A 129107-nucleotide genomic window follows, 5' to 3' on the forward strand; every position below is an offset into this window, starting at 1 on the left:
CCTTTAATCCCAGCACTTGGTAGGCAGAGGCAGGTGAATCTCGGTGAGTTCGAGACCAGCCTGGTCTATAAGAGCTAGTTCCAGGACAAGTTCCAAAGCTTCAAAGGGAAATTCTGTCTCGAAAAAACCAAAAGAAAAAAAATAATAAACTAGAACAGTTATGTAATAAAAGAGATTTGTCATGCTTCTTAAGTTGGTGCACAACTTTAAACCTATGAATGGTGAAGTGGCATGGTGGTTAATGGGGACCACTACATGAGGGTTGACAATATCAGAATCAACGTATGAGTTAGTTCCTGCTGCTGTCACAGCTTATCACCAACTCAGTAGCATAAAACAAAACAAGGTATATATATCTTTGTGTCTTATGCATGTACATGTATGTGCCTGTATGTATGCAGATGTGCTTATATATGTGTACATGTGTGTGTGCAGGCTGGAGCTGAACATCTGATGTTCATATCATCCTTCTTCATCTTATTTTGGAGGTAGTCTCTCTGAAGTCCACTGATTCAGCCAGACTGCCTGGCCACCAGGCCCCAGGAACGCTCCTTCCTCTGCTAGGATTACAGGCATATGTAGTTAATTCCAGATTTTTAATTATTTCATTAATTTATATAGAGAGTATGTGCACATGAATGCAGTGCCTATGAAAGACAGAAGATGGCCCCTTGGAGCCTGAGTTACAGATAATTGTGAGCCACCAGATATGGGTGCTGGGACTCGAACTTAGAACCTCTGTAATAGCACCAAGTGCCCTCAACCTCTGAGTCATCTCTCTAACCCATAAATGTATGTGCTAATTCTTCTGAATCTGGAGTTTTATGTGGATGCTGGTGAACCAAACTCAGGTCCTTGAGCTTGTACAGTAAACATTTTCTCTGATTAAGCCGTTTCCCTGGCTCCTTTTTAATTGTCTCTGTGGGCAGAGGTCTAATAGAGGTTGTGTTGGGCTAAGTCCTGCTTTTGGCAGCAGAGATTCTACCAGAAAACATCCCTCCTTTTTGTTCCTAGAGGCTTCCAGAATTGTTTGGCTCAGGTTTGTTGTCCTAGTTGACACAGCCCAGAGTCACCTGAGAAGGGACTCTCAGTTGAGGGATTGGCCTGTGGGTGTATCTGTGGGGATTATCTTGATTTTTAATTGATGTAGTCTGGCTCAGCCCACTGTGGTTAAGATCAACCCTGGGCATGTGGCCCTGGGCTATAAAAGAAGGCTAACTGATCATGGCCCTAGGAGTGAGTCCATATTCGTCCATGGTTTCTGCCTTGACTTCCCTATATAATGGACTATTATATAGAAGATGAAATAAATCCTGTCTTAGTTAGGGTTTCTATTGCTGTGAAGAGACACCATGACCACGGCAACTCTTATAAAGGAAATCATTTAATTGGGGCTGACTTACAGTTTCAGAGGTTCAGTCCATTATCATGGTAAGCATGGTAGCATGCAGGCAGCCAAGGTGCTGGAGAAAGAACTGAGATCTGTATCTTGATCCACAGGCAGCAGAAGGAGGCAGTGTGTCACACTGGGCATAGCTGGAACATAGAACACCACAAACCCGCCTCCACAGTGACACACTTCCCCCAACATGGCCACACCTCATAATAGTGATACTCCCCATGGGCCCAGCATTCAAACACATGATGGGGGCCATGCCTATTCAAACCACCACATCCTCTGCCTCCACTGTGTTGCTTCTGGCCAGGGTATTTTACCACAGCAAAGAAAATAAACTAGAATTGCCTTCCTCCATCTTTAGCACCATCGACCTTGAGTGCTTCTGACTTTCTGCCTGTGTTCACACCTTTCTACTACAGCTAGAAAGTCCAGATAAGACCAGGCTGCAACTAGAGCAGAGACTGATCATCAAGGATAAATCCCACACTGTAAGGTCCACAGCCCTGTGATTAAACAAGGTCTGTCTGCAGGGTGTGTCCAGCTAGCCACAGGTTCCATGGGTACGTCAATATCTTGGCTAGGATTCTCTTGTTCCAATCACAAACACTATTAAAAAACCCTACAGATGATATCACACATAGTATGGCTGCATATTAAAAAGACATCAGCAACACAGCTCCCATTCCACCACATCACCCATGTGAATGACAGGTCAGGCACATACAGGCACGCACACACTCATTTTCTCATTTAATCAGCTGGGTCCTGGGAGATGTATATTCCATTCCCACTGCACAGACAAGCTTCTAGGAGGTTCTTCTAGGAGTGGCACCTCAATAAAGGACAGTGGGATCATACATACAGGTCATGAGAAAACTCTGGGATCCCCCAGTTACTGTCTAACCTCTGGCTTCCACAACTTCCTTAGCTACTGTCTAACCTCTGACTTCCCTAACCTCCTGTTCCAATTATTCTTATTACACCTCTTTCACATTCTGATTCTTTCCCATTTCTTTTTTTAAAAAAAATCCACTCCTTATTAGATGTCTCCTGGAGAAAGCACCCCCTCCCTCCCGAATATGGGAGAAAGTAACTGTTACCCATCTGGGACATGTCATCAGCTTGCACAAACTGACTGGGACAGATGTCACTTAGAAAATTGTGTGGTTTGAGCCTAGAAACTTCCAAAACTGGGTTTTTAAAACCAGGAAATGCTGGTGGGCGTTGGTGGAGCACGCCTTTAATCCCAGCACTCAGGAGGCAGAGGCAGGCGGATCTCTGCGAGTTCGAGACCAGCCTGGACTACCAAGCGAGTTCCAGGACAGCCTCCAAAGCCACAGAGAAACCCTGTCTCAAAAAACCAAAAAAAAAAAAAAAAAAAAAAAAAGAGAATCACAGGGCGACCACAGTAATAAAATGTCAGGGGCCATGAAATGGCCTGCTGTGTTTGCTGCCTCTGCCTTCCATCCCAGGGGAGAGGTCTTGGAGCTCTGGTGGTTGCTGCTCCATATACATGAATATCACAATCAATGTGTGCTCCTCAAAACCACCTCGGTGTCACCGTCAAGTGGCTCCTTTCTCTGAGACTGAAGCAAAGCTACACAAGGACATCTTCTAATACACCTACAGGGACAATACAGGACCCGACACCCAAAAATCTAATTCTCATTGATCTGTCTTGCTTTCAGAATGGCCTCCAGACAGTATGTTCCTCTAAGACTTCAGGTGTGTGTGTGTGTGTGTGTGTGTGTGTGTGTGTGTGTGTGTGTGTGTGTCCAGAGGTTATTCCTCAAGTGCCATCTCCTTGCTTTTTGGGACAGGCTCTCTCATTTGTATGGGGCTTGCCAATTAGGATAGACTGGCCAGAAAGTGAGACCCAAGGATCTACCCAAGGTCTCTGTCTTGAGTGTTGAGATGATAAACATGCAGCCCTACATGAAGCATTTTTTAAGGCAGGTCCTGGGAATTGAACTCAGATCCTCAGGCTTGTACATCACCTACTGTACTCAGTTAACTCCCCAGATTGACTGGGAGTTTCTACAAATACTTGATAGGCAAGGTCTTCATGGAAAATTTGATTTGGCACTTCCTGAATAGCTACAGGGGCTAGAAGCCCAACAGGTTCACTTGGGAAAATTTCTTCACTCCATAGGCTCTCCAAGGCAGCATATCTGCCCTTTCAGGAATAATTTCTCAGAACCGCAGGCAGGAAAGGGACACATGGAAACGCTCTGCATGGTCCTGTCATGGCTTTTCTCTTTCTTTCCCTTTCTGGTAACACACAGAACACTCTACAGAAATGATACATGGACATCTGGAGGAAGCAGGGACACTTCAGTCAGTGTGCTAATTCAGACCCTTCATCCAACATGGTCAATAGAATGACCCAATCTCCTTACTGGCTAACAAGCTCTGAAAAGTTCCATAGCCACCTGCAGCCCCCTTCCCATGCAGCTAAACAGCCCTGAGTTTAATATTTCTCCCTTTACGAAATAATAATAGTATAACCACGAGATGAGAATACTTCTTTTAGCCTATCCTTCTGGAGCAGAGAGGGCTGTCCAGGGCCTTCACACAACGCCGCCTCTCTGGTCTCCAACTCAGCTCCACTCAAGACATTTTTAGGACCTCCTCCAGAGGCTCAGGTCTTAGCAGATGTCCCTCTCGCCCCCACTCCAAAGTGGTGTGGTGTGAGAGAACACAAGACAGAAGAGAAACGGGGAAAAGGCTATGGTAACCATGTGTCACTGCATAGAAAGGGTTTGCATATGAAGGGAAAGTCAAAGGAGAGACCAGCAAGGAGAGAGCCCACAAAACCACAGAAGACAATCCGCTGCTGAGGCAGGCAGAGGTGTGTGTGAGATAGTGAGAGTAAAGGGACAGTCAACATTGCTGAGTTTCTGACAGCGCCAGCCAGGCTGGGGCACTCCAAGTGCGTGTCTCACCTTGGCACTAGTAACATGTGCTTTCCTTTCTGTCCTTTCTTTTCTTCCTTTTTTTTAGGACAGGGTTTCTCTGTGTAGCTTTGGAGCCTGTCCTGGAACCTGCTCTGTAGACCAGGCTGGCCTCGAACTCACAGAGATCCGCCTGCCTCTGCCTCCCGAGTGCTGGGACTAACGGTATGCACCACTCTCACAGGCTTTGCATCCTTTCTTAAGACAAGAGTTTCATGAACTGGAGGCTAATCTTGACTTCACCATGTAACACTGCACTGGGTCTCCCTGCCTCTTCCTCTCCAGTGCTAAGATAACAGAAGTACAACACCATATCCTGGTTTATGCCCTACTGGGGACTGAACCCAGGACGTCCTGCATGCTAGGCAAACACTCTGTCCAGTTCCATAGCCAGATACATTAGGCAGGTTGTAGAGGGGGCTCAGCAGACTCCTGCTGTCAAGCGGGACAATCTGAGTGCAATTCACAGCACCTACGTGGTGGGAGGAGAGGGCAGAATTCTGGGAGTTGTCCTCTGACCTCCACATATGTGCCTTTGTGCATGTGTGCATCCACACACAGTAAATAAATACGATAAAAATTAATTAACACCAGGCTTGAACATAAGAGTAAAGAGAAAGTAAGGCTCAGAAGCAAACGCAAATTGAAAAGCATGGATGTGGGCTTAACAGAGAAGACTCTCTGAGCGCAAGACATAGCCAATGTGGGTGCAGCATCCTTCAGATCATACTGTACATGAGAAACAGGGCAGCAAATGTTACTCTGATTTGGCAGCAGCAGAGCTGACATTGTAGAGATGAGGGTATCAACAGCTTCCTCCACCTTTCAGCTCCTGCCTCCTGAGAGAAAGAAAGCCCACTGCTTGCAATCCCCTGCCTGGCCTCTTTCTGAGGAGCCCTATGAGCAACCTCTAAACCTCCATAGACACTGCTGCTTTGTAGTAGAAAGTAGAAAGGGTTGGCAAGATGTCTGAGCCATTAAGAGCACTGGTTGCTCTTCTGGTGGACCTGGGTTCAAATCCCAGTACCCACATAGCAGCTCACAACTGTTTGTCTCCAGTTCCAGAGGATCCATTACCCTCGCACAAACATACACGTGAGGGGGAATGGTCTTCTTTGTATATGTTTGTCTTATTGGTTGATGAATAAAGCACTGTTGGCCAATAGGGAAGCAAGATAGGTGAGACTAGGAGAGATGGAGGATTCTGGGAAACAGAGGCACAGTCAGTCCCCATGTAGTACATGAGAGGAGTAAGAGGTCCGGACCCTTCCTCTGGTAAGAGAAGACCACATGGAAATACTCAGATTAGCAGTTATGGGTTAATAACTAAGTCAGAGCTAGCCAACAAGAAACAATAGCAAACAGCCAACAGCTTCATAATTAATATAGCGTCCTGTGTGTTCTTTTGGGACTGATGTGACTCTGGAACCAGGCTGTTGGGAAAATGTTCATTACATACATGCAGGCAAAACATCAATGCATATAAAATACATTAATTAATTAATTTAAAAAAGAAAGTAGACATGAGAGACTCCAGAGGATGTCTTCAGCTCTCACACTTCAGAGAAGGTCCCTCCACTGCAGTACACACCCAGCTTCTCAAAGGTACTGCTGTCTGCCAGGCTCGGGTTTCTTCTTCATTTGAGGACAACCTAGGTTTTGGTGGTTTTGATTATCTTCCCCTCAAAGGAACCAGGGCCTCTCTGGGCCAGCTGGGATTCCTCCTTGAGTGGGATGGAGCCCAAGCTTAATTCAGCAGAGTTCTGCACCATTTCAGCTACAGCAGTTGGCTCCAAGCTTGTGAGCCAATCACAGCCAATGAAGCTAGACTGAGAGAAGGCTGGTTGACTGCAGAGAAAGACTGACTCTAGGCACAGATGTTGCTGGGAGGGTAGGGCTCAGAATTCAGGTGAGACCGGAAAAGAAATAGAAGGGGTACAGGGAAGAGAGGAGAAGAGAGGAAAGAAGAGGGAGGGGTGGGGGAGAGAATGGACCAGAAGGGAGAAGAAAGGAGAGAAGAGAAGGGAGGGGAGAAGAAGTATAGGAGAGGGGAGAGGGGAAGGGAGGTGCTGACCTGGAGATGGAGAGAAAGAAACACCAGGGTTTAGCCCTGCATCAATCCCCACCCCTCCTCTGGACTTTACTGTAACTGGTTGATTATTTTGTACTGGAGCCAAATGAGGGTCAGTTCCCATTACTGACCACTGAAGCAGTTCTGATCATCACAGCAAATGGAATGCTCCCTCACAGCCAACTGTCCAGACACTGAGTTCATTACTCCAGACATCCCATCCCCCCTTTGTATCCATATAAACAGATTTCCCCAGCGTCTCATCACCCAACCAGTCTAGGCTCCTTTGCTTGACACTGACTTGAAACTCCTTGGCCAGGCTCTGCCCTGCTGCCCCTCTCTGGAGTCATAAGCTCACCTGCACACTCTCAGAACTGCCCTCATCCTGCCATACCTCAGCTTGTGCATCCCACTGTTGGCCATGGCCATCACTGGCCTTCCAGGCTTGACTCAAATATCATCTTTCCCTTCAATCAAATCTTCTGTGATGCACTAAGTAGAACGCCTTGTGTACCAAAATGCTTTGGCTCCCATGGAGGCACGCTGAAGCAATAGCACACCTGTAGACCTACTGTGGCAGGCACAATGACCCATGATTTGGTTTTCTTATCCAGTTCCATCTTCTTAGTCCTGAGAGATTAAGTCCAAACCACAAATACCATGGGGTCCTTGTTCCATTTATCTTTACTCCCCAATGGTTGAAAGAATTAGTACATATATGGATACTTTACCAGTTGTTGTTATTATTGTTGCTATGTTAGTATACATGACAGAAGCAAATGCAGAGAGGTCAGAGAACCACTTTGTGGGATTGTGTCTGTCCTTCCACCTTTACGTGGGTTCCACACATCAAACTCAGTTTGCTGGGCCTATACATCAACTGCTTGATGTATACTGAGCCATCTCCCAGGTCCCAGATCTTTCTTTCCCACTTGGCAATCAGGATCATTTAAAAATGTATCCACCTCTACAGGACACTGGAGAGAGTTCAAGGTGACAACAATATTTGTGATAAGGCTTTTCCTGGTGCCAACATGCTAACCCCACATGTCCACCTTTCCTTCCCTTGATGTCAGTCAGCAGATAAACAATGTCCTCAAAGCACAGGGACCATGCTAGGCCTGACACATGAGGTGATCCCAGAGCCCAGGTTTCTGTCCTCACCCTTTTCTGATTGGCTGCAGCTTCAAACTAAATGGAAGATGAACATGAGAACTTACATATCACTCTTGCTGATATCCTCCATTGTTAAGAGGACACCATAAAAAAAGAAAATGAAAATCAACAACCCTTCTCCAAGAAGGAGTTCTTAATTACCTGCCCCAATCTCAGGGAGGTAAATATGTTCACTGCTTTTTAATTATATTGGCCTTATTGTTTCATAAGAAAATAAAAAACAGACTCAACAGGAGATGGCAAAGAGCAGAGGAAGCCAAACATAACTTGTGCACCTTATTAAAAACAATTAGGGATTGTTTGATGGGGCGGACTCGGCTCCAGATGGCCAGCCTCCATACAGCCACGGCTCAGGGTGCTTCTCACCTTCCCCCAGCCTCTTCCTGAGGCTTGCATCATCACTGTTCTTAAAATACAAGGATGGGATTGTAAGGGATGCTGTTCCCACGTCTGTTGCTTTGCTCTTCTTGGGGCAATCCAGTCTCAGCACTAGCATTTACTGGCACCGGGTCCTTGGGTCCTTTTTGCCAACACCTTGGTACCAGCAATCAAGCTGCTAAGATTAAAGCTCAGAGACCCATCATCTTCACTTTCCTCAGATGGCTATGCAGGATGAGCATCTCTGCTTGAGTGAGCCTTGGAGGAAAAGTCCTGGTTTGCTTGCAAAATGGTCCATTCAAAGGTAGTTGGAATTTGTTTGTTTTTGTTTTTTGAGACAGAGTTTCTCTGTGTAACAGCCCTGACTGTCCTGGAACCCACTTTGTAGACCAGGCTGGCCTCCACCTCAGAGATCCGCCTGCCTCTGCCTCCCGAGTATTGGGATGAAAGATACGCCACCACCAGTCTCCCCAGTCTCTGGTAGTTGGTATTTTATAAACTTAACAAACTCCAAAGAACTCCAATGTGTGATAATAGATGTATCAAACAAACAAATAATAACAAAATAAGACAAAAGCATGATGGAACAGTAAGGATCTGTAACTACGGAAGATTCCATAGGATGAGACTGCTCCTCCATCTCTTGCCCACAATCTGGTTGCCAAGCAAAGGTGTTCTTTCAATGTGTGTTGGAGATGGTGGTCAAGCAGAGATGAATGAGGGGTTCCAGCCATCAGGACTCTTCTGGTCTCATCTCCCTAAATGAGCCATTACATGCATGCCAGCAAACTGGAAAACTGCCTGGAATTGTTATTCCCAGAGGCTCTATCAAGACATAGGTCCCCAAATTGTTCCCCATCAATACTTAAAGCACAGTGGCAGATCACTACCCACATGGCAACCTGAAAGGGAGAGGAGTCAGGTCAGCAGGACGCTAGAAATCCTGCCTGTCTTACAGATGGCCATCGAACCCTCTGAGTGACCTCTCCTTGGCTCTCTAAGCTTAGTGGGGAAACTGGGGTAGGCAACAGTACTTAACTCACAGTGTTAGCAGGCAATGCCCCAGGACAGCAGCTGGTGAGCAGTCTGCAAGGAGACACTTTTATGATTACTGTCCTTGTTATTGTTGCTGCTGACAGTTCTCTATAGGCTTTCTCTCCTCCTTCCTGTGCAGCATTGGGCTCTCAAACTGAACAGCTGCACTTGTTATCAACTCGGTGCCTTCACACATGGCAATCCTAATGCCACATCACAATGAATAATTGGATGTTGGTTCACTTTCTTCATTCTGAGCCACGGACGGCAGCAGACCCAATCTCGTGCCTCCCAGTTTGGCGGCAAAGTCATTCACAAATTAAAAAAAAAAAAAAAAAGAAGAAAAAAGAAAAAGAAACAGCTCCTTGTTTTGTCTGAATCAATTCACAAGATAAATATTTAAATAAAATGTGGTTTCAATTGTGTTCTCTGAGGATAATTGCTGGCTCACACTCTGTTTCTATATCAATGTGTTTTCTTTTATTTTTTTTCCCCAAAGCTGACTAATGAACAGAGCTGTCAGAAGCCCATTGCTCATGATGTAGCCAGCAACACATTAGCAGCTTTGCATAAATACAAAAACCATACTCAATGCAGCTAGTGAAATATACATGGAACACACAAATTCTCCGAAAGGGATGCTTCAGGTGGCAAGGAACTCGCTGCAGAAACTAAAGCCTTGAGATTCCTCTCCAGAACTCACTTAAAAAAAAAAAAAACCGAGGACAGTGGTATCTGCTTATTCTCTCAGCACTGTGGAGGACCTCTGGGACTTGCTGGCTAGCCAGCCTAGCCAAATGGTGAGCTCCAGACAATGCGTGGTCTCTGGGGAGTGACAGCCAAGGTTGTTCTCTGACCTTCACACACACATGTACTTACACATCAACATGCACTTGTGTGTGCACAGGGGTATGTACACACGCACATACACAAAGTAAAAAATACTCCACTCTTCTCAATAGATACAAAAACCTGTATGATAAAGATAATTAGGTAACTAACTGGCTCTCTCTCAGCAGTGATGGGCCTGGCATCAGCCTAGCTATCAATCAGTGAAAGGTAATCCAAGAATTCCTTGTGTGAAGAACATCCTGTTTTGAAGTGTCTACAAAATTCTATATCTGAGGTTGTTGTTGTTTTGTTGTTTGTTTGTTTATTTTGAGACAGGGTTTCTCTGTGTAGCTCTGGCTGTCCTGGACTCATTCTGTAGACTAGGCTGGCCTTGAACTCAGAGATCTGCCTGCCTCTGCCTCTGCCTCCTGAGTGCTGGGATTAAAGGTGTGTGCCACCACTACCTGGCTGTATCTGAGGTTTTAAGGAGATAAAAACATATTGATGATGTGAGGGTTGATCTCAATTGACAACTTGAAGAGGTCTAGAATCACCTGGAGAATGAGCCTCTGAGCATGCTGTGGAGGATTACTTTGATTAAGTTAAATAAAGTGGGAAGGCCCACCTACTGTGGGCAGGAATTACTGTGGGTGGCACCATTCCCTTGGCTGGGACCCTGACCTGTCTAAGGAGGAGGAAGTGAGCTGAGCACCAGCATCCTCCTCTCTGCTTCCTGACCGTGGATGGAATGTGATTACTTCCCCCAATCTCCTGCTGCTGTCACTTTTCCACCATGATGGACTGTGTAACCTCAGACTGTGAGTCATGGTAAACACTTTTCCCTTAAGCTGTTTTTGTCAGGATAGTTTATTACAAGCCACAGGAAAAGAAACTAAGACAGGTATCACCTGGAGACATTGACAATTCCCCGTACTGCTCAAAATCACATATTCTTGATTCTACACACCATTCAAAATGGGGGAAATGCAAGGTTTTCCACCTTTAAGATTCAAGATTCTCTCAATTTTTTGTTCTTACTCTCTCCAGGGTTGTTCTGCCTCAATTATATAGTATATCCATTTCATGAAGTGCATCAGCTGACTGCTGTTCATGAAGATGACGTCTACTAAGAAAACATCTGGGTTCCAACAGTCATGGAAAGAGCCAATAATAAGAGGAGACCAGCCCCTGAGCTGCCCAACTCTAGCACGGTGCTGTCGACTCTCAGATCCTAGCTCTCTAAGGCAAACATTCAAATAAAAACGTCTGTTTGCTTGTCTTCTTCAACAATGGCCACCTCTCAGCCTCTGTCATTGTAGCAATGTGTTTTATCTCTTTGCTTCCTGTGAGTGAATAAGCTTTAGTTGCATAAGACTGTGAATCCTCATGATAAGAAAGGAGCTAGAACTGTCCCAAGTCTTTGACTCTCTGTGTTTCTACATCTTGTGACACCTCATCCTGACTCTCCTACCATGCTGAAGTGAGCTAACAAATCCCAAGGTATAAAGTCCCCCCCACACCAAAAATCACAGCTGGATTGCACCACGTGAGTGTTTAGTGAACAAAGCCAGTGTCCTCCCAGAGGCAGGTCTCTGACAATTCCTGACATCCCTATCTGGCTCCTTCTGAAGAGAAGCAGTCTTGGGGCCTCCCATTCAGGGGCTAAATCAGCAGCTTTGTCAGGGCTTGGAATCCTTTAATGTAAGAAAACATTGATGCCACGTGTCCCAGGAAAGAAGCCAGAATTCTCTCAAGTTCCTTGTTCTTACTGCAGAATCTTAGATGGGCCATTAGATTCCTGGTTAGAAATACCTATGTTCTACCATGACCACCTGTGTGGATGGAGTACCTAGTACCCAGACCCAGCTCCTGACAGTGGGTCTTATCATATAACTTGCTTTGGCTAGTGGGGATATATTAGCAGATATGATGAGGTCAAAAGTTCAAAAGACAATTGTGTGGGGCTGAAGAGATGTCTTAGCTGTTAAGAGAACATACTGTTAGTCCAGAGGGCCTGAGCTTGGTTCTCAATATTCACACTGGCTAGCTCACAACCGCCTGTAACTCCAGCTCCAGGGGATCTAACACTCTCTTCAGGCCTTCTTTTGTTTTTCTTCTGTCTTTCTAAGCTGTTTAGGCATCTTAAAATATAAGACAATATATTCATTTACTGGTTGCAAAGAAACACATGAAGCCAAATTATTGATTTCTGCCAGGACATAGGATCATGTTCCCTCTTACATTAATTTTTGTTATATCATCACCTCTCCTTAGCGTCTGACTCAGGCTTCTCCAGGAGGCAAGGATATGAAGAAGTTCCCGACTTCCCAAGCGGCTTGTATAGTTTCTCAAAAGTCATCAAGCTTGATCCCTGGCCCCAGACTGACTTGCCTTCCCACAGTTTGCCCAGTGTTTCCTGGTAACACTTCTCAAATAAGCTACTGGCACAAGAGTTCTTACGACAGTGACCACGTGTGATGGTTAATATTGTCAACTTGACAGCATCTAGAAATACCTTTAAGACGAGACTCTAGGAATTTTGGAGTTCACATTAAATCAAAATGTGAGTCGCCCTAAATGTGGATGGCACTGTTGCTATGGATTGGGGTCTTGGACTGAATAAAAAGGAGAAAGCAAGCTGAGCACTGTCAGTCATTTCTTAAATTCTATGTGGCCAGCTGCCTCCTCCAGCCCCTGCCTCTTTGCCTTCCTCCCCTGCCATGATGGACTGAACCCTTGGTCAGTGAACCAAAAGAAACCATTTCTCCTCTAAGTTGCTTTTGTCCAGATATTTTCTCACAGTAGCAGGGACAGTTAATAAGACATGACTTATGTATAGACCCAACCTGGGGCAAATGACTCTCCAGTGTAAGCTAGAAATCCCTCTCTCTCAACCCCAAGTCTGTCTGATCACATGCACAAAGCAGGCCTTTGCTCATTTGTATGCACATCTTACCAATAACCTGCATCCCCTAGGTGCCTTTGCGCAGCTGTGGACAGGCCAGGCAGAGGTGCAGCCACCCAGTAATTTGTGCTGAAAGAGGCTGGGGAAGCTGACCAAGGGATTCCCAATATAGATGAGGTATATGAGGGAAAGAAAGGAGGGGAGGTCATTTTAGTAAAACAGCGAAGGCCTCTCTAAGGAGGGGCCACCTACACAAGGACCTAGAAGTAGAGGAAGAGTATTTGAGGCTGAGGGAATGGCCAGGATGAATGCCCAGAGGTGGGAAAAGAATTCAACACTCCAGGAGCAGAAAGGAGCTCTGAGAAAGTGAAACTCGGTGGCCGTGAAAGGCTGGTGCAGGTGGAGGGGGTGGGAAGGCTTCTAGGCTATAAGGGGAGGGGTCTTCTAAAAGCCATAAGAAGCCACTAAAAAGGTTTAAATACCAGTGTGCTACGATACAGCTGGTAAAATCATTGGCTGTCAGGGCGCATTGTTATTGACTCCATTCCATCTTGACTTAAGGTTGGAGAGTTCAAACCTTGCTCCTCAAGGTTAAACAAAAGGATATTTGGCCTAAGATGTGACTATTGGATGTCTTGACCCTCAAGATCAAATTACAGGATGTTTGACTTAGGGTGTGGTGACCAGATGTTTTGGATATTGGGAAGGTAATCAACATTTGTTTGTTTCTTGTATCATAGTAAGGAAGTCTTTTGCCCTCCCCCTTTGATTGGGGTATATAAGAACTATGAATAACAAACTTGGGGCTTTTTTACAGTATACACTGGAAGCCCTCTTGACATGATCTTTTGTCTCTCATCTATTTCTTTCTTCAATCCATATTCCCCTTCTCAGGAACATACAGAGAAGTCGGCCGGACTCGACCATTGACTGTGCTCTGGAAACAGTGGTAAAGACTTCCGGAACGGATGCTCAATGGTTCTTGTGATCTGGCCTGTTATCCATCTTGCGTGTTCCTGATCATACTGTGATGAGAGCATGCACAATCTTCCCCTTCAAAGTGAGCTAGCTGCAGGTGAAACTAAGAAATAAGGTCTATGCCTTCAAGAACTTTTGGCCAACCACCGGAAACCAACAGATCAGAGGTAGGGAAGGAGAACAACAGTGGTAGAGGCTGACACATTGAGAAGTGGAAAGAGAGGGGTGCTCAAGCTAACAGGACCAAGGGGACTCTCTTGGGAACTCTGGCTAAGCCAAGTCCTGAGAGAGCAATAGAGACTGGAAAGATATCCAAGCTCACATGCACACGAGGACCAAGAAAGAGCAGCAAGGATGGATGGAAAATGGACACAGATCTGGGCAGAGCAGGGAGGAGAGGAGAGGTGGGGAGCAATGGGGCTCCAGTGATGAATTTGTATTACTGAGTGACTGGCTGAATGAATGTATGAAAGGTGATTGACAGCAGTTCAAAGGAACATCCTATTTTAACTTTTCTACTCTTGTCATTCAAGAACTTAAGTTGGGTGTTCTGGCTCATACCTGCAATCCCAGCAGTTGGAAGGGTAAGGGAGGACTACCATGAATTTGAGACTTGTCTAGTCTACATAGCAATTTCAAGGCCAGGCTAGGCTACAAAAGCAAGAGTTTCAGCTAGCAGGTGTGGGCCCAACAATGAACTAAAGTTAGCCCAGTGAAACTTCCTGTAATCTATCATAGATCTAGCCCAGACTACCCAAGCCCTGAGGACAATTTGCTCTGTATGCATGATGCTCACAAAGGTTGGTACAGCTTTGACACACATCACTGTTACCCAGGGCCGAGTAGAAACAAAGTGCACGTTTCCTGTAGATTCTCCCTAAGTCTGCCCTCTGAGGAGGGTCCCTCTCCACATCTCCCATAGGTGTGTGTTGCTGCACATTCCCCCCAAATACAAGGCACACTGTAAGCCTAATTTCCACCTTAGGTCACCACAAGTAGGGATACCTGCTCCCAAGGCATATTTCTATCTTCACCTGCACAATCTCTTGTTCTTTTTAACCTCAATACCCAGTGTTCTTATCTCTGCCCCTCTGCTGTGCAGAATGGTAGGTATGAGTCATATGTGACTAGGGAATCATCAAAAGGTAATCATCCTAAATTAGGAAGTGTTTTAGGTAAAAACATGTATACAAGTTCAGAGATTTAAAGCAATGTGCAATTTATCTCAGTAACCTTTGAAATGGTACATGAAATGATACCATGGTATGGTACATCAAATAAGTTGTATTAATAAAATATATTATCTAAGTTAATTTTATCTATTTCCTTTTTCAGATGTGGCTATTGAAAAGTTTAAAATTACACATGAGACTCCCACATACGAATCATATGATATAGTTGATGCTGTGACAAAGTTTGTTTTGAAAACACAATTTTGTTCTAACCCAACAGATATATGGTGGGATAAAGCTCTTTTCTGTGTGCACCTGAGACACCCACTAGTTGCCTTCTGTGTTTGAATGAAAATAGCCCCCTCAGGTTCATACAGAGTGTCACTATTAGGAGGTATGGTCTTGTTGGAGTATGTTAGCCTTGTTGGATTAAGCGTGTCACTGAGGGTGGGCTTTGAGATCTCAGATGTTCAAGCCAGGCCCAGTGTCTAACTCTCTTCCTGCTGTCTGTAATCTGGATGTAGAACTCTCAGCTACCTCTCCAGCACCATGTCTGCCTGCATGTCTCCATGCTTCCTACCGTGATGACAATGGACTAAATCTCTGAACTGTAAGCCAGCCCACAGTTAAATCCTCTTTTTTTTGTAACAGCTGCTGTGCTCATGGTGTCTCTTCATAGAAATAAAATTCCTAAGACATCTCCCTTCCCCACAGCTGTTACATGCCACACCTGCCGTTATGGGTTTCCACACAACTTCACAGAACCTCTTCAAACCAGTTTACATGCAGCCACTAGTTGCAACATTATTACTGAGGCCACTTATACACACACGCAAACACACACATATACACAGACATACATGCAAACACATACAACAAACACAAATACACACACACATATATATATATGTATATATATACACACATACACACACACACACACACACAAACGCAACACACACATTCTCAGGCAAAGGTGACACTCTACCTCCTGTACACTTCTGTACATGTCACCTTCATAAAATTGAGCTGCCCGTTTTCTGGGTTCCAACCCTCTTCCCTTTGGATTGTTGTGGTACTAACCCACTGTCCACATAAACCCTGACACCTTGATTGTGAGAGTTTGCATATCACCAGTACCAGGTGAGAAACTCCTAGATCTAAGTTCCTAGTGCACAGCACCCTGCTACAGAGCCTCACTCTCCAGAGGTGACTCTGGCATCTTTTACCCAACTCTTGTCATCTGCTTCAGCGGAGGTTAGGTCTTCCTCTGAAACCAGGCATGGCAGCACAGACCTGTAATTCTGCCACGAGAGGCACATAGGAAATCCTTGGGTAGCCAGCTCTACAGAGGAAGCTGAAGGGTAGCCTGGGATATACAACAAACTTCAGAAGAAAGAAAATAAGAATGAAAGAAAGAGAAGGAAGGAAGGGAGAGAGGGGTAGAAGGTCAGGAGAACAGGAAGAATGCAGAGAGTAAAGGAAAGAGAGAAATGGAAGCATAGAAGGAAAGGGAGTAATAGTTCTAAAGTAAGGGAGGGAAGGGAGAAAAGTGGGAGGGAGAGAGGAAGAAAGAAAAGGAAGGATGGGCAGAGGGAGAGGAAAGACAAAAGAGAAAGGAAAGAGATAAAAAGTGAATAAAAATAAAAGATAAAACCCACAGTCATTAGCTGAACATAGTGGCTCACACCTTTAATTTCAGCACTTGTGAGGCAGAGGCAGGTGAACCTCTGTGAGTTTGAGACTGGCCTGGTCTACACAGTGAGTTCCAGGACAGCCAGGGTTACATAATGAGACCCTGTCTTAAAAAACAAACAAAAGCCGGGTGGTAGTGGTGCACATCTTCAATGCCAGCACTTGGGAGGCAGAGGTAGGTGGATCTCTGAGTTCAAGGCCAGCCTGGCCTACAGAGCTAGTTCCAGGACAGCTAGGGCTATTACACAGTGAAACCCTGTCTCAAGAAAGAAAGGAAAACAATAAAAAACCAAACAACAACAAAGCATCCACAATCATTATCAGGGCTGGTGAGATGGCTCAGTGGTTGAGAGCACTGGCTGCTCTTTCAGAGGACCCTGATTTGGTTCTCAGCACTCACATGGCAGCTCACAACCTCTGTAACTCCAGCCCCAGGGAGTCTGCTGCCCTCCTCTGTCTTCTGTAAGCACTGCAAGCATATGGTTCACAGGCATAAATACAGGCAGAAGACCCTTAACATATATAATAAAAAGAAAATATTTTTTTTCTTAAGAAAAAAAAAAGGCTGTTGAGGCTGGGTGTGATCTTTAACGCCAGCACTCCAGAAGCAGAGATAGGCAAATATCTGAGTTTGAGGCCACCCTGGTCTATGTAGTGGATTCCATTCCAGCCAAGGATATATATGTAGTGAGACCCTGTCTCCAAAAAAAAAAATATGAACAAAACCCACAGTTATCTTTCAAAGAGAACAAAGATCCGTGGACTGCATACCATAGAATCTACATGTACAGCATCAATAAAGGCTTTTCAAATATGGCTACAACCTGGGAACATTCGTGATCAAAGCCGGGGCTAAGAGCTAAGGATGGAGTTGGCTGCTTTATGAAACTGAGTTTAATTTATAGCAAAGATGGACAGGGTGACTAGCTAGCAGGGATCTTCCCTCCAGGCCCCTGGATCACAGCTGCAGGAGAGTCCCCGGGATAGCGCTGGAGGACAAGGCCACTGTATTTCTTCCTTAAGCCAGGCTTCCGTCCAGCTCTGAGAACAGTACCTTGGGGTTCAAGTGGAAACCCAGAGAAGACCACAGACTCACTTAAACATAGACACTTCCTTAAAAGCTTTTGGTTCGATGCGAATGTAAGTCATTTTGATTACTCAATTTCTATATTTATTAGGAATGATAAACCAAAGCACTTGAAAATAATTTCCGTGGCGATGAACTGTGGCATCCAATCGATGGGGGACATGGCAGCCAATTACCCTTTCACTTTATTTTGGTCCTCGGTAATCAGTTACGATCAATATTCTCAATCGTGATTGATAGCAGGGTGCAAATCACAAATAATGTTTGTAAGTGGGCTGTCACAGTGTGTACGGCGGCTCCACCAGGCCCCGAGTGACTGTGAATCCTCACTCATGCGATCATGGGGACCCTGACAAGGGACTACTTTGGTATGTGTCCAGCAGAGGCACAATATCAGTATTCTCAGATGCTTGGTCTATCAAACTCAGATTTTAGCATCTGAAATTGTCTTAGTGATAAAGTTGGCAAAGCTGGTGAGCTGAGCAAAAGGAAGGAACGAGAAGGTGATTGGAGAAATTCAGACAATATAAAAGGGAAGACTTCCTGCATCCTGGTGTGCTTGCAAGGAAGCAGGGGGTGGGATGCTTTCCCAGCGGGGCAGGCGCTGGAGAAAGACTCACAGGGCTCACTCCATGCCTGTCTTCCTTGGGCTTGCAGAAAGACCCCTGTGTCGTGGTGGCAACCACATCACCACCTTGTTCCTGCAAGGCCAAGTGGGCCAACACGAGATGAGCAAGGGTATGGTGGCTGGCCAACTGGGCTCCCTGGGGCACTCAGCACTTAGAAAAAGGAAAGGGGTTTGAGGAGACAGGGAACAGAGGGAGGGAGAAAAAGAGGGGCGGGAAGGAAGGAGGGGGCGGGGGAAGGACAAGATGTCCCTCTCTCCCTTTGCAAACAAAAGCATCTCTGTTTATTTTTGTTTAGTACATTTTGGCTTTATGGAAGACTTTGCTATGGACCAGCCTAATTAGTGTCTAGGAATCTTAAGGCTGGAGCCAGACTGGCTAGGTGTGGTTCCAGCTTCCTCTGCCTAGCTGGGCAACCTTAGGCAAATTACCTAACTTCTCTGCGCTCTGGTTTCCTCAAACGAGAGATTGATAGAACCTACTCTAATGAGAAGTTCTAAAGACTAAACACACGAAGACACAGCATGCACTTGCAGCCCACCCGGCATATAGCAAGTGCTGGGGAACAATGTCTGCTAAATAAACAAATGTCCTGTGCTGCCTTAAACAGTCAGATCTTAAACTGGGGGGTCTCCAAACTTTTTTCCACCATATATCCTTGCCAGACAAACTGTGAACATGCAGTCCCTGTGGGTGTACCCTTGAATGCAGACACATACTACTAATAATCTAGCCCATTCTGTGATTTAAGGCATGCCGACAAGGCTATACGCATGTGAAGCAGGCATGTGAACAATAACGAGGTTAGACCATCATAGCTTTCTTCTCTTGGGTCTAGCCTCAGGTGTTTGGCAACTGTAGTTTATCTCCAGCCTCCAAAGAAAGTAGCTTGGCAAGGCCTGGTTGAGAGTAACTAGAACATCAAGAAGCCCTAACCAGGAAACCCTTGTCTAGCTGCAGGTTTGTTCATGGTGTCATGCTCTTGGTATCCCTTAGCAAGAAGTAAGTACCTGCTTTGTATTTAGACCTCTAGGACTCAAAGCAACCCGAGACAACTCAGGCTAGAGGTCCAGGCTCTCAGGGTCTGTGTCTAAGCTCATCGGCAGCTAGTCCTGATTCCACAGTATTGATTCAGATCAGTCACTGGTCCCACATGTAGACTAACTTGTCCTGATTCCACAGTATTGATTCAGATCAGACACTGGTCCCCACATGTAGACTAACTTGTCACCAGAGGTCTGTTGATCCACTGCAGCCAGTGTGTGGGACCCAGACTCTCTGGACATGCATGAGTGTGGCGGAGTGGGTGTTCAAGTGTGAGCATTCCTGTGTGCACAGGTTCACCCTACGCTCACACATGTGAAGGCATACAGCGGCCAGAGATAACCTTGGGTGTCCTTCCTCCCTAGGAGTGCTGTCTACCATCTCTTGTGAGAGGGTCTGCCACTGCAATGAACTTGACAATTTGGCTGGCTAATGATCCCTGTCTCCATATCTCCAATACTGGGATTACAAGCATGCGCCACCAGTCACGGCGTTTTTCATATGGGCTCTGGGAATGGAACTCGGCTCCTCAGGCTTGCACAGCAAGCTTTTAACCCACTGAGCCATCTCCCCAGCCCCTAGACAGGTAAAATCAGAGAAGTCTTATTTTAGGCCTACCATAGAGGGAGACACACAGAGATGCAGAGAAGCATCTCACAGAATGGAAACATCCTCTCATGACAAACATCCTCTAGAGATGCCCCTAAGAGGCATTGTTGCGCTCTGGATTAGGTGTGGAAGCACTCTGGATACCTGTTCCAGTCACACCCACCTCCTTCAATGCCCAACTTCATCCACACAGAGGCAGCCATGTTGCTTCTACAGCTTTAGTGCCTGGGGAGCCTGTGAACATATGGCTTTGACACAGTGGAACCTGAGACTCCCCAGGGGAGCCTGAGCATGGTTTTCCCAACAAGCTTCCAGGTTAGATCCACTGATGTTGTTCCAGTCCGAGTGACAAGTCTGCATCCAGGTCGACACTTAATAGCACGTAGCAGTGATGCCCAACAGAAGAGCTACAGACTCAGACATGGGGCAAGGGGTGCTGTGGGGGAGGGTCACCATTTTCTGCTCTGGGAAATGAGAAAAAGTGTAAACCGGAATGGAAGGAGAGATGAGCAGGGACCCTGAGACAAGTCACACAGGGGCCTGCCTGGGTTCATGTGTGTGCAAGTGCCCACACACCTGTAGACCAGAGGTCAACATCAGGTGTCTTTCTCCGTCATTCTCTACCGTATTTTCTGAGATAGATAGGCTCTCCAACTGGCCAGCAAGAGCCCGGAGATCTGCCTGTCTCAACCTCCCCAGCACCGGCATGCCAGGAGCCTGTCACCACGCCTGACCTTCTAGGTGGGTGTTGGGGATCTCATACTTCTGGGGTAAATACTTCATAGACTGAGCCATCTCCCCAGTCAGGGCTCTACAGCTTTTCATTTCTGGGCCCAGAGTTTGAATGGATTCACATCATTTTGTTGGTTTCAGGAGGCCACTACATAAGAATTTTCTAAATAATAAATAAAAACAAAAAAATCCTGGCAGTGGTGGCGCACACCTTAATCCTAGCACATGGGAGGCAGAGGCAGGCAGATCTCTGCGAGTTCAAGGCCAGCCTGGTCTACAGAGCAAGTTCTAGAACTGGCTCCAAAGCTACACAGAGAAATCCCATCTCAACCCCCTCCAAAATAATTTTCTCCATTTTGCCCAGATTTGCTGTTCATTGCCTTCTGCAACTTGCCACCAAACAGTCCTAACTCTGCAGTCTCAACTATGAATGGTCATTGAGGACAAGTGCTGAGGCGCCTTTGTGTGACACCCTTTGACAGGAAGCTATCCAAGATGCTGCTGATGTCGCTGATGGCTGAGTGAACAGACTGCCCAGGCATGGTGCTCTCTGCAACTTTTCTTCCCCTGGACTGGACAACCTCCTTTCTGTCCTGTCTTGCTGTCGGTCTTGGAAATTCCAGCCCAATGCATTAACTCTCGATTTTTCTTTTTTATGCCGTCTATTCCCTCGGCACTCTTATTTCATTCTTCGTCTCTGGCAAGGGAAGCAGGGACTCGGAGAAGGTGCATTTCCCCTTTAAATACCATGAAAGTTATGAATATATCTCTCCCAAACTGCCAAAATAATTGTTTCATTTACAGAACTGAAATTCTCCAGGGAGCGTCCCACTGATGCTCCGAACTGCTAACATCAGATATGCAGAAAACAAATATGGAGCCGTCCATATGCTCCCTATCCTGAATTTAGCATCGCAGCCCAGCAGACACTTACATTTCAATCACTCCCAGTCAGTCTTGTGTGGTGAGTATGTGCGGGGATAAGGCTGGATCAGAGCCACAGGCCTAGAACCTTCTGTAGAGAAGGGCCTGGCCCCAGTCTGGTGCACCATTCAAATTACCATTTAAAGCACTGACTCCAGCGCTGTGTGCAGGGAGAAACCTGATAACCTCGTTTTCTTTCTATTACTGTGATAAAAATAGTCTCATCAAAAACAACCTGGGGAGGAAAGGGTTTCCTTGACTTCATCATCTTGATCACATTATTGAGGGAAGTCAAGGCAGGACTCAAGCAGGGCAGGAACTCAGGGGCAGGAGCTGAAGCAGAGGCCACAGAAGAACTTTGCTTACTGGCTTGTTCCTCAGCCTGCCATCTTATATACCCCAAGACCACCTGCCTAGGGATGGCACTACCCACAGTGGGTTGGGTCTTCCATACTAATCACTAATCAAGAAAATGCTCCCCCGATGCGCCTACAGGCCAATCTGATGGGAGCATTTTTTTAGCTAAGGTTGCCTCTTCCCAGATTACTCTTGCTGGTGTCAAGTTGACAAAAAACTGGCCAGCCTACCAATGAAAGGTCTGCTCCAAGATTATAAGAAAAGGTCAATGCTTCCTTTTATTCCTGCTGCCCAAAAGTCAGTTGCTTCCAGGCCAAGAGCATACTGATTGTTGGGTTTCTATTAGGAAAAAAACATATAAACAGGACAAAACAATATGGGCATGCTGGACATCCAGCATGGACAGAGGAGTCTCTCTTCTAGAAAATTCTCTGGACCTTACAGATACGCACTCATTTCATGTGCAAACAAATCCCATGATGTATTTGTCATCATCACACCCATTTTACAGCTGAGGACACTTCAGCCCAGGAGGAAGGACTAATTAATTAAGGACATTACAATACATATTGCTGATTCTTTCTTTCTAACAGTGGCTTGGGTTTCCTTTGGAAAGTTATCCTTGCCCTCTGCACCATCTGAATGGGACAGGGACCTCATGATGAAAAGGACCTATTTGATTCTGTCACATTCAGCTACGAATTCATAGCTGCAAATAGTGGTCCTTCACACCAGGAGCTAAATACAAGATACACATCAGGTGCTTAGTAAATACTGGAAGACTGTCTGAAATGGCTAAGTGCTCAGGAGGTATCCCGACAGGTTCAGTGTGGGTTACATGTGTGCTACTCTAGGCCAATCAGAAGCAGACTGGGAACTCTATGAAATGACAGGCTAGAAACTTTCTGCAGCTGTCTTACCATCACCATGGTGCCCAAGAGAGGTTGTCACCCCTATCCTTCACCCTGTCTCCTGTACTTTCCAAGCCCAGATGTCAAATTCTTCCTTAAGTTTGCCAAAGTGCCTATGCCTAAAAACTTCCTTGTTACTTAACTGTGCCAGAATTAATTTCTGGGGCTTGGGATCACATCATAATTCACTCTAACTGGAGTATGTCAGTCATTTATCTCATGCCCAGGCCCATGTATATGAAAGCATTTAGGCCTAAAATATGGCAGAGTCACTGGCATGGAGTACTTCCTTACTCAACACACACCGTTTGGTAGAATGTTTCCTTAGGTCCTTTTCAATCCTTACAATGCAACGACACCAGCATCATTGTGCCCACTTTGCCAAAGAGGAAACTAAGGCCCATGTAGGTTAAGCAACTTTCCCATGAATGCACAAATAAGTGGCATAATCAGGATCACAAACAATATCACCCAGATGTCAAAGCAAGGGCTCTTACCATCATACCCTACAGGCTTTGAGCAACTGGGGACTTGCCTCACAGGTGGAACTAATAAATTCAAGTGTGAGACCTTGGGCCAGAGGATAGAGAAAAGCTCAAAGGAGGCTAAGGTCTGAGAGAGAAAATCTGTTCTGACCCACAGGAACAAAAGACCAGGGAAGTCACTGTGCGTGATTTGCTGATGTAGGAGAATCCTGCCTCATACAAAAAGTGGAAGCCTTTGGCTAGGAAGATGGTAGCTGCCTATAACTGCAGCCCCTGAAACCTCAGAATAAACTATCTGGCAAGATTGGCCATATTGACTAGCTATGCTTGCCACTGGTCCTCTCACCCCATCCATCCCCTAAAACATGGAGTCAGACACGGTGCCTGGCCACAGTAATCAATCAGTGCTTGCTCAATGGAGTTACCAAACTCTTTGCCCGCTTATCTGTGGAAGTATCCATTTGTAGAACAAGACTTTTCAAGTAGACGTGTCTTTTTCATAAAGACTTTCATTTCTTGCAGGTAAGTCTCAACACAGTTTAAAATATGCTGGCTGTTTGGAGAAGTAATGCCCAACTCTTGTGATCTCTTCAGAGGACAAGAGTGCCAAAACCCAGCACCCCTCGACATTATGCCACGTTACAGAAACAGAACTGAAGTGACACGACCAGATGTGGCATGTCACAGTGAGGATCAATCAGCCTGCAAACCGGGAGAAGTCTAAATCCAGGCATTTTAGCTATGCTTCGAAATCACCAGCCTCTATTCAAACAACTCTGGCAGCATTGGAAGAAAAATGTGGTCCTACAAGGAGGGAGAATTATGGCTACTGAGATGAGATTCCGACAGCAATTTATCTTCAGCCTACAAATGTTTTCCACACAGAATAATCGTCAAGTGCCAGATCTTGATAATCTCAGCTTCATGCAGGTCTTTGGGAATTGCTAGTCACAGACAATCTATATAACAGCCATACAAAACAGGGGCGTGGGAGTTCTTCCCTGGCCATACAGTTACAAGGATAGCATTTGGGGGACATGACCTTAGTAGGAAATTTGATATACTGGGATGATGGCTCAGTTAATAAAGTGTGCATGTCCAGAGCCAATGTAGGAGCTGGGTGTGGCAGTATGTGCCTGTAATTCTAGTGTAGGAAGCAGGGGCAGGAGGATTCTCAGTGACCAGCCAGTGACCTGGTCCAGGTTCAATGAGAGATCTTGTCTCAAAATTAAGATGAGATGTGATAGAAGATTACAACTGACCTCCATAGTGCAAGCACAGGTGTACACACATCCACACATGCATACATTACCCCCCACCCCACAGACATGAACCACATGTGATACATACAGTTCTGGCACTGTATTGCATTCTTTTGTTGTCTACCTCCCAACACCTGTTACTATCTACTTGTCTTCATCCACTAAAGCCATGGCTGCCACTTTGAGCTTGAATGGAAATTACCTCTTCAGCATACACAGAGGCTGTGAAATTCAGAACTGAGAGGTACAAGATGGGCAGGTCTTCATATACTCCAGTGTCCATGTTTCATGACGAGTGCAGCCTGTTCTCACTGATCCTACCTTTTCAATCCCACTGGCTGCTCTGGAAGCTGCTAACTTAGCTGAATGTGGCATTAACAGTATGTCAAGGAACTGAATCGTCTCTGAAAGGCACGAGATTTTCCAGTTATTTAGACTGGAAATTGAACTTTGAAAGCTAGGATATAGTTGCCTACTTGGGGAAGAAAACTACTGAGTTTTAAAAGCTGAATTCAAGTCAAACTGTACAAGCAAAGATTTATCTCCTTAGAATTTCATCATTGGGTTAGGAACTTCCTTTAAAGTCAGAGGAGGAAGGGATCATATTCCTTTGTGTGTATGTGTGCGTGTGTGTGCAAGTGTGCGTGTATGCCTCTGTGTGTGTGTGTGTATGCAACATGTATGGTATATGTGGTACATGGTATATGCAATGTGTGTGTGTGTGGTGTGTTTATGATGCAAATGCATTATGTATATGCTGTGTGTGTATTTGAGTGTGGAGTGTGTCCTGTATAGGTAGTGTGAGATGTGTATGTGTGTGTGGTGTTCAGGTGTTTGTGTGTGTAGTGTTCAGGATGTGAGTATGTGTGTGATTTATGTGTGTGTAGCATGTGGTGTATTTGTGTGCTGTTTGTCATGTATAGGTGTGTTTTATGTGTGTATGTGTGAGATGTATACATGTAGTTTGCATGCTATATGTACATGGTGTTTTTGTGTGTGCTATGTACACATGTGTGGTGTATGTAAATGTGTGTGGTATGTGTGGTTTATATGTGTGTATGTTCACAGCTGAGTGACATGCATATAGTATATGAACACATGTATGTACAGGTACATATAGGCAAAGTCTCTCCCTAAATCTGGAGTTTGTGCTTTTCAGCCAGACTGATCCCAGAAAGCCCTAGTGACCCTCCTATCTCCAGCCCCCTCAGCACTAGAACCACAGACTTACATGAGACCATATCTGGATTACATGAGTACTGAAATCTCAACTCAGGTCCTCCGATTGCATAGCAAGAATCATGAACAACCAGCACATCTCTCCAGCCCCATACTCTTTTCAATCAAAAATGATAGAAAAGACTGTAGTCAGAATGAATTATCCAAATCCTCTCCTAACCTGATTCTGGGATGAGTCCTCATCCACCTCCAGATACAGATTTCTTGGAGGACATGGGCCTCCACCTGTCTCCAGTGAGGGTAGGAAAAGAATCATCTTTATTGCTATTGTATCATGAAAAGACAGATGAAATAAATGATGAAATTCTTGATTCTGAGTGCTGGCAAAACACCTGGAATTTTTATTTCTAATGACAGTCAATGAAGGCAACTATCATGTCCCTGGTGATATACCAATAGCATTTTCTAACAAATTCCACTGTAAACCCAAAGCCAGAAATCTTTTCCAACAGATACAATAATTCTTCTTGCCTTGAGGTTTCTGAACGAACCATCTATTTGATGTAAAACCGTGTTTCAGTAATGTGTCCAATTTTTTGAAACTATGCTTACGTTATCACAGTCCTATTAAACACTGCTGATGGCCATGATTAGTGGAGAATTGAATCTTGATGTTTCCTGTGATTAGAGTTTGGAGTACATCATAATCCATCATCAAGGGGCAACTCATAGCAACACAAGTTATTTTTATTTAGTCAAATCACACAGCTTCTAAGTTTGCTTGGGAAATAACATAAGGAGCTTTAAAAGGGGTTTGGTGAGAGGAAAGATCTCAGTCTGCAGGGTGCCTGCCACACAAGCCTGAGGACCCAAATATGATTTCCAGGGTTTTTGTTTTGTTTTTTAAAGCCAGATGTGGTGTGCACACCCATAATCCTAGCACTCTGGAGGCAAGACGGAAGGAAGAGACAGGAGACTCATCCAGAAGCTCTGGGACCAGCTAGCTGGAGTATGCAGAGCACCAACAGATACAAGACAAACCCTGTCTCAGTAAGGTCCAAGAAGAGAACCAACTCGTAAATGTGTCTTCTGACCTCCACATAGGCAATGTGGCATAGCCACACCCAGTATTTAAATATATTTTTGGCCATGAACTGGAATCCTATTTTATTAGTGAGAGTCTATAGAAGACATAATGGGTTCTAGGAAGTCCAAATGCAGGTGATGTTAAAACTAATAATCCATGTGTTTTTTATTATCCATGCATTGATCTAACTTGTGGCATCTTAGTCTCTGGGTCTTCAAGTGAGCCTCCACCTTAGATAAAAAGGAAAAACACATTTCTTATCAGAAGATGTGAGATGGGTACATAAGCTGCATGGATGATCGGACCTATAATGTTTACATAAATGGGAGTTATGGCCAATAAAACTGACAACACAGTGGATGTGGGTAAATGGCAGCCTCCCCAAGCTTAGTAAGAATCAGTTTAACCTGGACAGTAATGTGGAGCCATTTGGACAACAGGTGAACAACCTGGCCCTTCCTGGGTTTGGGAAATATTGGATTTGTAAGAGAGCAAGGAAAGCATGATAGAGAGTGGAGCTGCTGTGATGGGGGAGAGAGGTGAAAGCTGCAGAACTATGGATGCTCTCACGAGAGTAGGATGTCAAAAGTGTCGGGTCACTGACAGCTCGTGCAATTCACCAGCAGGAAAAAGGGACAAGGGAAGGAGCTAGTATTGATGGCAGAGGGGTTCCAGGGTTTGATTCAGGGAGGTTGAGTTTTAGGAGCCTACAGAGTTTGTCTCCAGGAAGAAGAGATATCCAGAAATATCTACCTTTGTAGATGGAGACACTCTTTAAGTTGAGAGACGTCACAGCAGTGGGATGTAAAGGAGAAGCAAGCTGAGGCCAGAATCCAGAGGAGGAAAATGGAGTCTGGTCCACGGAATGTTGGAGATGAAGGAGGGTGCTCAGAGAATTGGTCGAATGGACACAGGTGTGGGGACCCGTACACGTTAAAGGATGCAAATTAGTTCAAGAGTGAGAAAGAGCCCATTAGGATGTGTCAGTTAGGGGTTTCGTTTGTTTCTGGTGGGTCAGAGAGGGGAGAGCACCAAGAGGCACCGTTAGATGGAACTCTGAGGAGACGTGGCAGGTGACGGCAGGGTGAAGACTGGAGGGAACCAGGATGCTGAGTCTGCCACTGTCGACAGCTAAGGAGCCAGAACACAGGAACAGTGTGGGGTCCCAGGGGAAATGAAGGGGATAGCTTTACCACATCCAGCACACAGCTGAAAACTGAACCATAGATGCCAGTAGTAGGAGTGGCATCAGTGCAAGAATGGAAACGACAGAACTTTCTAGAGGCCAGAGGAAAACTGCACGGACAGTCGGTGAGGTGTATACGGTAATGTATGTGGATGTTTTCATAGTCTACATATTAAAACAACATAAGGTCTTGAGTGACTAACGACAAGATATAAGTGATATTTTTTTTTTGCACAGAAGACTGTCAACACTGACTTTGAAAACAGTACATTCGACCCTTTCTCTAATATTTCTCAGTGAGTTGTGTGCCCAGGGACTTTCCCACTTAGCAGCAATCTGCATCTCCTTTGGATGGTACAAGCAGATTCCTGTGCCCTGGTCCTTCCCACTCTCTATTTTCAAACCCCTACTCATTCCAAAGAGAACCCAGGGGTTGGAAACTCTGGTTTATAGGTTAGGTTTTTCCCATTAATGAGAAAGAAAACATTGGAGGCAATGGACACGTAAGGGGGCTGTGATTACAGGCAATTTAAGTGTCACATCTTGGAAAGTCCCTTTGTTTTTCAAAAAACAGTCCATAGATTGTGAGTATAACATTTATATCATATTTTCTCTAAAATGTAAACACACACATTCACTTTAAACAGACATACACCTTCCCTTAATCACAATTATGAAACTCCCAGGCTATCTAGGGCACAATGTCCCATTATTATCGTGCAAGGGCATATGTCTGTGCAGGTGGATGTGTTTATTCATGTGCGAAGGCCTTGTTCTATCACTCTCCATCTTATTCCCTTGAGGCAGGGTCTCTCACTAAACCTAGAGTGTCAGTCAGCAAGCCCCAGCCATCTTCCTGTCTTTACCCCACACAGCATTTGGGTTATGGGTACATGTGGTTTTGTCTACCTTTTCACATGGGTGTCGGCGATTAGAACTCTCAGCCTAGGCAGGGAGGTGGTGGCAGGAGCCTTTAATCCCAGCACTCGGAAGGCAGAGGCTGAAGACCTATGTGAACTCAAGGCCAGCCTGGTCAACAGACAGAGTTTCAGGACAGCCAGGGCTGTTACACAGAGAAACCCTGTCTCACAAAACCAAAACCAAACAAAAAAATCAACCAAACCCACTGACTCCATATTGTCAAGACTGGAGTTGATGTGAGAGCAAGGTTCCTAGATCAGCTAACTATTCACAGGTTTCAGTGAAGAAGCAATACTACCATCAGCTGCATGGCATATAAACATGGCAAACGTATTATGGATCCATAGGAATCCCATCCCCCAATGCTACCAGATCCTAAGATCTAGCACCAAGGGCTTGGGTATGAGATTGGGATCCTTAGATATGAACTCTCACACTCTATTTGTTTGTTTGTTTGTTTGTTTTTCAAGACAGGATTTCTCTGTGTAGCTTTGGAGCCTATCCTGGTACTCTCTCTGTAGACCAGGCTGGCCTCAAACTCACAGAGATCCTCCTGCCTCTGCCTCCCACATGCTGGAATTAAAGGTGTGCACCACCAACGCCTCGCTGAACTCTCACATTCTTATGAGCTAAAACAATTATCTTCATTTAGGAAAAAAAGCTTTTCTACACTGGGGAGAAGAAGTTTTAAAGTAGCATTTATGAAGACACTCAGGATAGTCCCACGTCCTCCAAGAAGTGAGGAGTTGCGGAAAGAAAGTGTGTGTGGTACCACAGGAGGTCTTCACCTGCAGAGAGCTGGGGACATGTGCTTATTAAGAAGCAAGTCATTTCTGTTCCCTGGCCCCATACAGACCTGCCACAGTGGTCTGACCGGCTGATGAACCACTGTCTTCAGAGCATGCTGATCTCAGAGGGCACAGGACTCGGCCATGTCCTCCTGTCTACACCTACAATCAAAAGACTCATCTCTGGTTTCCATGTTACTAGGGCATGTGGCTGGATAAGTGTGTTCTCTCCAAAACTGGAGCCCCATGCCCCCAGGGAGAAGCCACCAGCTCCAGTGTTTGTTATAAGACAGACAGGGTCTGTGGATTCCTGAGACCAGATTTCCATGTTTGGCTTCTTACACTACCCTATCCCTGACTTTTAAAATGTACATATATGTGTATATATGTATACATGTAGCTTATTATTAGTGTGTGTGAGTGCTGTGTGTTTGGTGTGTGTGTGTGTCACTGCAGGAGCACTGTATGCTCATGTGACGTTGCTCAGAGGAGCCACTTGAAAAGTCAGCTCCTTCCACAGTGGGCTCTAGGGCTTGAACTTACGTAGTCAGGCTTGCACAACAATTGGTTTTACCTGCTGAAGCATCTCACTAACCCCGTCCATGCTTACCGACGGGTTTCGAGCCATATTTGCCATTCTCAACACCTCTGTTTTAGCAGGCAGGTGATCACTCTAAGAGCCTCCTGCTACCATCCGAGGCCAGGGTCTACAAAGGCCTTTCAGTAAGCACTGAGCCCACACCTCTGAGCGCAGGGGACTGAGCAGGCCTGGATACCTGCTTGCTAAGCAGAGCAAAGCTTGCATCTGGGCCTCTGCCAAGCCAGAGAGTACTCACTTGCTGTCACAATGGCCGAAGAGCTCCAAGAAACTGATTTTTTTAAAAAGCTTTTCTACAAAGCCAGAGAACATGTTGGCAAGCCTGCTATATTCAACTGTATCTGAAGCTAAGGAGCCCAGACAAAGGACCTGGGATGAGGTTTTTTCCCCCCTTTTCCTCTTTAATCTCCAAGGAATTGCCACTAACCCAGGGCCACACTGACAGAGGCAGCTGTGACCCAGCCCTTCTTGGAATATGAGAAGAAGGAAAGATAAAAAAAAAAAAAAGATACCCGCTGCCTCCCATCCCAGAATACCTTTTATTCTTCGATGTCTATCTGTGAAAGGTGATAGCTGTGACAAACAAGGGGACAAACGTGCTGGCGCCAACGTTCAGACTCTACAGCTAGGCATTGCGGGCCTGGTGATATTGCTCAGAGTATTTACAACCCCTGTCCTGTAAGGACAGGACATGACGGCAGAATGAAGGGGAAACAACACAGGCTTTCCCTCTGCCCCTGGTTATTATATATCGCCGATAGAACACAGAGTGAAAAGAAGCCCTTTCCAATTTGGCACTCGTGGTCTGGTTTCTCTTTTTCTCATATTTTTATGTTCAAGTTCATTTTCTCTGAAGTCTTAAAAGGGCCATCCATGCTGCCTAGTGTCTTACCAGTTAAAGCTCATTGCAAACGTAGTGAGTTCGTAACGTGTGTCCTCCTGAATAGGCCAATGTGGGAACAAGTCCCATGCCCACCTGCCAAGCTGGGGTGCACACTGCTCACACCCACAGTCCTTATACCAGAGAGCTGCCTCACCCCATAATTTATGCTACACTGCCATCTTATGGTGGTTTATGACTACAATTTATGGAAGGAAAAACTCATCTGCATTTTGAAGAAATCCATGGGTTTAAAAATCATCTTTAACTAATCACCCCAGATACACATGTCAAAATGGCGATCTACAAACAAGAAAGCTCTTGCAGTGTGGCAGGCCAAAGCCCACAGAAAGGATGGAGCAGCCACAAACCTTAAAGACAGGTAGAGAATCTCTTGAGAGGCATTTATGTCCTCGTTCACAAACTATCACTGCACGAGCCGGCATTTAGAAGCCGCCTTCTTCATGAATTCCTTGATGCATTTGGGAAGAATATCAGGGGAAGATATCTGCCAGAAGTCAGCGATTTTCGGCCTGGAACATTTGGCTCTGAGTTCACATTACACAACATTTCTCCTTTCTCATCTTAGTAAAAGAAAAAAAAAGGAAAAAAAAAGAAAAACCAGCCCACAGGACTCCCTGGTCCTGTACCAGCATGACACAAGGCCAGCCAGCCCACTCTTCAGCCCCATCATTTATACATGGATTTCACTCCCAGCTTAATTCTAAGACAAGCCTCCTTGGAGGAGCCTCCTTCCGGAAGTCTGCCTGCCAATTTTGGAAGGCTTTAAGGCTTATTTCCTCTCCCTCCTCCACCCACAAGTCAAATTTCGAAGGGGCCTTAATTTAATTCCTTCACCCGAACTTGCCAGTTCTGTGGCTAAGCCACCAGCCACTCATTCTTGGGAACACACGGGGAGAAAGAGAGGTTTCCAATTGTAGGTCTGCCTAGGGGCTCTGGGTAAATGAATGATCTGGCAAGCTGGGGTTATTAGCAAAGGTTCTACTAAAGTCATTCCACATCCCGTGTGGGGTAACAAAGCACCCCAAGTGAGAGCAGAGAGAGACCAGATTCCAATTCCCATAGCCAAGAAGGATTTCTTGCCCAGGCCATCTCTTTCCAGGTTATCCCCTTCGGCACCTCGCCACTCCTACGGGGGGGGATAAAGTTTAAAACTGAGCCACCGAGCAAGACAAGCAGGGTGTCCTACAGCCTCCAGTCCACGGGCACCCTCTTTCCTCTCTGCAGAGAAGACCCAGAATACACGGTGATTCATTATGAAGGAAGAAATTAATATGCATTTAACTAAATGCAAAAGAAGCACGGAACAAAGGCAGTTTATAAAAAGGCATCCAAATGTCAAATATTTCTCTAGTTCTTCCTGCCCTGTCACAATAGAAGTGTTTTCTTTTTTAAGTGCTCCACTCTCGGTAATTGCAGGGATCACAATTTCAAATTAAGCATGCCCAGGAAACCATGGTGGGCTTTGTTTGCTTGCTGCTATTACTTCTGTCTCGTCCCCATTTCTGCCCCACCTCCCACACCACCACACACCCCAACTCTAGTTTGCTGAGAGACTTACCTTTGCTGACCTTCCTCCTCCTTTTTTGGGAGGCTGTTCCCGCTGCCATCCCTCACTGAGAATGTTCTCTCTCCCACTGTCACCCCCTACATCTGCAGGGGCATGCCTGGTACCCATATTCCCACCATCTTTCACTGAGTATATGTTTGTGTGTCTGTTATTTACCGCCAACCCCCTTTAGCAAGAAGAATGGGATCAGAGACTCCTAACACAGCACAGCGCTGTCTGAACTGACTGTACCCATTAGGAATTCTTCAAGTGCAGATGGAGTCCTCAAAGTGACTGTTTACAAATGCAGAAGTAACATTATGGGTTGCCTCACCCCCACCCCACCTCCCAACATGGATGGGATTTCACTGCCGCTCTGATTTCAGTTTCTCCGTTCACCAACCCAAAGAGCTGATTTTTCTAATATCCATCCTGCAGACTCCATCTGGGATCCCTCAAACAAGCTGTGTGCTTCTGCCTCTCTCTCACAGGCAGGAATTATAAAAAGTCTCCAGTTCAAAATGGGAAGGAGGTCAGACCTACCCGGGTCCAGCTATCTGAGTTTTAACACCTAGAAACAGAGAGAAACTGGCCAGGGAAGACTTAATAGACACCCACGGAGAAGGGATGTTTGTTCTCCCTCACGTGCCCACCCATAGGTACAAACCACCGTGTGAAAGCCAAGCCGAAGCTCTCAGAAAGCCAGAAGCAGGGAACGTCTACTATGATCACAATTACCCCACGATGTTCCTGTTTCTCAGGATTTACTATCCTTCCAAGCTTTCGGCCCAGTGTCTTGTGTGAACAGAGAACCAGATGGGAGTTTTGGGGGCTAAAATGGATACACCAATTATTTATAGATTCGGACTAAAAATCATGTGAACTGCCTTCTGTGGAGTCCCATCTTCCGAGAACAGACTTGAAATAGGCATAGTTGTGGAAAGTCTCAGAATCATTTAGAATAATCCTCAACATGATATTGCAAGTAGGGAATGGTGGAATTAAGCCTAAAGAATTTTAGGAGCCCCTTCGAAGAGAACAGCAGAATTTTAGAACAACCTTTTAGAATTCTCTAGAAGGAGACCCTGGGGTTCAGTTCTATATCCTATTGGTTTTAGTCGTGTTTCCTTTAGACTTTTTTTCTTCCCCTGGCTGGAAAGACCTTTAAAACTCAACATGACTGCTTGCAAATCGAGGTGTTGCCAGCTTCGGGATAGAAGGAAATAGTTGCTAGTGCCTTAGCGATGATAGACACTCAACATGTATGCAAAGGATGAGAGAATTTTAAAAAGACTTTCTGTTATTAATACTCAATACAGGCTCTAAATTTCTGATGGAAGTTGTTTTCTTTTTTTAATTTCCCCATTCTGGTTTTTTTTTCATTTTTCTTTTAACACTGACATATATTTTGGTTTTTGTTTGTCTCTTTGGGTTAGCAGGGGCGGGAGTGAAGTGGTAAGTGTAATATTTCTCATAAAACGTCTTCTGCTACTTACCAGACTTAGCATGTCACCTCTACTGCTTCATAGAAACTTCATATAAACCAGTGAAGTCTTTCACATTTTGCTAAAGAATGATAGGCTGGCTGAGAGGTTAGCTAGCTTGTCCAGGCCACCCAAATGAGAGCATCACAGCCCACGTCCCAACAGCTCCCACTGCTAACTATTCTGCTGTGTTAGAGCTGAGAGCGACTCCTGAAGTCACTCTTGAATCTAAACCTCAAGATGGAGGAAAAATTTGGAACAGGGCCACAGCCATGGAAACTGCTCTCAATAATGCTTACATTTTCATAGCCAAAAATTCGTTTAGTAGAGTTCAAGAAGGCTTTCACTTTTCCCCCTTCTTTTGACACACAGAATCTCCTAGAAGGCATGACATGGGTCAGATGGCCAACTCCATAGTGCTAGCTGCAGCGATCCTGCACCTGAATGCACTCATTGGGTCCACAACTACCTAAGCACCTTCGGATGGCAGGACAATTTTTGTTAATGAGTTCTACAGTGCTAGGGATAGAATCCGGGCTCTCATACATGCTGGGCAAAAGCTTTACCACTGAACTCTATCCCCAGCCTGGATCATTTAAAAAAGAATTTGTATTTAGTAACATCAATACCTGAGTTATAATGCTGGCTCTAAAATAAGCTATTTGCACTGCTGTTTAAAAATTAATATCCATTTGAACATACATGGTATCACTAACCAACTGGGAAATTAGTAACATTTGTTCTCCATCTAGAAATAAGAAAGTATGGAATTTTTGCTACTCTATCAGGCACACTTAGAATCAACACAAAACTGCTTCCATTTCCAGGTTAGCTGTCTAGGCACTCAGATGGTTTCCCAGGTGAAAAGGGAGAAGAGGACGCTGGCGTCCAGGGTTCCCTGAGTTTCCCAGTCACGTGCATGCCTACGTTCACGGGGACAGGTACAGAGCTTTCTTCTACCCTGTCTGCCCCATATGCTTTTAGTAATGACAGTTGAAAGGAATACATTTAGATAAACTCACAGCTTAACCAGTAAAATGCTTACTGTGCAAACATGAGGAACAAAATCCCCTTAAAAGACTATGTGCGGTGATGCCAGCATTGGGGAGGCAGAGACAGGAGGGTCTCTGGAGGTCAGTGGCCAGCCAGCCTCACGAAGTCGATGAGCTCAGGTCCCTCTGAGAGACCCTGCCTCAAAACTAAAGTGGACGGCTCCTGAGGAAAGACACCAACGTTGATCTTTCGTCTCTAAGCACACTTGAATACACATGTTCACACCCACAGGCAAACACGCATAAACCCATACACAAAATTAAATAATAATCACAATAAACCAGCCCCTGGGTATAGACAGTTTGTTCCTGGTCAATTGCCTTAGACGAAAGCTGCCCCTGTCTGAATGTCCTTGCACAGTTGTATGGGTAGCAACACCTTTCCTGAGTTTTAAATCTTCTGGGCCCTGAATTACTTTCCATCATCATGGTGTTATGGAGGTGTGAGTGTATTCCCTGCCTCTTCATGCTTCTGCTGAATACCTTGGATCATCTGGGCCAGACAGCAGAGGGTATTAGCAGCACGTGGGTAGTGGATGGGGTTCATTGTATTTTCTTGTTTAGAAAAATAAATCACCCTGCAAACTTTTATTATGCTCCATGTAAAATGGAGGCCCATCAGCACTTGCTCTGTTTTCCCTTCCCGAGCTGGCTTGGCAGGGTGCCTTGGGCTGCAGAGAACAGCTAAGGGTTGCCAAGCAGGGCTGCTTGGTTCTTTGCCCATCCCTCTAGGGGCTGTAAACATCCTGCCCTGGAAACCTTCACCAACCTGTAGCTAGAAAACTCCCTGGTGCAGTGGTGTGACTGTGGGGAGCTGTCGGGTGGTAGAATCCATGAGTCACACTGTAGGGGGCCTGCTGGGTCCCAAGGAGGGCGGGTGCTCTGGGGGACAGCACAGACCTCAAGCAGAAACACATACAGAGGAAGGGCAAAGGTGCTCCATCTATTAAGTACCCAAGACCCCCAGGGCGGTGCAGTCAGGTACTGTCAACATGCAATCTTCCCAGCACACTGAGCTGGGCTGCCACTCACCCCAGTGTGGGCACAGTAGGACCCCACTAGGACATCACCATGCACTGTCTGGGGCAGCTTGAAAAATCTGCTTACTCCTTGGTTATTTTACATCAATTAAAAGACTAAACCCCTATAAACTGGGTATGACCATAATCCTAGCATTTGGGAGGCTGAGGCGGGAGGACTACAAAATGAAAGACAGTCTAGGATACACAGAGCATTTCTGTATAACAAAACAAAAACAAAAGCCCAACTTTGAGGCTGGGCTGGCGAGATGACTCATCGAGTAAAGCCAATTGCTGCCAAGCCTGATAGCCTGGGTTTGATTCCTAGGCCCCACAAAGTAGAAGGAGAGAACCAACTCTCAAAAGTTGTTCTCTGACCTCCACACGAGCACTGTAGCAAGTACCTGCGCAATACACACACACACACAAACACTATAAATGTAATACAAAATTTAAAATACAAACAAAACCAAACCAGCCCATACAAAAGAAGTTTTCATAACACATAGCAGAATCAGGTACCAAGTCCTCCAGGGCAAGGGCTGGCATATACTCTTTGATAGTGCCCTCTTGCACACGTTGCTATAGGACCTTATGACAGCTTTACAAGGATCTCACATACAAAAGACAATTACAAAAGGCTTACCATGGGCTAGGTGTATCTCTGTGATACACCCATTCTCCATGTAGGTAAAATGAGGTTCCCCAAGGTTGCAAAACAAAGGTGAAATCACAATATGGGACCAGGATGTGGATCTAGGCACTTTGAACTCACAATCACTTATCTACCAAGCAGGATGTGTCAGTGAGAGAATTCCAAGCATCCACAAAAGACCTCACAAAGGAACTCCCCTCCCACAGCATGCCACTCCATCACTCAGATGTCAGATGTCAGGGCTCCGTTTGAATGCCACCCTTGAGGTTTTGTTAAGAGGCAAGCCTGTGCTCGGTGGCTGATGGGAAGGTTTTCATTATGCCATATCAGCGTTCATATATAGAAACCACTTCTCACTTTTGAAGGAAGGAGCAGGCCAGGGGTGCAGCCTGGCTTCTTGAGCATAAGCCTGAGACTATCATTAGGTCAGTATTCTCAGCAGTGAACTGGAGCTGTGCATAACTCTGAGGACGGGGGATGTGTGAGAAGATTCAATACCAAATTTCCTATCACTAATGTTTCTTTAAAAAGATTTATTTACTTTTTATTTATCCATATGCGCTTCTGCATGTGTGTACATGCATGTGTGTGCTTGCCCTTGGAGACCGGAAGATGTCAGAGCTCCTGAAACTGGAGTCACAGGCAGCTGTGACTCATCCAACAAAGCTGCTGCAAGAACAGTAATATTCTTTCCAGGATAGCCAGGGCTGTCGTACAGAAGAAACAAACAAAAACAAACAAACAAACAAAAAATCCCAGTAACATTCTTCTTTAAATATCCTATCAACAGCCAGACATGGTGGTTTAATCCCAGCACTGAGAGACAGAGGCAAGCAGGACTCTGTGAATTCTATGCCAGCCTGGTCTACAAACCAAGTTCAGGATAGCCAAGGCTGTTGTACAGAGAAACCCTGTCTTGAAAAACCATATATACAAAAAAGAAAGCCCTGAATAAATAAAAAATAGAAATCCTATTAAACCAGGGACACGGTGGCACACATCTTTAAACCCAGCACTTAGGAGGGAGATCTCTGTAAGTTTGGGACCAGCCTGGTTTATATAATGAGTTCCAAAATAGATGGGGGTATATAGTGAGGCCCTGTCTCAAACAAACAAACAAATAAAATGTCCTATCAAAGTAGGAGTTGGGAGATAGTTTAGTTGGTAAGATGTTTGTGGTCCAAGTATGGGGATCTGAGACCCCACATAAAAGCAAAGATGCTGTTCTGTGCTTGTAACGGTAGTGCTGGGAAGGTGAAGACTGGAGGGCCTTGGGGCTTGCTGGTTAGCCAGCCTAGCTGAACCAGTGAATTATACGTTTAATGAGAGACCTTGTCTCAAAAAAGAAGGTAGGAAATAATTAAGAAAGCCACTTCATGTTGACCTCTGACCTCCATATCCAAGCTGTGTGCATACTCACAAAGTCTCTTAGGGAGGTAGAATATATCAAAATTAACCATGGCCCAACCACTGGAAATGATCCTCATGTTGTGGTCTCAACACAGATCCTATATTGTAACCCTCTAAGACAGTCTAGTGCTTCTACACACTACTTCTCAGTTAGCTCTGGGCTTTTGAGTATGAAATAGTCAGCTGTGGCAAGAGAGGGTGTCTACAGGAGTAGAGAATGAGGCAGTCACGCTTCCTGAAGAGGAACTGAACAGAGGGAGACCTTACTTGGGTCTCCAGAATGTAGCTAATTCCAAAGGAAGCCTGGGTTGCGGCATTTGATGTGTGGCTCAGAGATCATCAGCATCACACAGAGCCTGTCTGAAACCAGACTCTGAGGCCCATCGGGTCGGCAGGATCTAGCCCCGAATTCTGAGCAAATGGCCCCTCCCCCAACTTCTCTGCCATCGGGAGCTCCCCTGTTGTTGTGTCCTGGTCACGCAATACTTGGTGGACAAGGGCTGGTCAGGGGTGGTGTGCGCAGAAAGCCCGTTGTAAGACATGGGAATGTTCCTAAGGGTTCACCTGTGAGGTCAGGTCAGAACTGGTCAGGCTTTGGGGGGGACAGCAGCATACCCTGTTCTCACACAGCACAATGACTATCTGCGGTAGAAAGTGAGGCAGGAGAGAGAATGGAGGGTGGGGGCAGGGACTGTGTGGGGAGGAAGGGAAGAACGAGGGAGGGATCGAGGGAGGAAGGAGTGGAAAGCAACATTGTGAATGCACACGGAGCTGCAGAGGCCAAGTGTGGCCGGGTGTGAGAGTCTTTGAGGTCAAAGGTTTGTGGAGAGAACACCTTGCTTAGCTAACCAAGGCCTTTGGTAACCAGATGGTAATAGTCAGGGGCCTCAGCTCGGAGATTCCCCTCCCCCAATAACTCAGTAACATCTAACCTCTTCATACGCCAAACACAGGCCTCTACACAGGAAAGATGATGGGGTCCCTCGAGGTGCCCTGGTGAAGCAGCGGGAATTGCCTGTCCCTGGGGTGACCAGGCAGTGACCGATTATCATTCACATGCTGAGGGCTCTCTGTAGTCTTTGGAAATCACTGCTTTAGTGCTTGGTGTCAGGCAGTCCCAGGGAGTGACAGGTGCTATCCCCATGCAGGCCTGATCCAGGCCCACAGGTTATTTGGTTCAGGCCTAAGCATGGCTTTGGCTCTCAGCTCCTGGGGCCCCACACTTGCAGCATCTGTACTTCCTTCCAGTGACCCATAGCTTTCACCCCACCAACCAGCCAGGGGAAGTGGATACAGCTGTCTCTTCAACTTGTGAGTTTTCCACAAGTATAAGCTGGTCTCTTAATTGCCCCCACAGAGATTTTCATAAATACTTTAAATATGATAATTATTATTGTTATTTTCCTTTGTTCTTCTAGATGGCACCTCTCCCTCATACTGCTCAAAGAGTTATCCTGAGATTATCCAATTACTCTTTATAAATCCCTGTGAGGACAGTGGGTGGTAGTTCTCTAAGTTGCTAAAGGAGGGAAGGAAAAGAATGGGGCTAAATAAAGGTGCTGTGGTCAGGGGGATGGACCCCAAATGACAAGAGGGAACCCCTGTTCTTCTCCAAATATGCAACAGTGTCACCCTGGGTACATCACTATCTAGAGGCCATATCTATCAGATCATATTGTCACCCCTGGGTAACATACCTTGACCTTCCTAGTATTCGACTTCCCCATCTGACAAGAGTTGAAGATACCTCAGTGAGAAGTGCAGAAAGGACCACTTGGCTCCTTGGAGACAGACTGTAAATACCAGTAGGCCCTCTTTTCCAAGTCCCGCCCCACTATGCACCATCAAGTCAACCCCTCCACGGGGTCTATTGCAATTATAATTTTATACATAAGGATGTCTTATGCTCTGAGGTAGAAATGCCCGGTTAGTTGGAACAAAAGGATCCGAACTTGGGAGACAGGCAGCCTGTTCCAGACCATGGATCCGACATTTTCTAAATGCAACGGCGTTTCATGAGTCACTGAACCATGCCAAGCCCATTTCCTCAGCAGTAAAATTATAACAACAATTTGATGAGATACTACAGAAAGAGGGTTTGGAATAAGTTGGTGCTTCAAAAGTAACCAGAGATTGGATAATGGGGGCTGGACTGAGTTGGGGTCAAGATGCCTGTATTGAATCCTATTAAGTCACTTCATATTTCTGGATAAGGAAGGTTTCTATGAGGATTAAGCAGGTTAATTAATACACATAGTTCATAGCAAGACTAAGTTGTTATTGTATTTTAATCATTGGGTAATTCCTTGCTTCCATTTTGTTCTGTGCAAAACTGAGGCAACACAGCACTTACTCCCCAGTGTGAGGGCAGTGTGTGGATGGAATATGGCTTGGTACAGGCCTACTTTGCCTCCAGGCAACTGGAAGAAATGTCCCCTGGCTTGGAGAGCTCTCCCTGTAGACACAAAGAGTCTTGTGATCTCCCACCCTTGGGCTTGGGGATCTAGGAACTGTCTTTCCCACTTTCCCCAGTCAATTTACCTGCTACATGGAAATATTAGTTACTCTCTTTACTGGGATGAAATAGTTCAGAGAAACAATTTGAAAGTTCAGGGCTTCAGTCTAATAAGACTGTGGAGACAAGGTCACTGTGGTGGCTTCGTCTGTCCGGCAGGAGTTTGCCCCATGGCTGGAGACCAAGCAGCAACTACAAGCCTGTAAGGGACACTTCACACTCTAATCATAGAGTGAAAACTAGTATTAGAAAGAGCATATGAGGCTGCCCTTTGCAAGCTGCATGCATGGGGGGTGCTGTTTGCTCAAAACAAACTTGTATACTTGAGACACACACAAAGATCTGCACGTCCGTATGAACAAGGGACAATGGAACATTTCTCTCCATGTGGGCTTCTGTGTTTCTTTTCTCTGAATTGCAGAAAAGAAAGAAAAAAATCATATAAAGGCCCTTATTTTGGGTCGAGAAATGAAGAGAGGAATGAAGGCACTTTAATTTCCGGTGGTGCCAGGCCATAGTTCCGGCTGCACTAGCAGCTGCTGTAACACTAAACCAAACAAACAAGCCATCCACCAGCAACACAGAAACTCTCGACTGCTCTGCGCTGCAGTTTCCTGTGGATACTTCAAAGGCTGGAGACTCTGCAGATGTCTTGGTGGTGTTTTCCCTCTTCAGCAAACACATGCAAAAGCCAACAAGAGAGGAGCCAGTCCCCTGAAAGGAGAGTGGGGGCATAAGGTGGAGGAAAACAGCTTGTAATCTGAGCCCAAAGCATACTGGCTATCTATTTCTCGGATGCTAGGCACCCATTCCCTCCCAGCTTTAAGTCTCTGCCTTCCTCTGGCATTTATAAGAAGGCAGCATTTCTTGAAATCTAGCTGGTGAATATTCAACAACAAGTCCGACTACCAAAAAAATTACACTAGAAAATCCATTATGGCCACATTTCCCTGACAGTTGCCTCCTTTTTCTTCCCAAGACTGCTCCTCCATGGGGCTGGGCTAAGGTGAACCAGGACACATGCAGCCACTCCATTCTCTCATATTTGTATTTCTTTTACATTTCTGATTCTTTCCCAGAACAAAGTCCCCTAAAAAAATACAGCCAGGAGAGTTCATCTAGAGACTAAAATATTGATTCTTTGAAGGTGTGTGTGTGTGTGTGTGTGTGTATGTGTGTGTAACATATATACACAAGTGTATAAAATTGTCTACAAAACTATACTCAAAGAGGACTGGAGGAGTCTTGGAGTTAGCAAAACATTGTCCAAAGGATGCATCGATCCAGCACGCTCTCCTTAGATATTAGATAGATTTACTCCAACACAGGGGTCTCAAGCTGAGGGTGAGGGCCCAGGAAACACACAGAGTAGAGTCCTTCTTCACCCTTAGGTCAAAACCCCTTTTCTTTTCTTTCTTTTTTGAGGCAGGGTTTCTCTGTTTATAGTTCTAGCTGTCCTGGAACTTGCTCTATAGACCAGGCTGGCCTCGAATTCACAGAGATCCTCTGCCTAAAGGCATGCATCTCCACTGCCCAGTCCCTGGCCAGCCTGGTTGCAGTTTGTTTTGTGTGTGTGTGTGTGTGTGTGTGTGTGTGTGTGTGTGTGTGTGTGTGTGTGTGTGTATGGTGGGGAGAGGGTCACTTGCAACAAAGTATTGGTATAGTAAAGGTGTTCACAGTGGCCTTCTCTTCTCTCACTCCTACTGTTACAAGCTAGAAACTCATGACTTGTAAAATTCTTATATTAAAAAAAAATCAAGTGAAAAAATCATCCGCAGAATAAACTGAGTTCTGAAAATAAAAGCAGAGTACAGCATACAGAGATGTGCTTCTTAGGCAGATGTAAAATTATAGTTGTGTACAGAGAAGGGAGGTGGCCAAGAGACAAGGGAGTAAATTCTGCTCTGAGCTCATCTGGTTTTCGACCTTGAACAAGCGTCCTCTTCTCTCTAGCCGGAACTACAGAAGAAGGGACTCAGTGCTTCTGGCCTCTTTCCAAGCTGACTTTGAATAACTCAAAGGTAGAATTAGGAAGCTCTGGGTTGACAAAGGTCAGAGAGGGTTGTCAGGAAGTTGCAGGTGCTCTGAGAAAGGCTGGACCTGTGCCTAGGGCAATGGGATCCTGTAACATAGATCTTCTAAAGGACCAACCTCAGCTGGGTCTTAGAAACCTGTCATAGCAGCCCTAGAAGAAAGAAAGTGGCAGAAAAGGAGTGAGGGGACCCCGAGAAAGCTCATCCCCTAATGCACTTGGCCGTCATGGAACTGCTCACTGCTCAGCACCCAACCTTCACCATGAGTCTCAAGGGCTTCACTGTCCTTGGTGCTCCTAGGACCACGTGAGCCAGTACAATGCCAGGCAGATGCTATGACCTTTGTATACAATGCTGCTGAGGTCATCCATGTAGACATGACGGGAGGCACAGGAGAGGTGATTTGCAAAGAACCTGATGTTCTTGGGGCTTTATTTACCTACTAAAAATGAGGCTGAGCATTGCCACAGGGACTAAAAATAGACACTTGTCACCTATTGTGAACTTCTTACAATGCAAGTAAGAAAAATCAGAGATAGGAAATCTGTCACTTCTAGCAGGATCTGCTTTTAAAAACCTGTACTGTCACAGACAAATACATTCTGTTCTCCAACAGTTCAATCTTTGAACTAATTACGTGTATTTGTCTGTAACACATGAGATTTTAAAAGGAGTTTAAAACTAAATAAAACATCCACACAAAGGGGCTATGGAGACTTATTAGAACCAGGTCAGAGCACAGTCTGAAGTCATCGATGTCACTGGCACCGGAGAACATTCCCACTGACTCAGTCCTGAGGACTCCTGACGCCCATCAGTCTTAGTTCTTTCTTTTTGATTGACATCCTAGGACCACTGAGCCTCCCCCATCCATAAGCAAAGAGACACAACAGCCTATTTAGCAGAACAAAAGAGAGAGAGAGAGAGAGAGAGACAGACAGACAGACAGACAGACAGAGACAGAGAGACAGAGAGAGAGAAAGAGACAGACAGACAGACAGAGACAGAGACAGAGAGACAGAGAGAGAGAAAGAGACAGACAGACAGACAGAGACAGAGACAGAGAGACAGAGAGAGAGAGAGAGAGAGAAAGCAAAGCTATTAACTCCTATTTTTCTACTCTTGGAATGTGACACATACTGAAGACCAAGCAAAAACTTCCACTGGCCAGTGTTCCTAAGGTACCATTCTGCCACATCAACACAAGGACCAGAGACCACTCTGCAGAACACGGTACAACAGCAACAGGACTCCCCCAGGTTAAGCCCATCCGGCCTCCAGGGAAGCTTCAGGAGCCACAGTTTCCTGAACTCTGGTGGGAGGATGAAGAATGTGCCTCGATGAGGGTGCTGGCTGGCTTCATTACTCACAGGGACTCTTCTTGCAGGTGGAGCCTGGACAGCCTTCTGGGTGTTTGGGAGATGCCCCACTCCCCAACAGGAAACAAATGGCTACCTTTCCAGTAAAGGACACCCTAAACGCAGGGAGGAGGCAGGTGTTGCTAAGAAACTATGTCTGCATCTCACCGGGACAAGGCCTCATCACCACCTCAGCCTAGCTCTTTGTATTTATTTTTGTCTTTAGTGTTTATTCTTACATCTCATGACTCACCCTGGCCCTTCCACATCTTTACATATTCACAGGCCTTGTTGCTTTCTTATGAATATCACTTTGGATTTAATTTTTTCTTCCACATATTCTGATTTTTGCGGCATGATCTCCTAGGTAGCCCAGACTGGCCTTGAACTTTCCACTCTCCTGCCTCAGTCTTCTGAACGCTGGAACTTCAACCACACATATTGCAAGAGCCTAGCAGTTAATTTTAACGTGGGGGGGGTGGAGTGGGGGAGTAAATGTGGTGCCAGACATGGTTATGGTTTGCAATTGAGGAAACAAGCATGTATTATTCTTGCCCTTAAAAAAGTTTTGCCAGAAAGGGGCACTAGTATCTAGTCAGCTTCAGAATGAGTTTAAAATAACCAATCTAGGGGCAGGAGAGATGGTTCAGCAGTTAAGACCACTAGTTGGTCCTGAGTTCAATTCCCAGGAACCATATGGTGGCTCACAACCATCTATAGTGGGATCTGATGCCCTCTTCTGGCATAGAGCACTCATATAATTAAAATAAATCTTTTTAAAAAATAAAAATAAATGACTAGTCAAGTAGCTAATATGTAGGTGGATTGTGACCAGAGAACTGTGGTACCAAGGTTTTGATTCTTAGACTTGCATAGCCAGGTCAGAGGGGTTGGTTTAAGGCCTTCATGGATTTAGTTAATTCTTCTCACCTTCCATGATGGCAGCATTCCATGATGGGTGAGTTGAGGCTTGGGAAGCCAGGCAGCAGACCCCAGCCCTGGCCACACACCCTACAAGATAGGGTTCTGGAGGGGATGGGAGAAACTGATCTCCTCAGTAGAACTCTGTGCTTCTGCTCTCCTGGGTGGGTATTGCAAAGTGAATCTCTGAGGAGCTTGGGGAAAGGCGGCTTCCTCTGTTCGCTACCATCCAGCTCTGTGAAAGGCTGTGGGTGAGCAGGACTGTGACCAAGGCCTGGGAATGATATGCTCAGGACCACAATGACAAAGTCTTATACATTATATAGAATAGGTCCAGCCATGGTAGAGGCCACAGGAAAACCCACGCTCCCTGTATGGTACGAAAGGAAGATGCTTCCCATTAGAGAGTACAGGACAAGCCTGTTGTAGGAAGTTCTTGGCGCTGCTCTCCAGGGTTTCCTTAAGGACACACGGGGTGGGGGGTGGGAGGGAAGGCTGGGGGTGTCCAGGCCAGGGCTTCAGAGGGACATAGGGCTGGGCGGCCACAGTACAGAGCACACACATCAGAAAACCAGACAAGATGATGCTGGAGGAATTTGCAGGGAGAAGGAGGCAGAACTCCATGTATTTTGCTCTTTGTTTGAATCTAAAACACAGCTTTAAGTTATTAAGCATCCTGGACTGGCACAAGCATTTTGGGCACTGCAGTTGGGAGCAGAAAGATACTTGGGGGAAGGATCTTCAAGATAAATGTCAGGAATGAGAAACAACGGGTCCCTGTGACCTCACCGCCTCCTTCAGGGTTCTCAACCACCCATGGAGTGTCCCTGCAGTCCCGGCCTGTGCCTGCTCCTGGCAATATTTTGGCTGCCCTCAAGTCAGTCCTACTTAACAGGAACCCACTGTTACATAGTCGGGTACATTCTAGCTGCTTATTAGAGGGACCGTCTATGGAATCTTCATGGCCTTGTGCTATGAAGGCAGGAACCCCTTTTTCTGAAGTCTTTTGGGAAAGGGCATAAAGCACCCCCAGAACAGTCAGGGGACCATATTCTGTGCAGCAGCAATTCTTCTAAATATAGAACACAGAGCAATCACACGAAGGAGGAAAGAGATGTCCTTGGATGCTCCGCAGAACAGGCGGATGACAAAGCTGCTAAGAGGGTTTTGCGTTGAAATCCTGCGCTCCCCGATTTAGCAGAAGGCTCCCTCTGCTCCCTCACGTGAGTGGGCTGCGATGATGGCATTCTGAGGCTTACCACTTCACCTTGTCCCAGGCCTGCCTTCACAGGTACATAAATAATCCCCTGGACTCTGGCAGTTTCTTTTTTTAACCCCCATGGAAGTAAATTTACTTATCCAAACTTGAGCTATCTCTAACATTTGCCAGATCTCCCGGGCCGATTTCTTTTCTTTTTTTAAACTCATCTTCACGGCAGGAACATAAAAGGGGGCGATCCATAAACATTTCAGACGCTTAATATACTGCTTCCTCTAGGTTGCTCGAAGCGGAAACGCTGCTCTTGAGACGAGGTGGGCATCTCTCAGAGTCATCACGAGGGCTCGCCATGCACTTGGCCACAGCTGAAATGTGTTTTAATAAGGCCCTTCCCCTTTACAAGCCCTGTTGCCTTTCAGTTCCAGCCCTCAGCCCAGGCAGGGAGGAAGATGGCTCTCAGATATCCTTTTGTTACTCTAATCGGAGCCAGAAGGGCCGTATTGACTTTCGGGCCTGTGGGGAGTTGTAGCTCTTTAGTATCTAGCTCATCCAAGAAATCAAGTTTGATTAATTTGTCATCAAGCAAAATGTGTGATCCGCTCGGAGCCAACTCTTTGAAGTGGAAGGATGGAGTTGGGCTGGAGGCCCGGGTCAGGAGGCGACTCAGCAGTGATGTCCCAGGGAACAGTGCGCGCACGTGGACACAGTAGCCTGCTCACACCCGGCACTGCTGCTTTTACTTTCAAAACCTTTTCCGCGCAAGTGTTCTAAGTGGGCTCCTCCCTGGCAAAGGTTCCCCTTTGCCGTCTTTGTTAAAACAGAGTGACTGGAGCTACAGAGCAGGGGAGGCCTAGCAAATGTTAGGCCACTCCACAAAGCCTTGGGGTGGGAGGGTGTGACCTCCTGCCAATCTAACAAGCCCACTGAGAGTTGAGGGCTGGAGAGCCGTGGGGCCTCACTGGTGTCAGCCCGCGCTTCCGGAATGAATATGGAAGGGGTCTCCCACTGGGTCATGGGGCAGATGCTCATTTATGACGCTCTGGTCTTGTTAACCTGCACTTAGTGGAGTTCCTGATTGCTGAAAATGCCCTGAGATACTTAAGCCAGGTCTTAGTGTCACATTTCTTGTTCAGATGCTATATATGGTTTATAAGGAGTTACAGGGCTTTGAAAAATTACAGAGTAAGCCATCTTGATACATTCCACAGTGTAAGAACCCCACAGTTAACATGCTGGTGCATGGGCCTTTTTATGACTGTTACCCCTCAGGTGTGTACATGAAGGCCTAGTGAACGAGGGAGCAAAAGTCAGGGGCTCGCTCAGCTTTTAAAGAGGCCTGGGAAGTGCCAACAAATTACAAACAGCCTTTGTGGTTACTGACTCCAGTGTCTACACTGTTATTAGAGAATTTTAAAATAATAAGGGGCTTAGCGAATTCCCTCGGCTCTAGAGAGCTAAGGATATCTCTGAACTGAAAACAAAAGTAAACTTTGCTTATGATGCCATTCAAACACTTCAATGAGTCTGTACTGTAGGCCACATATGGGGAACGCAAAGGTGTCTGAGTTAATTTCTTCCCCCTTTTAGGTCTAGTGGTCCTATTTTAATACCGTTAGTCTAAATTCTAAGCTCCATGAAGTAGTGAGGATGTGCCGTTTATGTTTGTGTTTTCTGGGCCGAGCACACTACAGCTGATCAGCAATCACTTGAAGAGGAATGAGTTAGTAGAGCATATAGAAATACGCGATGGAAACGCCCTTCAGCTTCCCTTTAGGCCGTCAGTGACTAAAATAAACTCACGTGGGAGCCCGGGGATAGATGGCTAAGCCGTCAACATACTTGTCATACATGCTTTCGGACCTCAGTTCCATCTCCAGGACACACGACAAATGTCACCTGTGGGAGCAGTACATGTTGGGCAGGCAGCAACTGGCAGGTCCAGGAGGCCTCTCTGGCCAGGCTCAGGTCCCAGTAAAAGTAGACAGCTCCTGAGAGCACCCAAGATTGTCCTCCAGCCTCCATAAGCATATCCACGCGCACACACACGCGCACACACGCGCACACACATGCGCGCGCACACACACACAATAATGACGACAATAAAACATTCACAACACACAAAGAACACTTGAGACTGTCCAACAGTTACCTCACAGTTACACTGCTGGGTGTCTCTAATTCACAGTGGAGTGGACAATACCAGGCTTACATTTCACCATGGATTTGTTCAGCCTAGAAAACCTTTCCATATAAACTGAACTTCCTTTGCATATTCCCAAGAAAGGCCCATAATATTGTCCAAAAACAATTCATTAGAAAATTCATTTAGGTTTTAAATTTGCTTGTGGCAAACCAACTCGGAAACCAAGTACACAGAACCCAATGAAGGGGGCAATTTTCTTATCCCTAGGTGGCAAGACGAGGCACAGTGATCAATAGTTTTGGCCAGCGTACCAAAGACTCTCATAGAGCCCTAACCAGGTAAGCTGGGTCAGCACCTCCACTGGCAAGTGAGCAGGCCTCCCTGTATCAGCCACCCTTGGTACCACAGAGACCAACCTGAGAAGTGCCTGCTGCTAATTCTCTACCCAACGCAGTTCCCTGCTGCGCCCTTGCGCTGCTATTTTGAAGCAGCTGACTCCTCCTTCTTAACGATGAGGAAACTGTGACTCAGAGCAGTTGAGTAACTTGCCCTAGGCACCAGCTAATAGGATTTGAGCCCAATAATTAAGCTCCCTGCATTACATCCAGTTCGCTTCCCTACAGTTCACAACCAAGGCCAAGCTGTGCATCCCAGGTGGGTTGAGTCAGAGCATCTCCTACAATCATCCTGTTGCCTTAAGTGGAAAAACTGCTAAAACTTTAAGCAGGACACTGGGACTCCGGTCCAGCCGTGGTGTCTGTTCTTCTTTCCAGGCTCTGATAGAAGCACTCACAAACACAAACAGCTAAAGGTCACCAGCAAGCAGTGGGAGAGTGAGTTTTGCCTGATCCATCTGTGCTGGGATAATCCAGAGTTGGCCGTGAATATGTTTAAGGGCCTACACGCTACAGCAGTAATTCTTTTTCACCTGCCATCCACAGCAGTCAAACGTGTTATTCTTGTACATTCTCCGGAGAAGAGTGTTAGGCATGTGTGTCTACAGATTGGGCACTCAATAAGTGAGACAGAAAAGCAAGCTTCAAATGTAAGTGTTTTTAATTCCCCGTTAAAACCTTGAGAAAATAAGCAAGCAAGTGCATGGATGTGGCCCGGGATGGAAACTATTTTCAAGACTGACTTGCTCACAGGATTTGCTGCAAAAAGCAGGTGAGAAAAATGTGTACTATTTGGGGGTGAGGTATGGCAGCAGAGGCTGGGCCCTTGGTTTTCAGGCAGAAGGTTTGGGAATCCAGTTGTGACCCAAAAACTACTTATGTGACCTTCAGCAGGCAGAAGCTTCATGCCGCTGGGTTGTTGCCCCATCTGTAATGTGAATGTTTTGGATGAGGCCAGCAACTTTCCATCTTTTTCTTAAAGCTACAGATCCTTTAAAAAAAATAAGGGCCCATAAGGGATCTCAAACTCCTTGCCTTTGGGAATCTTCAGTTTCTATCAAGGCCCTAGCATTAGAACAAGCTAGACCATAGTAACTCAGGAGAATAAAAAGGGAACATATGAGCTCTGCAATGGACTCATTGTGTGACCTTGGGCAAGTTCCTTCACCTGTCTTATCTTCCACTTCCACATACAGAAAATGGGAGTAATAGTATGGCAAAGCTATCTATGTGCTTAGATGGCACGCTACTCAATACATGTTAATATTATCATTGACACAATAGTTACGAGCATAGGAACACAGCCACACTACAGCGAAAGCATGTTTAACTCTGCCCAGACACTGACACATGGGATCAGCCAAGACCTAGAAGACATAAGCAGATTTTGGGTGCAGTGTCTGAAAGAGCTGCCATCAAGTCAACCTAGAAATTGCTCTTCATAACCCATAAGCCTCTGCTAGCATTTTTGACCCTATGATGCTGTTTTTTGTTTTGTTTTGTTTTTTGTTTGTTTTAAGTAGGCACATTGAAAATTCCAGCATCCCAGCATCTTGTCTTTTGTAATTAGGGTACTTTGGGGATGTAGCTTCTATGGGGAGTGCATCTTCACTCCCATCCTTCTTCGGTAGGAAAGGAGGATCATGTTAAACCTTGCTTTGGGTCCAAACTTTATAGAATCCTGTACATGCAGTAAAACAAATGGTTTCAGTTCCCCAAGCTGCACAGGAAATTGGGGAGTAGGAGCCTGTCCACATCCTCACCGTGGGGAGGGGTACAGAGTCAGCCACGCCATCTGTACAAACTGTGCAGAGTTCACCATGCTTACGGTTAGAAAGGCTTATGATTTATGCTTGCTAGTTAAATATGCTTATGATTTAAACTTATTTTCTCTGGCAAGAAATAAGCTAGTCAAGCACCGTCGCCTAGCCAGATGATGGGAAATAGAAATATATTGCAATGATATATATTTGAACTTGCTGAGCCTTGTAAAAGCTACTGTTTTCTTTTCTTCCTATAACAAAAGGCCTATCAGCCTGTAGGATTCCAGAAATTTTTTAGTGCATTCATTAGTGAAAGCACTTAAAAGTTTCTTTTGTTTTTTACTGTTTTCTTAACAGCAATCATCACATGGAAAGAATCACTTAGAAAGAAAAGGCATGCATGCATGGTCTTAGCCTCCCAAACACTGTATGGGAGGTGGGAAGGCAGAGCCTCTGCTAACAAAACAACCAACAGCAAGTTCCAAAAGCACCTCAGTATCCACTAGATGATAACATTAACAGAGCATGCCCAGCCACAAGAATCGGACTCCATTATAAGGAGGCAGTATGACATTTTAAAGTCTTCTGTGTTAAGTCCTGCCCCTCACAGATTTCGTTAAATCTGCTCTGTTAAAATTAACTGGGCATCACACTCATAATCTTGAATTGCTTGTTCCTACAGTAAGACAAGAAACCATAGAGATGAATGGTAGACACAAGAGTTTTCAGGTGTTTTGTTTGCAGCCAGAAAGGAAGAATCAATTCATGCTGTTTGGTTAGGTGGGACAAGGGAACCACATGGACACACTGTAGCACCCAAAGAGAAACAGAAGTAGTAGATGTAATGTACTTAAGCTATTCTGAATAAAAGGTTAAAAAAAGGAATTTGAATATGCAAAACGTTTTCCACGAGGCCAAGATGAGTCCTATGGCAACTGCATTCATTCCATAAACCAGAAACAAGGAGTCACATAGACTCTGCTACACACCGGGCATTGTAAAGGAGCGCATGCATGTTACAGTTGTTTGGTAGAGACTTGTGTTTTGCTAGAATGTTCAGGGTTATGACAACCACCAAACATACATTTGAGATACAGTTAAGATTAAGATAATGCAACTGCATGAGATTTTAAACCCAGAAGATGAAAAAGTATTGTTTTGTGACAAGAACCCAAATCCAGAGTAAGAATTAGTGGTGACAGATGAGCAAAGATCTCAAAATCAAGCCCCGAGAAACAGTAACTCTTGAGCGACACTCTAAATTTTTTTCTTGAAAAAAAGGAATATAATAAATTCATAGCAATAGAGCCCCAGAAGCAAAAACAGCCAAGACTCTGATATGAATAAACATTTGCACCAAACATATAAATCATTACATTTCGGAATGAGAAGAACATAGGCTCGACTTACCTTATTGCTGCAAAAGGCTGGAATAAAAATTACTGGCTTATAGGAGCAACTTTCACATGTATTTGAACATCAAACACACAGAGATATAAAATCAAAAATAACTAGAACAGAAAAAGTTTTCAGTCTGACCTTAAAAATACTGAGCAAATCACTAGATGAGACCAGATCAAAAGGAAGGGCATTACGCCAGCTTGTAGCCAGATGTGAAGGGGTCCCAGACTACACAGGGCACAGATGGTATAAAGTGGGGTAGTGGAGGAGGGGGGAGGGGTGCAAGTACATCTGAAACATGAGGCAAGCAAACCTGGTTTGGCTTACACAGGTAAGACAGCTTGAAAGAATGAATTACTTTCAAGCCAACTGATAAGATTTTAAACGTGGGACAAATGTTGCTAGATGCCTCCAGCTGAAGTGTGTGCAATGAGTTTAAATTTTAAATTCTCTTGTGTACTAATCCAGTGGGAAGAGATGCTCCCAGAGGGTACATGCAAGGTCATGGTGACTTAGGGTTAGTGAATACCAAGGAGTCAGCATCAACAGGGTTTAAAAACACATACAGTGGCTGAAAGTCCGATTGCCTGGCTATAGTCTGAGAAATTTAATATTTGCTCCCAAAACATCTCCACTTGAGAATAGAATGTTACATGTGTATTAATATATTCAAAGTCTTCAATAGTTTTCATTAATTCTATAGTGATAAAACTACACTCTGCTTTCCCTTTTTCCACTTTTAGTAAAAACTGCCTCTTTACATGTAACAATAGATACATTAATTACCCACCGGAAACCTTGAAGCTTGTTTTCAGGATCATTTTTGTAACACAAAAGTTGCCAGTTTAACGAATACAAAATAAAACACTTCTTCCCAAACAGAAGTTCAAGAAAAAAAAATCACACCTCAATGTTCAAAGTTATAACTGGAAATTTGTTTCATCAGATGAATAAGTCAACAGTTTGTTGTTGTTGTGGCAGCAACCAAAACAGTAACATGTAACACACATTCCTGCAAACCCATGATTTCAGAAGGACACAGAGCATAGAATATCCAAAGGCCAGCTTATTGGATATTCTAATAAGCACATCTGACACACACAGATACAATGAGACTAGCAATTTCAGTAGCAATGATGGACGAAGAAGTATTGACTTCATGGTGACCTCTGCTTCCCATCCACATGCTTTGGGGAGTGCCTGTTTGATTCTTTTTAACACTTGTATTAAAGACTCCCTCCAGTTTAGTAACAGCTTGGCTAAGCTACGTTTGGAAAGTGACAATTAATTTTAGTGGAAACTCATTCCCTGGCTACTTTGATAGTCCTCCGAACAGTTTTGCGGTATTTTACATGCACTTTTATAGCTCTGTAACATTCATTTAATCTTGTTCAATGATGCTGAACCCCAGACGCCATAAGACATTATAGAAAAGTAGTTACTGCACATATGGAGTAGCTACTCTTTTCTGAACATTAATTTTTCTTCTCTTAACAGGCCAGAATGTTATTTAGAAAAGAGAAAAGCCGTGTTTCTGAATTAAAGGTTTATACTATGGACTTCTAGGAATGGGCTACTTATGATTGCTGTGGTCCTAGTCACAAGCGTCTTATGTATGAGTATCTTCTATATAAGTAGTAATGATTTTCTCCAAGATTGTTGTTTACCCTATCAGGGTGTCTGGGATAGCTTAGGTTCCTCACCCGTCACATGTAGAGGTTGGACATAATCAGAGGTTCTCAAAGTGGGTCTACAGATCTGCATGGTGCTAGCTCAAAACGCAGATGCCCAAAGCTCCAGGGCGCAGCTGGGGAACGTGCTTGATAAGCTAGCACCGCAGTGGTCCTTTTGTGTGCTAATCAGACAGACACACTGCTGAATGATCTCGAAGGTCCCTTCCACTCTCAGATTCCATGGCTTTGCGTTTTCTTTTAAATCTCGAGTCCTGTCAGCACCATGAAGAATAATGACTTTTGGTCTCAGCAGACTAACTAAATGTAAGAAGTCTTCATAAAAACCAAATCAAAACATAACAAAAATACCCAGAAAAGCTAACCTATGGTAGTCTACTTAGATGGTTAAGGAATCCGTTCGGGTTTTTTCCTTGAGGGGTGAAAGGGAACCCATCTTACTGCCCTAGCAGCTCATTTCCCAAGGGATTTTTCTATTCATTCCCCTTTCCCCCTTTGACTCTAACGCTTCCTGGCTCTTGAGATACCATCCAGGCTTTGCACAGCCCTGAGTCACCAAACTCTTAAGAGTAAGTTGAGGTTATCTCCATATTAAGAAATAAACAACATACAGAGGGTCCTCTACTTTCATGTAATCCAGGGAAGGGGAAGGACAGATTTGCATTCCTCAAAGAATTCTGTAATTACCTAAAAAGAAAGAAATCCTAATAGTTTGTCATCATTAGCCATGCTAATCAAATATTGATAAAAACACTCCCTGTATCTTACGTTAATTTTTTCTCTTCTTAACTACCCAAAAGGCCAAGGAGAGGCTAGGAGCTGAGGTTTTTAAAAGCGTTGTCTGGAGCATTCTGTCTGTGATTCGTTTTTATTAGGCGTATGAGAATTAAATGCTTATCGCTAAATGTGATTTGTATGTAAAGAAAGTTTTGTAATGTCCTTACAGCAGCATGCGGCAAGATCTTAAAATAATCTCACACACACAGCAAGGCTCATTCCGCCTCTGGTCCAGAACCGTGAGCTGGAAGGCAGCGCCACCATGTGATCATTGTGAATGCTGCCAGCTTTCACAAGTAGCAAAGTTGGGGAGGGGAGTATCTGACAGCAGAGATCCACTTCCTGTCACACTACAATGGTGTCTAGACCACAAATCTAAAGCCATTCAGTCAGCGGACTGAGTGGGAATAAATAAGCAGCTGTTGACATGGGAATGTCTGAGTATATGTTGTCACTATAGTCAGAGAATCAACTGATCAGGGTGACTTGTTGGGGAGGATAGGCTGACAGACACTATTGTCTTCTCTACGTGGAAACCTATGTAGATTATAGATCACAGACTTCAGTGCCCAGCTCTCCTGATTGCTAGCTCTCCATCCTTCAAACTGGGTTAAGTTCAGTCAAGGCTCAGCTACTATATTGTACATCGTGTCCAATGGATGCAATGACATCTGAAGTTCCTTCTGATAGTGAAGTTTACGGCTGTATGTACAGTGTAGCAAAGGAGGGCCTAGAGAACTTAATCTCATGGTTTCTCAGAGTCTTTCTTTCCTTCTCATGTTTGTTCTCTGCCATGGGAACCCTGAATTAGACGGCAGCATTGCAGGTTTGCTGGACCAATTCAGAAACAGGAGATAGATGAGGCAAAAGCAAGTCTTAAGCACACTCAGAAACTGTTTACGGGTCACAAGGATGCTTCAGGGACATGTGTTTCATGGTTACTATGTGTCCTGATTCGGCCGGTGCATCTTTCCCAATGTAAGCAAAAGCCTGTAATATGGCAATCTAGGGGATAACAGGATGGAGAAAACAGGCCAGTTAACCAGATTTCCTGGCTATGCCTCACACACTGAAGGCTTACTGGATAAGGAAGCAAGCCCCTTGGCTTCTGTGTGGCTCTTTGCACAGCAGACAGGGCTGTACCTGCAGGACTCTGTTAAAGGACCAAGAATTTACTGGAATGACACTTGCCCCAGCAGTGGCCTATGTGGCTGAACTGCTCTGACACCAAGTCACATTTCCCCAGACGTTGCCTCAATCTCCCCAGAGCATCAAGTTCTTTAAGGAGGCAATGAAAGGCTTTAAACTGCTGAAGTCAGCTTAGGTCTCACAAGTCAATTATGACTAAATATTCAATTAAAACCATTTCCAAAGCAAAATTTGACAAAATCCACTCAAAGCAATCCAGATGACAGGTTCTGAACATTAGTCAGGCTAAATACTGCTCATGTTTAGTGTTTTCCAAAGAGAAACTGTTGCAGAAGTTCACTGGGATGAAAATTTACTTTGTGTGCTTGTCATGTTTTATATTCATAAACAATAGAAACTCGAAAGCATTAACGTGAGCCTAATATTCCTATTTATTATTTTATTTTATTTTATTATTTTTTACTCAAAAGCTACATACATGCAAAAATTGAACATGTCATCACAAATGCTTTAAATAAAGTTCAAAAATAAAAATTCCTCAAAATTTGTTTACTTATGGAAATATATATGACAATTATAATAAGGAAGTCAATTATATCCTTTTTGCTAATCTATCAGAAAAATACTTATATTATAAAAAGGAATATCAATTCTTGTTCAGAATAAGTTTTAAATTCTTGAGTTATACTTTTCAAAACAAATTTAGAAACTGTTCAGAGAAGAACATGTCATTTAGACAAACACATCCTGGGATTTTTCTAGAAGTATCCAATCCCCTGATGAGTGAAACTGTTGAGGGACTTAAGTTCAGAGAAGAAGTTCCTCCTAATCATTGACAGATAATTATTTTGGCTGAGTGTTTAGCAGTGCAAGTGGAGGCCACAACTTATACAAACAGATGCTACTGAGAGCCATTTAAAGTATCTGAATGGGGAATTTTATTTATAAATACATGTGGGAGGATTAGAGCAGTCCCATCTCTCCACTGGCCGACAGTGCAAGGGGAATTAAATATTCGCCCTTTTGAGAAATATAGAAGCTTCACTGGTCCCATGGCTCTATACCCAAGCCAAGAGGAGGGAGGCCCTTTCACAGGGAAAATAACCAGGAAATGGGCAAAGTTGAGAGGGAGACAGGAGCATTTGGGAGGAGTTGCAATACTCTGAAAGGTTTTCTTCTACTATAACCAATGTTTCTTTGGTAGTATAATCCAATATCTAATAACACAGTTATAGGAACGAGATGCACTCAAGCTCAACTGTGTGAGCTCCCTGGTGCTTCCTGCAACAGTGTGCTAATGCAGAGAAAAGACAACCTCCCCAGGAGAGCCATCCATCTTCAGAAAGGACATATGACAGGGCTGGCAAAAGGGAGGGTGACTTAACACAGGGGTAGAATTGCCGTGGAAAGTGGGCAACACTGTGGGAACTGAGGAAGAAGCCCATTCCACACAGGTAGTGAACATGGCCTCCTCTGCAAATCAGAAATAGCAGATTTCCTCTCTGAACAAATCATGGGCTTCTGCTGAAAGGCCAGAGTGGGATACTGGTTAGAAATACTTGCACAGTGGGCCCCCAAATCCTAGAGTTTGATTTTGAGCCTGACACTCAATTGTGATTAAAGTTTTCATGCTAGGCAAACCAACAATTTCTTTTCCTTATACTGCTTTTTAAAAAGGTCTTAAGATGTGTGTGCTGTCAATGGGTATGGTTTCTATGGAGCACATACACACAAGAAACAATGCCCAGCTCACAGTATGCAGGCAAGTGTCACAACAATTTATCAGAAAGGGGGTTTGGCTAGGCTAGGCTTCCTCCTGGTGCTTTGTGGCTTCACAGGCAGCCCCGTGGCAGGTGTTCCTTAACAAGGTACTGTGGAGCTACTGAAGGGGAAACCCAGTTCTTATGCCTCGATGAAAGGGTGTGCAGAAAACAATAATTACCCCGAATAAGGAATCTTATGGGGAGGGGGAAGAGTGCAAAGAACAGAGAATTTAGAAAACTAAAAAACAAAAACAAAAAACAACCCAAGTGATATGATGGCAGAAACCCACACGCTCTCCCACAACCCCACCTGCCACTTGGAGTCCTAACCACCCAGTCTGTAGGGACAGAAACCCACTCTAAATGGACCAGCATCAGGCTTCGGCAAGTCTTCTCTTCACTCCCTCCTGTTAAGACCGTTTCCAAAACCAATCAGCAAAGGATAAAGAATTCTTTACAGAGTGCAATTAGTGTTTTCCACGTCCACCTTCAAAAGCATGATGCTCTTCATGGGCTAAAGGACAGAAAAAAAACAAAAAGGAAAAGAAGGAAAGAAAACTTTAAGCAAAGGATGGGCCAACCCCCCTCTAGGCATCTCATTCAGCTTCCCCAGATGTTGGCAAGAACTCAAATACCTTTTTTTTACTTTTTTTTTTTTTGCCAGTAACTGATAGCTAAGGCGTGCATTTCCTGAGAAACGTAATAATGAAAATTAAAACAAGGAATAAACAAGCTATGGGCATGCTGCCTGCTTCTTCTTGCTGTGCCTCGGGGGGGATGACTCATCCACACAAGTTGATGAGGAGAGGATGTTGGGCTCTAGGCAAATGCTACAGGGAAAAAAAACGAGCCCCACAAAAATGCATGGGAAGGGGGGAACCTATGACCTAGGACAGAGTCATTCGCAAGCCTACCTTCAAGAATAAAATAACAGAAACAAAACAGAACCACACAGGGGGGCGTATTATTATGCCCCCTGCTTCTCAACACCTTCTGTGGAAAATGAAGTTTCATAAAACGGATGGTTCTATTATTTTCCCCAACCTTCACCCCACACACCTCAGGGGTCTCATAGTTTGTCTTGTGGAATTACTAAATAGGAAACTAACAATAAAAGCTATGCTTTTTGGAGACTTAAACTGTCTAAGCTGGAAGACAAGAAGCATGCAATATTAGCTGTAAAGCAAAGGGCCAAGTTCGGGTTGGGGTGTCTAGATGCCACTGTGAGGCAAGGTCTAACACAGCCAGGGCTATTCGGCCCAAGTCCACTCACTCCTCCAGACAATAATGGGAGGCAGAGCTGAGCACTCTGCTTCACTTCCATATCTCCTCCTGTTCTTGAGAGGACGGCTGGGTTAACTGCCTTCAAGATCATCTCAGGTAAGCTATCCAAGCAGCAATTCATCTAGAGAAACCACTGGGAAAGATGCACCTTGTCACTCCCAGGGTGACTAGAATTGGTGACCTAGTATCTGCCCACGTTTAACTGCATATCTCTCACCCCTTCAATTTCCTAAGTATTTAATTTTAAAACATTTTCTTTATTTGGCTATGTTTGTGTGTGTTATGTACACGTGTTATGCTGTGTGTGGTGTGGTATGTGTACATGCTGTATGTGCCCCTGATTGTATTGGTGCACGTACTTATGCCTCATGTCTGGAGGTTGAGGAAGGACACTGGGTGTCCTGCTTTGTCACCCCTGACATATTCCTTTGAGATAGGCTTTCTCACTGAACTTAGAACAGGCTTAGGGCCAGAAAGCATTGGTGAGCCTCCTGTCTCTGCCTGTACAATGCTGGAGTTACAGTGTGTATGGAAATGCCCAGCTTTTCATAAAGATGCTGGGATGTGAACTCAGGTCATCAGGCTTACATAGCAAGTGTTGTTACCAACTGAGCCTTCTCTCCAGCCCTAGCTATTTTCTTTAGCAATTGATTTTTAAATTATACATACTTCTGTGGCGGTATGTACATGCGTGTGGGTGCCTGTAGAGTCCAGAACTGGGAGTCATATCCTCTAGACCTGGAGTTTCAGACAGTTGTAAACCACCTGTCATGGTGCTGGGAACTGAACTCAGGTCATTTGCAAGAACACTGTATAATCCTGACTGCTGAGCCATCTCCTCAGGCCCTAGTCCAAGCCATTTTTAAATGTGAGTTTTGGGGACTGAACTCAGGTCCCCTTGCAGAGCTAGCTCCCTAACCCTAATTCCTATCTTTAATAAGGATGTTGTAGGGCAGACTCCAAATAAAGCATAGATCGGTATTCAGTGGCATATACCATGTTTCAGGGCCAATTTGGTGAGTCATAAAATGACAGCAATGCTGATATGCAAATTATCCATCCAAAGGCAATGATGATGCCAAGACTTTCCTCATCTCTAGGTGTTCAGGGTCAGGACAGCAACAGCTGAACCACTGAAGTGTCAGGTCAGAAGTTAACAGCAGATACACTGCACTACTGTGAGAATCTGGGCACTGAGGGCCATTTGCCATCCCTGGAGCAACTGGGGAGATGATTAGAGGACTTTTCAGATCTGGAAGACATCAGACTTTTTAGTAGTAATTCACACAATCCCTGATTGCTGAAGAAGCTACAGAAAATAGGGATATAAATGAGTGCTTCTTTATGCAACCAAGCTACTGAAACTTGGTATGGCAGAATTTTCATGTGTCACATACAGTTTTGCCTTTTCCCAATCATATGAAAATGTAGGACTGCTCTCTGCTTCATTCACATGGAATGACTGAGGGAGGGGGGTGGGGTAAGAGGCTGGCTTAGCTTCAGTTCCTAGCTTTCCAATCCCTGTTCTACACAGTGCTAACACCAGATAAGGGCCTTTGTCTTTCAGCTTCCCAAGGAACTTGATGGAACCAGGGAGGTGTGTGTAAATTCAATCTTGGATGGAAATCACATAGAGCACCAATGTCCAGTTCCTCATCTGCCCACTGGAGGCCAGGACTGGGTGTACTGGATACTTCTGGCATTCCAGTCATCTAGCCAGCTAGTTTCTACAAACTCCAGAGTACTGGATCCCATTAAGACAAAGGTGGCATGAACTGGCCACTTCCAGCCTAGCTCACCCAGGACTGTCCCTCACCCTGCGAACCAGTTTCTGTCTAGATCACTTCTATAACACATGCTGGCAACAGTGCCAGGTAAAGGACAGCCTGATTCATGTCAAATACAGGGAATTCCAATTTTTCCATTGCATACTCTGAGCTTTTAAATGTTAAAGAGTGTCACTAAAGAGAAGCTTTCTGCTTAGAGCTGCAGCTAGTTCCTTCTGACTCACACACGTGACAATGTCAACTCCCTTCAGGGTGTCTCCAGTTTTCATTCAGCTGGCCTGGGTGCCCCTTCCTTTCTCCTTTCTTGGTGTCCCCCCATCCTGATCCCTCCTGACTTCGCCTCCTGCAAGCCAACCCGACAGCTAAGCAATGAATCCCCTACCCTTCCTTGGCCATTCTTATGTGACTATGCCTTGGCCCTAAAGCTGGAGCCTAGTTACCTAAGTCTAGACTGACTTCATGCTGAGCTGCTGACCAGTTTGTCACTTGTCAATCTGTTCACAGAACTGTAAAGAAGAAGGAACCTTGGAGATCATCTGAGACCAACCTTCTGGATACAGGTGAGAGAGTGAAACTGCTAAGGGTCACACTGGTGAAGTGTGGTGAACACCCAATAACTCTCAACCGCTTTCTCCTCCTTGGAGTCAAGTGTTGGGCAGACTCAAGTGTGGGACCCTTGAACTTGGCACTAACTCACATTTCCTTTTGTAGTTTTTGCTAGTTATTCTTATTACTGGAAATCAGAAAACACTTTGGAGACCTTTTGATATCTGGGTAAACTACAGTTGACATGTCCCTGTGGGACATTAATGGTATCCGTGTGCCTGCCCTGTCTCCATACTGCACAGCCAAGCTCTTCAGTGTGCATTTTCAGGCTATTTCACTTTAAACTTTCTATTACAATTCAGAGGATCGGCACCCTAAGAGCACAGACTGCAGGATCCCTTTCCCCACGTGGACCCTGATTCTTTGATGATGGCTACAAGATTCCTCCAAGGAGGCCTGAGTTTTCCTATATGCACTAATACAAGGGCAATCACAAATGTGAATTTGTTCAGCCTCTTGACAAGAACCAGAACTAGTGAGACAATGATGGAGCATATTTCAGAGATCCTAAGATGCCCCCTGCTCTGTCCCCTGCAAATTTCAAAACCTCTAGAGTCAACAAGACATCCTGGTTTAACTGAAAAACTTTTCTTACTTTTTCTTCCTTTAAATACTGAGATATTAGGGTATTCTATGTCCAAGAGCACCAAAATGATGAGTGACTCCCTGAACGGGTTAGGACATAGAAAGTCCATCATGAATGTGTGTGGGGCTGTCAATCATTTCCTTTAACTCACTATTGAACTGAATGTGTAACCCACCAGTTCAAAGGTACTAAGATGTTCTCATTATGAAAAAGATGACTGGTTTATAGAGAGCACACAAGAGCAACAAACACAAATCACAATGGAAACAATGGGTCCACACACCTGTTCACACCAAGAGTTGTATGTCCACTGCATGTAAATTCTCAGTGACTCTGCCACAGTCACCATAATGAGAAAGTGGGAGTATTTCAGTAGCACTGTCAATCATACCTGAACTCCCCCATAAGTACAGATATTAGACGTTATACATTTCTGTGTAGGAAGGGTTGATTGACCATCTGCCTGGCAGCCCACTGACTGATTTTGTGTGTTTGTGTGTGTGTGTGTTTGTTTGTTATAATTATTTCCGATAGAAAATAATTTCTTCTGACAAAGTTTAAATTTGTGAAATAACAAATACAATGTGTATTTGCTTTTCGGATCCATGTACTTAGGCAAGAGCAAAATTTCATTTTAATTTCTGAAACTAAACTTGATTTAAAACCACTTAAAATGTATCGTGTCCAATTGTTTTCTGCATTGGTAGAGTTTCGGGCAATTCTTCCTTCACCTCATTTGCAATGTGGTGCTATCTCTACAAGTCTGGTAGAAGAACCTCGAAAACAGTGATTGGAAATGAAGCACTTACGTTTATAAAACACGGCTTTAAAAAACACGTGAGGCAGGAGTTCATGGATCTTCTCTAGCACAGTAGCTTCGCCCACAAGGGAAGCGTCGACATTCCAGACCTGGATGACGTCCTCTCGGTCCCGAACACTCACACTCACCCCTATTACTTCGTCATCTGAAGGGAACAGGAGGAAGAGGCAAGAATGAGTAAGCTACAAGGCAGCCTGGCCACATCTAAGCACCTATCACTTTAGCTGTGAGTTACACAGCAGATAGGGATAAGCGCCTGCTGACTGCTTCCGTGGGGACTGTTGTGGAAAGTCGGCACAGACGCCTTCACTTTGAGCCGGGGACTCGATAAACAGAATGTTCAAGCCAAATGAATTTTCCAGATAAGTAATTTTACCCTTTTTAACATGTTACCCAAAGCTTTCTGTCAATTTCTGACTCTGTTTTGATGAGACTTTTTCTAAAATAGGTTGCATAATTCTCTGCCCTCTGAAAGCCAAGTGAACTCGGATGAACTTTTTTCTTTTTTGCTTGAAGCCTGGCCCTCTCTATTAAGAGCAGTAAGACTTTCTGTGACTTCCTGCTAAGCTTTTGGAGGCCTTGGGGATGTTAGTGCCATCTGCTCTGAAACCTGCAGGACCCAAGACTTGGTATGTCCAGTGGTCCCTCTGCTTTGCACGGGGGGGGGCTGTCTGCACATTTCCTATGCACTCTGCCCTTTGGTGCTTCCTTCTAGCAATCACCCCCGACTGGGTTGAAACATGGGTTACAGAGCTGAAAGTCACCAGTTAGCACTACAAGGTAAAGTCAGAGTGCCTCCTGAGTGACACTCCACCATGAATGGTCAACAGGCACCAACCTACACTGATTACTGTAGACTTTCTCCAACATGGGGGTGGCAGGGAGACACTCGAGCATGGCAGCTGGACGATGGGCCTATTGTACCATTATGGTCCCATGCAGTCACTCTGTCCACACTGATTGGCAGCAAAATAAGAGGAGTGGAGGCTTTTGACTCCAAGTTTTGCATGTTCACGACACATTCATGAAGCAGAGTCATTTCTCTGTACTTGCATACAACATGCAAGAGAAAGGCATTACTGTACTTAGGTAGTTTTATGTTAGCTGATACATGCTGCTAATTTGCCATCCCCTGTAAGTTGAAATGTTCAAGCCGTCGATTTTTCTACTTGTCTCCTGGACATTTGAACATGATGGTATTTAACATGATTACATGGTGGCACACCCAGTCTCCCCAAAGAAACCATTTTCCTGTGAAATAATTCCCCCTTCTCTATTTCCCTCTTCCCTTTCTTCCTCTCTTCCTGTTTTCCTTTATGAAATAACTTGATCATGGCTATAGGTACATGGTCTGAAACCTTGTGAACATGTATGTAAGTGTTCAAAACTGGTAAAATGAAACTATAGTGCTCAAAGTTGCACTGACAGCATCCAAGGCTGGTGAGCAAGAAGGCATTAATGCCCTGCTTCTTAATTTATAAACTCACTAAAGGGCATGCTCACTTTGTGACTTGTTGCCAGGCTCCACAACTATAATGTTGGGATTTTTCTGCACATGCACCGCATTCAAACACAAGTTAAAACAACAGCAAGACTGCATCTGCTCACGGTCAACCTCAGAATCTCTCATGTCAGGAAAAGTACATGTTGGTGGATTTAAAACAATATAGTTGTCATAACTCAATGATAAATTTCATGTAAAAATAAAATTACTGCACAAAGAAAGACATGGTCCAGCATTTCACCCTCAAGAAGAGACAGGACACTATGAACCCAGAAGTGTTGTGGGAAGATGTGAGTGTCCCCGATCCTTTGGGATTATCCTTTCCTACATTTCTGGTAGTGGGTAAGATGCCAAACAGGACAGTGGTCACTGTTTCAGTTTGGCTTGGCTTTTGGCAGACAGGAATAGCTGAGCACAGCCCTTTTGCAAACAGTGTTATAAGGAGCCCACAGCTCTTAGGAGAAGGCAGGTCCATGGTGAAATACATAAAGATCACATGGAGAATCAGCCAGCGACACCTGGACTATGGCAGAGCAGGAGACAGTTGGGCCAGGAGGAGCTATTGTTTAAAGATGTTCTCTAAGTGAAATGGAGAAAAATTAGCTCTCTCAAGTGACAGAGTTAGTTAATAGACGTGCTGAAGGTTAATAGTTAATAGTATCTTCCCTTCTGGTCAGGCACAGAAGAATTGGCCTTCTTTGCTCACTATTGGGTATTTGCAATTACTCATCGACGGTTCCGGGACTTCTGGGTTTACAGCTACACACAGTGTGCACTTTGGGCTGGGCAGTATAAAGTGGTTAGATTTTCTCCACTGGAACAGAAGAAACCGGCACCGTATAACCATTTCATCTTCACACACATGTTGTCCGAAGTGAGGAAAAGTGGCATGAAAGGCAGTACTGAATGGCAGAATGGCTGAGCACCCCTCCTCCCCCCTCCTCCCCCCGCCAAGGTGAATGTGGTCATACAACTGTCAAGGTGACAAGAGCTCTCAGAGACAGCCTGAATGTGGGTGCCAACTGATCCATGACAACACACACACACACACACACACACACAGACACAGACACACACACACACACACACACACACACACACACACACACACACACACACACACACACACACACACCAAAAGAGCAAATAAAACTCAGAGCCAAAAGCAGCATGGAAGAAAATTTAAAAATAAAACAACAACAAACCCCCAAATCAATAGCAACAAAAACAAAACAAGAAAAATAAACAAAGCCCCACAAACCTTTACTTTAAATGCATCCTCAGAAGTTTTGGAGAGGAGTGCCCCAAGAGGAAAAGAGATCCCGATACAAGCAGTGAACCCTCTCCGAATGGTGAAGTACAATGGCTCACAGAGGGGAGGAGCGGCAGAGCTCAGGGCTAGATGCATAAGGTCTAGGATTCCAGCCCTAACACACACACACACACACACACACACACACACACACGCACGCACGCACGCACGCACGCACGCACGCACGCACGCACGCACGCACACTCACTGCTCTCAGAGGGGCTCTCTGAAAGTCACTCAGCATGTCAAATCCTTCTCCAAAGGCAAGTCCCTGAAGCTTCTGTTTCATCCTTAGCTGAGAGATTGTGGGCAGGAACAGTGAGACATCTTAGCCTCCCAGTGTCCGCCTCTCTGAACGAAGCCAGGAGAACAAGGGGAAGGTGTAGGAGTGAACCCCACAAAGCTACCCGCCCAACAGGGCGGGGTCAAGGTAGAGATAAAAGGTAGTGAAAGGAAAAGGGGCTCCCTCTTTTTCTCCTGGAAGCCAGCCACGCTTCTAACTCCTGGTATGTGCGACTCTCTCTCTCCCTGATAAATAAATATATTGTTTTTCCCTATATAGCCTCGATTATCGCTTATACCTGGTGTCAGAAGTGGGATTCGAACCCACGCCTCCATTCGGAGACCAGAGGAAGGGAATAAGCTGAGAGAGAAGAAAGGGATTGTCCCTATCCACCCACAGATCCCATAGGCATGGCAGACACTTCCCCCTCCAGGAGACGAGGCAGCCACAGGAGACCTACTACAAATCATACTGGCCTACTGATGAAGACTTTTCTTTCTGCCTATTTATAATGGATGAATGGCTATAACTGTCATAAAATATATATGCCTACATTATTTCACACATATATACACATATATATTCACATGTGTTTTTATAGATGCAATGTATATCCAGCCCTTGGAATTTATTAAGGGTAAGTTCTAGATCCCCTCCATACCATGGATGCTTAAGTCCCTTATGTAAAAGGTAATTTGCACATACTATTTATTTATGTATTTACTCTGCACATACTATTTATTTAGGTATTTTTGCACACCAGGTAAGTATTCTACCACAGAGCTATACTGCCAGGCCAAACTAATTTTCAGTCATCTCTTTTTTACTTGCAACTTGCAAATACTGTGCAAGTTGTTTGCATTGTATTATTTCTTTTCTTTCTTTCTTTCTTTTTTTTTTTTTTTTTGGTTTTTTTACGAGACAGGGTTTCTCTGTATTGTTTTGGAGGCTATCAGTCCAGCCTGGCCTCAAACTCACAGAGATCCGCCTGCCTCTGCCTCCCAAGTGCTGGGATTAAAGGCGTGCGCCACCACCACCCGGCACATTGTATTATTTCTTGAATAACATGGGGAAATGTATGTATTATTTTGTTCAGACATTGTTCATGCATTCTACTATTTTTGATCTGTGAATCCATGGATGCAAGATCTGAGGATAGCAAGGGCTGACTGTACATCCATGTGAATATACAATGTGCTTAAATACATAAAGCTCACACCAAGCACCATCCACAAAACAAGTCTAAATGACATCACAGCTACAAAATGAACGCCTTGCAGGCAGGTACAAAGATTAACACATGAAGTCAAAGGTCTATGAGTAGCAAACAGGAACCACGCATACCAGGGTGTGGGTAACTGGGTTGTGGCCTCCCTACCTGCGGCCACAGAGTCTGTGAACTGCTCCCCAATGGTTGCTAACAACAACTCTTTCCAAACTGTGGACTGCAGTAGGAGAGAATAAAAATAAAAACAAGACAATGTTTAGGCAGTTATCATCAGGGGCTAAAAAGAAACACAAGCTCCTCACCCACAGCTGGAACCTACAGACACCCCCAAATTACAGAAGCAAACATGTGCAGTCATGCAGGTATGTATTAGAGAGCTTGCTGCTGACTGCCTACCCAAATAACAAGCGATCCAGGGCCTTGAGTGCTAGTGAAGCCCCACGAACTCCAGAAGAACTGGGGTAGGGAGCACACCACCTTCAACTCACCTCACTGTCTGATGTCTTTAACTCTTACTGATTGACAGTGTACCAACCCAGTACATTTGAGTGCTGTTAGCACAATCCTTGTTTCTCTCTCGCAGCTGATGGAGCACTTAAAATGTTACCACTTAAGATGTTACTCAAGTCAAGAACGTTAATAAACAGTGTTATTTACTGAATGCTAGAGACCTGTAAAATTCCATTCACTGCTGACAGGTTGTTTGCAGGGAGTGATAAATTTATGTACTATTGTACACACACAATTTCTCTGGAAGTAATGATTAGCCTGCATGCCACTCTGCCTCCTGCCAGTGAGAAGCCCCAGCGCTCCTTCTATGGGGCATGTACTAACGCTGTCAAGTAGACAGAACCCACTCACAGGACATCGGAGTCACAACGGCTCTCCAGGTTCTCCCTGGAAAAGATCTAGGCTCCCCCTTGCCATGGTTCCTAGGCCTCCCAGAGCTCAGTCTAAATGGAGAAGTTGCCCACTTTAGTCTTTGTGACCTGGGCAGGCCATCAGCTTCTCTAGCTCCTATCTTGGAGGGGGTAACAACAGAACTGACCTCATAGGGTTGTTGCAAGTAAAACCTGTGTCAGTAGCTGCAACAAGAGAGCTCAAGCTTTAAGACGGCACCATAAACAGCGGCATGCATCATGTGCCAGGCTCTCGGTGCACATGAACTGTGACAGTGCTTATTACTGCTTTCTAATGAGCTTGTGGCAGCTGCTTATCTTTCAATCAAGGCAGCAGCATTTACGGAGCAGCTGAAGGTGAACCCTTACTCCTAGAAAGGCTTACATCTTCTTTCCTAGACCTTCCCTTCTCCCATCTGTCCAGCTTTGATCTTGAGCTCCATAGGTGATGAAGTTGGGGTGGGAGAGGAGAGCAAGGCAAGGGGGCCTTCATGCTTCTGTTTTGAACACAGGTATCTCTAGCCTTCCAGACTTCTAGTGGGGGGCTGAGACATAAGAGCCCAGACACTTGTCCAGACAATAAAGTGCAATGGTGCCTAAGTTCAGCCGAGTGAGCTGACAAGGCGGGACGGGGAATTCTATGGGTGTAGGCATCATGATGACTTCCACTAGAGTTCCAAGTCTAGGGTGATTCCTAGTCTAATTCCAAATAAGGCACACGGATGTGCAAGGTCCCAGGGTGGCTCCCATCACTTCAAAAGTAAGCAAGCAAATACGTGTAGTAACACATATGAAAGGGGGGAACACGCTTGGTGAAAGTGAAGAAAATCTAAGAGCATCTTGCTCTTTCCTATTTGCTGCTTGCTCTCAGTAGGGCAAAGGGGTTCATACATCTTCCCGTTTAGCTGTGTATTTGTGTGTGCATGTGCATGGCAGTGTGTATGCGTGATCACGCAGGGGTATGTGGTAGCCAGATGTTGATTTCTGGTGTCTTCTTCGATCATATTTTTTGAGAGACAGGATCTTTTCTTTTTTCTTTTTTGGTTTTTCAAGATGGGATTTCTCTGTATAACAGCCCTGGGTGTGCTACTCGATTTGTAGACTAGACTGACCTTGGATTTAAGAGATCCATCTGCCTCTGCCACCGCCCGGCTGGGTGAGGATCTTTTCATTGAACTGGGGCTCACTGTCTTGCCTAGCCTGGCTGGCTGGAAAGTCCCAAGGATCCTCCTGTTTCTCCCTACCCGGGCTTGGTAACAGGTGTTCACAGACACACCAGCTTTTTCATATGGGGCCTGGGGATTGGAACCCAGGTCCCTATGCTTCCAAGCCAAGCACTTTACCAACTGAGCCATCTCCCCTGGGCCCTATTTTTATTTTTAACACAGGGTCTCACTGAATAGCATAGGTAAGACTTGAAGTCATGATTCTCTTGCCTCTATTTTCAGCCTCTGGGATCACAGGGATGCCTTTCCATGCCCAGATAATTTTGTCTATTTTCAAAAGAGTTTTGTGTTTCCCCAGGGCTTAATGAATGTTAACTTTTAAGGCTTACACTCATGTTCCAGTGGTAAGTCCACTGCTGGGGAGTCTAGACTGCTGAAGTTTACTCAGCTCCATGAACCCCAATGAATGAGGAACCCTCTAAGATTCCCCATTTACCATGTCATGGTTCTTCTGGAGGTGCTTCTGTCTTTAAGCAGGAGAACAGAGCCTTTGGTGGGAAGGACCCTGATCTGTGGAAGATCGGTATGCATATGTCAGGCATATCTGATGAGGAAACAGCTACCATGATCTTTAGCTTTGCTCTAAAGTTTATAGGCTCTAGACCTCCATGGTTACATAACACATGGATGTTATTGTGTAATTTCTCCTTTCTTTCCTCTCTCTCTCTCTCTCTCTCTCTCTCTCTCTCTCTCTCTTTCTCTCTCTCTCTCTCCCTCTCCCTCCCTCCCTCCCTCCCTCCCTCCCTTCCTCCCCCCTCTCTGTTTAGCCCTGGCTGTCCTGGAACTTGCATCCCAGGTTTGCTTATGAGACCGTTTCTTCCTCATTTCTTGATTGGCCAGGGATGGATAACTGATCCATGGTGAGCCCTAGATTTTTTTCAAGACAGGGTTTCTTCTGTGCAGCTTTGTAGGCAAGGCTAGCCTAGAATTCAAAGATCCATCTGCCTCTGCCTCCTGAGTACTGGGATTAAAGGTGTACGCTGTAATACGTGGCTTTCTCAATTATACATGTTTAGTGACCATCACTAATGGTAGAAATGGATTTCTCAACCTAGGGCTTCCAGCAGACTTCCTCTGCAAAGCACAACATGCCCAACTCCATGCCAGACAGATGCTCAGCAGAGACATACCGTGCTGTCCTTGGGAACTTTCATCTTCCACACTCCACCCTTGGCATTACTCTCTTCCTCCCTACATCAAAGAACAACATTTAAAGTTTCACTCCATGACGAAGGGGTATTCCTGCTTCCATTTGACAACAGCTGGCATGAAAAACAAAAGTGCACAGGTATTTTTCAGTAAATATTCATCAGCCACATGATTGGGAACAAAAGCTGAAGAATGAAGAGGGGAGGTAATGGAGATGAGAGGGAGCAACACGGAATCAGCTGTGATGGGGATGAGGGTGGGTGCAGGAATACAAGGACCTCATTCTCCAGGAGGTGCTACCCAGGGGCTTCCTGACTCTTTGGGGATGGACAACTGATGCACCAACTTTGCAGGGGTGAAGACCTATACATTCCAAAGCATATTCATAATACTGTCTCATTTAAATCACATGTAAACTTGGGTCACAGACTTAACAAGTGCTGTTGTGGTGGATCATGGCTTAATAGCCACTTCCTCTCTAGGAAAAGCATCCCAATTTCCCTGTTAAAGGCATTCTCGTATGGCTGATTCCATATCATAGCTTTAAAGATACACTGGCATCCCAGGTTTGCTTATGAGACCGTTTCTTCCTCATCTCTTGATTGGCCAGGGATGGAGAACTGATCTATGGTGAGCCCTAAATCTTTCTTTCTTTCTTTCTTTCTTTTGATTTTTCAAGACAGGGTTCTCTGTAAAGCTTTGTAAACCAGGCTAGCCTCAAACTTACAGAGCTCTGCCTACCTCTGCCTCCTGAGTGCTGGGATTAAAGGCATGTGCCACCGCTGCCTGGCTGAGCCCTAGATTTTATTGTGATTGGAGAATGCCTACACTTATAAACCTGAAGGACATAAATCACCACTCACAGCTCACAGGACTGGTAGTATAGGTCTGCCACCCCAGCTATTTAGGAGACTGAAGCAGAGGAATGGCAAGTTTAAGGCTTATCATGGTTACAAAGTGAGTTCAAGGTCAGATTGAGCAACTCAGTCCAACCTTGTCTCAAAAACTGGGGTTGGGTGCAGCAAGGATGTGGCTGTAGCTCAATGGTAGGATGTTTGCCTACAGGCTTTAGGTTTAATCCCAGTGTTCTGAAAGACTGGAACTTGAGAGATCTAATTTCCCAGAAGCGGAAAAGCCTGAATAAGAACTTAGCCAACATTAAGAAAGCAATGGTATGTTGACTGAGAGTGTCAGAGTCCCGATGAAACCTGGAAAGTCAGATGTGTGGGTCACCAGACGTGTGAGACACTAGCCCTAAGTGTGGACACCTCATCCACAGTTGTTCAATTTATGTTTCCCCCATTCACTGAGAAATGAGCTGAGTCAGAATTTTATTTTACTTGTGAGTAAGTAACTGTGAAAGGTTAATGGGTATAAAGATTTACTGGTGTAAGGGCCCCAGCCTGGGCAAACTGACTGTTCCGTGCCCTCACTACACCAAGTGATTAAGGAAGCTACATCAGGCTCCTCTGAGGACCAGGGCCTTGATAAGCAGGGCACACTTTCTGGTAAGAGGCATGTCACAGGTGACAAGCATCCTCATGAGGTTCACGGGTATTTTCTGCCCACCTTGACCTCCAGGTGAACCATACACACTTACCAAAGTGGTCGCCTCTCTCCTCTCATTAAGTGATAACTACATCTCAAAGGCAGGCTGGTCACAGGAGGGATGTTATTGTACACACTCCAGAATATCTTTAAAAGAAAAACACTTCGTTTAATATACCCAGTATTGATTAACAATGTCAGTACATTTTATAATTAATGTGTTAAAGAAAAATATTGATTTGCATTAAGTCCTAGCCATTTGGAATGGATTTTTTCTCATTAGCTCTTCAAATTTTTTAATGTAGAATATTAAAACAGTGTTCCTTATAGATGTTAGGTTCTATTTTTTTTAAGAAAGATACTGTTATGAGGGAAGTATTCCTAAGCAAAATATATCATAAAACCAGAAAGGTAATAATGTAAAATGCCACGACTGGAGTTGGTTTTTTCAGATTTATCTTATTTTGTGCGCTATGACTGTTTTGCTTGCACGTATGTGTGTGCACCATGTCCATGCCTGGTGCCTGCAGCAGTCAGAAGTAGGTGTCAGATACCCCGGAACTGAAGTTATGAGTGGTTGTGAGCCACCATGTGGGTTCGGGAGCAACAAGAGCTCTTAATGACTGAGCCATCTCTGTAGCCCATGATGTTGATAAAAGTTGGTTTTCATTAGGAAGTGTTGTCAAATGTGTAGATTTCAGCAGCTCTTGTTACAAGAGCATGTGAGCTGAATATGTTAATTCATTAACCTGAACATATATGGGGACCTAGATCTTTTGTGTTTTTGAAGATTTGATTAGAAAGATTACAGAAAAAGCATGCTTTGCATTTTACATTTCAATATAATATAGGACCCTCACTGGGGGTGGGGTTTGGAGAGATGGCTTAGTGGCTAAGAACACTTGTTATTCTTGCACAGGACCTGGGTTCTATTCCCAGCACCCACATAAGCTGGCTCACAGTCATCTGTGACTCCAGCTCCAGGGGTTCTGATGCCCTCTTCTGACCTCTGTGGGCATATGAATACATATGGTGCATAAACAGACAGGCAGGGATGCACATATACACACATACAAAATAAATTAAAAGATCCCCATCAGTTCTATTTCATCGTCAATGGAAACTCATCATAAACAAGTGGACCTATAAAACTTGGCATCTTGAAACAGTGGGTTGCAAAGAAACTGGTAGCAGGACAAGGTTTCTAATCGGCAGCAACAAAATTAATTCAAAATTAAATAAGTAACCAATCTGGAGTGTTCTTGGAGTATTTGCCTGTGTTGCTGGTGTAACTTCACTACAGCCTTGTTTCTGAACACACAACATGTGCACTTTGCACTGGACTTTCTGTCACAAATGCAACACTAATGAGCATGCCTAAAACTCATCCACTCAGATTTGGGAAGACTGCATGCTATTGCAGTATTTTTCACTGTACATATGAAATATTTTGCTATGACAGAAGCATAATGTTTATGGGATACAAAAACTCTTAACCCTTTCCTCCCACCATTCCTCAACATGTAAGTATCAAGTTAGTATATACTTGGATTGGATTAGAACGCTTGGCTTGAGAGCTAGAGAGAGAGAGAGCTCAGTAGTTAATAGCACTTGATGATTTTACAGAGGACCCAGGTCAGGTTCAATTCCAAGCACCTACATGGCAGCTCACAACTCTCCTTAACTTCAGTTCCAAAGGATCTGATGCCCTCTCTTCTGACCTCTTTGGGCACCAGGCACACATATGATAAATATGAAGACAAAAAAATGCATACACAGAAATAAAATGTTAGAATGTTTGATTTTTAAAAATTGTAGTATGAGTCGCTTGCTTATATTTCACTTAAAAAAAAACAAATAAATTCTGGCTTGGGGTTAGGACAGAATTTCCAATGACTTTTGAAATGGCTGTAAAAACACTTTTGCCATTTTGTAAAGTGGCATTCTCAGTATTATTATAATATCAAATGTTTATGAACTCTAAAACATGTTGAACACACTGTGTTATGCAATATCAAATATTGAGCTAAGGTATATTCCTTTAGATAAAAATTAAGCATTTCCAACTCATTAGCATATACATTTCATTTTGTCTTTAATAAATGACACACACACATACATATACATGTGCCAAATAATTGTTTTTTTTTGCCAAATAATTGTTTTAAGATAAATATTGTTATGGTCCATCATCAGTAATTTTTATTTATTTATTTTTTTAAAGATTTATTTATTTATTACATATACAGTGTTCTGCCTACATACCAGAAGAGGGCACCAGATTGAATTGTAGATGGTTGTGAGCCACCATGTGGTTGCTGGGAATTGAACTCAGGACCTCTGGAAGAGCAGTCAGTGCTCTTAACCTCTGAGCCATCTCTCCAGCCCATCAGTAATTTTTAAAATGTGCATACTTAGCTTATATTCCTATATACCAGGTCCATATAAAACCCTGTCAGATGTGAAGGTTCAAGTGTTCCAGTCAGTTCCAGAAGCCCTGTTCTAAAGCACACACATTCGCAACCGAAAGGATCTTGCTAACAGATACTCTACTGGCATGGTTTAGCAGAACCTTTAGCATGATTACCAAACCACACTTCCTTACAGCAGACTCTGCCAGGAAGAAGTCTATGGTGTTTTGCCCGGGGCTGAGGGTGGAAAGGAAGGCAGGAGTAAGCACATTAGATCCTAACCCCTTTCCTTGCTCTGCCTAAAGGGATCAGAGAACAGCTCAGCAACCAGGCCATAAGGTACCAAGATGCAGTATACATCGGGTCTGTGTCTTTTCCAAGGCAGTCCTTTGGCCTTCATACACACACACACACACACACACACACACACACACACACACACACAAACACACACAGCAGGATGAACTACAGAGATGGTAAAGACGGACTGAAAGGAAATCAAAGGCCATACATAAAGTTTGCATTGGTAGACTTAATCAGTGGGGAATCTACTTCAAAAGTCTTCTATTTTAAATGGTGCTAATTTAGGTAATCACGCAATTAGCATGGCGTGACAGAAGATCCTGTAACAGACATGTGTTCATGTGGAGGGGTGCCCTCTCTGTTAGTGCAAACAGTAAGATCTCTGCAATACCTCAGCTTTCGTCTGTGTTGTTACTGTGAGTAGGCAGAGCTGGAACTTCATTCCCAAGCCCCTAATTTTTAAAAACTACTAACCTATTTTCTTTGATGATACCACTATATATTTTGTGCATATCTTTCTCCAGTCTCAGAAGTCACAGACAAGTCATGTGTAGTTAGAGTCACAGAAGGAGGGACATCTGCTGACATCTTCCAACCTGTTAGATGTCCTTACCGCCACTTGCTATGACATGGCAATGACCTCTGCAGAATCCATGGACAAAATGATGCAAAACCAAAAACCCTTGTCCAAGAGAAAGCCGAAAGGATGCTGCTGACAGCAAACTTCAGCTCTGAAGGTCAACTCTCCCAAAGCTCCTCCCCTGACCCCCCTGCCAGTCTTCTACAGTCCTGACCTTTTGGATAGCATTTGAAGTACTTAGAAAATGACACACGGCACACATTTCTCTTATCTCAAACCTGAGAAAAGGCCAAAGGACCCTGTTCAGGGTTGTAGCCTTGGAAGAATAAAAAACAAGAATATCTCTGAGCTTGTTTACTTCGGTGAATCTGGCAGGAAGGAGACAGAGCAGCGAGATGCAATGGTGGGCTGAACCTGGGAGTTGTTTATCACTATGTGTGTTTGTGCTTGAACACAGAATGGGAGCAAAAGATACAGGTGTGCCGGTGGGAAGCACATGGCACTGAACAGCTGTCTCTGTGTTGTTGCAAACCTCCCTCCTCTGTTGTCTACTTGTCAGTATGTCTGGTAGAGAAGGCGCATGAGGGAGGACCTCACACTGGACACTCCTGGAACCCTGTTCTTCCCTGCAGGAGGCAAAGGACTGAGACAGTGCAAGCTTGACGATTCACGATGACTCTTTCCATAACCCCTAAATGCTACCACAGCTTCAACTTTGCAAGCAGATTTCCAGAGACACCAGCCTTATAATTAATCCTCTCTGGCCTCCAACAGAGCACTGAAGTACAGCTTAGCCCAATGCTTCTTAATGATAGTTAAGTGCTCCCTGACCCCACAAAGCCTCAGTGATTACCCAAGGGCTAGCACAGGTGTCCATACTGGCACCCTTCATTCAATCAACATTTGGGGATGCTAGCTATGCTTGCATGTGTCCTGCACTGGGATGGAACTAAGCTAATGTGGAAGGACAGCTGTGGCATGGGCCCACACACTGGCTGATAATTATTTCAACATCATTGTTGTTCTCCTTGAGGAACTAAGGCAGAATGAAGTCTAAGACCTGGACTTAAGGTATTGCTTCTCAGAAAATGTCACACAGCCATCAAAAGCCCCACACCCCCATGCATGAGCAGTAGGTGTACCACATGGCTACCTCAATGGGTAAATCAATGACCGCACACTGAAAGCAATTGGAAGGCCTACATAAGGATGCCAGATATGATCATTCATCAAATATGGAGGGCATAATTGTGAGAGGTTTTTTTTTTTTGTTTAGTATGAACTAGAGGAATCCACTTCTAGTCCAGCCCTTTGAGGTGGGAAGACACACCTTTAATGTGAGCCACCCCTTCCGCTGTTAGTTTATATAAGGACCTGGAAGAAGGAAGCTTTTGCTCTTTGCCTGCTTGTCATGGTCTTGCTGGCCCACCGACTCCTTTCCCGGCATTAGAGCCTACTTCTTTGGGATACCAGCATATACCAAAGACCAACTGAGATATCTAGCTTTGTGTACTGAGAAACTACTGGATTCTTGGACTTTCCATTCACAGCCAGCCATTGTTTGATTAGCTGTACTGCAGCCTGGAAGTCATTCCAATAAATCCTCTTTACACACACACACACACACACACACACACAAACACACACGGGGAGAGGGAGGGAGGGAGGAAGAGAGAGAGAGAGAGAGGAAGAGAGAGAGAGAGATCCATTTCACAGATTCTGTTACTCTAGAGAACTCTGACTAATACAGGAGGAATGAGGAAAAGGGGAAAGGTATGAGGGACAAGGGAAAAAGACACCCCAACTGGGGAGTATTATGAAATAATTTTTAGGTTTTGTTTATTTTTATTTTATGTGCACTGGTGTTTTACCTGCATGTATGTCTATGTACCACATGAGTGTAAAGACCACAGAAGCCAGAAGAAAGCATAAGATTCCCTGGAATCTGTTACAGATGGTTGTGAGCTGCCACGTAGGTCCTAGGAATTGAACCCTCTGGAAGAGCAGTCAGTGTTCTTAACCACTGAGTCATCAGGACAAGGGGGTATTCTTGCTTCAGGGGATTGCCACAGCCTCAAAGCTCCTCTTGCTCTGAGAAGGCAAAGGGCAGACAACATTCCTACCCTCCTCCCTCCTACTCTGGGGCACGTGATTGATAAAAAGCATATGGGCAGTGGGAGCTAAAGTTTGGATGTGAGTGTACCCAACAGAGGCCACCATGATCTGAGGCCATGGCAGGGCCAAAGGTAGCGGGTGGCTGATGAGTTCCAGGTGTGCTTCTACTGTTCAGAGGTAAACGAGAAAAGGGCAGACAGGTACCCCCAAAAGATTTAACATTGGAAGACTTTACATGTAAGATTTAACATTTAATGTAAGATTTTACATTAGAAGTCACTAAATCATTTGCAGTTTGTAATAAAATCTCATTTTCCAGCCCCTACCCTGCAATGCACACACAGGACCATGAGCAATCTGACTTAATTCTAGCTCCAGGTTGTGACTATAGATGCTGATCTCATTATACAAATGATGACTGAAGAATCCTTTTACACATGACATTAAGTTTGTATGAGCAGCACCACAGGCAAAATTGGCTTCATGTCCTTGTCCTGTTTCCCTTTTAGTTTTTTTCTCTTCCTTCAAGGGGGCTCCAGATACTGCTGTGACAGGTGGTCACCCACCATTGGCTACCCTGTTATGAACTAATCTCTCCCATCATTCCCATCAATCCTGACTTAGGAAAGTTCTGTAATGGAACAGTTTAATTCCTCCAGCTTTGGAAAGCAATCTGCTGCCCTGATTAAATGACCTTTAACAACACAGCACAATCAGGTAGCCTGACCTCCAGGTAAGGGACATGCACTGCTATTTCAAAAAAATTAATACACATATGTGGGCTTGTATGTGTTCCTGTGTGTGTGTGTGTGTATGCACATGTGTATGCACATGCATCCTACATACCTGCACATGTGGAGTTCAGAGGACAACTTGTGGGAGCTGGTTCTCTCCTTCCATCCTGTGGGTTCTGGGGCTTGAACTCAGATGGTCAGGCTTGGTGGCAAGGGTCTTTACCTGCTGAGCCATCTCCCAGGCCCATACTCCCCTACTATTGCACTATACAGGATGTTCATGTTTTTCAACTTTAGTGGATTATATATACTGCTTATGAAGCTGTTCTGGTTATGAGGAATGACATAGAAATTTCACTTGCAGAAGAAACACACAGTTTCTATTCTCTGAAAATTTCAGTACTAAGTCGCCTATGGGATGTCCTGGGTAGAGCACAGGAAAGGTGAGGCCAGAGGGACAATTCATGAAGGTGATAATACAAATGACTGAAGTCTGGGGTGGAGCTCTGGAAAGGAGTACTTCCAGAGGTGGAGTCAAAAGTTTACAGGCAGGCAATGCTGGAAAACCTGCTACAAGCCAGGCCTCCCTTGCAAACCACACTGAACGGGTAGCTCTTCATTTTGCCCCAGCATAGACTGGGCAAGCTCGGAAACCATGTTCTGTCCTGAACTTGGCCCACTGAGGATGCAGAGACATGAGAGAAAAGGGCAAAACCTGTAAATGTCCAAAAAGTGGGACACACACTGAATGGAGAAGTGGGATGTTCTAAGGAAGCCAGAAAGCAGCTGGTAAATTTACCTCTCGCAGAGAATCACTGTGGCTGCGGCCAGTGTTCCGGGCAGAGTCATGGGATCCTGCTGGTGCCCTCTCTTGCTCCATTCCTCACACAGGGGAAGGAAAACTGAGCTGACCCAGAAGCAGAGGCACTTCCGGCCTTAGAGAGTCAACGAGCAGCTGTTTCCACTGCAGCGTTGGGTCTTGTGTCTCAGTTTCCCTAGCTCATAAAAGAGGATGATGTCCTCCTCCCCCCAACCCCCGTCCCGAAACTTGAACTTGCAGAAAGTCCTTAGGGTAATAAAAGAGATGATGTCTGATGTTAAGCCATTGTTATGGCACATGGTTCTTAAAAACTTCATCAAAACTAACGGGGAGGGGCACAGACACCATTAGGCAAATATTTAAATAAATGCTATAGTAGCATCAAGACACAGACAGGGAATAAAGAAGGCAAGGAGGAAAGCCTGTCCTCGCGTGCTCAAATGCTCTTGCCCCTGCTAGTTCCTCAGCACTAAGGACCATTCCTGAGATGCTAAGGACAACCACAGCCGAGTCACAAAAGTTACAGACAAGTCAAATTTGTTTTTATAAATAAAAGGTTTTAGTGGTGTCATCTGAGAGTATCCACTTGGCAGGAGTGGCTGAGGAGCTGTGGTATGTAATATTCTTACATGAACTATGACACAGATGTTCACAATGAGGCTGCAGCGCAGGAGACAGGTGATGAAAGGCCAGCGTACTATTGGCATCTGTCACCTACTGGGCATTTTTACTTTGCCATCCCATCCTCACCTCAGCATGAAAAATCTGTTATGACTGTTTTTGCTTGGAAGATGAGTAAATAAGACATATAGAGGTTTAAAAGAGAGCAATGCGTACATGTTACTGAGCGTCAGCTCTGATACTCAGTATGACTACTCTGCATCCCAATCCACACCCTATGCAGCAAAGGGGCAGGTTCCAGGAACCTAGTAACACTTGGCAACATATTATGAGGGCTTGTAAACACAAGCCCCACCTAGAGCTACATCTGCTCTCACCCCCAGTCAGCCTCATGGGACAGACGCCATTCTCCTATTAGTTGTACAAATAAGGAACTTGAGGTGTTTCACAACCTCTTTCTCATCGTTGTCCCCTCCCACCATCTTGAAGGAACCCTGAAAAAATTTCCAACCACAGGGAAACCCTGTGTTTATCTATAGACTGCACATGTGTCTGTGCTTCAGACACATAAAGACTAAGGTCTGGCTGTGGACCTCCCAAGAACCACATTTCTGTCCCACCTAGAATGTGCAGCCACCACTGGGTACAGCTTTATGAGAACAGTGTATAGGGAACAGAAAAATCCGTGCACGCATTCATTTCTCATTCATTCATTCCAGCCTTCAGCATTAACTGCGTGAAGAGGTCAGATATAGCAGAGAATGATCCTGCATGCGTCTACTTGACTCTGTCTCAGATGGAAGGACTTACACTAATAGAACAGGAGTGGTGGTTGCAAATGGAGAAGAGTCTGAGGGGAGAGGACTCTGAAGACAGGCAGGCGAGGGGCACGTGCACCTTAGCTTTTAAAAGTCCAGACTTGGAAAATCTGCATCCTGCTAAATTCTATCTCAGTACAATAGGGAAAAGTCTCTCCTGGCCTGTGTCAGTTCTGGGTCTTTAAATTGGTCCCGGGGGACCCTAACAGATACACTGCCGGATGTGAACCATGCGCCATGTGCTGTTACCATGCTGTGGTGGGAAGATCACTCTCTAGCTTCCGTCCTGGAATCCCTCAGCCCATTCGAAGGCTCTCAAGTCACAGCAGAGTGGAGAAAGGAGGACTCCCTCAAAATCCCAGCAGGGTAGAAGAGCTTCCTCAGGCAGGCAGGCAAGCCTTAAGATCAAGGGCTCTGCTTTACAAAGTGACTCCTGGGAAGAGTAACGAAAGTCTACAAATTCACCAAGGGTGGGGGGTGTCTCACAGAGACTGGGGGATGTCTAATTTTCTGGGCAGCAGCTCCTGTGTTCCCCCACAATACTGCATTGGAGCACTGAATGGTGACCCTAGAGCAACACAGCTTGATTTTCACGTATATGTCACTTTCTCAAGAAGACGAGAAACGGCTCATGGTTGGGACTGTCCTTACACCATTCAACTGTGTTCACAGGGGCCACTCATGCTGCTTAACACCAGGCTCCTGGGGCTGTGTAAGTTATGAAGGTGCAGTCTGTTAAACCTGATAAAGGTTTGATCGCCAGCACTGATATTCTGTTTGCTTTGCAAAGTTTCTCTGTGTAGGTCTGGCTGTCCTGGACTCAATCTGTAGACCAGGCTGGCCTTGAACTCACAGAGGTCCCCCTGCCTCTGCCTCCCAAGTGCTGGGATTAAAGGTGTGTGCCACCACTGCCTGGCTCATCAGCACTGATATTAAAAAAATGTAGGTGTAGTGGTGTCCATCTCTACTCCAGGTAGTGGTGAGCTGGGGGCAGAAACAAATGGGAGCTTGCCAGGTGGCCTAATCTACAAGGCAAGTTCTAGGCCAATGACAGACCCTGTGCTTGAGGACTGACACCCAAGGTTAGACTCTGATCTTTACATACCAGTTATGCAGAAACTTAAAGGAACAGAGGCAGAGTGTGGTTGACACATAGGAGTCTACAAGGAGCGTGGAAGAACATCTTAAAAACCTTCCCTCTTGCCTCCTCTGCATATCACTGAAAGATTTTGGTGATAGGATTTGAGGTAGGGCCAGAGACAGCCTGCCTCTGAGGTAGATGGATAAATAGTTGCCATGAAAATGGACCTAAAGGACAACTCCAGGGTGGAGCTCTGAGCAAGGGCTACCAAAGCAGTAGAAAACTTCAAGTTGTGCGATAAAGTGTCCAGTCTGCCCTTGCGTGACAAAGCATGTCCCTTCCCACTCTCACCTGTACTGTTTGCACAGTGTAGAGTTTCTTCAGGTTCGAGGCACACTCAGCTGCTGTGGCACCAGGGAGTGATCTAACACCAGCAAAACAACAAAGAAGCAAACAAATCCAGTCAGTGATTGGAAGATACTCCACAACATAACTATATAGGTTTTCACAGCACATGTGTCTAAAGCCTCCGAACAGGGATTTGGAGATGCTGGCTTTTTTTAAAATTATTTTTTATTTTTTACTTTTTTGGTGAAGGCACATGCATGCTTCCCCTAATAGGTTTTGGCTTTTGTTTGTTTTGTTTTTGTTTTTCAAGACAGGGTTTCTCTGTAGCTTTGGAGCCTGTCCTGGAATTCACTCTGTAGGACAGGCTGGCTTCCAGCTCACAGAGATCCTCCTGTCTCTGCCTCTCTAGTGCTGGGGGGATTAAAAGTGTGCACCACCATCACCCAGCTTCCTAACTGAATTTTTATTTTGAGGCAATTGAACTAAAATAATTTAAAATAAAAAGTTAAGTATACAAGACAGGTATTGGCCACTTTAAAAGCACATGGTGAAAAGTATAAAAATACCCTATGAACATGAAGGCAATGAGAACTCCTCCTCCTCCTCCTGGCGATTGGTTGAAAACCCTACAATCCCTGGTGGTAAATACCCACAAATCCCTGGGAAACAGTACCATTTAGTTTTGCTTTAGAGAATGCTATTAACAGTCTTGGTCCCCCCCCCCCCCAAATTTCTTGCCTTAAAAAAATACGTTCAGTAGTTTCTACTGAGCTCACACAAGCAGCTCTTGTGAACTGCATGGCCCTAACACACTAATCCCTGGTTTCTATACATTCCACTAGATGGCAACACACTACAGGCTTAGTCTCTGGGAGGAAAAAGGTGTACTTGGACTTTCCAGTGCCGTTCCTGGAACTGGGATGTGTTGATCTATAGGCATTCAGACATTCTGTTATCACCATTGTTTCTCTTTCTTCCTGCTGACTAACAGTCTGTACGTAAAGGAACTGGGATCCTTGTCAGCATCAGGTCTAAGACACTTCACCACACAAACAATGCTCAAAAGCCCATGTCTGTCTGTGGGAAGCAATCAAGGTCATGCTAAGAGGGGAAACACCTTGCTTACCACTGACACACGGGGATCTAGAATCTATAAAAGAACAGTCTTCACCAGTCACTGACCCTAATGACCCTAAGAGACACAGTCCCAGGGGTCACCAACATGGGACACTTTCCAGAGAGTTGCTATCCATTGTATCCTAGAGATGTGGAGAAGACCCACAGCATCTATGAAGCAGAGGTGATGAGATGGCTGTGGGGACAGGAATCCACTGCCCACATTCTGGAACCATGGGCCAATGAGGACATTAGAGCTGGGGCGATAGCTCAGTGAGGGATGTGCTTGCCGTGTAAACATGAAGACCGGAGTTCAAACCTTCAGCAGTCATGTGAAAGCCACAGGCATTGACAGACATCTGTAACCCCAGTGCTGGGGGAGAGGGGACAGGTGGGTCTCAAGGGCTTGCTAGTCAGCCATTTTGCTGAAATGGCAAACCCCAGGGTCAGTGAGAGACCACCCTATCTCAAAATATAAGATAAAGATCAATAGAGGAAGATACACACCAACCTCTGGCCTTCACGTGGGCTTGCACAACGGTACACACATATATACATCACATACACACATCTAAATATTAAAGTGCATTTTGGGGCATAGTCCCCTTGTCTAGAGGTCAGCAAGGAAGCAATTATGGACTAGTTTAGGGGCAAAGATATCTTGTTACCCATGAGGCAGGTAAACTCTAATAAAAGTCATGAGTACACAATTATTTCCTGTTTGTAGTTTTTATGGCCTTTATTTTTAAAAAGCAAAAAACCATAGTCACAAATACAGCTGCCTTTTTGTGTCAGGCATCACCTAGGCTTCCCTGAGAAAATGGTGATGATGAATACACAGGAACCAACAAAACACTTCCCTGAGAAAATGGTGATGATGAATACACTGGAACCAACAAAACACTTCCCTGAGAAAATGGTGATGATGAATACACAGGAACCAACAAAACAAAACCTATCAGGCAGCAGGGGTGGTCTGGACTGCGGTCACTAAAGCATCCACTTGGACAAAGATAAAGATGCCACATAAAGTAGGCTATTGTGCCACAAATTATAAAGACATTAGGAAAAAAAACTGAAAGGATTCAACCTCTTTTTTTTTTAATTTGCTGGGCATGCACTGTTTGAAAGTCTATTCTTTTACGTGAAAATTAACTGGTGCTTAATCCAACGAACTTTTCTTTCTTTGCACAGCCTGGAGAACTGCTCTACCAAGTGCATCAGCAAATACATCCCCAGGTCCCACAAGCACTTTAGACAGCCCTCCTTCCCTTGCGGCACCCAGGAAGCGGGCAGCCTAAAGTAGGAAATGAACTCTGCAGGTTTTTAATCTGCAAAATAAAATTTCACTGATTTTCAAAGCCACTCTTCAATTTAAAATAGCTTAGAGGGAGTATTATGTGAGTATTCACTTCAGACAGTATCACGTCAAATTCTATAAATCCAACATGCAGGCGGTAGCTACCATTTAGCTTTCGAAAGGCGCTGATGAACACTTGGTCTCTGGGCTCTTTTGTGGCCCCTGTTTCTAGTCTGCTCTCCTCCTGATAATTGCAGGAGACAATTATACATGTCACTTAGGGTCTCTGTTTCTCTGTCCAAGTGTTCGGAGATGCTGAGTTTCCAGAGCTCGGGAGAAGCATCTGGAAGGAAGCAATTAGGATGTACTCACCAGTGGAAGACAGCAGAGTCCGCAGGCAGCCAATGTGAGGTGACTCCTACTGAGTGATACAGTCCTGCTGGGGCCCCTGTAGCTTACAGCGGTGCTTGCGACCATTTTACAGTGAGCACTCTGGGGTTCAGAGAGGGATGCCAACTGTCCCAAGGACATACTCATTTCATGAAACCAAATGATGCACTTTCGATGGCTGCTCATCATCCCACACTGTGGATGTGGAGCTGCCCGGTCAAGTCACAGCAATTACAAAAGCTGGGTCTCATCCATGCTAAGCACGTGTTCTACAACTGAGCTTCACCCAGTGCCACACTTCCCTTTGTGTGTGGATGAGCGTACCGTGGTATCTCCATCAGTCACTCTCTACCAGTTTTGAAGACAGGGTCTCCCACTAAACCTGGAGCTCATCAACCAGCTAGGCTGTCTGGTCAACAAGCGTCTGGGATCCTCCTGTGTCCATCATGCTGCACTAGGGTTGCAGGTGTGGTCAGCGCACCTGATTCTCTACACCCAAGTCCTCTTGCTTACATAGCAGGCACTAACTCTCCCATCCACACTTGCATTTCTAAAAGGCAACTAAAAGCTACCTATTTTCTGTTTGCATGTGGGGTGTGTGTGTGTGCGCGTGTGCATGTGTGTGTGCACGTGCATTACTCTCGTCCATATGTGCACACGTGGAGACCAGAAGCTGATGTCAGATGTCTTCCTCTATCATTGCACACTTTATTTCTCTGAAACAGGGTCTTTCACTAGCCTGGAGATTGTTGTTAGGGCTATATTAGTTGGTCAGCAAATCTTCAGAATTCTCCTGTCTCAGTTCCCCAGTGCTGGGTAGGGTGGTGGCTGGGGGTTACAAGCATACCATGCCTGGCTTCCACACAAGTGCTGAGGATCCAAGTTCAAATCTTCATCATGCATAGGAATGACTTTAGCCATCGGGCTATCCCTCACCCCACATCTTCATTTCCTAAGGAATGATGGCATGTTCTCTACAAGGCCGTCTCTTTGCTTAATCTTATTTTAATTCAAAAGTGTGTCTGTGGGGATTAGAAGACACATGGTTTAAAATAGTCTTTCCAATGAAGCAGGGCAAGGAAGGTCCTTGTGACACCCAACAGGAACATGCTCGGCCATGGCCATCCTTTGATAGGCTAACAGTTAGATACCAATGCATCAGGGCTAGGAAGGAAATGACAGGCTCCACAGAAACTCCGTGTAGTAGCTTGAAAACAACCCCATTTGAAGAAATGTACCTAAGCGGTGACACTGTCTGGTTGTAGGTCAGGGAACCTTAAGGAGGTAGGTAGATCCTTGCTGGATAGAAGTGTGTGTGTGGGGGAGGGAGGGCTTTGAAAGCTTATTGCCTTGTCCCTCTTCCTGTTTTCTCTGTTCCCTGTGTGCAGATGAAATGTGATCAGCCAGCTTCTTACTCCTGCTGCCATGCCATGCCTTTCCCTGCTATGATGGACTCTAGCTCTTGGGAACTCTAAACAAAACTCTGATCTCACAGGTCCCATCTAGCTGCTGGGTGGTTTTATAAATGTTGGTTTTGCCTATAAACACAGCAGTGTTGCCAGGACTGTGTTAGCTCGACTGGTTAGTGTAGGTTTGGTGTTCTAGTCACCAAACTTGATCTCAATAGTCACTAAAACACACTGTTATGTCTCAACTTCACCCCTGAACTTCAGGTTTCCTTAACCAGCAAGATGGGGCCACAGCCACAGAGCCCATCTAAGAAGGGCAAAGCAGCCAAGGTTTTCAAGTGACGAGCTTCGTAAGCAGGCCAATGTGCACTGACTTGCTGATGCAAGGTGTTTCATCTGCTGCTATCTACTGTGACTGCGTTTTTCTTCATTGCTGAGGACTGAACCCACAGCCTCACACACACTAGGCAACTGGGTTACATCATTAGCACAGTTTTGGGTTTTTTTCTACAGATATATTTTGAGACAGGGTCACATTATGTTGTCCAGGCTGGCCTTAAACTTGAGATGCTTCTGCCTCAGTCTGAAGAGTAGTTGGAACTACAGGTCTGTGGCTGTTTCTTGAAAAGGCAATGCAGACCAAGTAAGGCTGCTGCTACATAAGCAACTGAAAGGCCAAGATGTATAATAGGTTTCAAATGAGAGACGTTCTTACTGAAACCACATATGCAACGTATCTTTATTATATCTTTTACCTTACCAACATCAGAGATCTCATCTTCTAATACTAATACTAACCAGAGCCCTCTGCCTGCAGACCAGGGCACTAATCTGGAATGGCAGTGACCCAGGTGACCGAAGGCAATACTGGGAGACATTTTATGTTGCTATAAATAAGCGGGTAAGCCTCCCATAATGTACAAGACACAATACCCACAATACAGAAGTGTCTGGATCAAAATCCATAGCGCAGAAAGCCCTGGTATAGACATTAACAGTCTTGGAGAATTTAACATTTAATCACACTACAAAGATTCATTACTGCCTCTCTTGGAGCTGGGGACACAGTAATGATCACTCTAGGTACAGCCCTGGTCCTGTGGAGTACATGTTCTACAGATGGTACATCTTGCTTTCTGAATCCCCCCAGCCCCACCCCTAGGCTCCTGGAGGCAAAGGAACAAAGTTTGGACCTTTTTAATTTTCTCAGGAGAGAAGAGATGGGAAAGAAAGCTGACAAGGGAGTGCACATGTCAATGGTGGCCATTCCCAGAATACCACAGATGTGGGCCATCATACAATCTGGGATCAGGCCTGTATTCCAGCTCTCTGGAATCTACAGGAGCCTCATTGCAACACAGTGCTAGATCTGAGAACACAGCAATAGAAGAATAAATGTGCCTAGAGAGCAGAGTCTGGATTTTGAAGTATTCTACCCAAGTCTGCCCTCTATGTAATGTAATCACAGCCTCCTTTTATTGAGCATGTATTAGCTCTGATTCACAAAGCAATTCTGCCAGATTGGTATCATAACTTATACTTAAAAATCAGGAAACACCCAGCACTCGGGAGGCAGAGGCAGGTGGATCTCTGTGAGTTCGAGGCCAGCCTGGTCTACAGAGTGAGTTCCAGGACAGCCTCCAAAGCCACAGAGAAACCCTGTCTCGAAAAACCAAAAAAAAAAAAAATCAGGAAACAGATTCTGCATGCTTGTTTTGAAGTAACAGATCTGGATTCTTCATCTGCTGCCTCTAATGCCATGGTCTTCCTGACTTTCTCCCAGGGCTACACTACTTCTCACTAGAGACTGAGGTATCACACCCAACAAAGGCCACTGAGGGGCTGGAGCAGGAAAGTAATAGAGACTAATTACCCCCCCATAATCAAGAGCTCCCAAGTCAAGCCCAGTTCTGCCGCCAGCCTCACCTCCTGCTTTTCCCCTTTAGAAATAGCCTGTAACTACTGTTTTGCTGCCCGGACACATGCGCTAGAGCTAGGTAGAAGTCTGTTATACAGTACATCTAAAATGGAACTAATCAGCAATAGTTAACTAGTCACCCTCTGCAGAGATATGGACAGAACAGGACACAGATGATGAGAAAGTCACCAGTACAGAGACACCAACCAAAAACAGGGTAAAGGCAACACAAATAGCTCAGAGTCTCTTGTGTCCACCTGCAGAGAGGACACCCACCAGACTCTCCCAGCCTTAGGCTGCAGCCATGGTGAAGGCTGTCTCCTTGTGAAATTAGTTAATTAAGAACCCATCGGTTAAAGACCTGGGTCCTGCCAAGTCAATGATTAATGTGAAGATGTCGGAGAGCTGTTTATGGTACTTAAGAACGAATTCCAAGCTCCCTTTACTCTGTGACTCTGGCTTAGCAAGATAACACAGAAGGGATCTTAAGATTCTCTTTTAGAAAACTGGTGAAAACCCTTTTTCATTTGGAGAGTACTGAGCATAGAGGGAACCGGTAATACTGGACCAACTGTTCTACTTAAACAGTTCCCAATCGCCAAAGCACCACATGCATGTACAGTTTTAATATGCTATTTACAAACCAAATTTACTCATTAAAATAAATCCCTGGGACCCTTCACAAGAATCTGCTCTCTTCACTGATGTCTCAAATGTCTGAAGCCACGTTGCCCTCCTCCTTTTCGAGATACCTTGTGCCAGTAACTGAAGAGATTACATGTCTTCTGCATGTGCACATCATGCTCAGCCTCCACTTTGCAGAGCACCAAGGCTGGGCTGGTACAGGAACTCACTAAATGACACATAGCGGGCAGCGGCAGAGCTGAGACTTGAGCCACAGCTGTCTGACAACTTGAGTCAGTGGTGACCCTAGAAGGAACCCACCGTGTACTGAATACGAAGTCAACTGCCACACCTTGCAATCCTCAGCTTGGACGTTCCAGATGGAAACTCTCTGTGAAGGGGCATCTCTAAAGATATGGCCACTGCAGATGGAGCTTGGAGTCAGCTCCTACCGGGACAATCTTCCCCATGACCACGGCGCCACTCCCCAGCCATCTATAGTTGGTGAGGCTTCTCACAAAGCCAAAAGCGCTGTCAAGGTTTCCCATGCTCCACCTGCACCTTGGTGACCTGAGATGTGATCAGCTCACAAGTAGCACCACCTGGGAGCCTGTTATGGCAGGCACAGGCTAGGTCACAGACATGCTAAGTCCCTGGGGTTTCCAGTACTCCTTCTAGTCATGCTGGCCCTGTACCATCTAAATAAATCATCATAAGAAATTCAAATACCTTGTATGGTAAAGTTTAGTGAGTAGCAGCATCATGAGCAAAATGTAAAAACCACTGTTCTTATAGAGTCCTCATCACCATCTAAGGGCATCTCCAAGGCAACAGGATCACTGCTTATGATGGATACGAAGCCCTGTCCAGGGTCTTAGATATGGGGTTTCAGACAGGGCTCTCTCTATTCTTTGCATTAAAAACTTCAAAATCTCTCCCTCCCTCCCTCCCTCCCTCCCTCCCTCCCTCCCTCCCTCCCTCCCTCCGTCCCTCACTCTCTGTGTGTCTCTCTCTGTGTGATGCGTGAGTATGGACTCATATGTGAGATGGACAGCTAAGTGTTGGTCTTTGTTGGCTCTTTGCCTTCCACTCTGAGGCTAGCTGGCCTGCAAGTTTCTGGGGATTCTCCTGTCTCTGCCTCATATCTCCCTGTGGGAGTGCTGAGATCACAGAGGCATGCACTTACGACTGGCATAAACTAAGCTCTGGAGACTCATGCATGCACAGCAATCGCTTTACTCAACAAGTTATCCCCCAGCTATCTCAGGGGGCCCTGCAAATTTTACCTCAGGGGGTCCTTGGCTTGATCACCTTCTATGAAAGCAGGCCCCCATTTCCCCATCTTTGAAGTTAAATGGCTGAAATTAAGAGATCATCTCTAAAGCCATGCCACTGGTTGATATGAGACACAAGAAACGGTACTCCTAGTCCCAGGGATGCAGTGGTCAGGGGCTCAAAATCATGACGTGATCACCCAGAGCTCTATTCCAGTCCAGCGTCTCTCCTACACTGCTATGTGACCTCAGACAGGGCACTTCTCTTGACTTCAACCTTTTCATCTGTAAGATGTTACTGGGACATGCACTGTAATATCACGAGGATTTTGTACTTGAGTGTATATAGCACTTGGGTCACTATTTAACACACAGGGAGTACTACATATGCCATATTAATAAGCTAAGACGGGGAAAGACAATTTATAACTTTGTATAGTATGATGTCTCCAATTATATGCCCAGTGCACATACACTTTGTAAAAAACATGAATGATGACAATATTCCACATCCTACAGGAGATGATTTCATTTTAGCCAAGAGAACAAATCTAAAGGGGAAAGGCTTCAAAGGCAGGGATGTGTCTGCCGAAATCCACCCTTCCTGAGCAATTTGCATCAACATCGGGCTCAGCTGTCAGAGGGAAAACACACACAGGCCCAGTACCGTGATTAAGTATGCCCCTCGTACATCATTCACTCCATTAAAGATGAATTCATTTTAATCACTTTTAGATAGATCTGTGGCTTGCGGCTACACCAGTTTCCTGTTTGAGAGTCACATATAAAAGGGGGTTGGGCTTGTTGTTGACAGCAATACATCTACTGAAGTTGTCAGCATAACCCAAGTGTTCTACATGTTTATCGGGCTTTAATTTCTCCCTGCCTCCAAATGTTGTCACTCCTGTTCTACATTAGCCATGGGGCTCTTTTCATCTTGACTTACAATTAATCCTTAGGGACCAGAAGTCAGGTGCAGAGGGACTACACAAGTTCACAGACCCCACTAAGACTGACTCCTGAGACCTCACCATGCAGCATTGCTATTCTTGCCTGCTGCTTCGGGTTTAAGCATAAGTCAACAGCATCTATAATATGAAAAGCGGGAAGATAGCTTTTCTTTTCTTTTTTTTTTAAATCACTACCAGCTAAGGGTGAGTAACTTTTCAAAGTGAGGATGTTGATATTGAAGGCCCTGGGCCATTCTGCAAGAAGTATTCACTTGTCCACATGTGGAGAGGCCATGCATCCCCTGGGAAAAGGCATTGACTGCTAGACAGATCAATACCGAAACCTTCCACAAAATAAAACCTGCAGCCACTCAGAGAGCCTGTGGAGACAGAAGAGCAAGAACAGGAGAGGAGGAACGTCAATGTCTGTCACTCTCTTCCTGTGTCCTCTGCTGACCTCATCCATGCAGTGAAGAGAGATTATGTGGGGGTCTCCTTTTGCAAGCCTGGCCCCACCTCCATGTGTCAAATCTGTGGTTATGGACCACACTATGAGAAGGCATTAAGATGTACCACACACTATAAGGTAGGTCCCTTAGAATTTCATGTTTCTGAACTCCCACTCACACTCCTGAAGCATGTGGCATGTGAGGTGGCCCACTAGGAGGGAAGGCCACACTGCGGCCATGGCTTCACTCTTACCTATCAGTGATTCACTTCAACATGTTCAGTTCATAAAATCAATACATACAGAAGTGACATTCCAGTTCAGAAACAAGGGGGCATTTGTGACAAGTTCATCATTTTCTATACCCAGAGGTCTAACTGAGTGGTCCTGGCAGGGTAGAAACTAACATTTTAACAGCACAGACTGGGAATTGTGGAGGGAGAGGGAGAAGGAAAAGGAGAGGGAGAGGAAGAGGGAGAGGGAGAGAGAGAGAGAGAGAGAGAGAGAGAGAGAGAGAGAGAGAGAGAGAGAGCGTGAGCGCTACATCCCAGACACACAAACTTGGTGCAGCGATGATGGATGGGTTGGTGGTATATGTAGAGGATGGTCCACTTTTGTGATCAAAACAGAAATTCAGAGCTGAAGAGATGGCTCAGTGGTTAAGAGTACTGTCTGCTCTTCCACAGCACCTGGGTTCGAGTCCCAGCACTCACATTGCAGCTTACAACAGTCTTTAATTTCAGTACTAGGGGATTTGATAAACTCCCTGGTCCCTGTGGGTTACTAAATATGCATGTGCTCTACAGACATACAAGTATTAAGTAAAACACTCTCACACACAATAATGATAATAATAATAGCGACAACATAAGTCAACAAATACAAAGCACCTGCTATGTGCCAGGCACTCCCTTCAGTCATAGACCTGAAGACATTAGCATCTCACTATATCTCACTATTAAGAGTTAGAGAAGACGGCTGGGTTGTGTCACACACCTTTAATCCCAGCATTTGGGAGGTAGAGGAAGGTGGATCTCTGTGAGTTTGAGGCCAGCCTAATCTACAGAGCTAGTTCCAGGACAGGCTCCAAAGTTACAGAGAAACTCTGTCTCAAAAACAAAATAAACAAAAAGAGTAAGAGACAAAAAAAAAAAAAAAAACCCAACTATCCATAAAAGAATGCTTGCCTAGAAAGAAATGCTGTGGAGGAACCAAAGGGTTAACAGGAGCTACACGTATTATAACTGAGGAGCACTGTGTTTGCCTGTCCTCTGGGTAGACCAGGAGTAATTCTGCATCCTAAACACTAGTCCACTAGTCCCTAGTCCACTCAAGACAAGCATCAGAAGTCTGCTGTTACTGGGAGGCGGGGACACACACACACACACACACACACACACACACACACACGACAGGACAAATGGCAGTACTTTGAAATTGGAGAAGGCAATGGCCAGGTCAAAAGGAGAGCTTTGAACTTAAAACAGCAAAACATAAATTGGTACCACAGCAAAGCATAAATTGGTATCATAACTTGTAAGCTTAAGGCTTTCCTTAAAAACAAAACAAAAACAAGTAAAAATTTTTTTTCTGCAAATATGGCTCAAGTCTAAAGTCAAGTGTGGTGGCACATGCCTGAAATTCCAGCACTCCAGAGGTTAGGCAGGAGGATCAAGAGTTCAAGGCTAGCCAGGGATACATGGTAAGATCTTATCTAGAAAAACAAAATGAAACAAAACCTACCATGGTTGGCATCTAAAACACCACCCAACACACCTCGCCACTTAGAGCCTCTTTGTGGAAAGTATGGGTAGAGATCTAGAACCCCCGCTTCATCTGAACCACACACTCCTCTGCAGAAGCAGCGCTAGGTAATGAGAGACGTAAGTAAACTCTGCTGCATGGTAAGAGAGAGGCCAGAAGGATCAGAGCAGGTATATCCTCAGAATGGTTCCCTCCCAGCCAGGGCACTGGAGAGAAAGGAGATTGGGAACCAGCGGGTACCTCAGCAAGCTACTCTGCTCCTGGAGCTACAGATGACCAGGGCCAGCAAAAGAGTGACAGGGCTCGTGGGGAGGAGGGCAAGTGTATATAGGGATGGGCGGGGTACTTAGAAAAGAAGGTCCGAGGATCAGACAGACACGACAACGCTGAAACGCTGACAGCAGCATGGGCACAGGAAGCAACACGGTGAGCGGAGGAAGACGATGCTGGAGCCAATCGACTCGGTTTGGAGTAATCAGGAAAGCAACCGGACTTCGGACCTCCTGGATCTTGGCTGTACGTGTCTAGACTTGAGAACAGAGCTACGGGCCACAGACAGACCCGTGAAAGAGTGCAACGAGCCCCCACTGGAAAGCATGGTTGCTATGGGAAGAAGTCAACGCCACCGCTAGGTCAGGTCTAGAAGCTGAGAAGTGAGCAACAGGATCCGAGCTCTGCCCTCATGGACGGCTCACATTCTAGAGAGAGACCAGCCAGTGGTGAAGATTGTAAAGACAAAATGCCACACATCAGGGACCCGGGGTGCACACGTAGAGGCATGTGCGCCCTTCCACATCGGCGGCCAGGGGAGATCTCACCCGGAAGGTGATGTAGGAGCAGAAACTGGAAGGATACAAAGAGCAGACTTGGGAAGTAGTCCAGACAGTGACAGCAGCAGCAGCAGCAGGGGCAAAGGCCCTTGCTCGGGACATTGGAAAAAAGAGCAAGGAGGCCAATGAGCTGGCAGGCAGAGGCAGAGGGAGGGCAGCAGGGCAGTGAGCAGCTCCGTGGGAGCTGAAGAGTATAGTCGCCCAGCTGTTCTTCAGTTTCTATGCTGGGCAGAGAGGGTTGCAGATGCCCCCAGGATTTGGGGGCTGAGAAGCTGGAAGGATAGAGATGGCATTCACTGTGAACTGCTCACATCTAAGCTCAGAGATCTGGGGGACAGCTGTGAGGACAGCTGAAAAGGTGGCATGGTGCATGGGAAGTGGAGACAGGTCGTAGGATCTGCCTCTGCTGCTCTGGCATCTCCTGCTTCCGTGGGAGCTGCAAGCCTGCCTTGTGCCTGGGACAGGCCCAAGAGCTGGATCCTGTGAGGAACAGAAGGAAGGAGGTCACCACACAGTGACCAGGAAACACAGGGACACTAGTGGGAATGCAGGCAAGAACCGAAGGGACAGAGGACCTAAATACCCGGAGAAAGGGAAGAGTCTGTTCATCGGGTGTCCTGACCCACATAGGTGCAGCCTTGGCCATACAGCAGACTGATTTTCAACCAAGTAAGGATTTTTACAGTTGACTGCTTAAAGTGCAAATAACTTTCGAAGGATCCTCCAATTTGCCTAGTGGGGAAATGACCATAGGATGATGACTTCCTATTACTGAATTCGTATCAGCTACTCCATGACGCATGCATATGCATATTATAGTGGCCAGGGGTCAACCTCTGGTATCTTTCCTCAGTAATGCTGGTCTTTTACAGACAGGGTCTCTCACTAGGCTGAGCATAGGCCAATCAGGACAGACTGGCTGGCCAGTGGGTGTCAATGATCCGCTGGTCTCTGCTTCCCCAGAGCTGAGACTGTAAGTGCTGTGACTATAAATAAATACTGCACCACTATGCCTGGCTGTTGACTTGGGTCCTGGGGAATGCAGGTCCTCCCGTGTACACAGCAATTTAGCAACCCAGTTAGCTCCTCTGCTCATCAGTTGATACTTACTAAGCTGTTACTCCGTGCCAGGCACCTGTAGTTACTTCACACTCACAGCTCACAATAGCCCTGTGTGACAGATGCCACTGTTGTGCCTACTTAACAATGGAGTGCAGCTAGGTGAGCCTGGGCAAGGTGATCATGGAGCTTTCTAAGAGGTAGGTGCCACAAGGAAGCTCCAGGTGGCAGAGGTCTTCGGATGCTGTGGATCTCCAGACTGAGGGATGGCTGGGCTTCCTGAAGGGCTCTCATGAGAACCTCACCACGCTCTCCAGTGATGCTTCTCTGGGGGAGAAGTCCACGTTAACCTTTAGAACCTGAGAACTTCACAACCCTGAATGTGCCTGCAGGTGGGCAGAGCATCTATAAACACACAGATTCTCAGAGAAGCAAAATTAATTCAATAAAAATTATGAGATGATGGATCAGGCACAATGTTGAAACTAGTTATAATTTCTAAATGAATACAGCATCTCTATTAAAGGCTTAGGCACCACAGAAATAACACATTTCATGTATTGACTTTTTAGAGGGGGAAAAAGTGCAAATCAATATAAGAAAGATGTAATTTGTGCTTTTATTAGAGCTACCTATTCTTAGGGCTTGTCTCATTTTGCCCTAGGGCTAGGAATTAAACCCAGGGCCTGGGTCATGATGCACATGTACTCTACCACTGAGCTACACCACCAGCCTACCTATTCTTATGTTAAAAGACATTGATACCTTAGAATAGTCCTAAAATGTGCCATTCTAAATAGACTAAATCTGCTGAAAGTGGAGTTCTCTCCATCAGTTTCTACTAGTCAGCAGGTCTGCAGTTTGGATCACAGGCATGGTATAATAAAGCAGATGCCAGGTAACAAATGCACAGTAAGAGGACACCTTTGAAAACAAAGACATAACTTCACTTTGCTAATGACTGCTAAACCCTAAAGCCACTCTTGTTTGATAGTCAAATGCTGGAATCTCAGAATGAAAGTGAAAATGTTTTGCAAATGAGACTCAAGCAATCTCCCCCACCCCCAACTTCTCTGGGTCCCAAGGAAACAAAGTGGCTCTAGCTGTGTCAATTCTTAGGGGTAATCATCCAGGAAAAGAACTGTCTTCACTTAAAACAGGAGTATCCCTTTAAAACAAAACTTGCAGGCATTTGGTACTAGGCAAAAAAAAAAAAAAAAAAAAAAAAAAAATCAGTGTAGACTGTAAGACTAAGTCTGTCCAGAAACTATCACATACATTTCCTCCTAACTCTTAAACCATAGTAGACACAGTTTTTATCAAAACTTCACACACACTTTTGGAAACAACTTGACCTATCATTACCCACACAGGTGACAGGTGTTAAGACGACAGGCTATCCATGCATGTATACATGTATCAAAACTAGGTGTTCTACTCAGGCACAGTTCTAGGTGAGGGGCTCTGGCATACTTCCAAAGCCTGACCCTAGTCTGTGAATCTCGCTCAGGGCAAGCAATGGAGGGCTTGGGGACAAACTGAAAATAAGTTCATCTGGAAGAATGCGGTGGCGTTGAGCATTGTGAAGAAAAACAAGGCAGGAGGGAGACCCAGGATGGTGTGCGAAGTTTCTGTTTTAGACAAGGGATGCCGCTGAGGCCTCTGGAGGCAAGGGCACCCGAGCTGTCCCCAGAAAGCTGCTGTCCTGGATCACAGAAGCCCCAGCTCACCAGACACCCCTGCCTGGGCCAGAGGCACAGGTGCCCGAAGCGAGGTCCCAACTGGGACCCGCACACTTCCCTGCGGCTGGCCGACTTTTCTGATTGCTGTCGCCGCGAAGGTCGCAGCAAGTCTAGTGCCCCAGAGACATGCGGGGCAGCCTCTCCCGGCCCGCCGCGACTCCCGGCACGGCTGGCTGCCCGCTGTCCGGGGACGCGCGGAACTCTGGCTGCGCCCGCGCGAGACCCCCGGCGCGCGTGGGACGAGGACGCGGCCGAGACAAAGCGGCGGGGCGCGGCCCTCACCTGTCCAGCCAGAAGGTCCACGGCGAGTGCAGCGGGACGCCGACAGGCTCGGGCTGCAGCGCCGACAGCAGCAGGCCGAGAGACTCGCCAGCCCCGGGGGGTGCGGCGGCCGGGGGTAGCGCCATGTTCTCCGCCGGCCAGGCCGCGGACGCGCGGACCCGAGAGCCTAGTAGTCTCCCGGCGCCAGCCCCGCCCCGCCCACGCCCCGCCCCGCCCGGCCTCGGCCCTGCCCTAGCCCAACAAAGGCCAGCCGGCCCGCGCCCGGAGCAGCGGACCCGAGGGAGAAGGGCAGTATAAGAGTCACCCGGCTGGCCCCGCAGCTGGGGCCAAGGACAGATGGAAGGTCCGGCCAATGGATCAGTATGGATAGAATCTCAAGGGTCCAACAGTGCGAGCGAGGGAGGAAGGAGAGATGGATTGACATACCAGCAATCTGAAGGCTGGATGGATTGCGAGGCTGGCAGATGGCTGGAGGAGGGACAGAGGGATGAAGGGCAGATGGAAGCACAGTTGGATGTGACAGATAGATGGAGAGAGGACCAATGGTCGAACAGATAAAAAGGCTCCAATGTCTGAGAGTGCAGAAACAAGGTATTAGACAAAGATGGAATCTGGCAACACTGAGGCCGGCGAGTATTTGAAGCTTTGCATGCCTAGTGGTGAGAATAAAGTTGCCTGACTTGGTGTATTTAAAGGACCAGGATTATCTTCCTTCCCACTCTGGATGTGCCTACAGAGTGTCCAGCTTCCAAGAGAGGCCTCAGAGTCAGCCAAAGTTCTTCGGGTCTGCCTCCAGCTATGGCAGAGGAAGGGAGAGGAAGCTGCAATTCTGTGCACACAACCTACACGTGTGAAAACCCAGGAAGTCACTGTAGCCACGAGACTCCCGAGTTCACAATAAGAGGAACCCTCTAGCAAGTCTCCTCCTAGGCCTCTGCTACTCTCTTCATGAGAAAGGCAAAGGCATGGAGGCATGCTGGGAGGCCTGGAAACCCTCCTTAACCCAAATTTCCAGATAGTACCTTTCTGGCCTCCAACAACTGGGGACATGGAGTTGGTCACCTAGTCCATTTTCTACCTGACAGCATTCATTTTGCTTTCTCCTTGAGGGAGAAGAAACACGTTGGGATGGGGGCTTTATAGGTTCATGATGGGTTGTCCCTGAGAACCACTGTCTTCCCCACGAACTAGCCAAGGTAAGATAGAATGACAACAAAACAATGTGTGCTTTGTGACCCCTTCTTGCAATGTAACTTCCATACTGCACAAGATTCTGGAAATGTGACTTTTTACCAAATCTTCTATCACTGAGGTACTAGGAGCAGATCCATCTGGTCAGATGCATTTGTTGTTTAATCTTTCTTTAACTTTTTCAAAAAACTCATAGGGCATTGTTAGAGCCTTTCTGAGAGCTCTACCCTATGAGCTTGTGTACCCCTTAAATAATGGGATGTGGAAGGAACTATCCACCCATCTTAAAGATGGGCAGAGTAGGCAGGTTAACTCCAAGGTCACATGACTAGTATAGGGCTGGGATTTGAATGGGTGTGTTGAAACTCTAGAGTTTATGGTTCTTACTGCCAGGTTCTCCTGACCATCTGAGTGAAAAATTAAGGTCCAGAAAGTAAAAATAAGTCATAGAGGAGAGGTCTCTCTCCCTCCCAAGACGATCAGTCTGCTTCCCAGAGGAAGCTGCTACTAACAGCTTCTGAAAAAAATACACATTTGTGCACACAAACATACATCTCAATTTAAAAACTGTATCTCCCAATCTTTTTATAGAAGAAACAGATGCATTTAACATCAATGCAGCACTTTGTTATCTTATCGAACATTATGTCTCTGAACATTTTTTCCATATCAAAACACACAGCTCTGCTTCACCACAAAGGTATCAAGAGGACTCATGGTAAAGACACAGCCCCCAGCAGTATGTACTTTCTAGCCATTTTCTTTTATAAGTCAGCCCACCATGGGCATCTTCATAATTGCATCCTCAGCTGTACAGGCTTACTTCAGAAGGAGTTGGGGGGACGAGAACAGCTGTCTGCATTAAAAAATCCAGTACACGTTTCCAATTTGTACACGATAAGCACATATCCATGTATGTGAGTTATTAATAGCTCCTGGCTCTGAGGACTCAGACTTACTAAGTGACATTTATCTGCATGAAATTCTAAGGCATAGGTAAAAAGAATGGCTGCTTTCTAATGACCGCAACTAGCCAAACTGTCACAGTTTGATTCTTCCTCAGACCCTGTAACAATCACTCAGCCGGAAAGGTCTAGTTTTAAATTTATATCTGAAGTTCCTATAAAATAAAAAGCCACATAATGAATTCCTTCTAGGATTTAGGATCAGAGGAGGTCTGAAAGTTTTTCTGCATTATATATCACTCTTTTGCTTTAGCGTCCAAGGTGCTCAAAATTACATTAAGTCTCTAGATTACAACATGGATATTAATCAATGAAGGAGATCCTATATTCTTATGTTTATTTCTACTTACATCCTAATGGCCTAACTGTATCTTATACTGTGAAGGCCTGAAATCTATTTGGGAAATCGGTGGTGCATCGCGAGTAAAGCAGGAATGACCTTAGGTTACTAGAGAACTCAGGCAGTATGACTAAGACAAGGAGAGGCCACTGCGGGCACTTCTGTCCCTTTCCCACCAAACACATGTTGAGTCTCAGTATGCTTCAAAATTATACTTCACTGAAAACAAATTAGGAACATTTCACTTGCATTCCTCACTTCACAAGTAGAGGGCAGGAGCCAGAACCTCTGGGTGGAGGGGCACTTAGTGTTCCCCTAAACAAACACACGGCTACAGGAAAGAGGTAACTCGAGGCCTGGAGAGGTGAGCTGACTTACCTGAGGCCACTGCTCTAGGACATTACAGAGGCAGAACTAGGACGTGGGTTGCTTGAGGTCCAGGCCAAGGTGCTCTCTCATTGCATAACACACAATGCAGATGCCTTGGGGTGGCAGGAGAGAGAAGAAGGTGACCCCACAGCCCCTAGCAACAAAAACAACAGAAAGGACTTGAGGCACTCATAAATAATTAAGCAATTAGCTGCAGCAGTGACTCCCCTCCCCTCCAGTATCCAGTCACCAAGGCAACTTGGGCAGGGTGCCGGCTGGTTGCCTGGTAACAGTGTGGTCTGTTCCCCTGACACGCTCTCTAGGCATCAAAGGATTTGAGAGCCAGGAAGAACCTTCAGCAGGGATCAGCATTCCAACCCCTTCATTTTCCAAATGAGGAAATGGAGGCCCAGAGAAGCTGGGTAACTTGCCCAAGGTCACACAGCTACTCAGAGGTTCCAGCCTCTTTCCATTAGTGTACCAGGGATGCCTCAGGAGGACTACAGATGAGAGAGAGGCTCTTTATGGTTCCTAGAAGAACAAGAGAGTCGAAGCTAGTGAGCAAGCAAGAAAAAGACAGAGACCTTGAGTGCTCATGTGCAATTAGCAGGAGCTGGTAATCCCATCAGCCCAACTTTCATCATCACCATGGCAACATGGGTGAGGCGAGTACTGGTTGCCTAGTAACAAGTGGTCCTCTCTCTTCCACTCATATCCGGCTCCCTGGGAGGCACAGAAACAGTAGAATGTTGGGGTTGGAAGGAAAGGAAAGGCAAGGGTGCTAACTCAGTCCCATGCTTTAAACAATGAAGGCTGCATGGAGAGACTGTGCAAGTCACATAGCTCAGGGCAAATCGTGACATTCCCTTCTTTACACACTCTGTCATGGCCCCGGGAGATAAACCTTCCACTCCAAAGTCAGAACGTGAGTGTAAATTTCCAGGGGTTTCTTTGAGAGGAGACAGTTCTACCATGTGTCTACATAATGGGAATGCTACATTAAAAACTCAGCATAGAGTGGATCCCAGCCGTTAAACATTGAGTCTCTGAGGCCAGAAAGTCCAAATCACACATGTCAAGATTCCACACATGAGTAATGGGCACACCAAGTCATAGATCCCACAAGACAACGTACATGTCGTAGGGCAGTCACAAAGATGTGGCCAATGTTCCATTCCATGAATGCCTGCATATCTGCTATGCACATGCCACCATCCTAGGCCCTTCAGATCACCAGTGAACAATACAGACAGGAGAAACCTGTGTGGCTACGACCAGGGTGTGTGCAAGTACATGGTTAGATCTGTAGTCACGTGTTAAGTGTCTGTTGGATGGGTGCAGACCCTCATTGGCAATATGCTGCTTATATTGCTGGTCTTCTTCTCTGAGGCTGAGAAGTTTCCTGTTTACAGCTTGTGGTACTCTAAATACCCAGGCCCTGCCTGCTTCCACCTAGGAACGCCAAAGAAAAAGGACGTCTGTGACCACTAGGTGGCAGACCCAAGACTCTCTAGACACAAGGTCAAAGAAGACACAAAGAAGCCTGGGGCATAGAGCCTCCAGCAAAGCCACAGTTGCTTGGTTCTAAAGCCAAGGCATTGAGGGGTGGGAGTAGGGGCAGGGAACTAGTCTGGGACTCTAATGGGCTGAGGGGAGACTATAGTATACTTTAACAGCAATTGCTTTGCCTGGGTTTGAACTAGGCTTTGACTGCAATCCATGAACATGAAACATGCTGCTGGACCCCCTATTTCTCTCTCTCAAGCAAAAGAGATGCTAACATGAGCTCCCTTTGGTACAAGTGTCTTCTTTTATAAGCTGCACACAGTGAAAGCTCAACCAGCCTTACTGACCTCAACCAGTGTTGCAGGGTCTAACGGCCCCTGAGGGTTTGATTCTGAGCAGCAAATGAAAAGAGGTGTAAAGGGAAATTGCACTGGACTGTTTTAGAGTGCAGTCTTTTGATCACTGAGCCTAGAGAAATGTGGCAGTGAGGCCAGGGAATTCAGAATGCCACAACGACCCATACGTCAGTTGTGTCTGTCTTCTCCACACCTTCTCAGTTGGTCTTCTCAAGGGCATCACCCACTCCTGCCCCTCATTTCTTGAGTTTCGGCAAAGGACAGGAAGGGCGGCTGCTGCACCCCTTGGCCAGCCTCCCGGCCTCCAACCCATGTCTTCTGAACAACGGACACAGCAGCCTCCGTCCAAGCCTCCAAATACCAATTCCACGACAGAACTGTCTTCTTTCCTATCCTCAGAGTTTCTCTAGGGCTGCTCGGCACCTGTGCATCTGTCGCTGTATTGACCCTCCAGGCTCTCTCCCCCTCGTAGCTTGTCCTGTCTCTGTCCCCAGCCTCCACTCAAATGTAGAGTGCCCCCTGCCGGTTATTTCAGAGCCCATGTCACAAGCTTCCTTAACCGACAGTCCATCTATCACACTGGCATATCTGGTCACAGAGGGGAAGGTTGGGGCCCTATTCTTCATGCCCCTATCCCAGCACACCGCACAGGTCTGCCACCTGCTGGCACACCATCGAGATTTGGTAAGGAACTGAAAAAGGTACATGAAGCATGTTGACTGCCTTGCTCTCACTGTCCACCCCTCCTCCTGTCCGTGGACAGTGTGTCCACCTCCTCCAATGTGCTTTGTTTTGTTCCTTCTTTGTTCAAGGCCCCGAATGGCTGTCTCTCACAGGCTGAAGTCTGAATCCGCCACACCTCCTCCTACCTTTCCAAATGAAGTTGGAAGTCTATTTCTAAATGTATGTGGATTTATACTCGTGTGTGTATATAAATAGAGGTGCATACACATACCTCTATTTACATATTCTTGGAAATACATAAATATATTTGAAAATATATTTAATCCGAGCAAGCTCTCCCCTATTCCCTTGGTGTGTGTAAGCTTAGCCTTGACATGAGCTCGTGGAGACAGAGTTGGGTCCTCCCCACTGCTGCATCCCAGTTTTCAGCATCTGCCTGGTTCACGGGAGAATCATATCTACTGGTCCTGTTTGCCCAATCTACACTTGGTCCCCACAATGTGGTGCTCACATCTCCTCCCCACTACCCAAGACTTTTCCTTTCTGCCATCCACAATCTCTAATTATCCTCTGAGGGTCATGGAAAGTTCCATTGTGTGAGACACAAGGAGATGCAGAGCACTGCCAAGCAGGGACACAAAGTACCCAACTTAGGAACACTGGCTCGGCAAAAGGGATGCTGGGAATTAACTGTTTTGGTTGTTGCTGTAGAAAAATGATCATGTGCCTAGCCTTAGTAACTCCAAGCTGTGACTGCATGGTGTTCTGTCACTGTCCCCTTAGGCAGTTGCTGCTGGGACAAGTCTTCCATAGTTTGGCGGACGGGACAGAAGTGTTCTCCTTTGTCCTGTTGGGGGAGTTGGTAAAGGCTGCATAGCATGGACAGCCTTCTCATTTGCCTAGAACTGTCCTGATTTGAGCACTGAATGGTATGCCCTAGCATCCTGCCCTGGAAAACTTGACCAAGTGGAGTGGCTGGTCAGTTAGCCAAAGCCCTTGAGGTGAAGCCCTCTGAAGACTCCCCAAAAATTATATAAAGTCATATTGATTGTATGGGTACTTGACAAATGTCTAAATAGTGAGCCCTGCAGAAGGAAGATGCCTTTATCAAAACACCTGTTGAAATATTCTGTTAAATCATGTATCTTTTTTTTCCCTCAGTGTGGTGGTAGTGGCAGCATGTGTGTATCATGTGATTATGTATATGTAAAGGTGTGTGTGTGTGTGTGTGTAAGTATAGGCCACAGCCCACATGTACAGTCCTCAGTTCAGTCCACCTTTTGGAGATAGGGTCTCTCACTGGAGCTGGTCACACTGATTCTGCTAGGTTAGGAGACCAGGGAGATCCAGGGACCCTTTGCCTCTTCAGAGGTAGGAGCATACCTCCACATCCAGATGTTTAGGTATGTGCTGAGGATTCAGAACTTGTGCTTGTCTAGGCAGGCACTTAAGAGCTGAGTACACTAAAGCTTGAGAAAAAAATCACCAACTGATGGGCAGTCAATAGGTAAAGAAAAATAAAGGAGGATTTAAAATGAAGGCACATTTTTAAGAACAGTGTAACATTTTCAGGACTGTAACTTCCATGCTAAGTGCTAATTAGGAATCATAAAGATGCTGGCAGACAGAGTTCAGCTCTGGGAACTGACCTGGGACTGGGAACTGACCTGGGACTAAGTCTACTGACCTGGACAAATAACAGCAGGAATGATAAATACAGAGAGGCCTGGTGATGTCTCACTTTCCTTTATTTTCATTTGTTACACAGCATACACATACTGTTACATTGTGTGTTGTACCATTGCTTTAAGAGTTTCTTAGTATCACACTCTCAGAGGCTGTTGCTATGTACCTATTGATGCAGGAGGTCTGTAACAAAACAGAGGTCTGATGAGATACCTGGCGACTTTGTATTGAGTGTTTCAAGCCATAAATAACTGCTATGGTTGACAATGATTTGGGGATACCAAATAAACACTTCGTTCTCTCAAACCCAGTAGACCCCTCAGAATTAGACTGAATGTTCCCACGTTTTTTGTTCAGTTCCCTGTCATTACTAAAATGCCCAAGAGTCATGTTTTCTTACCATATTGGACTTAAATATTTTATGTTACATTAAACATAATCTTGTCGATAAAATGTAGGGCCATTATTTCTCAAATTTTGAAAAAGCATAGTTAATGATGCAAATAATTCCCTATTTTTCATTTTGAGAGAAAATCATTAACAGCACTCTTTCCAAGAACAGAATTTAGCTGTAAGAGGACACAGATCATCCATGAGGACAAAATATAAATTGGTAGTGGAGAGAGGAGCTTCCCATTTAGAGTCCGGATGGAAATGAACAGTAGAATCGTTCCTCCACAGATCAAACAGTGTCTTAATAAGTCGGGGCATTGTGGCTGCTGATTTAATTTAATGGGGGATACCAGAAAATGACTATGACCTGACAGGCACAGGTCCTCATTTCCTGTGTTCATCAGCATTTGGTGGGGAGGCCTCTCCTTTTACTCCACAGGAAATTTACCTCTAAAATGGGCTCGAGGCCCTAACTCTCAGAAGCAGTCCATGTTAAAGGGGGAAAAAGGCCCCACATAGAATTACATTGTTGGAATGAAGAAAGTGGTCAAGTCCTTTATCAAAGACAGAATCAAAATACTTCTTTTACCAGGCAATCTGGTAAGTATAGGTTGTCATGGAAACAGGATGTATTCCGATTATAGGAGGAATGACATTGTTCATCTAACTAGGTGTTCATCTCTTCTAAATGAGGAGAAATTGTTGTAGCTGAAATCCATTATATTTCCTTCAAATCTGCATTAAAAACAATCATTTTCTTTCTTCTATATAGGAATGCACAGACACAGAGCCCCTCTCTCAAAAAACAGAGAATTAAAATTACTTCCAAAAGAATTGGAGTGTAAATAAAAAGACATAAAATGAAAATGAGTCCTGTAATATAAACCCATCACTGTGAAGCTGAAGAGTGGGAGGCAGGCAGTTTAATACAAAGCCTCCTACCCACTGCAGGGCAAGCTTTTCCTCAGTGGCATTAGCAACTAGTTTGAATAGAATGGTCCAGGCCAGAATAGCTGCCTGGAAGTTAAGGTGCCTTGCTAATAGGTTTGATGTTAGCCCTGGATTCCTAGAGAAGGGAGGGGATGCTGAGCTGATCGGCAGTTTCCACTCCTCCTCAATGGCTGAGAAACATGGAGTGCAGTCTGTTTATGTCTTTCCAGATCAAAGCAACCCAGAAAAACAATCTTTCTTTTCTTTTTCTTTTCCAGGTTAAAAAAAAAACAATTTCCCCATCTCTCCCACAAAAAAAGAAAGAAATATCTGTATGTGGGGTTTTTTTTTTTCAGCTACTTTTGAGATCTTGAAAAATTCCTTGTGCAGTCACTTAGGACAATAATATATTACAAGGAAGAAATAGGAACAGCTCCAACATATATAAAGAACACTTTAAACTCAACAAAAAATTAATGACCTCACTAGAAAAAGAACAAAAAAATAGACATCTCACTGAAGACATATAAGCAGCAAAGAACATATAGATATATGCTCACCATCTTACATCATTGGGAAATTGCAAATTAAAACAACGATGACATAACTTATTAGAATGACTAAAACCTCAAACCTGATGCCTGATAGAAACAAACGCTGGCAAAGACGTGGAGCAGCGGGGAATCACATTAATTGCTGGGGATGCCAAATGGTACAACTATTTTGAGAGAACTCCTCAGCACCCTACAAAGCAAGGATTCCTCTTTCAAGAAGACCCAGAAATAGCACCCCAGTTCTTTACCTGACTTACAAAGTCACAGACAAACGTTTACAGCAGATCTACTCATGACTGCCCTAAGTCAGATAAAATCAAGGTGGCCTTTAGCGGGTGCATTGACAATGGAATAGTACTGGCCATAAAGAGAAGTGTGCTTGTTACTAGACCACTGAAAGATGAGGAGGAGCCAGGCAGTGGTGGCGCACGCCTTTAATCCCAACACTCGGGAGGCAGAGGCAGTCGGATCTCTGTGAGTTCAAGGCTGGGCTGGTCCGACAGCCTCCAAAACAATACAGAGAAACCCTGTCTCGTAAAAAAAAAAAAACAAAAAAACAAAAAAAAAAAGAAGATGAGGAGGAATATTAGACACACTTCATTTGTTGAAAGAAACCAATCTGAAAAGGCCACATACTGTGTGAACCTAAGTCCATAACCCACTGGAAAAGAAAACTATGGGGACAGTTAAAGACCAGTGGGCCTGGGGCTCATGGAAGGAAGAAAGATGAACAAGCAGAACATGGGAACTTTTAAGGCAGAGAAACTATTCTCTCTGTTACCATAAAGGTGGATTCATGTCATTCTATATCTGCCAAAACTAACAAGTTAAAACCAATAGAAAAGCTTACGGCGATTTATGTGGCAATGCCGCAACTGCAGTCATTTCAGAAGATGCAACTCTGGTGAGAGGAGGCACTAAGGAAGGGGAGGGATGTACGGGGGAAATCCCTGTACTTTCTGCCCAGTTTTGCCGTGAAGCTCTAGCTATTTTAGTAAGTACAATGGCCAGCACAGCAGTGTATTCCAGAAGGGTATTCTGAAGAAGCAGAGGTTGGAGGATCATGGGTGGAGGCTAGCCTGGTCTACATCACTGATGGTGCTGTGTAGATGACACAGTGGGTGAGAGAGTACTTGCCTCGCAAGCATGAAAACCTGAGTTTGGAGTCCCAGGTAAATTCTGGGGTGACTTAAGCTCTATTACCCCAGCACCAAGGGGCATAGACAAATGGGAGCATGCTGTTTAGGAAGACTAGTCCTCCACCCTAAAAATCAAGGTTCAGTAAGAGACCCAACCTCAAGGGAACGTGGCAAGGCACCCAATGTACTCCTCCTGCGTTCACCTGAGTATGCATAGGTATGTGAGCACACACACACACACACACACACACACACACACACACACACACACACCTCTATTTTCATCAGTACTTAACCATGTCTTGTGCCCCCTTATGTAATCCATGTATCGACTTTTATGAGGCAGGTAACATTACCCTCCCCGTCTAATACACTGGACTCTCCAGATTTTAATAACATTCCCAACATGAAGTCAGAAGATGTAGACTTCAAACTCAACTCCCTGCTTCCAAGCCTGTGCTCTACCCCCTGCCCATCCTTCCACATGCCTCCCTCCCCTCAAAGCAGCTCTAAATCTTCTGAGAAATGAGGTAGGCTCCTGACTTGGGTACACACTCAGATGGCATCTCTGAGAATTAGAAACAGCATGGCGAAGGAAAGTATCTCTGTAGCTGATGAATGCGGACACCCACCCACAAATAAACAGTAGAGGAACCAGCACACATCAAGTTACAAGTTAAAGCAAGTCGATATTTATATAAACTCAGTTGAGTCATCTGCCATTGGAGAAAGATTGTTTACATGTCATAAGCCCACAGATACAATCTCAGTTAGGACTACATGGTATGGCTCAATGCTTGCCTGGCATAAAAGGGGAGTGGGGAACTATATTCAGAGGGCCTTTATAGATTTGTATGAAAATTACATTATGTTTTCAGCATATTAAAAATCAATCAATTAATTTTTAAAAATCACAATAAAGCCCAAGCACAAACAAATGAAGAAAAAATCACTCAAAACAGAGCATAATCAAGTAGCTCAATACCAGAAAAATTATATGGAAAAGAGTCAGAGCAAAGTTAGAAAGTTTTTTTTTCCACAGAAAATAATTCAGGAGCAAAAGCATAGAATAGCAGAACAATGTCTGCAACTTAATGAGAAGATAAAGCAAGACTGCCCATCTGGGACTCCGCACCAAGTAAAACACTGTTCAATTGCAAAAGTGAGGAAATCTCTACTGGAAAGACAGAGGGAACACGCTTTCCCGATTCTTCCCACCCAGCAATACTGAGAAGCCCTAACTGTCATAAATAAACCACAAGTTGATAGTGAGGAGGGCCAGAAGGCAGCCACTAGCTGGGGACCTTGACACCCCGGGCTGATATGGCAGGATGCTCCCTAGGTTGTCCTTCGCTTCTTAGTGCCCACACTTGGAGCTGTGACACTGGCACCCAGAAATGCCCATGAACATGGAAAGAAGAGTCATAAGAAAGGGCTTTCTCTAGGCAGAGGACTGGGAAGGAAGGAGCTGGCAGGAGAGGAAGCTCACAGACACCACCACCAGCCAAACACAAAGGACACAGCTGTCACTGTGCAGTTACCCAAGCCAGCAACACCAGGAGGGAGCTCTGGTACTGAAACCCAGCAAGCAGCAGCTCGAGTCAAACAAAAAGTGGGGCTGAGGGAACGACAGCCTGGAAAGTGGTACTGAGCTTGCCTTGCTAGTGTGAGTTCAGCCCCCAGCACCCAGGCAGGAAGGAGAAAGGAGCAGCAGCCTATGCTTGTAATCCCAGTGAAGGGAGGGATGCATTAACAGATATCTGGAATATCGCCTAACCATTCTAGAGGTGGAGACAGGTAGACACTGGGACTGTTTGGCCAGCCTGCTTAGCCTTCCTGTGAGTTCCATGCCAGCAAGGGACTCCATGTCAAGAAACCAAGGTGGACAATGCCTGGGAAGTAATGACGCACAGGGTGGATCTTTTACTTCCACAGGTGCATGAATACACACACACACACACACACACACACACACACACACACACACACACACTAATCATGACCCAACAAAATGCCATTTACAAGACATACTTCCAACATAACAATGCAAAAAGAAAAGCAATGGAAGAGGTTACATTGATGTCAGGGAACGCAAAGCAAAGTTCTATGGCAACAAGGAAGGGAACAGCACACCAGGAAGCATCTCCTGCCCCGACAACATCTCAACCTAAATCCATGTGCCCCAATCTGTGGGCGGAGTAAGGGAGTACACAAAGCCCGTATGATACATGAAGCTATGCCTGATAGGCATGAAAGGAAACAGGCCACCTACAATTACAGTGGGGATTTGGGCCTCCCCCTCCTGGCAATAGGAAGGAAATCAGCAAAGGTATAGAGGAAAGAAAAACAAAACCAGACAATGCAGCCTAGCTGACATATATAGCATTTTCACAGAACAGACGATCTTTCCAGTGACGCAACAAGATAAAGGATGCACTAAACAATAGAACAGGCCTTACAATATTTAAAAGAAATCAGTAACAGAGAGGCGGTGATAAAATTTGAGAGCTAGGGAGACAGCTCAGTTGGCATAAGGACCTGATGGCTGGCATAAAAGCAGGATTCAAACCATATGTTACCCCAGCTGATCCCGAGATCCATTGGCTTCCAAGCCCAGCCAAATCGATGAACTCCAGGTTCACCAAGAGATCCTGTCTCCCAAAATAGTGGAGAGCAACTGAGAAAGATACAGGATGTCAACTGCCAGTCTCTGTGTGCACACATGCATGTGCACCCCTCCCACATGCATACACACAGACAGAATATTTCCAAATGCTTGAAGACTAAACAGTTTTCATGTGGAGGAAAATAGCAAAGACATTGAAAATATACATACACTTGAATCAGTGTAAGACGAGAAAAATCTGTGAAAGCAGCCAAATCACTGCTGAGGGGGATTTATAGCATTAGATGCCTACACTAGAAAAGAGACAAGTCTCCATCAACAGTATAAATCTTTATAACATGGAGCTGCAAGGCTGGGCATAGTGGCTCACACCTATTATCCTAGCACTCAGAAGACCAATCAGCAGGGGGATCAATACAGAGCAACCGGACCAGTCTCAGACCATGCTTCATAAAAATAAGGATGGATGGTAGGGTGGGAGGGAAGGATGGAGGAAGAGAAGCGGGAGAGCAGGGCCAACCCAAAGCAGACAAAAGAAAAAATAAAGAAATCAAAGGCATAAATAGAGAAAAATCAACAAAACGTAATGTGGCATTCATAGAGATATAATTAAGAGAGAAACAAAAAAATCAAGTTAAAAAAAACAAAACATGAGAAACAAAGATACTTTGAAGTATGCCACAGCTTAAAAAGGTATCGTCCCCAGAAGATGAGCACTATGAGAAATGCCACAGAGCCCCTCCAAGGAAATGGGTCAGACGCCCACAGTGGGTATTTAGAACATCTCTGAAATGTAGTGGGTTTTAAGTTTCATGATGCACATAACAAAAACCCGGGACAACCACTCTCAGGAGATGCTTGCGGACACCGTGGGTTCTTACGCAGTGTGAGAGGAGTCTGAATAGCATCTCGGGGTAGGTTGTGATAAGTTACAGATGCATGCTGTGACCCAAAAGTTATCGTTAAAATCACAATGAAGAACAGCAAATAATCCAACCAAGGCTCTAAAAACAAACCGAAAGAAATTAAGAACTTCAGAACAGGAGAGCAAGCAAAGCAAGCAGAAAACAAACAAGAAGAAAATGGATTTAAATGTTAGGATATCAGTATTCTTATTAATGTAAACAGACCATATGCCAACTGCATATTAGTGACTGGCAAACTGGATAACAAGAAAGACTCAAGTAGCAAGCTACCTACCACATGTCATTAAAAAAAACAGTTAAAAATTAATTGCCATAGTTTCCAGTTGTATAGAAGTGAGTCTTCTCTGAGTCATATTTAGTGTGAAATAATTATATTGGGGGATATGCTCAGGATAGGATCATAAACGCAAGCTACAAATCAATGTAACTTCTACTTTTGCCCACAATTTAGGCCTGGGATCTCTTGATCTCTTTCTCTCAATTTAGGCCTGAGATATTGCTCTCTCTCTCTCTCTCTCTCTCTCTCTCTCTCTCTCTCTCTCTCTCTCTCTCTCTCTCTGTCTCTCTCTCTCTCTCTCTCTCTCTCTCTCTCTCCCCCTCTCTCCCTCCCCCTTCCTCTCCCCCTCCCTCCCCCCTCCCCGGCAATGCATGTACACCAATTTTGTTCTAGCAATAGTTTTTCTCATGTAATGCAACATTAAGAAAGTGTGAGAACAAAGAATGTTGCTTTTACACTAACTATGAAGACTCATTAGTGGCAAAGAAGCACCAGTGCACCAATAGGATACAATAATTTCAAACTCTGGCCGTGACAGCAGCACTCTAAGAATACACAACCAAATTATTTTCAGCTCAAGAAGAAATATGGAAATCCAGATTTACAGTTAGAGATTTAACACCCCTTTCACAGTAATCAATAAAGCAGACAAACAGAAAGGTTTTAACAATCACCTTGATCTGATTGACAAGCATACAGCATTCCACTCAATACAACATAATATACTCTTATCAGTTGCAAGTGAAGTTTATATTTTTTAACCAAGATGCAGCATATTCTAGATTATAAACCTAGTGCCAACAAATTTAACAGAATTTCAGTCACATGGGTATGTTCTCTGATGAGTAGAATTATCAAAATGGAAAGTAGAAGAATTCTGCAATGCATGGATATGAAAATCCATGGGATACTGCTTAACCCGTCGAGGCAGTATATGACACACAATGAGAATAAAGGCCTCAGGGCAAGGGATTCAGCTTCCAAACTAGGAAACAAAAGTGAACACAAATTAAGGAGAAAGGTAACTGAGGTCAGAGCAGAAAACAATAAAACCAAACAACACCAAGAAAAAAAAATCAATGAAACCAATATGTGATTTGTCAGGGTTTTTAAAAATGGATTAAGTTCTAGTTACTGCACTTGGGAAAAGCAAGAGGACACAAATTACTGATGTCAGATTTGAGGCAGCTGGCACCAATGTTGCTTTAATAGATACACAGAAGGGAATACCACCAAGCTAGTAAAACAGGATGAGGACAAACTCCTCGAAAGACACAAGCTGCATCATTTACCCAGAAAGAAACAGATCATTAGAACAGCTATGTGTCTACCAAAAAAAATGGAATCTAAAATCATTCCTCAAAGAAAATCCCATCCCCAGCTCAAATGGCCTCACAGTCACAGGCTTATTCTATACAACACAAAATAAACCACTAACCTCATGTGAACTCCAGGGGGAGAGGAAGGGAGGAAGGGAGGGAGAGAGGGAGGGAGGGAGAGAGAGAGAGAGAGAGAGAGAGAGAGAGAGAGAGAGAGAGAGAGAGAGAGAGAGAGAGAGAGAATGTGTGTGCATGTGTGTGTCAGTGTGTAAGTACTTCCCTATTAGGTCAGCTTTACCCTGAAGAAAAACGGTAACTCTCATGAATATAAATACAAAATTCTAAACAAAATGTTAACAAGGGTAACACATGCATATCTTAAGTGGCAATACTTCACAACAAGTGGAGTTTATCTTGGAAATGCATGGTTTACATAACGTGTGAGGGTCAATCGACACACTTCAAAACAAACTAAGAATGGGAATGTGGGGTTAGTGAGACAGCTCAGTGGTTTAGAGTACCTGTTGCTCTTGCACAGGACAAGGGTTGGATTCCAGCACCCACATAGTGACTCACAAACATCCTTGCCTCTAGTCCAAGGGGACCAGATACCATGTCTGACTCCTTCATATACTGCACATAGATGCAGGTAAAACACTCTTACACATAAAGTAAAAAAATGCAAAAAAGTCTTAAAGTAAATCCACAACACTATTAATAGATGCATAGAGGTATTTATAACCAAACTTTAAAAAATGGAGAAACTCCCAGCAAAGTTAGGGAGCTTCCTCTTACACAGGAACTTACAAAAAATCGCAGTTAATATTATATTCAACTGTGACAGACCAAATGTTTTCCCATTAATATAAGGGAAAGGCCACTGGGGTCTGATCTCATCACTTGTTTAATATAATGTTGGAGCCTATCACCAAGGCAATAAGGTTAAGAAAAAGAAAAATAATTTCTAGATTGGAAAAGAAGTTAGCATCATATTCATTCACAGACAATAACCCTGATGGGACTTCACCAAAGGACTACTAGAGTGGGTGAGTTTAGCAAAGTTTCAAAGTACAGAACAGTTTACAAAATTCAATCCATTTTTTTATACTGGGAGGGGATGGTTCTTGAAATACTATTTATAACAGTTTAAAATAATGAAATGCTGACAAATAAATCTGACAAACAATATACATGGGCAAATATAGATCTTTGAAAAGAAAGTAAGGGGAACACAAATGTTCTGGTTTCATTTCGGTTACTGTGGTAAAATATGTGGATAAAAGGCATCGTATGGGAGGAAGGACTTATCTGGTTCAGAATTCTAACACACAGTCCATTACTGCAAGGAAGTCCAGGCAGGAACTCAGCTTCACACCCACAGTTCAGCAGAGAGAGGAAATGTATGGCCCCTTGCTTTCTGTAACTCAGTTAGCTTCCTCTATGTCCCTACAGTCCATGGCCCAGCCATAAAATGATGCCACCATTTGGGGTGTCTTTACAGTTAAGAGAATGTCCTACAGACATGCCCACAAGTCAACCTGATGTAGATAATTCCTCAGCAAGACTCTCATTTTTATTGTGTCAAGTTGACAAACTAATTAGCTCACCAGCAGTGGTGGCACATGTCATTAATCCCAGCACTCGGGAGGCAGAGGCAGGTGGATCTCTGTGAGTTCGAGGCCAGTCTGGTCTACAGAGTGAGTCCCAGGACAGCCTCCAACAATACAGAGAAACCTGTCTTGTAAAAACCAAAAAAAAAAAAAATGAGACTTGAAAAATTGAAATCCTTTGCTTTTTAAAATACTATAAAGGAACTAGCATGATGGGTCAGTGGGTAAAGGTACTTGTCACCAAGCCTGATGACCTCGGACTGACCACCAGGAAGTGCATGGTGGGAGGTGAGAAACAACTCCCACAAGGTGTTTTCTAACCTCCACACATATGCTGTGGCATGTGCAGCACACATACACACACGAATTCAATTTGTCAAAACGACAAAGAATCAAAAGACTCATACAATGAGAAAACATGTGCACATTTTTATATGAAGTGTGTTTATTAGGAAAAACACTCCTAAGACTCATAGGGCATTGTCCTGAACACCGAGTCCTAGGCCAGGGGCATTCAGTGACTGCACAGAAAAAGGACACCATGACAGTACCACACAAAAGGAGCTTTAAGGCAATTTAAAATTTCAAGCCACAAAAACTACATCTATGATATAAATAGCATTAAAAAACATGATGGCCCTCAAGAATGCCAACTCTCAAAAGTCAGTAATAATACACAGCCTACTGAAAAATATGGGCAAAAGTGGATACGTTAATCAGTAAAGGACATATAAAAATAATTGCCTACATTAGTTATTTCCATCCTGGTAGAATTCTGTCAGCTATGCTGTCAGCAACAATGGCAAAATACACCATTCCCCTATGTCTAAAATCTTATGGTGTTGACCTCCCAAGCATCTTTCTCAGGAATTGCCTTGCATATATAGAGCACTTGAAAATGGGGCTAAAGGAAAGACAGAAAGATGTGAGCTATACTGTGTGGTAGCTCTGACACACGATTGGGGAACAGAATCCTGTGGAAGGGGTGAAACGGCAGCAGAGCAGAGTGGTCCAGACTAGACAGGGGTAATGAATGAGGAAGGACGGAAGGAAGGTGGAATCTGGAAGGCTTTCTGTGAGATGCTAAAGCTTAATGCCTGTAACGCTGAATCAGACCATGTATGATCTTAGGTAGGTCAGGCAGAAACAAGCCACATCAGTAACCTGAGTAGTTCCACTATGTTCCACCTCCTAAAGTCTCCACCCCATTTCCCATGCAGTTGATGAAGACCATTACAGAAAAATCACAAACCCAAATCAAACCCAAAATGCAGAGTTGTGGAGCCCAGTCCCAACTGATAGATCTACAACACAACCTTTGTGCCTAATGCTCAGGGATCACTGTAGAAAAGGCAGGTACAAAGATCATCAGAGCCAGAGGAACAGGAAGTCTGCTGTGAGACTGTTGCCTAGAAATGCCAGATAATCTACACCCACGAAGTCACACCAACATAGCTTTCTAACTATGACCTAAATAAGGCCAACACCAACAGACATGCTAATGTGCATGGGGAAGGACCAGGACCCTGAAATGGTCAGTCCTGAAAGATATGCATGCGTGTATGTATGCATGTATGTATGCTAACAAAGAAAAAGAGGACACAAATTTAAAAGATATGTAAAACACCCTCACGTATCTGCCTCTGAACAGATGAGAGCTTTTCTAGAAGGTACACTACAGTGGACAGGTATTTCTAGCCTTGAAAAGATCATACAGGATCAACAGTGATACATTGTTGCCATCAAATTTCTACCATCGTTGCTTGTTTAATGTGTTAAATTCTCAGGTAACTTAAAGCCATGCCTCTACATGAGGAAGAATGGCTACATTTTAAAAATAGTTTATTTTTATTATACTGTAATTATGTCATTTTCCCCTCCCTTCTCTCCCTCTAAACTCTCCCATACACCTACCTTTTTCAGTGCAATTATCTGTCAGCTATTAATAATTGATGGCTAGAGAAATGGCTCAGTGGTTAACAGTTCATGCTCTTGCAGAGGACTCAGGCTCAGTTTCTAGCACCCACATCTGGCAGCTCACAACTGCCCATCATTCAAGTTCCAGGGGTTCCAGCGTCTCTGACCTCTGAGGACAACCACAACACTCAGTATATAAAACCACCTACCCCGTACACATCTTGGTTTTTTTTTTCAATTGAGATATTCACCTTACCCTTCCACTTTGTTCTCTCTGAGCCTGGCTTATACAATTACCATTCTATGAAGTTGGGATTTTTGTAGAAGTACCTAGATGATGCACACAAAACACCCCAGTGCATCATTGCATGTCAACAAATGCCAGCTTTCTGAGTATCTGTGATACTAGGAGAGTACTGACTACAACCCTCTATGTGTCCTCCAGAACTCACATTAGTATTCTCCTGCTACAAACCCTGAAGCCCACATAAAAGGCAAGCCCGTACGTGTGATCATATGGAAAATGTGACTGGCTTCTGTGGCCATTCCCAGAAGTTAGATTGACATTCATTCAAAAAACTATGAGCAGAAGTATGTTTCACTTCTGGACAACTATCCATCCTTTAATAAGGCCATAGTGCTGGTTTTACTTTAATACAAATTGGGTTTTATTTTGTATTATTTGCAATTCTGTTTTCTTGGGCCATTCACAGTATTGTACAACTATTCACATTACCTAGTTCAGGAAATTTCTATCATTCTTTGAACAAATGCTATAGCCATGCCCAGCCCTGCTCCAATCCCCTCCCCAACTAACTTTGTCTCTACAAATTTGCAAAGAACAAGGCATGAAACCAGTGACCACTGTATGTGGTCATGTGACATTGCCTGACTGGCACCCTAACTAACTGTAGCACAAACTCAAAACACCTTGGCACACAGTATGTTTTCAATATTTGCATTACAAACATAAGCTAGTGTGTGCATGCATGCAGGCTGTCTTATCTGGTACTTGGTCAGCTGGACCAAACTGTTCTTGTCTTCGGTCTTTCTTTGCTGGACTGAAGTAGGAGCATCTGAGCAGAGGAGGCACCTGACACACCTGTCCCCAGTCATCATCTTCAGCGATTACTAATTAAACACCACCCACGTACACACCTTGTGCCTTGTTTTCTACTAGCAGATCTTATTTAACTGACTCTTCCTTACAACAGGCTGTTGAGATTCAGAGGTTCAGAGGCTCAGGGTAAAAGAACTTTCTCAGGGGTACATAGACAATGATTGATTTGGGTGTGAGCCAGGGTATGTCTAATTCCAAAATCCATTCGCATTCTTGAAGGTATGGCTGACTGCCACAGAACAGCCCAGTGCTATGACCTGATGACCCAATATCCAATGGGTCCAGACTCTGCCTCACTACTTCTAAGAGTCAAGATGGGGCTGTCAATGCAATCTTTTCCAACTTGGCATTCCCTGTACCCACAGGCAAATGACCAGACAGAAACCTGAGGCAGAGACCAAAATGGCTTCCACAATGACAGGACCCATGACCACAGCTGCATGAGTCAAAGTGTGCCAACTAGTCACTCTGAGTAAGCTGGTTAATATTACCAGTCACACCACGTGTATCAAAGAGGTGGCATAACTAATGGAGGGGGTTTTCCAACTCTTCCATCTATATGCAAAAGAAAAGAATTACAAACAAAATGGAAAATGTTACTGGAAAAAAATCTCATCTACCTTTAAAAAGAGACATACAACTTGGTGCCTAAGAAAATATTTAAAAGCCTTGCCTGAAGTAAAAAGAATACAAGTTGATCCTGGCCGATGAAATGTTAATGGCTTTTCCTTAAGTATTAATCTATTGAACAGATGCTGAGAAGGAAAGCTGTAGACAAATGAATGCTACCACAGTAATGATTTACATGTCCTACTGCTGCTGATCTTATTTGATTCTGGGGAAATGATTACAGCAAACCTCAGGTCCCAAGGAGAGTGCATCAGAATAAATAGGCAGTAGGAAAAAATAGAAAAATATTTTTATATAATATATATATATATACTATATTATATATATCTCACATCACAAGGGAACTATGGATTCCTTTTCCTTGCCTTCTCTGAAGTTTAGCTCTCTTCATTTGGGAAACAAACCCATTTAAACTCCACTTTTTTTCTCACATTCAAACTAAACTGCAGACTCGGAGACCCTAGGAAATCAATATCCCATTTTATAAATGTGAACATTCTAGATTTCAAGAGGTTAAATGACTTGTTGAGTGATTTATATTCATAACAACAAATGCTATCAATATTCCGACTCAGTGGGGCAGGGTCTGGTCTGAAGTGAGAGGACCTGGGCCCTACTTGTCATTCAGCCATGGATGAGTCTGTGTTGGGTTAGCTGGTTTTGAAAAGTCCTTCTCCCCTTGAAGGGGCTATCATTCTTCTGTCCTGAGCACCTGCTGCTTACTGTGGCTTGTCTTTATAAACTCAATCACTTTTTCATCTCAAGAGTTAGAGTTTGGGGCTGGAGAGATGGCTGTTAATAAAGTACTTGCCTTGCAGAAGGACCTGAGTTTGATACTTAGGACCCATGCTAATATAAAATAGCCAGGTATGGCGAAATTTGTTTGTAAACCCAGAGGCAGAGACAGATAGATCTTTGGGGCCAGCTAGCCTGGCAGCCCAGTCTATTAGGCAAGCTCCAAGCTGGTGGGAGAGTGGTGGATGGTGCCTGAGGAATGCTACTTTAGGTTGTTCTCTCTCTCTCTCTCTCTCTCTCTCTCTCTCTCTCTCTCTCTCTCTCTGTCTGTCTCTCTCTCACACACACACACACATATAACACATGAACATGTACACTCCACATGTGCCCACTTCATCTGCAAACTGGAGATTGTAAGCATACCTACTACACATGGCCATGGCTATGACATCAAATAACAGTTATTTAACAGTTTGGAATCTGGGTGCTCAGTATATGGAAGCTGCCTTTAATATCAACCCAAAGAACCCACTGATGGTGTCTTCATGGACTGTAAGGAATTTCCTTCTCTGGGCAAGTAGGACCCACGTGGTGCCAAGATCTCATTGTTAGAGCTATGCATCTGGCTTTGAAACAAAGAAAAAGAACCCTTTCCCATTGTCACGGTGAGTGGGAGTCCATCACATTGTGCTTGGTATGGTGTAGGTCTAGCAAGCTACTCAAAGGCGGCCAACCCACACGCCAGGAACACGTGGACTTCTCCCCTCTTTCTGTCTCTGCCTGGGACATCCGTGTCCCACTGAGATCCTAACACTTGGACTTCTCCCCTCTTTCTGTCTCTGCCTGGGATATCTGTGTCCCATTGAGATCCTAACACTTGGACTTCTCCCCTCTTTCTGTCTCTGCCTGGGATATCTGTGTCCCTTTGAGATCCTAACACTTGGACTTCTCCCCTCTTTCTGTCTCTGCCTGGGATATCCGTGTCCCATTGAGATCCTAACACTTGGACTTCTCCCCTCTTTCTGTCTCTGCCTGGGATATCCGTGTCCCATTGAGATCCTAACACTTGGACTTCTCCCCTCTTTCTGTCTCTGCCTGGGATATCTGTGTCCCATTGAGATCCTAACACTTGGACTTCTCTCCTCTTTCTGTCTCTGCCTGGGATATCTGTGTCCCATTGAGAGCCTAAGGGTGAGGAAATACTTTGACAGACTCAAGGTCTCTGGGCCAATAACCAATACCAGCGGTCACTCACCTCCAGACTTATCTCTGCTATCATGATCACAGCACAGTTCCTAACCACCGCATCCCCCTAACACACTGCTCTTTTTCTGTCACATGTATTTATAGGACTGCCTACCCAGCCACTACCCCTTGACCACTTATGAGCACCAAGAAAGATTCCCTTTAGATTTTTGCAAAAATTTCCAAACTTTATTCAAAGGTCTTGCCACTCACAGTGGGGCCAACAGCCAATACTGGCGTCACTATCTAGGCCCATTCTGGATACTATGAGTCAGGGGAACCCAGTGATTTCCAAATGCACGGTTTGGGGCTCTGGACTTAACTTTCAGGCTCTGCTCTCTGGCTCTGACTTGTCATATTGTCCACACTGACTTTCAATTTGCCATCCTCCTGATTCTGATTCAGTTTTCTGGGTGCTGAGACCACTCTTAAACCCTGCTGACAGAATAACCCTGCTTACACACACACACACACACACACACACACACACACACACACACACACACACACACACACGTGCACTCGAGCGCACAATATTTAGGGACTAGTTAGATGGACAGGATTTTGAGAAGAAATAAAAACATGATGATGGGAAACAGTTAACTGCCAGGAAGCAAATGAACAGAAGCCAGTGACAGAAAGGTAGCCAGGCTGCTCCAAAAGCCTTAGAAATAGGAGCCTGCTTGTGAAGCTGGTGCAGACAGTGGGCCCAGCAGGATCAAAGGTGTTTAAGGACCAAAACATGTGACTGGTCATGTCATACTAACCCAGGAAATGGATAGCCCAGGAAAGTCAGGCATCACTTAAGGAAAACGCCTTGTTTCTTTATGTGGTACACGTTTGGCTAAGGTTCCACTTAAGAGTTAGAAAGAAAGCATGCTTGAGGATCCCTCAAAGTCCAGTCCTAAGTGAAATTGAGAATCCAGCTGGGCCACTTCCTGGCTCTAGACTCCCTTGCCCTCTAAACCTAGGCTGCCTGGGGTACCTGATGGGTTTTGGAACACGAGCAACTTTGCAGTTGTTGTTGGGGGGTGGGGGTGGCAGGGGATGCTCGTCCCCAGCGGGCTGCCGCCCACATCAGGCTTCACCTGGATACTGGTGTTCTGTGATTATCCCGTTATGTTACTGCCCATAATTACCAGCTTTCCAACAGAAGGTTCATCCCAGACATCCCTGCCTCCTCTTCCCCCAGGCCTCCCCAGACCCTGCCACCCCAGGCCACCGTGTCCCCAGCTCCCGGCCACAGTGACCCCAGCGCTGGCGCCTGACGCCACCTCCGCCGGACCCCCGTTTACCTGGGGCCAAACGCGACTTGTCGCCACCTCGCGTCCTGGGCCCTGCCTCCCCTCCCGGCTGTTGCAACGGCGCCCCCAGCCCAGCCAGGCCCGGTGCGGCGCGGGATGCCTCGGCGGGACTGGCGGCGGCGGCCACGCTGCGCGCTCCGGCGGAGGGGAGGGGGCTCGGCGGCGGCGGCGGCGGCGGCGGCAGCGAAGGCGGTGGCGAAGGAGGCAGCGGCGGCGGGCCCGGCGGGGGGCAGAGCCAAGAGGCGCGGCGGCGGAAGAGGACCGAGAGGAGGACGCGGAGCATGCGGGGGGCTGCGGGCCTGGCTGCAGTGAAGCCCGCCGCGCCCAGGGCGCAGGGAGTGGCCGTCGCCTCCTGCGCGCACCGCGGCTGAGATGGCGGCGGCGCGGCCGAGGCGCGCGGAGCCCCCGGGGCAGGGCCGGCCGGGCGCAGGCTGACAGCCCCGCGGGCCCGGGGAGCTCAGGCGGCGGAGCGCAGGCCCGGGGCGGCCTACGGCGAGCGGCGAGGGCCGGCGGGGAGGAGCGCGGCCGCGATGGCGAACGCTAGTGAGCCGGGCGGCGGCGGCGGCGGGGCCGAGGCGGCCGCGCTGGGCCTCAGGCTGGCCACGCTCAGCCTGCTGCTGTGCGTGAGCCTGGCGGGCAACGTGCTGTTCGCGCTGCTCATCGTGCGGGAGCGCAGCCTGCACCGCGCGCCTTACTACCTGCTGCTCGACCTGTGCCTGGCCGACGGGCTGCGCGCGCTCGCCTGCCTCCCGGCCGTCATGCTGGCAGCGCGGCGCGCGGCTGCCGCGGCGGGGACGCCACCGGGCGCGCTGGGCTGCAAGCTGCTGGCCTTCCTAGCCGCGCTCTTCTGCTTCCACGCGGCCTTCCTGCTCCTCGGCGTGGGCGTCACCCGCTACCTGGCCATCGCGCACCACCGCTTCTACGCCGAGCGCCTGGCCGGCTGGCCGTGCGCCGCGATGTTGGTGTGCGCCGCCTGGGCGCTGGCTTTGGCCGCGGCCTTCCCGCCGGTGCTGGACGGCGGTGGCGCGGACGACGAGGACGCGCCGTGTGCCCTGGAGCAGCGGCCCGACGGCGCCCCGGGCGCGCTAGGCTTCCTGCTGCTGCTGGCCGCAGTGGTGGGCGCCACGCACCTCGTCTACCTCCGCCTGCTCTTCTTCATCCACGATCGCCGCAAGATGCGGCCCGCGCGCCTGGTGCCCGCCGTCAGCCACGACTGGACCTTCCACGGCCCGGGAGCCACGGGCCAGGCGGCTGCCAACTGGACGGCGGGCTTCGGCCGCGGGCCCACGCCACCCGCGCTGGTGGGCATCAGGCCTGCGGGCCCGGGCCGCGGCGCCCGGCGCCTCCTGGTGCTGGAGGAGTTCAAGACGGAGAAGAGGCTGTGCAAGATGTTCTACGCCATCACGCTGCTCTTCCTGCTCCTCTGGGGGCCCTATGTGGTGGCTAGTTACCTGCGAGTCCTGGTGCAGCCGGGCGCTGTCCCTCAGGCCTACCTGACAGCCTCGGTGTGGCTGACATTCGCGCAGGCTGGCATCAACCCCGTGGTGTGCTTCCTATTCAACCGGGAGCTGAGGGACTGTTTCAGAGCCCAGTTTCCCTGCTGCCAGAGCCCCCAGGCTACGCAGGCCACCCTCCCCTGCGACCTGAAAGGCATTGGTTTGTGAGGCGCGCTCTGCCACCCAGGCTCCCTCTGGCTTCGATTGTGACAGCGCTTCTTCCCCTTCTGCCCCGTGTCTGGTTTTTCTCCGCTGCCTTCACAAGACTCTCAAAGTGGACACACGCACTTGGATTGTACAGACTTCTGTGCTGGGGGCGGGGGGGAGGGGATGCCGTGGTCCAGTTCAGTCCTTCTAATTATACTTTCTTCCTGGCGGTAGGCCCTGCAGTCTTTTGTGTACTGGTACCGACTTCTTTTCTCCCACGTGTGATTTTTTTTTTTAAATAAAGGCTACACTGGTTTTATTCATGCAAAGTTTCCTAGAGAACATGGCCAGTTTTCTACAGAAGCTATTTTTGACCGCCTCAAGTGGCATTACCTTTGCATTGCAGTGAAGGAGAGAGAGCTAGGGGATCTTCTATTGGAGATGGAAGAAAGACACGGAATTGTCAAAAGTCCCCTCTTAATCGCAGGCCACAGGATGAGGTGTGCTGTGTGCCTTCGTTGGAAGTGTGGGGAACTTTTCCCAGCGGTGACACTGAACTTTAAGAGGAAATGGGAATGGGTAGGAAGGCAGTCACGTTTGAGTCAGTTAACAAGCAAGGTTTGGAGCCCTGTTTATATTATTTAAAAACTACGCATCAGCAACAGCTGCTCTGTATATCAATCTTGAACGAAATCTTTCTGTGAGACTGTGACTTTTAAACAGTAAAAAGTGTTTTGGATAGTAATGTGGAGAGAAAAAAAAACAGTATTGCATGTGTTTGTACTGATCGTGATTTTCAGACGGGGAGGGCTCTTGAGGGCAAAGAACCACCGGTTGGTTTGGGTTTGGGGTTTGGGTTTGTTGTTGTTTTTTATTTTTATTTTTTTTTTGTTTTTGCTTTTTTTTGTCCCCAGTAAAAAGTTAAAATACTTTTGTGGAATCGGCTTGTGCTTTGATAAGCCCAGTCTTACTTTGTCTTATGAAGCTGATTTTCACTCTGAAGACTTTTGTCCATGCTAAAAAGAAATCAGATGTAATGGTGCCTCTCCCAGGAGACAAAACCTTTTCCTGAGGTGTTTGCTGAGTTAGGTGGTGCTGTTCTATTGATTGCAGATTTGAATGATTAAAAAGAACTATAATTTAAAATACTGTCTCTTTGTTAGACACTGTCATTTGGAACTGAAGGACTACATTGCAAGTACTGTATAATACTTTTGGCTTAAACTGCTATGTTTTTATTAACGTAACTTGTGTTTTGAAGATTTCTATCTGTACTTCTCTTTGCATTACATAAATACACCAGTATTTTCATTCTGGAGTGGCTGTTTGGTTGTTGTTGTTGGAGACCAAGTCCCTTTAGGCTGGGACTAAGTAACTCCCACGCTGGTCATTTAGCATGCGCTGTCCTCGTTCAGGTTTTTGGCTTGGATATTAGCATTGCTGAGACATTTGGAGGCCTTTGTGAGTGGGGGTGGGAGCTAGTGTGTATGTGTATGCATACGCACACGGAGGCCAGAAGTTGGCCTCTGTTGGTCTTCGCCGTTTACTCTCCACGTTATTTTTTTGAGGCAGGGTCTCTCACTTAACCAGGATCTTGCCAACTGGCTGGACTAGCTGGCTAGTGAGCCCCAGGCACCTTCCTGTGTACACTGCCTCAACACTGAAGATTGCAGGTGCCCCCGGATTTCTCCTTTTCACGACAGTGCTGGGGATTTGAACTCAATTTCTCATGCTTTTGCAGCAAGCAGGTGACAACTGAGCCATCTCCCCAGCAATTACCTTTTAACTTTGAAATGCAAGATAAAAATGGACATTTTGGGATTGAGGACATGGTTCTGAGGTTAAGAGCACAGGCTGCTCTTTCAGAGGTCCTGAGTTCAATTCCCAGCAACCAAATGGTGGCTCCCAAGCATCCGTAATGATATCTGTGCCCTCTTTTGGTTTATAGGCAAACATACAGGCAGAATACTATACATAATAAATAATTTTTAAAAAGAAAGGACAAATATCTTTAAATGAAAGAAACGGTGAACACACATACTATTTTAAATGATTTTAAAAACAAAAGCATTGACTTGGAGGTGTACCTCAGTAGGGGAACATTTGCCTAGTATCCGAGAAGCTTTGAGTTTGATTCCTAGAGCCACAAAGAGGAAAGGTTCCCTGATTAAAAAAAAATATGACCAAAGTAATCATTTGACATACTATTCATAATGGATATAGTGAATATATAGTTTATTTTGAGCATAATATTAACTATTAAACATTAAGTCCAAGAGCAGTGGACAATAATGCCAGCTGGGCAACCCATCTCTACCAAAAAGTGTTGTTTTGTTCTACTTGTGAAAGTTGAAGACATTGTTCTATTTGGAAGACTCCTTTACTCCCTGTGGCCTCAGTTCAGAGAGAGAGTTCCACCCTTGGGTTTTTAAGGGCCATTCATCAGAAACTAGTCAACTCATAGATGGGGGACAGGGCAAGTGAATCTCCTGCCACACTCCCATCCAAGTGATCAAAACACAGAGGTCACCAAGGCCATGTTTTATTCAGAATATGTAGTATCTAGTATGCCACAGGAACCCACACACCACAGGACATCCCCGACCTGTTCCAGCATTCGATGATGGCAGAGACAACCGCACCTGTTGATGCAGGTGCCCTGTGACACTGGAGTATTTTCAGAGGGATTTCAGCTTGGCACGCTGGTGGGGAGTGCTGAGCCAGGGGCCCTTCTCCATGAAGAAGTGATCTTCTGCAGCTCTCCACTGTCTCAAGGCATAACCTACTTACTTTTTTTTAATAGTTAAATTTCTTTTTTATTTTTGCCCTTTTTTATTTTTAAATTTAAATTAGAAACAAGGTTGCTTCACATGTCAATGCCAGGTCCCTCACCCTTTCCCTCCCTTCCGTGCCCTCCCACCAATCCCCCCAAATATCCCCTCATTTCCCCAGGGAGGATGAGGCCCTCCATGGGGGTGTCTATAGTCTGTCATTTCATCCAGGGCAGGGCCTAGACCCTCCCCCAAGAGTCCAGGGTGAGAGTGCATCTCTCATTGTGGGATGGACATCCAAAATCCATTTGTATGCCAGGGATAAACACTGATCTACTACCCAAGGCCCCATAGATTGTCTAGGCCTCCTCACTGACACCCACATTCAGGGGTTCTTGATCAGTCCCATGCTGGATTCCCAGCCATCAGTCTGGGATTCAAGAGCTACCCCTTGTCAGGTCAGCTGTTTCTGGGGGTTATATGTTGTGTGCAGACTTAGTCACAGGGGAAGATGTGGTTTCCAGTGAGGATCCAAGTCAGAGCAGCGCGAAGTGGTCATTGAGGAAATTGCAACTGTGTCCCAGATACTTAGCAACTTGTAGCTGAGCAGGTACAGCACTCTCAAGGAAGTCGGCACTAAGGTGGCTCCTTTGCTAATTTGGGGCATTAATTCAGCACACTCCATTCCCCAGGGTGAGATGAATGTGTTGTCCCCATACTCAAAGCAACAGGAAAAAAAAATCTGTGTATAGAAATCTCCATTTGCATGTCCTGGCATGGATTTACTGAGTTTGAAATGAGCAGTTTTAGGTCTTCTGGTGCCCTCTATCAAATAGCTTTGCAGAAAGAGTAGAGCTGTGTAAATCAGAACCTGACTTTCCGATTTTTAAAACGTGGGTACTTCTAGCAAAACGGGGAGCAGGCAACAAATCGGTAGCCATGATAAATAATCTTCGTATCCACTGTGCCATCTAACCAGAGCCTCTTGGCTATGTCAAATTGGTTTCCATTCTTTTTATGTGCCTATCTGTGTGTGAGTGCATGCATGTGCAGTACACACGAGTGCATGCCGTGGTGTGCATGTGGAGGCCACAGGACAGCTTGAAGAAGTTGGTTCTCTCCTCTGCCATGTAGGTCCTGGGGATCAAACAGGTTGTCAGACTTGGTGAGTGGAAAGCTACTACATCTGCCCTCCTTGTCTTCTTTCCCCTTCCCTTTATTTATTGCTTCTCTCTCTCCCATCCCCGTTTTCTTTGGATGTTTTTCAAGAAAGGAAATACAATGATTTCAGCCCATTGTTTGGTCTGGCCAACGACCCCCCCCCCATCTTTCAGATGTCATGCTCTGGAGGAGAGGCGAGCTTTTAGGTCTGATTTGTGCTTTCCTTGTTTCCTTATTTTTGGTGGTTTCATTTCTTCAGCTGAAATAGTAAAAGAGATGACTTGGTCCCGCTGAGAACATAACCAGTCCCCAAGTGCCACAGGTCTGGAGCAGAGGTTTGACAAGGACTCTCTGGTTGGGTCATCAGTCAAGGCAGTCTCTCGGAGGTGTCTTAGTGATCACAAGGTGACATTCCCAATCATTCAGATAAACTATTGACATGGCATGTCATCAAGCAATTCCATTGGTGTCCCAGTCTCTGGCAGTCCTTATTTCTGCCTCTGTGTCTTCCATGGGTGCACAAGTCAACTTCCTTGTTCCTCAGCATCTTTGTTTCTTCCTCCATTTCATTCTCATGGACCAGAAATTCCAAGGAAGATGGGACCCCAGCTGAGAGCTCAGGCAGACCACTGAGTGGGTGAGATGAACCACATATCTAACATTCTGGACTGAGTGGAACGTCTTTGTTGCCATAGAAAGGCATTCATGCGTCCTGCTCTTTTCTCCAACTCTGGGCCTCCTTGTATTTCTACATTCCCTTCTTGAATTGCCTGTGGGTATACTTTCCATGCTTGCCTGGGAAGTCTTCCTTATGTTATGTCCAGCAGGATGATAGATGAACTTTGTCAATATCACAGGAGGCATGAGCACAAGGATACTGTACAAACACCAGTGCTCCAAGTGCAGCATGGACATTGGCTCTGTGCTAGATCCAGGCCAAGGACTTTGGGAAACCCTTCTTGGTCAGCTACAATGTCCTACACTCAGTTCCCCCCAGGAAGGCTCTGCCTCAACTCATGGGACACATGGTGTTTGCTGTCCCCTCCCCCAGTCTCTCCTCTGCCCCTCCTCTGTCCTCTAACCACTCCAGGTCACTGGCAATGTCACACGCATGATTTGTTCCTATGTCTAAAGACCTTACTGCCCCCACCCTTCTGAACTACATATTCAACTTTCAGGCCTAAAGAGTGACAAGGCATAAAGAGTGAATGCCTCTCCTCCACACAGTGGTGGAGTTTATCCCATTGAGGCAGAGTTCTAAGGCACAGCTGCAGTCATGAGCTCTTACTGCATAGAGCAGCCTGGAGCGGTCAAGCACCGACCTACTGTCTATCTCAAGTAACTTAAAGTGTCAAGACACTGAGGTGGCAGGCTTGTGAAACACAGCTGCCTCAAAATATTCTCTCTGGTCACCTGGGAGATACTTCACCCATGTGGCCAGAAAGACCAGTGACCTTTAGGGCCTTCTGGGTGAGGGGTAAGGGAGACAATGGGGAGCCTTCCTCACCCACTGACACCCGGGTCCTGTGTCAGCACTCTTTCCATACCTCTTTGCTGTTCCAGGGGCAAAGGGGTACAAAAATAAGATTGAGTTGAGATCAAGGGTTTCTTTCTTCTTTTTCTTCAACTTGAACAAAACTTCTAGGGTTGAGCCCAGCTGGTAAAAAGCCCTTTTCCCCCTTTTACTCATTCTCTTTGGGGGGCTCTTGGGTGAGGATGTGATGCATGGAGTCACAGCAGTCCAGCTATCTTAAGACCATGAGAAAAGACTATGTGATTTCAATGAAGGCTATAAACCTTCATCTCTGAAGTAAAATCGACCATGGTTTCAGTCACTACAAGGATCCATAGAGCTCACTGTCCAGCAAGGGTAACCTGTTAATGAGTCTCAAGCTAGTGAGAGACCCTGTCTCAAACAAAAAAAAAAAAAAAAGGAAAGAAAGGATGGGGACTGGAGAGATGGCTCAGTACTAAGACTACTCACTGGCTGCTCTTCCAGAGGGCCTGAGTTCAATTCCTAGCACCCACATGGTGGCTCACAGCCAACTACAATGGGATCTGATGGCCTCTTCTGCCTGATGCCCTCTTCTGTCATGCAGGCATAATGCGAATAGAGTACTGGTATACATAAATAATTTTTTTAAATATACGGGTAAAGCACTTGCTTGATAAGCTAGAAGCTCAGAAGAGCAAACTTCACCCACAGCACTGATGTAAGCACATGGTAGGCATGGAGGCCAGACTGTAAGAGCCCAGAACAAGACAGCTATGAGACTGAATCCTGGAATAATCTGACTAGCTAAATTAGCCCAACTGGTGAATTCTGGGTTTAAGTGAGAGACCCTGCCTCGGTATTTGAGTTGGAGAGAAGCTGAGGAAGCCATCCAACACACACATACCACCAAACATGCATACCAAAAAGACAAGATAAAATAAAATAAAAATAAAAAAGTAGATGGTGCCTCAGGAATGACACCCTAGGGTGTCCTCTGAACCTCACATGCATCCTCACACACCTACACACTTGTGCATATACGCAGGTACACACACAAACACACACATGAAGTTGGATGCCAAAGTCACTCTTCCTACCTAGTCTATCAGATTGTTCTGTCTGTTGCTAATAATTTTGACCCTAGAAAAATAATGAACTAGGGTTTTATTTTATTTTGCCATTTTATTTTTGAGACAGGGTTTTAATATGTAACCTTGGCTGGCCTGGAACTCACTATGTAGGTCAAACTGGCCTTGAACCACAAAAATCTGCCTGCCTCTGCCTCACAACTGTTGTTATTAAAGGTGTGAGCTACCACACTTGGGTTGAAATAGATTTTTCATTATTTACTATTACCAGGTTGGTTCTATGTAATTATACCATAGTAAACTTTTTTTGACCAATGTATGTGTAAATTTTAGAGGTTATTCTTATGGTTGGAATTGTGACAAGTCCTGT

The 129107-nt window shown here is 45.4% G+C and overlaps 2 protein-coding genes and 1 long non-coding RNA gene across 3 annotated transcripts; 2 read left to right on the forward strand and 1 right to left on the reverse strand.

The window, feature by feature from the left end:
• The first annotated feature begins 49338 nt into the window (after nt 1-49338).
• Nucleotides 49339-62693, forward strand: LOC121136966. Its single transcript, XR_005874163.1, has 3 exons — nt 49339-49816; nt 61164-61219; nt 62559-62693. It is a non-coding gene; the product is annotated as an uncharacterized LOC121136966 (long non-coding RNA).
• On the reverse strand, nt 56740-96934 carry Eif4e3 (eukaryotic translation initiation factor 4E family member 3). Its single transcript, XM_005071206.4, has 7 exons — nt 96758-96934; nt 81655-81727; nt 71873-71967; nt 70254-70314; nt 67149-67215; nt 62661-62816; nt 56740-58102 (listed from the first exon to the last, which is right to left on the reverse strand). The coding sequence occupies exons 1-7, from the start codon at nt 96880-96882 to the stop codon at nt 58056-58058; spliced, it is 624 nt and encodes a 207-aa protein (XP_005071263.1). The 5' UTR covers nt 96883-96934; the 3' UTR covers nt 56740-58055.
• A 24149-nt stretch (nt 96935-121083) lies between these two features.
• Gpr27 (G protein-coupled receptor 27) lies at nt 121084-123540 on the forward strand. Its single transcript, XM_005071205.4, has one exon. The coding sequence runs from the start codon at nt 121110-121112 to the stop codon at nt 122241-122243; it is 1134 nt and encodes a 377-aa protein (XP_005071262.1). The 5' UTR covers nt 121084-121109; the 3' UTR covers nt 122244-123540.
• The last annotated feature ends 5567 nt before the right edge of the window (nt 123541-129107 follow it).

Source organism: Mesocricetus auratus, unplaced genomic scaffold (assembly GCF_017639785.1).
Source record: "Mesocricetus auratus isolate SY011 unplaced genomic scaffold, BCM_Maur_2.0 Super-Scaffold_100676, whole genome shotgun sequence".
Taxonomy (NCBI): Eukaryota; Metazoa; Chordata; class Mammalia; order Rodentia; family Cricetidae; genus Mesocricetus; species Mesocricetus auratus.

Bases quoted from the DNA above. Each gene is read 5' to 3' on its own strand.
- Eif4e3 (XM_005071206.4), bottom strand. From the start codon at position 96,882: ATGGCGCTACCCCCGGCCGCCGCACCCCCCGGGGCTGGCGAGTCTCTC. The intron at 81,728-96,757 runs GTGAGGGCCGCG...TGCTGGTGTTAG, and splicing joins TGGACCTTCTGGCTGGACAG to ATCACTCCCTGGTGCCACAG. The intron at 62,817-67,148 runs GTAGGGAGGCCA...TGTTCCCTTCAG, and splicing joins CACAGACTCTGTGGCCGCAG to ATGACGAAGTAATAGGGGTG.
- Gpr27 (XM_005071205.4), top strand. From the start codon at position 121,110: ATGGCGAACGCTAGTGAGCCGGGCGGCGGCGGCGGCGGGGCCGAGGCG.